This window comes from Haliotis cracherodii, unplaced genomic scaffold, assembly GCF_022045235.1.
Source record: "Haliotis cracherodii isolate W230 unplaced genomic scaffold, xgHalCrac1.p SCAF_17, whole genome shotgun sequence".
Lineage (NCBI taxonomy): Eukaryota > Metazoa > Mollusca > Gastropoda > Lepetellida > Haliotidae > Haliotis > Haliotis cracherodii.
Window position 1 is genome coordinate 24,330,821 of NW_027266272.1, and position 109,204 is coordinate 24,440,024.

At 40.7% G+C, this 109,204-nt stretch overlaps 4 protein-coding genes and 2 long non-coding RNA genes across 10 annotated transcripts; 3 read left to right on the forward strand and 3 right to left on the reverse strand.

The window, feature by feature from the left end:
- Window positions 1-8,451: 8,451 nt before the first annotated feature.
- Window positions 8,452-13,946, reverse strand: LOC139464553 (uncharacterized). The gene is made up of 3 exons (XR_011653114.1): window positions 13,819-13,946; window positions 13,438-13,521; window positions 8,452-8,870 (listed from the first exon to the last, which is right to left on the reverse strand). It is a non-coding gene; the product is annotated as an uncharacterized lncRNA (long non-coding RNA).
- Window positions 13,947-14,138: 192 nt separating this feature from the next.
- On the forward strand, window positions 14,139-16,348 carry LOC139464554 (uncharacterized). Its single transcript, XR_011653115.1, has 3 exons — window positions 14,139-14,325; window positions 14,996-15,086; window positions 15,771-16,348. It is a non-coding gene; the product is annotated as an uncharacterized lncRNA (long non-coding RNA).
- Window positions 16,349-20,896: 4,548 nt separating this feature from the next.
- On the forward strand, window positions 20,897-56,193 carry LOC139464556 (uncharacterized). 3 transcript variants are annotated; one of them, XM_071246075.1, is made up of 10 exons: window positions 20,897-21,024; window positions 34,833-34,918; window positions 35,524-35,767; window positions 37,648-37,713; window positions 39,061-39,114; window positions 41,702-41,761; window positions 50,111-50,179; window positions 51,538-51,833; window positions 52,869-52,973; window positions 53,516-56,193. In XM_071246075.1, the coding sequence occupies exons 3-10, from the start codon at window positions 35,692-35,694 to the stop codon at window positions 54,032-54,034; spliced, it is 1,245 nt and encodes a 414-aa protein (XP_071102176.1). In that variant the 5' UTR covers window positions 20,897-21,024; window positions 34,833-34,918; window positions 35,524-35,691; the 3' UTR covers window positions 54,035-56,193. The 3 variants fall into 3 exon arrangements, with proteins under 3 accessions (XP_071102176.1, XP_071102175.1, XP_071102177.1); XM_071246074.1 differs by lacking the exon at window positions 20,897-21,024 and having other exon boundaries at window positions 34,715-34,918; XM_071246076.1 differs by lacking the exon at window positions 20,897-21,024 and having other exon boundaries at window positions 34,715-34,918; window positions 35,577-35,767.
- Window positions 27,116-29,364, forward strand: LOC139464555 (uncharacterized). Its single transcript, XM_071246073.1, has 3 exons — window positions 27,116-27,608; window positions 28,465-28,613; window positions 28,926-29,364. Exons 2-3 carry the CDS (start codon window positions 28,465-28,467, stop codon window positions 29,362-29,364), a joined length of 588 nt encoding a protein of 195 aa, XP_071102174.1. The 5' UTR covers window positions 27,116-27,608.
- An 11,718-nt stretch (window positions 56,194-67,911) lies between the features above and the next one.
- On the reverse strand, window positions 67,912-69,998 carry LOC139464557 (EGF domain-specific O-linked N-acetylglucosamine transferase-like). The gene has a single exon (XM_071246077.1). It carries the CDS (start codon window positions 69,746-69,748, stop codon window positions 68,459-68,461), a length of 1,290 nt encoding a protein of 429 aa, XP_071102178.1. The 5' UTR covers window positions 69,749-69,998; the 3' UTR covers window positions 67,912-68,458.
- A 20,542-nt stretch (window positions 69,999-90,540) lies between these two features.
- Window positions 90,541-100,582, reverse strand: LOC139464558 (kielin/chordin-like protein). 3 transcript variants are annotated; one of them, XM_071246080.1, is made up of 8 exons: window positions 100,401-100,582; window positions 99,336-99,353; window positions 98,127-98,297; window positions 96,846-96,980; window positions 93,681-93,818; window positions 93,180-93,335; window positions 91,909-92,082; window positions 90,541-90,720 (listed from the first exon to the last, which is right to left on the reverse strand). In XM_071246080.1, exons 1-8 carry the CDS (start codon window positions 100,558-100,560, stop codon window positions 90,581-90,583), a joined length of 1,092 nt encoding a protein of 363 aa, XP_071102181.1. In that variant the 5' UTR covers window positions 100,561-100,582; the 3' UTR covers window positions 90,541-90,580. The 3 variants fall into 3 exon arrangements, with proteins under 3 accessions (XP_071102181.1, XP_071102180.1, XP_071102179.1); XM_071246079.1 differs by having other exon boundaries at window positions 93,681-93,821; XM_071246078.1 differs by having other exon boundaries at window positions 93,681-93,821; window positions 96,840-96,980.
- Window positions 100,583-109,204: the final 8,622 nt, after the last annotated feature.

Consider the following 109,204-nt stretch of genomic DNA (forward strand, 5'->3'; position numbering starts at 1 on the left):
AGATACCGTACCCAAATTTGATACCTCTCTCCATCAACGATGAACGGTATCGAATCGGAGTGAAGTTTGCATGTTACGGACGGATGGACAACGGGTTGACAGATGGTATATCATAAGATCACTTGCACCTTGGCACCTTTGGATTCGGATCCACTCGGCTTATTCCGTTACCTACGTCATACCCTTGACTGCAGTAGAGGGGTGATATTGAATGATTTCATTGTAAATTGCACACCCACTGATGTCTTTAGTGCCGACAAAATAAGGGGTGGTTTTAAATGGTTGAAGAATATCATATGATACGCAAATAATTTGATATCTAGCAACGTTTGTATGATGGTCAGACTGCCACCGAATTGTGTTACATCGAAGTCACGTGAACAGTTGACCTTGTGAAATATGGATTCCCACCAATGCTGACCAAGATGTCTTATGGTGTCGAGGTGGGTCAAGTGACCTTTTGTCTTGATTAGATGACAATAAAACTTTCTATGCATGATCGAAATACCGGTGTTATTGTGTACAGTCCTGTATGAAATGAAAGTGGAAGTGACTATTTGTTAACACACTACACAAGACCAAAGATCAACACTGGTATATATCTAGAATGATAACACATGTTTTAATTAATTAATTAATTTAATTCTTGACAGGCAAATGGTTTTCTTCAAACACCAAGACATACCACCAATACAAAATCACAATTCTGCAGTGGACTGTTCCTTGTGCTAAGGGATTGTTGTTTACGTTAAGTGCTGAAAACGAATAATCCTATCTTCCTTACGTTATTCACTTCAGGGCTTTATCTAGCAAACTAATATGGGAAAATTAGTTCATAATATTAAATTAGCAGCAACTCCCGATGTCACTAGTTGACTGCTTTTTCTTATGATTTTACCTCGTTTGGTAAAGTAAATACTGGTCTGCATCCGCAGTATCCGGGTACTCTGGGTCATGTGTTCTGAGTGATGACCAGCGTACTAGGATGCATCCACGGGAATTCCAGTAGAAATTTAATCGACAGATTTGAGGAAGCAGTATGATGATTCAAGCACATACAAAAGACAAAATTTATAACATTTCACACAACAAGAAAGGTATCTGCACGACATAAACCGAGAAGCAGACACGCCTGCACCGTTTCCCGAATGCCCCAAAATTATGCTACAGAAATGTTCCATGCAATAAGGTACTTCATTAAAAAGTTATATGGAAGTATCCGGTTTAATGACATCATTTCTGGTTTGAGAAAACATGTCTAATGCACGACCATTTTAAAGCAGAAACTACTATGCCTTTCAAAACATTAATGAAACAATTAAATGCACTTTTTAGTGATATTACTTCCGGTTTGGAAAAACACATATCTAAGGCATTTGAACTTAAATAAGAAAGTTATATGCACTTCCAGTTTGAGGACATACATAACATAAGCAGCGTTACTTTGAAACCGAACGTCTCATGCCTCAATAGCTACACTAACAATACAACCCTTCCATTATCATAAGAAATCTCTACCCAAAAACGTGTCGATTTCGTTTGATTATGGAGTTCTTATGATTATGGAAATGATTTTGTCGGTTTCATTTACATGCACTTCCGGTTTCACGACTTTGCTCCCGGGTTCAGAAAAACGCATATGCCAAACAAACAAAAATTATAACAGAGAGTACCAACCTGTAGATAACTTAATAATAAAGATTTATGCACTTCTGGTTGCACTGATCTTGATCCTCAAATTTAGCCAATCGCGAATCCTTCATTGAGTTGAAAACATGGGTTCTTGTTCTTACAAACATCTCGGACAAACACAGAGGGTTTGTTCAGTACACAAAGAAGCATCTCAGTACCTTAGGAATGACAATTCCAGTGACTTTGAACTTTAATTACGGTCGCTCAAAACCTGGCCACTTCAATGCCCTCCCAAAGGATGACATGTGCCAATCACAGTGAACACTTGAGTTGTCACGAACATTAAACATTTTTTGAGAGCATAACCTAGAAAGTAAATCTAAACGTCAGCATCAGTTACATATTTTTCAAGAACATTTCAATTGGCAATCCAGCATATAAATCAAATAGATGTCCTTAAGTGGAATTCAACGTAACAACGAAACATGTAGCACGTGTTTCCATTAAACATAGGTCACAGTGACTTACCACTGATATTACAAGATTGTTATCACTTGCCATACATAGGTAGTCAAACAAAAAAATCACTATATGCATACAACTTAAAACAAATTGGGAGAAAAGGACATTTTACGGAAATGTGACATTGAATTTCATCAGACTATAATCCTTAGGATGACCTTGATCACTGACTTGACTTGACAATGTGCCAAAACGTAGATATACATGATAGGATTTCCATGAAACGTCCAAACTCCGCGTGGTTTCAAAAAGGAAAGTGGAGCGACGGCGACGGCGGCAAAATTCGAAATTAAAACACCAAAACATTCACATTCACAAACGGCTGAATACCAGTTCAAACAAACGACATTTTTCTTGATACTTAACAACAAACCACGCGTTAATCATGAAGGGGATGACACTAAATACACTCAAAGGCGTGGCTTGTCTTTGCCACAAGGGGTATCACAGCCAGTGAAATATAAGATGTTTTTGAACAAATACTAATATAAGCAAGACAGACTTTGATAAATGTAAACTGAAATTGTGGAGTCTTGAGCTTCAGGTGTACATGTTATGAGGGTTGAGGCTTGAGGCTTGAGCTTCGGGTGTGCATGTTATGAGGGTTGAGGCTTGAGCTTCGGGTGTACTTGTAGTGTGGAGGTGTGAAGTCCAGGCGTGTGGGAGGATGGACGCTGCAGTTTCAAGAGTGTCAGGTTGAAGCTTGAGTTTCAGGTGTTGTGTGGGAGAGTTAAAGATGGTATTTCAGGTGATGATGATGTGTGGCAGGGTGGAGGGTGGCGTTTAATGTGTTGTGTGGGAGGCTGGACGCTTGAGTTTCAGGTGCTGTGTGGGAGGGAGGAGGGTGGAGTTTCAGGTTTGGAGGCTGCAGTGTCAGGTGGTGTGTGAGAGGCTGGAGACTGGAGTACCATGTGTTGTGTGTCAGGCTGGCGGTTGGAGTACCCGGTGCTGTGTGTGAGGCTGGAGGCTGGAGTACCCAGTGTTGTGTGAGGTTGGAGACTGAAGCACCAGGTGTTGTGTGAGAGGCTAGAGGCTGGAGTACCAGGTGTTGTGTGAGAGGCTGGCGGTTGAAGTGTCTGGTGTTGTGTGAGAGGCTGGACTACCCGGTGTTGTATGTGAGGCTGTAGCACCCGATGTTGTGTGTGAGACTGGAGGCTGGAGTACCAGGTGTTGTGTGTGAGGCTGGAGGCTGGACTACGAGGTGTTGTGTGAGATGCTGGCGGTTAAAGTACCCGGTGTTGTGTGTGAGGCTTGCGGTTGAAGTACCCGGTGTTGTGTGTGAGGCTGGAGGCTGGAGTACCCGGTGTTGTGTGTGAGGCTGGAGAACCCGGTGTTGTGTGAGAGGCTGGCGGCTGGAGTACGCGGTGTTGTGTGTGAGGCTGGCGGCTGGAGTTCTCGGTATTGTGTGGGAGGCTGGGTGTTGGAGCACCCGGTGTTGTGTGAGAGGCTGGAGCCAGGTGTTGCAAGGGGTGTGCGGGAGGGAGGATGGAGGCAGGAGTTTAAAGGGTTGTGTGGGAGGGTGGAGGATTGTGTCATCTAAGCCTGATCTATTCACATATACATTCAGTTCAAATGCCGTTCAAAGATCACAGAAACCCGAAGAACAAACCATAAACATGAGATATATCCATATCACATTTACCCATAAGAAGCCAGCCAAGCCACATACGAGTATTTGGACCCATGACTCTGGTTGTTGAAGAACATGCATCAGCCTTTCACAAGGGCTTAGAATTGATATAACCGTTGCAGACACTTTCAAGGAGGATTACACTCATGGGTCTGTTGGCCATTTGTCTAGCACCAGGCGTTTTAATTATTGCCTGCAAGATTAATATACATGATAAAGTAAGAGGAAGCAGACTTGTGTTTGAACGAAGTGGGCCACACTTGCTGGGACTGCCAATTTGCTCGAGTCAAGCTCCCCATTGAATGTGATTAAACGGAATGTGTGTACAAACAGGTGTGAAAGCTTTATTTACTTCCCCGTCAGCATCAGCAGAAAGAGTCTGTCCAGAATGCAGTCCCCATGCAGTTGGAGACAGCATGTTGGAGTGTAGCGCTGTTCATAGCCATTTAGGTGGCGACCTGTAAGAGAACAACAGATACAGGAAAATGTTCAGATGCAGCATACACATATGAAACGATGAGGTCATTGAAAGGATGCTGTCGAGAGTCCGGTAATAAAAGAAGGAATGAACGTGTCAGTTTTGTATCGAAATGGAATATGATTGTACAAATCACAACATGTTTTGATACTCTATTATTCTTTTACATGAAGAGTGAGTGAGTGTGTTTTACGTCGTTTTTAGCAATGATACAATGATACGTAGGACGTTCCCTGTATCATTAGATAGTGGTGTCCCTATGTGTGAGTGCTTAATATGTAAACAACCATTGATGCAAATCAGTTGGCACTATATAAAATGGGGCGGTTCACTCGGGCTTTTATTCCTTAGGAATAAAACAGATGCATAAAGGCTCGCATAATACAATTCTTATTCCTGATATAGGACATTTACGATACAAAAACACACTCGGCTAATAATCTCTACTTAAAAAACAATATGACTGAGAAGATAACAATAGGCCGTGGCCTAGGTATGACCCACGAGCATAAACATACTAAACATGATTTTGAATGTTAACAAGAAAAAAGTTGGGACGAACTTGTTGTTACAGCCTTTCAAAGTATGGTACCCTATATCGCGTTTTCGCCCGGTTTTACCGTATATCACTTGGGGGTATGATTACATTTTGGGTTGTCATCTCACTAGTGATCCACTGATCTTCAAGTGTGATATATCACTGGAATCCATATATAAATACCTCTCTAATGAGGTATCAATAATTGGTATTGAGTGAATATGGACCAACCCATGGTAAATCGAACGTCATATATCCCGACAAAACTATTTTTTTCTCGTAGAAACCTTTAATCCGGTATATGTTCTAGGTACGTGTGCCTGATTCCACTATAATCTTCTAACACATGTTCCAGTACATTTCTTAAAGTACTTACTTAACATGTGATGTTACCAGGTGAAAATCTTTTGCACAATTTGGAACAAATTTACTCTTATAATGTCAGAGTAGGATACCTAATATTGCATTTCGGCTTAGCTACATCGGAACAACACTTGGATGTATGCTCAGGATTTGGCTTGTCATCTTGTGTGTTATTCACCGACCTTGATGTGTTATATGCCATAGGAAACCATATATAAACACCATAATTTGATGTAGGCTGATTATTGATCTACTTTTGGACAATCATATAGAATACCTTTTGACAACTCTGATATCACTCACTTTGTATGCATATAAGAGGTTCACAGTATAATGCTCGAGTCGATTTCAGAACTTTGAATGAAATGGACCTATGTGTAACATATTCAAGATGGCAACCATAAAGCTGTGCAAAAAAAAACTGATCATAATGTAAATGTTATTTATTTCAGCAAATATACAAATCAATTTCTTGGACGCAGGCTTGATATTTTGACAAATTTTGCCATTTCAAGTTGAGTTTCAGATGTTTTAGTACAGCTAGTAGTTAAGGTGAATTTGCAGGGGGCACCACCGAAGGTAAAAGATGAATTCACTTACTAACATTTAATTCATACATCACTTAGCTACCTAAGTTTCCAATTTACAGAAAATGTCTAAATGCGAATCGTCCAAATCGTATATGAATGGCTTGAAATGAACAGGGACCATGCATTCACAGAAATAAATTATATTCCAATTACTTACTTAAGATTCTCTTACAGAATACCCAAGTTAATATATATGGAAATGTCCCACCTTGTAACAACGTCCCTGAGAGGATATCATAAGTCCATGTCATTCAAAGAATATTTTTGCCTACTACTATTTTAAACGTAGAATATTTGTATTTTTTACTTGTGGCTAACTTTGCATACAATCGCCAGTTGATGAAGGGATGATGTAAATCCTGCTGGGGTCAATGCAGGTAGCAAAGGTACTGTAAGTCCCCATGGTCCCCAGTATGGTAGTCTACCTTCAGTTGCTGACGATCTATAGCTCGTTTTTATCTTGTATCGATATGTATAGTGGTATTCTCTTTTATGAATCCGTTCTAGTTTTACATCTTTTTCTTTGACAAATCTAGTTACTTTACTGTCCTTCGTTGAGGTTTTTATGCAAGTGTCAATATATGTATTATGATTAACTATTGATAGTCACGATATGGCTGAAATATTGCCGATTTGACTTAATATTTTAACTCACTCACTCACTCACTCATTGTAACAATGTCATCACCGTGATTATGTGTCTTTTGAGGTTGAACTGTTGTGACTGAGACCAACAACGTATACAACCGGGAACAACTCGAAGACAGCTTTGACATCTCAACCTGAACGGAAACGTATCCCCAGTGATCCAGAGCCAGTGTGCATCATACATGTACCTGGCTTGAAGTATGGCCCACTTCAACGTCTGAGCAAAGCCAAAAATCCTGATGAGAAGATCGTAAAGCTGAAGGGGTGATCAAGCGTAGAAGGATGGCAGAACCTCCAGAAACGCCAAATCAAATGGAAGTGTCATGTACAAGCCTGCCGGCAGTCCTGGAAGAAACCCATGGCTATCACAGAGAATATTATCAGCATTTTACAATGAACCTTGACCGTTTGAAACAACCTGAAATTGAATCTTTGGAACTAGCTGGCCGCCCAATTCGGCGTCCATCCTATGAGCCCATCATCTTCCAACCGGACTGCATCTTTTGTACTTCGTATTCATGAAAGAAATTCAAGTCAAAAGGAAGCTGGACAACAGAAGGGCTCACAAACTTCAGTCTGGATGGATGGCAGCATGTCACCGAAGTAGCTCAACGTCAAAACGATGAGCCTCTCCTGCTGCGGATCAGAGGGAAGGAACTATTTGCCGGTGAAGCAAATTATCACAAGTCGTGCCGAACTGGTTACTTACAGATACCTGAGAAATTTCGGAGCTCTCAACCGTAGGAACACCTTAGACAGCATCAAATAGAAGAGGCACACAAGAAAGCAATGGTATCAGTGTCGGAAGTTATCAACAGCAAGAAACTGAAAGAGAAGACTACTGGAGTACCAAGTTAAAGAAGAAAAGTGCAAGCGTGTCAGTCGAACCTAATTGGTAGGCGTTTCGTACACACAGCAAAAAAAATGCAGTTTCCGGTATCCGGATACCTGCCGGATACCACCGGACACTTACCCAAAACGCGTCCGGGTATCCGGTGGCAGAAACCTTGCCGGATACCAGATCCGTGGTATCCGGCATGGACACCTCACCTGAAAGTATGTCACCTGGAATCCGGGTATCCGGCACTGGATACCTCACCGGATACCTCAATCTGGGTGTCCAGGGATCCAGCACCGGATACCTCATTCTGAGTTTCACAAAACATGTCACAATTTGGGGGGTGCATTTTGTTCAATTAAGTGTGAAACACCTAAAAATATATTGGAAACTAACCATGAAAATTGAACATTGCTGAAGGTATCCGGCAGGTATCCGGCAGGTATCCGGATGCAATTTTTCGAGATGTCTTTCTCCTAGTAAATAATGTTAGCCTGGGCATAGCAGATAGCTGTAGTAATATTCTGTGTTATTTTGGTTGTAAATATCCCCTTAAAGTTGAGATCTATGGGCAGGTACTTTTGGTGAAAACATTTTTCAAATTCATATATATTTCATTTTAGATGTTCAGCGTTTTAAATGAAAAGCATTCAGTCCTGGTATGATTGTATCCTTACATTTCATCATCATATTCCCAGTTTGTTCTAGCTTCTCGTGGTTGAAGCGCTCGATTCACCACATCGGTACATTGCTTGGTGTCACCCATCATTATATTGTTGGAATTTTGCTCATAAAGTGACATAACACCATATTCACTCTGACAAAACAAATGAAAGTCATTGGCTATGTGCTCACTTGGGCCTTTGCTCCTGGTGAGATTAAAAGATTATTTTGGAACTGTATCAGTACTTGTTACATCTTGACAGACGAGTTTCATTGAAGTTTGAAACAGAATATCATTAACCCAAATGGGTGCATCCACAGAAAACACCTAATAAAGTACCGGTCCATAAAAATATCAATGTAATTTTTCTACTGACATGGAACTAAAAACTTCATTCAGTGAGCTGTATTAATTGTAGGAAAACATTCAGGGCATTAGTATATTTGATATATGTTAGCACCTATGTTATGAATGATCAATATCATATTTCTTTAAAGAAGCAAAACAAAAAAAGTTGTTAAGATAACAAATCATATTTATTGATTTTATGACATTTCATTGGTTCAGTAACCAAAGGTGTTTGCAAGAACATTCAAAAACAGAAACAGATGCTTCAATGCCATTTTCTAAATAAACAAATCGGTCAAATCTCAGAAGAATTTCAAGGGAGAAGAATATCTAAAGTCAATTATGTTTGTGCAGTAAACCACAAAAGTCATTCAGATTTGTATAGTCAGCGTCAGTGTACACCACATAAACAAAGTCTAACTGCTGTGGTATTAATTCCTTTAGACTTGATTAATGTCGTAATAAAACAACCTACAGAATCACACTGATGTGGCATTATTCATTCAGAATCATCACTTTCTGAGGTGAACCTGCTAGTTGTTCTGGGGAGGATTATTCATCACCCTGAGAGTCCTTTGTATGACTTGTCTGATCTGGTGTCATTGTGAAATCCAGGTGCCTGAAACAATTTATAACATCTTTAAAATCTTGTTATTAAAAATATAAGAAACACACATATATTGACAAAGGGTAAAAAGTTGGTTTCTCAATGAGTAAGGTAATGACAGTTTATCAAGCAACTGTTAACCAAACCATGTTAACCAATGTAAAAAAGCCATAGCAAACAGTAAATTTTACAGAAAATACAAAATTGTAATTGATCTTCTGAAAACAATTCCTGTAGTGCCATAAGGCAGGCTCACCTGAATTTTTCTCAAATGTTTGCATTACATCAAAACATAAGGAAGGGTAAACAAGGCAATGCAAATTGCATAAAATAGGTTCTTATACATAAAAACAGAACTACCGTATTTAATGTAATAAGTGCCTCGCTCTAATAAGCGCCCACGGGAATATTTGCTAATATATTGGCTAGTTAACAATCCCAATTAGCACCCTTTCCAATTGATCAATGTATACAACGCTTATTTATTTGCATATAATACACATTCGTGTGTGATATGCACCCTTAATTATGGGGAATTTCATTCTGGAAAAATATATTTGTCGTACATTAACATTTCAGGCTGCCAGCATAAAGCACAAAATTTTGAGAGCGCCCTGGGCGCTTATTCTGTCGAATACGGTATTCATAATTATCAAAACTTTCAATCACACAAGTCATGTAAGTGATCTCAAAATATTATATAATGAGTGTGCAAGTTAGTATAGTTCCACACAGCTTTTAGCAATATTCCAGCAATATATCTGCAGGGACACCAGAAATGGGCTTTTCACACAGTACCCATGTGGGGAACAGAACCCAGTGCTTCGGAGAACGCATTACCCACTAGGCTACCAAATACAAATATCATCTCAAATACAAAAGTAAGTAACATTAGGATTTCATACAACATATATTTTCACCAAATATCAAGTCACTATACAACTGATTGAATTACTTATTAGAGAAGCAAGAACATATAAATGTAGCAGCTGAATCAGGCTTAATTTGAATCGTTCCTTGCTTCAGTTGCAATGGGAACCACATAGAAAATAATTATCTCTCTTATTATTGATAATTAATATTTACCATTAATTGGTAGGCCAAAATAGACACTGATACAAAAAAATCAACTGAAAAGAACCACCTGAACAATCGACTAAAAACTATGTATATTACATTTTGGGGACCTTGCTGGCAATAGCATGGGCGGATACAGAGGGGGGGTGCTGTGGTGCGCACCCCCCCCTTTTTATTTCGAAAATAAATCTTTATTTCTGTATAAATTACCACCAAAGACAATAAATACTGTAGCTGTAAAAAAAGCTGTATCCGCCCATGATTAGTCATGAGTAAAATCATTATCATATTTTTATCATTTATCCTATCTTTAATTAAGATTAACAATAACGGGAAAAACTCCCAAATATATTGGTCAAGTGTAATCATTATTTAAGTAGTTCTATTTGGTTTGGGAACTTTTCAAGGGTCATTGTAAAAATATGTGTATTCCTATTTGAATACTCGTTTGATTGTTATAAAGTTACACAGTATTGCATCTATCGTCTGTTTCTAAATACAGTGGAACCCATCTTTGACTTGTGTGACATAATTGAATCATACCCCAATTGAATCATACCCCAAGTGCAATGTTATGCATCTGCACAGAGTGGTCAAAGTCCTTGTCACACACATAGTTTGCTACAAGGCAGAATCCAATAAGTACAGTTGAGACATCAGGTTGTATCCAGACAAACTGTCTGATAATCTCAAGTATGGTCTTGGTAGGATCAAGGGTTAGGTTAGGTGCCTAGGAGATTTAACGTGCGCTTTCCGACTCAAAGCGTATTTCGCACACGGGGAAGCACTTTATACTATTGGGTGAAAAAAAGTGTAATAAATAAATAAAGAAGTGCGACCCAAAAAAATGTAACTTTTACGGACCTAATCTAATAAAGCTGCGGGGGGAGGGGGTTTGGCTGGGGGGGTGTGGGAGGTAATAAAATATTGAATAATATGGAAAAAGTTGGGCGTGGGTTGGAGGGGAGGGGGTCAAGCGTGGGAAGGCACGGCGTTGGCGGGCGAGCTTGTGTGGCGACAAGAGGCGTTTACTGGAGAACGCCGGTGAGGAGGGTCGTAGCGAGCTTGCATTCCTCCCGGGGTAGACCTGGGAACATTCCGTCGACCAGGCGGGCGGCCATGGCGGCGACGAAGTTGTTGGAGTAGACAACATCGCTGTTTTCGAGGAAGTCCTTGAGGTCCTGGAAACTGTGGATCTCGTGTTCAAAGCGTTCGCCCTCTATGGTCTGGACCATAACCATGGCTGGTTGGGGGCGGCTGCTTGGGTGGATCCTGTTAGTAGGCTTCCCACTGGCGGGTGGGGGAAGGTGTTTGTGGGAGTCCTTGACTTTGGCCGCAGTCCTAGTGAGTAAGATCCGCGCGTCCTCTGGCTTCTCCTTTGGCACCCGGACCGGGATGGTCTGGGTGTAGCTGTCGCGGAGAGGCGGGACTGGTGGTGAGGCGGTCTGGGTGTGGCTGTCATTGAGTGCCGGGCCTGGGGGGTCCGTGGTCTGGCACTCGATGGACTGGGTGGTAGGAGTGGCTGGGATGGGTGTAGTGTCCGGGGAGAATATGCTTCTCCTCTTCCTCTTTTTCCTCCCATGTCCTGTCCCCTCGGGCGAGCGGAAGGGCTCCTCCCCCCTGGAGTCGAGGGGAGCGAGTTCCATTGCTGCTGTTGGGGGTGGAGGGGTAGTGGGAAGACTTTCCTCGATCTCCATGATGGATGATGGAGGGGTCTTCTTTACCTTGGGCGGCCTTTTCCTCTTCACCGGGGGTGGTGCAGTGGGTTTGGGGGCCGGGGCGGGTTTCTCCTTAGGCTTGGTCTTAGCCTAGGGATCAAGGGATGTAGCTAATCCTAAATAAACATTAAACAAATGACATAATCTCTTCTACAGAACACTTGATCAAAGCCTGCCCCACCTTTGATGTTTATCATCTTGTTACGCTCACAACAGCTCATTAGCAAGATGAACTCAATGTCAACTCATGGTGGATTAGGGATTAACAGGGCAATTAGTGTCAGGTGGGTATTATCACTTGCAATTATCTGTTAATTACTTAATTGAGGAGTGACAGCTTAGTTAGTTTCCAACCACACTGACAAGTCAGTTTACAGTTTACTAGTAACATGTTTCTGTGGACCAAGGAAATGTATCTTGCCAGATACTTAAAAAGTTCTACTCATAAGTAATAAAATAATGTCAGTTTTGATATGCAATTCTCCCTACAAAGACATTTAACATTTGATATACATAAACTGTCTGTTGAAACTATGATGATGCTAATATACAAGTCGCACAAAACAACTAATTCATATACTGGTACCTAGCCAAACATACATATTTTTTATACGCGTATGCACATGCTTGTACATATATACCTCTACTGGCACATCACACATACAAACAATCATTAGATGGATGTAATGGTTCAAAAATATTTTACATACACAAACAAGTGAACAGATTCTGTAATAGCATGGTTAATATTGGGAGATGTTTAAGCATTTCCATTTTCACAGAATCGAAGGCATATCCTTTCAGGACTCAGATCAGCTTGTAGTGATTTAAATTCACATAAAAATGATTCATGTGAAATGACCTATCCCGCATGTGTGGCACCTGTTATAAAAATACCATTCATTACTTATTTGTGTGTCCAAATTATGCTATTATTAGAAATAATAGGTATTATTATTATACAGCATGGATATAAGAAAGCTTTATATGGAATTGTTGAAAATTATGTACAGGAAAACATTGAAATAAATCAATCAATACGTGCATTTATCTCAGAATCTGGTAGATTTAATCAATATGGACTTCTCCTTCATTATCTAATTATAATCAGATGATTACATTATTGCTCAACTGATAGTTTGCAATAGTATAGAATTAGTATTATATTATTAATTATTTTGTATTTGAGCATCATTCAGATAAGCCAATGAAAAAAATATATGTTTAAAACACATGTAGTAGAACATATTGCAATAGTTAAGACCCGAAAAGAAGTTATGTGTAGGATCCTCAAAATGGTATCCACAAGAGCAGGTTGTAGAATCATGTTGGTGTCTGTTGTTTAACTCTGCACTCAGCCATATTCCAGCTAAATGACGGCGGTCTGTAAATAATCAAGTCTGGACCAGACTATCCAGTGATTGACATCATGAGCATCCATCCACACAATTGGGATACAATGACATGGATCAACCAAGTCAGCGAGCCTGATCAGCCGATCCATTAAGTTATCTCTTACAACTAGCATAGGTTGATCATGTTGATGGGGACTAACTTCAACCTGGAATCCCCATGTGAGTATGTATGCGGCTGTTAGCTTTGTTTGATGTTTAACGCCACACTCAGCAATATCACAGCTATGTGTCAGGAATCAAACCTGCATGGGTCTTCAGCACGAAGAGTGAACGCTTCAACCACTAGGCTACCCCACCACCCAAAATTCCCCCATGATAAAGTTGTCATCATGGTTATTGTTCAGCTAGTTCAAGTGAAAATGTTCATACCCTTAAAATGTCTTAACTTCCACTTCACGATGATCTCTGATGCAAAACTTCCCTGTCATTAAAGCTGTTCTTGATTCTTCACATCTGGAAAAATATGTTGAGGCTATTAATCATCTCACAGAGTAAAGGGAGTATATGAAATAAGACAGTGAGTCACATTAGCATACAAATTATCCAGTTAAAGTAAACATATTTCTTCATTATATACATAAGCAAATACTAACATATGATAGACAGGCTACTTGTTAAATAAAAATATAATTATATCCTGATACATTTACTTACATGTTGGCTATGAAAGTTAATGTGTCACATGTGACAGGCTTACATGTGGTAAATTACTTTAATACGTGATCATTGTAATATTCACATATTCCTTACCTTAATGTGTCACTTCAGCTGCCAGCATTACCTCAGCTGCAATCTCAATATTTGGCCAATTTTGACGAAATGACCGATCGTGTTCAGTGTATAAGCTGGGCCTCGTCTCTAATATAACTTGGCGCAAGTTGACGACGCGCATAGAGAGCCGGGAACCAGCTTATGTCGTGTTAAACTGGTTCCGGGCTCCCTATGCGCATCGCCAACTTGCGCCAAACAATATTGTGATATTAGAGACGGGGGCCCAGCTTTGTGTTAACCCGGAATAAGCCAATTTACCCATATTCCCCTGCGGTCCAGGGCGCCATTTTAGAACATGGACGTAAACAAAGCTCGTGTATCGATAAACACTGTCATGCTTGATTACGATAAGCTTACCTCGTGTATCGATACATTGTTCTCATTCACCTCCACCACGGAAATGCCGGCCGAAGTTCCTCTGAGCCATCCACAACGCGGAAGTCAACAGTATTTGGAAAGGCGATTGGCAGCAAATGCGGATGCCAGGTACGTAGCAGGGCTTCGTGACCTTATGATTTCCGTGCAGAAATGTTATGGAACGGATTGATTTTGATATTTTCCTGCTCTACATACTTTACCGTAAACGCCAAGGGTCCTTTTTTTAGTATTATGGTCAACTGTTTGTTATGACGACAAGGATTTGCATAAGGGGCGTAATGGATTTGTGGTCAAAACAAGATGATCCAAATTAGATCCGCTTTTTATAGATAATGAAGAAATGTACAAAGATCTAGGAACGATTATTAACTCTAAACTTTTGTGGGATGCTAATACAGACTATAATTTACAATAATGGCCACCAAAGACTTTACTTTTTTTACGCTTAACATATTTTTATAATTACACTGTTATGTCCTTGTTTTGTATAAGCTTCATAACTAAATAATTCAATATTTCATGGAATGACTCTGACCTTGGCGAGGATCTTTTTTTGCAACAAGTGATTCCCTATGTAAAGTGTATGTTGAATGACCCAATAATTGTTTGACAGTTGTTAAATATGGGATTATGTTTTATCTCTGAATGTTTGGGATGAAATATTTTAATAAGGACAGTTCTAAGTTGGAAACCCAACTGGGGCCTTTTCAATTGAATTCAATGTACAGCATGTACAGTTTGGATATTTCTGTAATGTGAATGCTACTTATTTTTGCAGAATGTCTGGATGAATGAATGAGTCAGTTTTCTGCACAGCATCAATGGAAAAAGGGAAGCAATGAGGAAAAAGAGAAGAGTAGCAGTGAGTGGTAAATATTTGAAATTATTCTGTTTGGTTCATCATGTTCATGTAGCTATTCTGCAAATATTTTTTCAGTTTGCTTGTTCTTTATCACCTGTTGGTATGGATGGCCTAATTATCAAAGGCACCACAACTTGCTGTGCATAGTTGCATCTCTTGGGCTTGACAGAAACCAATGGTCGTGGGTTTGAATCGAGGGTAGCATCATACACTTGCTTGTGGGTTTCATCAAAGTGGTAAACATGTAAGACCTGCATCACTTCGGGCTTTCTTCCCATTTCACTCATTTAACACCACATCCAACAATAGTTCAGCTAAATGACAAGGATTATATATAATCAAATCTCAAATCTCAACTAGGCAAACCAGTGATTAATGTTATGAGCTCGATCCAGATGCACCGATGATGACTGTTATGGACAACATCCCACGTTATTGGGTACGATTACGAGCGATCAATGAGCCCACTTGCTACCTCATCGATTACTTTGGCTTGTATGGGAAGCATTTTTAAGAGATGTCAGTTAATGATTGTTTCAACTCATCAGCATGGAACAATATATATCTCAAATGTTTGGTATATAACAAAACTCTAAGATGATAAATTAAGTGAATTTGCTGCCTTTTATCTGTAAGTACATGTTGCAACAATTCTTTTCTATTGCTACAATCTTTATACATAATTTTGCAGAAACTGAAGTCCAGCTTGAGATACCCGGATGACTGGTTGACAGTCTCGAAGGACCCTTCCAGATATCAGAAGTGATAGGCAGACAGTGATGAGGAGAATCCTGTTATTTCAATGGGGGCCTACCAAGAAGTTATATCCCAATTGACACTGGGACACACTCACAAAGGCTGGTCTGGCTAATGTGAGAAGACCAACCAATGCCAAGTCGGAGTGGGACCCTTCAAGGACGTTGAAGAAATTATTGTCTTTGGCCATGTGGTAATCACTTGAAAGGAATGATGTTTGCGACTACTTGTCTATAAATGTGGACCCAAACACCAAATAGAATGTTCACAATTCTACTAACACAATGCAACAGGGATAGAGCCGATCTGGCCTCCCCTCATCCTGGTTCCTGTTTTTCCATGGCAATATGGAAGGGAAAGGATATTTGAGGGCAAGTAACTCTGAACTGGTGAGCATGGTCTGCTTATGCTTTCAAGCGAACAGTTATCCCACTCTGTTATGAGTATTGAAGAATAGGAGGAAATTGCATACTGCATCAGGAACCATCATGTGAACAATGTTCAGTGTGTGATATAGGCATATAAATAAAAGAAATTGATAATTTGTTTGTTGTTTATGTTTCTTTAGCCAGGTGTGTAAATGGGGATTTTCCAATATTTTGCCTCAGTTTGATAGCCACAGTTATCGGATGAAACCATGCATTGCTTGTACATCTTTGGAATAACACATTGATCTGCTATGTCAAAGGTCAATGTCATAGCCAGACAAAAAAATTGTTAATGGCCAAACTCTTCCTTAGGGCAGGGATAGAAGTTGGCAACAGGTCATGCACTTACTTTTTACACCCCCCCACCACCATTCAATGTATTTGATCAAAACTTGGCATTCATATGGATGCGACCATGGTGGATCTTTTGTGGATAAACAATGTATGCTTCTTAAAGAACTTTAAACTGTTGACTCATTACATACAGAAATGCACATTTACTAGTGGTTACTTTACAGACATCTGCCGGGGGGTTATGTCATCTTTCTGATGACTCTTGTTCTCTAATGTGCCTTTTCCTGCAGAAGTCTAAATAACTCTTACTCATATAGTTGTATATCATTGTCATATGTTTGTCAATGTTATACTGAATGAAGCAATTTACAATTGTTTTTGAAATAGTCGCAACTGATATTGAAGGTCAAATTAGCTTTCAATGTCTTTCAGTAAAAATGTTCACAGTAACTGAGGAACAGCTCTCTGTAGTGTGATGAAATCTGGTACATGTCACCCTCAGAGTGAGGCATATTGTGTTTCAAACTTAAATGAAGCTGGTATGCTCGTAACAAGTACTTGTACCTTTACAAATAATCATATTATCATCTCACTAGGACCAAAGGCCCATGTGAGCACACAGTCGATGGGTTTATACTTTCACTCAGAACAATCTGGAAGTCTGAACATGAAATTTAAGGATATCATCATACATGTATTAGAACTGATGTTTGTTCATTAAACAGCTTAACATCTAAAAAGATTGAAAAAATTGTCTTCTCCAAAAGTACCTGCCCATAGATCTCAACTTTAAGGGGATATTTACAACTAAAATGACACAGAATGTTACTACAGCTATCTGATATGCCCAGGCTAACATCATTTACCAGGATTAAGACATCTCGAAAAATTGCATCCGGATACCTGCCGGATACCTGCCGGATTCCTTCAGCAATGTTCAATTTTCATGGCTAGTTTCCAATATATATTTAGGTGTTTCACACTTAATTGAACAAAATGCACCCCCAAATTGTGACATGTTTTTGGAAACTCAGAATGAGGTATCCGGTGCCGGATCCTTGGTATCCGGTGCCGGATCCTTGGACACCCAGATTGAGGTATCCGGTGAGGTATCCGGTGCCGGATACCCGGATTCCAGGTGGCATACTTTCAGGTGAGGTGTCCATGCCGGATACCACGGATCTGGTATCCGGCTTGGTATCTGCCACCGGATACCCGGACGCGTTTTGGGTAAGTGTCCGGTGGTATCCGGCAGGTATCCGGATACCGGAAACAGCTGAGTCAACATTAATCTGTTGTACACGATGAATGATTGGAAATGTCCCATGTGACAATTTTCTTCTTGAACTTGGTACTCCTGTAGTCTGGGTTTGGGTGTGCAGTGTCCTGAAGACGATCTGTATACACCTTTAGTAGAACTTCTTCTCTTTCAGTATCTTGCTGTTGATAACATCCGACGATTGAGAGCTCCGCCATATCTCAGGAATCTGTATGTAACCAGTTCGGCACGACTTGTGATATTTTGCTTCACAGGTAAATAGATCCTTCCCTCTGATCCGCAGCTGGAGAGGCTCATCATTTTGACGTTGAGCTACTTCAATGACATGCTGCCATCCATCCAGACTGAAGTTTGTGAGCCCTTCTGTTGTCCAGCTTCCTTTTGACTTGAATTTCTTTCATGAATACGAAGTACAAAAGATGCAGTCAGGTTGGAAGATGATGGGCTCATAGGATGGACGCCGAATTGGGCGGCAAGCTAGTTCCTAAGATTCAATTTCAGGTTGTTACAAACTGTCATGGTTCATTGTAAAACGCTGATAATATTCTCTGTGATAGCCATGGGTTTCTTCCAGAACTGCCGGCAGGCTTGTACATGACACTTCCATTTGATTTGGCGTTTCTGGAGGTTCTGCCATCCTTCTACGCTTGATCACCCCTTCAGCTTTTCCATCTTCTCATCAGGATCTTTGGCTTTGCTCAGACGTTGAAGTGGGCCATACTTCAAGCCAGGTACATGTATGATGCACACTGGCTCTGGATCACTGGGGATACGTTTCCGTTCAGGTTGAGATGTCAAAGCTGTCTTCGAGTTGTTCCCGGTTGTATACGTTGTTGGTCTCAGTCACAACAGTTCAACCTCAAAAGACACATACTCATGGTGATGACATTGTTACAAGGTGGGACATTTCCATATATATTAACTTGGGTATTCTATAAGAGAATCTTAAGTATGTAATTGGAATATAATTTATTTCTGTGAATGCATGGTCCCTGTTCATTTCAAGCCATTCATATACGATTTGGACGATTCGCATTTAGACATTTTCTGTAAATTGGAAACTTAGGTAGCTAAGTGATGTATGAATTAAATGTTAGTAAGTGAATTCGTCTTTTACCTTCGGTGGTGCCCCCTGCAAATTCACCTTAACTACTAGCTGTACTAAAACATCTGAAACTCAACTTGAAATGGCAAAATTTGTCAAAATATCAAGCCTGCGTCCAAGAAATTGATTTGTATATTTGCTCTAATAAATAACATTTACATTATGATCAGTTTTTTTGCACAGCTTTATGGTTGCCATCTTGAATATGTTACACATAGGTCCATTTCATTCAAAGTTCTGAAATCGACTCGAGCATTATACTGTGAACCTCTTATATGCATACAAAGTGAGTGATATCAGAGTTGTCAAAAGGTATTCTATATGATTGTCCAAAAGTAGATCAATAATCAGCCTACATCAAATTATGGTGTTTATATATGGTTTCCTATGGCATATAACACATCAAGGTCGGTGAATAACACACAAGATGACAAGCCAAATCCTGAGCATACATCCAAGTGTTGTTCCGATGTAGCTAAGCCGAAATGCAATATTAGGTATCCTACTCTGACATTATAAGAGTAAATTTGTTCCAAATTGTGCAAAAGATTTTCACCTGGTAACATCACATGTTAAGTAAATACTTTAAGAAATGTACTGGAACATGTGTTAGAAGATTATAGTGGAATCAGGCACACGTACCTAGAACATATACCGGATTAAAGGTTTGTGCGAGAAAAAAATAGTTTTGTCGGGATATATGACGTTCGATTTACCATGGGTTGGTCCATATTCACTCAATACCATTTATTGATACCTCATTAGAGAGGTATTTATATATGGATTCCAGTGATATATCACACTTGAAGATCAGTGGATCACTAGTGAGATGACAACCCAAAACGTAATCATACCCCCAAGTGATATACGGTAAAACCGGGCGAAAACGCGATATAGGGTACCATACTTTGAAAGGCTGTAACAACAAGTTCGTCCCAACTTTTTTCTTGTTAACATTCAAAATCATGTTTAGTATGTTTATGGGCTTTAAAAAAATTAAGTGGGGTTTGGATGGGGGGGGGGGGGGGGGTAGTGCTCGTGGGTCATACCTAGCCCACGGCCTAAAAAGGACATTCTAAAAACCAGTGAGGCTTATCAGTAACTCTGTAGCCTCTTGGTACACTCACTGGGCTACAGATATGAAGGTTGCGAGTTCGTTCCTCGGGAATATAAAGAAAACATTTGTTATTTGATTTTACATTTCATTACATGTTACAATCTGAACGGAAGTTATATCAATAAAATACCCAGGACATTATATAATATCCCTGGGATATTATATAAAATCCCAGGGACATTACAACGTCACTGTTTATGAGATCTAACCCGACTGGAAAGTAAAACCTCACAACAGATTTTAATGCCTATAGAAAGAAGTCTCTTACTTAATAGCGATCCCAGTGAATAGCTTTATAAGTCAGTGTCTCGGAGTAAACAGCAGAACAAAAGATAAACCTGCAGGTCTTTAAAGGGCAATGCAATGACTCTCTGTTCATAGCATAATAGTATAAAACTCACATTTCAAGGTCGCAATCCTTGCAATGCATTCTGTCAGACATGAAAAACTTAATTTCCTGTGCATGTCAACAGAAAACATAGATCCAAACAGACATGGCTCTGCTTGTTTAAGACCCTGTCTGTGTATGTCATTAATAGGCACATGTATCAGATTAAGAACAAATGCATCCCTGTATACGTAGCTGCTCGTTTAAAGCCACATTACCTCTCAAAAAAGAGACCATGGTTACCGGGAAATAAATGTTTTCTCCGACATGCAAACAAAAGTGAATCGTTAAAAGCGTTGATCATGCATTTGAATTTCCCGATCTTGAATTCCCGATTTTGAATTCCCGATCTTGAATTTCCGATCTTGAATTTCCCTCTCATCCGCGCACTTGCTCGTGTTGTTGACCATGTCAGCCAATCCGCGAGCAGAAGGGAATTGCGATCAGTCCGCATCCGATCGCTTTGAGATGTCTGATGACGTATATAGAAGACAGGAATAACGCAGATCAATATCGGAGGCTTCTGCGAGTGGTTCAGAGCCGAATGATAGCTTGGTGTTTCAAGAATTCTTAAAATGGTAAGAACACGATTTTGACGAACAAATTAAGATGGCGGCTGCCTTTCACTGTTCTATTCCTGCAGCTCGGGGCTTGGATCAGCACAGCAAGTATTATATACCGATGTTGTTGGTTTGCATCAGCAGTATATGATTGAAATGAGCGCTCTATTTATTATGTGTATTTAAAGCGTTTGTAAAATCTCTCCATCTTTAAAGCCGCGCGCAGACTGCATGACTCGGCTGTGTTTTCATTACGTGTTTTCGATTGTTAAAATATGAGTGACCTGCCCCAACCGCGGTTACCACATTTCAAGCAACGAGTGTAGACTTAATTCAACCGGAGTTAGCTATTGATATGTAAGTATTACTGAAGGAAATATCCGAAATACAACTCATAAAATGAAACCTCAGATGGAACATAAAATGGCGACCAGAAGGACAAACAGCACACATGTTGCTTCACAACTGTGAGAGGTTAACAAGTGTTTCATTGCTCAGCAAACTCGTCATTGTACCCTTCGTATGTAATGCGTGAAAAATGAGTTAATAACGCGTAGAACACAAAACAGTGATTGAAAATCATAATTTTTGTATTATTGATTCTGAAGTGTTTATATCAAGCGAAAGTTAAATATCCCTAACGTATATCACAATACACGCACACGCGCACGCATGCACGCACGCACGCACGCACACACACCATACACACACGCACACCATAAACACATATACGCGCACACATAGGTACTCACACGCACACCATACACATGCTGAACCACCCCTTTACAGCTGATACCCAGGGCTTATTTATTTGTTTGTCTTCAATCACACGAGTCCACTGACTGTCTGTCTGTCTCCCCCCCCCCCCCCACACACACACACACAAATTGTTTGCTCAGTAAACCCTAGTTGGCAGTAAGGCCACGTACACTATGTTTTTCTCCAATGCATACTTCTCAAGTCCCGTCCACAACGTGACGTTTATCGAGGCAGTGGAATGTGGATGCGTTGCCGCATTCCACGCCACTCGCACCATCATTCAGGGGGGAACTGCAATACCTCTCGTCAGCCTAGCAATCGATCGATGTTGTGTGCGGGATTACGGCAAACCAGCTTTTCATATGTTGAAAACACTCAACACCCTATAATCAGAAATACGTTTTTTTTAACAGGATTGACCCAGCCAAGCAAAACACACTAAAACACCACATGTGTATCAGGGAATGAGTTTAGATTGATAGAATATATGTACCATCATCATAGTGTCACATTACTTTGCACGTTACAGTAGAGCTATTTTCTCTCTATCAGAAGCGTTTGGCTGGCCTTGGTCAAAACCAACTAAAACATCACATCCGTATCATTGAAAGTATAAAATATTTAGAAAAACATTCATCTACCTGAATACCACTTTATAGTGTCATAGATCGTGGTATTTAAATCAAACATGCTGCTTAAAGTGAAGCAATGGCAAAAATGAGTGACAAGCGCCGTTTCCTCTCACTTTAAGAGAAAATATAGCTACAAAAGAACAAAAACAACCCAAAATGAATTTTTTACCATAAGTTTGTTTTGTCTTCCCTAATTGTCCTAAGAAAAAATAGCTTCGTGAATGTTCAAATATTTGAAATACTGTTCCTGTAAACCTCTAAATCTTTTAAATTATATGTTAAAAGTAATTCTCTATTTTGAGCAAATGTTATGATACAACATTTCAATACTGAGTAATATTTCCTCTTGTCTAATTAAGACGGTCTAATTTATACCATCTTTTTTAGGAACAATATGTTTGTGTACAGGAAAAAATGAATACACTTCAACATATTTGACAAATGAGATCAATGATCACGAATTCACCAGTGTAAATTGGTCAAAATAATATGTAATAATATGTAAGACCTGTGAAATCACCACGGTAACGTAACAATTAACGCGAACTACTCCCGTCAAAGATGACACAACACAAAATACAGTAATGATACTGTATTGAAGTATAAAGTTACAGGGCGCAGGTCCTGGCTGCCCAGTGTGTGAGTGAGTTGTGTTTAACGCCGCTTTTAACACTATTCAAGTTATCTCACGGCGTGTCAGCTTAATGTGGGAGGAAAAGCCCGAAGTGATGCAGGTCTCAGACGTTTACCACTTCGGTGAAATCCACGAGCACGGGTATCCTGGCTGCACAGTCTGGGAGACACCTAAAACAAAATCAACAGGTATGGCTGGCGATGCTGGTGCCCAGGCAGTGCAGACAGTAATAATAATAATAATAATAATAACTACAGATTTATATAGCGCTGGTATCCAGTTCGAAAAACTGCTCAAAAGCGCTTCATTTGAGTCTACACAAAGAAGAGACATTATACAGCTTGGAAAACACAAAGCCTCAATACTCCAAGAAAGATTTGGTGAAAAGATAGGTTTTGAGTCTTGATCGGAACAAAGTAGGACTGTCAATGTTCCTGATATCCAATGGCAGCCTATTCCTATAAGAGCGTATTCGGGATGTGATGATAATAGGTATAGGATAAAAACGGTATTGTTAAAGAGTATGCAAACGCATTGTTGATACCAAAAAGCACATGTGCATAAATAAACACACAACCCCAATGATTATTTACAGAAATGATATTAACTATTAATGATCACCAAATAGAATCAACACATCCTTTCTACCACAGAATACATATAAGATCCCATCTGACGTGAGGTGAAAGTTACTTTAACAGAGACCAATGGGGATTATGGAAACATACATTTAACCCCCAAATGAGGGAATATTTATCCCCAGCATATTTAGAGTATATATTTCTAAAACCGGTTTTTATACGCAATACATATAATCACGACAGGATACCGGGCCTGTACCAGAAAGGTGACTAAGAGGAGTGGGGTAGGACTGCCCGTTGGGTGATCGTTCCAGTCAAAATGGGGCTAGCTCCAACAGTATGTCAATACATCGAGTAGGTAAACCACTTGGTACCCATAACGAATGCCCAATTTTAACAAATATCTTGAAAAGGTATGTTATACATGGATATTACATAATTTATATTACTAAGATTGCAGGCAAATTATTGGCCATACCATATAATACATATCACTGTCACATCAAGTAGGAAAACACAATAAACTTCATATCACCAATCCGACAATGTAGAAATACTACATTTTTAAAGAGACTGGATAGATATCTTATAAAATGGTTTATATTCATATTTAGATTATGGTCAATGCTAAGCCTGTTGTCATCATTTGAGATTACGTAACACCAGACGCCAAGAGAACGAGAAAGTTACCATTTGCAGTAAATGGCCAAAGTTTAGAATTTACACTAATATCGAATTGCCTGCTTAATTATATACATATAGGATAGGATGATATTAATGTATAGTCGGCCAAACTGTGTTAAGGTAAACATGAAGCAGACGACGGAGCCATGCCTTGTTTACATCTGGTGCGGCCATTTTGTAAAGCAATCGGAAAAGAGCCGGAGAGTGCCGAGGATAGCCGAAGATTTTGTGTGCTGCCCAGCGCACAGGTCAAGAGATGTCAGTGAGGGGTCGCTCCCAAATTACTTCCAGATGGCACCGGGGTGTTTGAACTGAGCGCATGGCTTCCAATGACCAGTGATGGTGATAGCCACTTGTCAATTTAAACTAAACTTGCAACAGAGTTCTGTTGTGTCAGTACCAAGTGCATTTATTTATCAAAAGAAAGAATTTGGAATAATGGTTACCAGTGTGAGGAACTTGGACAAAATATCCAGCCTTTAACAGACATATAGAGAATCTCACCCGAGTGTCTTTTGATATCAAATATATCAACACAAGTTCATAAAAGTGGGAAAATTCCGAGGCTTGCCGAGGATTTTTGCCACTTTTATCAACGAGTGTTGATATATTTGATATCAAAAGACACGAGGGTGAGATTTTATTTATCATCCAACATCATTCTTCCAACTTTTTCAGTTTGTAAACAGTAATAAGCAGTGTAAGTGTAAAAAGTACTGCTAACAGCTTCAGTAGCAGAACCATTAGTGATGTCATTTGATTGTGACGTCATGGTAGCCAGTGACGTCACAATGGTCTGCAAAGCATTGTGATGCAATTTCATTTCAGCGATATCTACAGTGTAGATATCGCTTGATCTCACCCAAGCGATATCTCCTGTGGGAGCCAGTTTTGGATGATAAATAGAGAATCTCACCCTCGTGTCTTTTGATATCAAATATATCAACACGAGTTGATAAAAGTGGAACAATTCCGAGGCTTGCCGAGGATTTTTGCCACTTTTATCATCGAGTGTTGATATATTTGATATCAAAAGACACGAGGGTGATATTTTACTTATCATCCAACATCATTCTTCCAACTTTTTCAGTTTGTAAACAGTAATAAGCAGTGTAAGTGTAAAAAGTACTGCTAACAGCTTTAGTAGCAGAGCCATTAGTGATGTCATTTGATTGTGACGTCATGGTAACAAGTGACCTCACAATGTTCTGCAAAGCATTGTGGTGAATTTCATTGAAGCAATATCTACAGTGTAGATATCGCTTGATCTCATCCAAGCGATATCTCCTGTGGGAGCCAGTTTTGGATGATAAATAAACAAAACACCCCGCTCTTCACTCTAATAACAAAAAACATACATGATAACAATTGTTTCAGTCAGCTCAATGAACAGATAAATGTTTTGGACGTATTTTGCTACTTTACAAACATCATTCATGCATATTTCGACCTTTTTGTTCTTTTCTGATACATTAAGCGAATGCATGAAGACTTACGAGCCTTAGAGTAGTTCCTGTATCACATCGTCGTAAGTAAACTTTGATTACCCATTATACATATTGGGTGATCAAAGTTTACTTGCTATGGTCATAGAATGATTACAAAAGTTAGACCTGAGCGAAACCATTTCAGGGTTAACTACTACGTTTCAATTCGGAAATAACCTTTTAACAGTAGGCCTTAACCGTTTGGATAAAGTTATCTCTGAAATAGTAACTGTATCATTTTATACAAACTTGATTCATGTATATCATATCACCAAATATACTCATTTCTATTGAGTGAGTGAGTGAGTGGGTTTGGCTTTACGCCGCTTTTAGCAATATTCCAGCAATATCACGGCGGGGGACACCAGAAATGGGCTTCACACATTGTACCCATGTCGGGATTCGAACCCGGGTCTTCGGCGTGACGAGCGAACGCTTTAACCACTAGGCTACCCGACCGCCCCTCATTTCTATTGCCTTTCTGTTATAAATAAATATATATATATAAATGTCATTTGCTTAATAGCATTGGTGTGTGCCGTATACACAAACTGTTTACCGATAACACTAATATTTCTTGATCTGCTTGACCCAAGATCCCCATTACTACATAGAACTGTATATAACTTGTTTTTTGCGAACACCTGGTATGAACACTGCTTATCAGTAGGGCTGCAACGATACAGGAAGGTCACGATACGATACGCATCTCGATATTCTGGTCACGATACGATACGTATCTCGATACGCAATGATAAAAAAACAAGACTTAAAGTCATGTCAAGTTTGAACCTTTCATGATTTTGGAACAGTCAAAATTATTTTATAATAACAAGACTACTGAAGTTGTTCAGCTTCAAAGTGGAACTTTCGCTAACTTTATTAAAAACAATTCAAAGTTCAAACACCAGAAAATAATTAATGTGCTCCACCAGTGATACAACGTCAAAGAATTTTGATGCAATGGTCGAAGAAATTGTATCTGAATTTTTTGTTTTATCAGGAATAATATATTCAATATCGTGTTACCTTAGTTGCAGCTTTTACTATATATATATTTAAAATTATAAGAACCACAAGTGTAGCATTTTGGTACTGGTGATTGCTGTTGCAGGATATTTTTACGTATGGAACAATTTGACCAGTCATCCTAGGGACTTCCCGTGCTACATGTATTTCGATTGCGAAAACGTTATGTTGACATATATTAGCCAAATTGCCACAAATATGACGATTGACGAGTCAAAGTAGGGCATTTTTTCATATATGTATCCATTCTCTAGCAAATAAATTTCGTTTCAATGCGTCAAAAGCGGTAATCTGGCCGTGGTTGCTGTATCTCTTCACACACGATTTCACCTAACTTAATGAAAACAATATTAAATGAAATTTTGAGTAAAATTAATAAAATATACTACAAACACAAGTCCAGATATATAATGAACACGTTTTAATAACAAGATAGTATAATAATGGTATTGAATTGCGTACTTCAGTTCGGACTTGCTGACTTGTATTTCCATTGTTATGTGCTTGCGGGGATCAGCTGATAATGTTTAATGAGATGGGGAAAAACATCTGTCGGTGTAAAACCTGAGCTTATTAAAAATGTAAGTACGTTTTTGGGAGCCATGCGTTACCGCGCGCTATAACCAAGTTTGCCGTTTATTGAAAGGCACAATAGCGAGATGTTTTTCCACCTCTGCGGGGGGTCATCGCCAAGGCTCATGGGTAGATTCACTGACCAGCTCTTCAATTTTTGTCCGCTTATCGCTTCAAAAAATCCGAATTTCCCGTGTATTTCGCTTATATACAGACTTGAAAGGTAAGTGGATTTTTTGTTTATATATTGTGTAATGGTATTCTGGTATTATTGTGAAATAAGACTTCTGAAAGTAATTATTTTTGTTTCAACTGTCTTTAGATATGTGCACACTGGTCCATTGTTTTCGTCTTGCATCCAAGATGGCAGACAAGTGAAATCGTGATATTTGGCTGTTTTATTTCGCTATCTCCTTCGTTATCATCCAATGAAGTCCTTAGTTACAAGGGTGTGCTGAACATATGCTATCTGTACAGCAGTTATGTGTAAGAACATCTTTGATAATGTTATTTCACAACGAATTACGAGTCCATGAAAATCGATGTTTATGCAAGAAAACTCGGAAATTTTTACACACACGCACAATTTGGGCGTGCTAATACTTTTATTCTGATAGATATTTTTTTCCCAAAAAAAACCCAAATAATACCTTATATACCAATAAGCAACTATGCGGTTTTGTAATTACGAAACATTTGTTAAATACTCTGTAATTAATGTTACAAAAATAGCTATAATTTAGCTTAAAATATAAGGAAATCTACTATAAATTCCCACTTGAAACATACATTTCATGTCAAATAATGTTTCACATGGGTAGGTGTTGGAGAAAAATAATGATTCATAGCATATTCTATTTTCAGCCCATATTTCATGTTCCTAATTTCTGAAGTGTAATTCACTAACTGGTAAAATAATTATATCCAAGACTTTTTCTGCAATAATATGATCTGTATGTTTTTATATTATAATTATAGGTTTCAACTGTCAATAAATAATGCTACATGTCCACATGAGTACATTCTTGTTGATTTAACATGAAGAATGATAAAACAGGTGCATTATATTCCATTTACAGATGCCACGCCGAAAGAAAATGCCAGGTATTGGCCAGAAAAAGAAGCACTATAAAAGAAAATCTTCAAAGGTGACAACTTCATTGGACAGAGACCACAGCCATGCTCAAGTGAACCATCATAGAACAGATGATCAAGTAATTGTGGAAAGGTTTGTTATTTTCTAGGTATATTACATGCCTTTTGCAAAGTATAGAAAATATATCAAGTTGATTTAAGGACATTTTATTGATTGTTGTTAAATTTAATCATTTACATTAGTTGTAAAGTATGTGAGGTGAAATGGAGTTACATGCCACATTCCAGGGTATTGCACTTGTATGGCAATGTTTTTATGTGGCTGCTTGTAATAGCCTAGAGTAAAGCCAATTGATATAATTTTTTGTCACATTTAAATAATTTTTATTAATTTTATGTGCCAATCCAATTGAGATGATATATTATTCTAAATATCTTGTTCCAGTTCACAAGATGAGTTTGGTGCTAAATGGAGTGAAGCCTGGGATGCCTTCTACCTTGGACATGGATCAGGCACTCGCAACAACACTTCCACTGAAGAACCAGAAGAAGTTGATTCAGACTGCAGTTCTGCTAATAGGTTCTATGTCATTTTACATAAAGTTTTCTGCTATAAATCACATGTGGACTTAGACAAGTTTGTCGAGAAACTATGGAGGGATAGAAGGTTTGAGTTATTTCAATTTTTGAAGAATGACATCAAGAGCCATACTGATGCATTGTCCGACTTCACAATTTCAAGGATAACTGATGATAACATCCAGCTTGTCCAACATTATCATGGAGAGTCTCCAACAGTCAAATTGTGTATGAACATAAGATCATCATTAGTTCCCTCTCTGCTTGTACACAAGATTGTGATTGACAGAGAACATGATATATAAACTAGCAATGTCACACATTTTCCCCTCACATGCCAGATCCGACTTGTGAATTTCATTATGAGCTATTGCGTTTAAAAAATTGCGGACAGACTCCAGCATACATCCTTGCAATTGCTCAGTGCTGAAGAAAACTTGATTTGAGGAACTTGTCAGCGTAGGAGGTGTGGTCGGTATGGTCTGCTGTGTCTCACTGGTAAGCTTGTAGTCAGGAGCTGGAATTAGTAATAATATCCCTTATGATATGCAATCAAAAGAACCTTTCACCAAGTATATTAGTTTAAAGGGGCACTGATCTAACGCCATTTCCTGGACTGGTTGTTGCCTTTGTTATTGTTTTTTTCCCCGTGAGTACCCGGATGATACGCAACGCAACTGAGCGTGACCAGAGACTGGGCTACCGTCTGCAAGGACAGCTAAATAAACTTGGAGGCTGGAGGCAATATTTGTTTTACGCATTTTTGAATAAACACTGATTGGTTAAATGTGATCTATAAAGATTCGACAAAGGGCGCATGTTAATTAATTTCTTCAGCCTAAACAAACAGACAAAAAGAACGGCGGAGCTCATCGGAAGTCGTCATTTGGAAATACCCCAGATGGTTATAGTGTAATACTAAAAAAATGTATCCATGCAGTGAAAGCATTTTCGGATTTCGGATTGCGTCGATAATACGATTACTACTCCCTTGTTGTCATCCACGTTTTCTGGTATAAACCTACACTTGTGTATTTGTCGTCATTCACTTGATGCTCAGTTAATGAATTTATTACAGGTACAATTAGTGGTAGCACCACTTAGATTACCTGACAAAGGTTCCCATTTGGCATTTATTGTGTCTGGGGTAATTATTCAATCTAAATCCAGGTTTGAAGTGAGGTGAAATGTGCGTTATGTAATATTCACGTGGCAGCCCAGCAAGAGATGAATGATCAGTTGATTTACTTTTTTTTTTGTAAATCAACGGATCGTTCCTAGTCATCAAAGGATTAACAGAAAATACGTTGATTGATTAATCACTGTTATCTTGCACCAGTGGATATGTCAAAAGTGAGTGTTTACATGTCTAGGTTTACTAAAACAAAGGGAATACACTCATATCATGGCGTGAAGTGCCGATGTAAAAACAACATACTTTGTTCAAAGGGTTAACTGATAATACGTTGATTGGTTGCTCATTGTTATCAAACTCAGTGGATTTTTTAGGAACCGTGGACGTTATGAAAATAGTTGTCACGTGGCCTTTCTCAGCCAACCCTTGAGACTTGACACCTATGTGAAACACCTGAAACAATCCAAGTGATCAGTTGAGAAACGAACACTGGTGATAATATCCCGAAACAATATATATCTTTTAGAATATTTGATAGTTACAGAGACACGTGACATCGAATAAGTTATTTTGTATAGCTGCAGATGAGTAGGACATTATTCCTTTGTGTGGATATTCACGGATACATTCCTCGAACAAGGAAGCTGCTTATTTATACACATAAATTTGGTAAGTTGTAATTAGGGTATTTGCATTTTGTTTTCCTTCATTTGAACCGATTCGTTCTTGTTTCTCTACGTCTTGGTTGGGAAATTCTTCAATGCGCGATAGACGTTGTTTTCACAGGTCATTTCCTTTGTAAGCGTGTATAGATTACCGTCAATTTGTAAACAGTGATTCTCTCAGACAATTTATAAAATGTGTAAATATTTCAGTCACTTTGACTAAAAAATCTGTCCAGATTGATTAAGACGATCAAAAGGGCCTACAAACATCACAACAGATTATTATGTAGGATTAGAAGCCAAACAACATAGATATGTACTTTTCAACGTAACATTTTCAGTCTCTTGGTGATGACATTAAACATCAAAATGTTTGGAATTCGTTATCATAATAATACAGATGGAAATGTTTTTCAGTCACTTTGTAAAATAACTGAATATTTAGACGTTTAATAAATATGTTACACATTTTGACAGTAAAAAAATATACACACTATAAAAAAAGCAATGCTCAGATGAAATATTTACTTTGTGTTGCAAGTCAAAATAGTGTAAACGAAAATCTCAAAATTACCAAGCAAGTGACTTATCAAAACTTCGTCACCATTACCGATGCTACCCACAAAAATACCTACATTTCCTTATTATCTCGAAAACTGTATTTCATTTTGTTGATCAATGTGACCATACGCTCTTATTACTACCGGTATCCATAAAAGTGACTAATGCGCTTACGAATGGCGCAACAGTGGTCGCGAGCTAGTCTAGATTTCTGCTCTACATCCGGGTACTCACTGGGAAAAAACAATAACAAAGGCAACAACCAGTCCCGGGGAATTGCGTTAGATCAGTGCCCCTTTAATACTAAAAAAGTATCCATGCAGTGAAAGCATTTTCGGATTGCGTCGATAATACGATTACTACTCCCTTGTTGTCATTCACGTTTTCTGGTATAACCCTACACTTGTGTATTTGTCGTCATTCACTTGATGCTCAGTTAATGAATTTATTACAGGTACAATTAGTGGTAGCACCACTTAGATTACCTGACAAAGGTTCCCATTTGGCATTTATTGTGTCTGGGATAATTATTCAATCTAAATCCAGGTTTGAAGTGAGGTGAAATGTGTGTTATGTAAGATGCACGTGGCAGCCCAGCAAGAGATGAATGATCAGTTGATTTACTTTTTTTTTTGTAAATCAACGGATCGTTCATAGTCATCAAAGGATTAACCGAAAATACGTTGATTGATTAATCACTGTTATCTTGCACAGTGGATATGTCAAAAGTGAGTGTTTACATGTCTAGGTTTACTAAAACAAAGGGAATACACTCATATCATGGCGTGAAGTGCCGATGTAAAAGCAACATACTTTGTATGATAATACTTCGATTGGTTGATCGTTGCTATCAATCACTCAATGGGTTTTTTTAGGAACCGTGGACGTTATGAAAATAGTTGTCACGTGGGCTTTCTCAGCCGACCCTTGTGACTTGACACCTATGTGAAACACCTAAAACAATCCAAGTGATCAGTTGAGAAACGAACACGGGTTATAATATCCCGAAACGATATATATCTTTTAAAATATTCTATTGTTACAGAGACACGTGACATCGAATATGTGTCTTTATACAGCTGCAGACGAGTGGGATATTGTTGCTTTGTGTGGATATTCACGGATACATTCCTCGAACAAGGAAGCTGCCTAAAATTTATACACATAAATTTGGTAGGTTGTGATTATGGTATTTGCATTTTGTTTTCCTTCATTTGAACCGATTCGTTCTTGTTTCTCTACGCCTTGGTTGGGAAATTCTTCAATGCGCGATAGACGTTGTTTTCACAGGTCATTTCCTTTGTAAGCGTGTATATATCACCTTCAATTTGTAAAATGTGATTCTCTCAGGCAATTTATAAAATGTGTAAATATTTCAGTCATTTTAACTAAATAATCTGTCCAGATTGATTAAGACGATCAAAAGGGCCTAAAACATCACAAAAGATTATTATGTAGGATTAGAAGCCAAACAACATAGAAATGTACTTTTCAACGTAACATTTTCAGTCTCTTGGTGATGACATTAAACATCAAAATGTTTGGAATTCGTTATCATAATAATACAGATGGACATGTTTTTCAGTCCCTTTGTAAAATAACTGAATATTTAGACGTTTAATGAATTTGTTACACATTTTGACATTAAAAAAAATATACACACTATATAAAGAGCAATGCTCAGGTGAAATATTTACTTTGTGTTGCAAGTCAAAATAGTGTAAACGAATATCGCAAAATTACCAAGCAAGTGACTTATCAAAACTTCGTCACCATTATCGATGCTACCCACAAATATACGTACATTTCCTTATTATCTCGAAAATTGTATTTCATTTTGTTGATCAATGTGACCATACGCCCTTATTACTACCCATAAAAGTGACTAATGCGCTTATGAATGGCGCAGCAGAGGTCGCGAACTAGTCTAGATTTCTGCTATACATCCGGGTACTCACTGGGCAAAAACAATAACAAAGGCAACAACCAGTCCCGGGGAATTGCGTTAGATCAGTGCCCCTTTAAGGTTGAATGTATGGTGTTAACATGTAAATGTAAACATGTATCAAGGCATTTATCCAGTATGTTTACGAAGTGCCTGTGGCAGTCAAATTGTGGAAGATAACCGTTATTCTGTTCAAAATAAGGATTTCCATATTTTTTTAATTCATAGTTATTTTACAATTGTATTTTGAGATTGAATTGAATCCAATGATATAAAACTAAGCATTAACACATCACGATGAATAAATAAAAAGTAATTGAAAAAGCATACTAACTCAGGCTTCTTAAATGATTAGATTTTTATCTGATACAAGTATTCTGTTCATATGTAATGATTGCAACATTGAAAGTGTATACACATGATACAAGAGTCCCAAAATGTTAGTTCAATTATTATTCTACGGCAGTCAAATTAATGTATCCATGGTCAATGTGTTAAGATTAGATTAAATGTATACAAATTAAGATAGATACACACATGATAAAATACAAATAGGGTTACTTATTTCTGAAATTATATTAGTCTGGAGGACAAAATTGCAATATGTAAATTGAAGAATCTATTTATTCCACACATTATAACATCTTGGAGTATCTGCTTTCCTCTTATAATTATATGCCTATATTTTACCATTATTCATATATATACCCATGGTGGTAATTAGCCAAATTGTGCCCTGGGGCTTTTATGTAAGAATATATATGTAAATAAAATATGAATATATGTTTGAACAGAAAACTTTACTGTTTTGTGATTTTCTTTACCTCGTAAATCGGATCTTCCGTGTGCTTTGATCACATGGCCACGGAATCCAGAAATTGAACCGTAGTCTTTGCTGCACAAAGGACATCTGTACAAAGCTGCAAAAGTCTTGCCAGGTCTCTGGTTTTCGCCAGTCTTTTGCACCTTTGAATGGCAGTCATTGGACGTTGAATCCGAGTTTCTATCCACTTCATACTCTGTGTACTCGCCTAGAAGTACGGACAAATCCATATCGGAGTCATCCCAGTTGACGAAATCGGACATGTTGTAGTTGTTACGAGAGAATCTGAACGCTTGAATATGTATCCGTATTAGGTTAGGAATGACGATAATGTTGCAAGGCATTGTATATATATGGTCTGATATCTCGATCATCTTAATTACCGTTTCCGTGTTTAATTGATAAAAATCTGATGCACATGGGACATATGTGTTTTGACAGCTATCGATCGCCACACATGCTTGTAAGCCGGATGTTTTGGTAACCAGGGGAAGTCAAGTTAAGCCCTACTACGCATGCGCCATAAGCTGTCCACATGTGGTTGGCATCGCGTCTGCGGGATACCGATAACATGGGGCTCGGATTTCAATTCGCGGATGCGCGGCAGAGATAGTTTCAGGAATTCTGTATCGTTTCCTATCCAGGTTATACAAGTCCGTGGTCCCACCAACCTCAGAGAACCAAATGGATGCTCCCTAATCCGGTGGCGTATTCACAACCACGCGATAAGGTAATACTCTTACGTGCTCAGCTTAAATTAAGTGTGAAGTGCTCCTAAAAAGAACCTGCTAATTTCGCAAATCATCCCAATTTTAATAATTCGTTAAATGTAGTTGGTATTATAACATGGATGCAGCAGGTCAACACAGATAAGTTACCTCACCTACAGAAGCCGAGTTATCCTATTTTCCTTATTGAAATGTGTTGCTTCTGTAATCCAGGTCATGTTCATACCACTTGCTATGCTTTCTTCCCACATTAAGCTGACACGCCGTGATATAACTGGAATAATGTTAAAAGCGGCGTTAAACCCAATTCACTCACTCACTCACCACTTGCTATGCACATGCAGTTCATGTACGTCATCACATATCTAAAATGTTATAAAGCTTTAATAACTCCTATTTTTTAGACAATATTGTGGTATGGTGGTAGACTTACATCTAGTCTCTGAAATGAACATATTGTACAGAAAAAAAAATTGTTTGTTGAATTATCTTAAAATATAATAAAAAAGGAGTCCAGAGATTTTTCATTTCTTCAGAAAATGCTGTAGGCTTGACAATTATTTTATTTTTTGACCGGCATGGGATATATTGGAAATATTTATTTCAGGGTCTGTGTGACAGTCTAGTATCTTATATCAAATTGATTTTTAATCATGTGAGATGCGACGTGGTTGCAATCGATAGAGGAAGAGTCGCCCGACGTGTTTCCCGGCATGCATCTGTTGGCTAGGGAGTAATCATTGGGTGATGTGTGTCACTTTGGACAAGGGAAGTCATGGCATGCCACATATTGTCAACAGTGCCTCGCAGGGCTGGCGACGTTGTGATCTCGCTGGGCAGAAAGATGAGAGGTAGGCTGCATATTGGACGTTCACTTCCGTTTTATTGTTTGTCTGTTGTTGACACCGCGCTCAGCAATATTCCAGCTATATGGCAGAGAGAGAGAGAGAGAGAGAGAGAAAGAGAGAGAGAGAGAGAGAGAGAGAGAGAGAGAGAGAGAGAGAGAGACCCCGGCCAAGATGTAACTGTAATACTGAATAACTCGCCTCGAAACACAATTAGTTCTCTCGCATCAATGAGCAAAGTAAAATCTGCTTCAAACGGGTAACATCTGGCGTGGACAGTGAGTTATAGCCTTATAGTTAAACCTCCTTCGCACTAAATTAATACATGTAGTCTGATATGTCACATTGATCTCAACCTCCGAGTCTGTAATCTCTCAAACAATTTGGGTCGTGTCACCACATTGACCAGATTATAAACTGCAATTTCACTGAGATCAGGAGGCGACTTACGGGATCGGGTGGCCCGGCTCGCTTACCTCGTTGATGCATGTCACCGTATCCCAATTGCGTAGACCGATGCTCATGTCAATCACTGGATTGTCTGGTCAAGACTCGGTTATTTACAGACCGTCGTCATATAGCTGGAATATTAGTGAGTGCTTTGACCATCCAATCAAATTGAAGCTTTTAGCCCACGACACTAAAGCGATTTACGTGTGGCGGCATCGGTGAGGGGATACCATAAGTCCTTCTGACAGACCCGTCACAAAGAATTCGTCACCACTCGCTCCTTTCCGTAACCTGCAAGAAGACACGTCCCCCTATCGATGATTGTTATGTGCGAAAATACGACAAACCAATCAGAATGCGCGTATGATTTCAAGTTCTTAGTCAAAGAATCCCTCAGAAATAATTTTTTGATTTTACATACGTTTTGCATCTAAAAATATACCCAAGACAGTTAAATGTGTTCAATCATACTGTATAATTCCCGATGTGCTGTAACTTGCATCTGAAATATATATAATATATGTGGAAATATATGTGAACCATTACGCAAAGAGTTGACAATTGTTTTAGGTATGCCCGTTTGCGCTAAGACGGAACCCGCTCACAAAAATGGCCACGAGAGGGGCACGAGTCGCTATTCGGCTTGTCCCGGAATAACACGAGTTGGTCACAAATGACGCAAAGATATACATGTAAATCTTCAAACTTTCCCGGGATGTGGGTTGTTGCCAAGGAAACGCCATTAACATCACCTTTCCAAATGAATGAACATGTGGAGAGGATGACACGCCCTTAACATCAATGATGAATCATTAACTATAACCGCAAAACCTGCAGCATTCGTAACCAACTCGTGTCATTCCCCCCCCCCCCCCCCCCCCCTTTTCAAAAAAGCTGTATCCGCCTCTGGCTGTGTTTTGAACACATTTAACTGTGTCTTGGGTATATTTTTAGATGCAAGACGTATGTAAAATCAAAAAAGTATTTCCGAGGGATTCTTTGACGAAGAACGTGAAATCATACGCGCATTCTGATTGGTTTGACGGAAAGGAGCGAGTGGTGACGAATGAGCCTGCAGCTCGCATTTCATGGTGACGATACTTGAGGAATAAGACTTCTCGAGTTACCTCCCTTCTACTGATGGCAACTTAACATTTTTAGGGTTTTCGACTAGGTTTTGCATTCCATCTGATATATTATGATAATGGATGTGGTTGAGTAAGATATGTAATCAATTTCATCAATTTATTCTATTTATTTATAGACACATTTGTGAAAATAACGTCATTTTGATTTCAGTTTCAAACCACATTGAACGTTAAAATCTAAATAGGATAATGAGGCCTCGGTAGAATTTCGAATAGGATAGAGCCGATATACCATTCGCATAACCGCGAATAAAATAGAATAAAATATTTTGTTTTTGTTAATTTCAGCAAAATTTAAGGCATGCCTTGTTGTCCTCTGTTTGAGCTGCATCTTGACCATAGTCATCTATTCATGTGAGTGTTTTATATTGTGCGTGTGGTGGTGTGGTGAAATGGGGTTTAACGTCGCGTCCAAGATTATTGCACGTATGTAGTGACGTGCATGTACGTGTGTGTGTTTGGCTGCTCGTACTAGTCCAGACTGATGCCGATTTATAGTGCTAGCTCACTGAGATACCATGCCGCAGTTTGACATGAATACCACACTCATACACAGTATACTGACTCCGAGCCGACCAGTCCTTGTTTTAGCCCCTTAATGCCGAGCGCCAGACAGGGTAACAACAAGTACCATCTTTTAACGTCTTTTGGTATGACGCGGTCGGGGATCGAAACCCGGATCTTCCGCTCTCCAGGCGGACGCTCTATCCCTAGACCACGGAGGCGGTCATATTGTGCGTGTGCGTGTGTGTATAGTGTTAAGAAATCTTATTATCGGCATAGATGTTTTTTAACATTAAAACAATTACATGAGACCAGGTAAGCCTGCAGCTAACATACGTTGAACAGGATAGCCGACCCGTGAAAAACCGGGATTGATTAGGTATACAGCAACCCATGTTTGTTGTAAGAGTCAACTATGAGGTAACTAACGGAATAAGGTGGTTGACCTCGTTGCCTGGTTGATCCCAATTGCAACCGCCTCCGTGGTCTAGAGGTAGAGCGTCCGCCCGGAGAGCGGAAGGTCCGGGGTTCGATCCCCGACCGCGTCATACCAAAAGACGTTAAAAGATGGTACTTGTTGTTACCCTGTCTGGCGCTCGGCATTAAGGGGCTAAAGCAAGGTTGGTCGGCTCGGAATCAGTATACTGTGTCGGAGTGGGATATTCATGTTAAACTGGCATGGTATGTCAGTGTGCTAACACTATAAATTGGCATCAGTCCGGACTAGTACAAGCAGACAAACACACACCCGTGCATGCACGTCGCTATGTAAGTGTAATAATCTTCGACGCGACGTTAAACAATATTTCACCTCACCTCACCTCATATCCCAAATGCAATTATATTACATTTTGTAATTGCGTCTTTTCACTGGTTGGTCGTATCCATAAACGGGAGCATAAACTGTTGCGTCGTCATACGTTATTAGTAAGCCTGGGAGATTTGTGGACAATCACAAAACAAACGACATTTTTAGCATATTTGTTTCTACTTTTATTTTAATTATGTATCAGCGGATTATCTTGAAAGCCTCCACAAGTGGGCTATCTCGAAATAACGAAGAATTGTTAAATCCTATTGTAAAGATTCTGTGCCGTGTTTTTAATCCATTTTCATTACGATTAGCCCTGTCATCGGATTAGGCAATGTGTTCATCAATTATTTACTGATTGGTTTTTACATGTTTACACTTTTCAGACGCATCGGCTCCACTGGATTTCACACACCTTCGTCAACTCAGTACCAAAACAGGTAATTTACGTATACCAATGAGTATTTATGTATGCGTTGATTAACGACCCAGTAAAATCAGATCCTAGCTATATCTGAGGCAGGGGAAGCCCAGTCGTCTAAGACGACTTTATTCGCTATGCAGAGTTGCGTCCCTTATGCATGCCAGGATCCTATGATTGTGGGTTCGAAGTACGGTTCACTCTGATCCCACATTAAACTGGAATACTGAAATGGAATACTGTTCAAAGCTGCGTTAAAACTCAATTCACTCTCTCGCTGCTAGCTATATCACGGCCTGCCAATCGTTCAGCTAAATCAGAGTATTGAAGCTACCTTTATATCTGGTTTAGATTAGATTGAATATTGCTGATGGCGGCATAAAAAAACCTCCTTTACAATCTCATTAAAATCAGATCTTAGTTCTCGCTATCGCTAAACCAAGATCTGTGGACACCCCATTACGGGTCACGTCAGAACGACCTTCCATCCGACCAATCAAAGTGTCGCTTACCAAATCATAATTGTGACAGTCGCAATGTGTTTTCTAATCATGCAACCTCGAAAACGTTAATACAGGGTATTCCGTACGTCGGCCCGTACGACTGATTCCGTCAAAATATCGTCTATCTCTCGCTTCCGTGGGATAAACATTTGAACGGAGCTGGGGTTGCACAGTATGTGGGAAGCACTGCTATACAATCTCAGCCATATATTAGACTTTCCCGAATGTTCGTTGGTTCAGTTTTCAAAATTTTAATCGAGAACTGTTTCAACATATTTTTCAAGCGTAGTTTGAAATGGAAGTTACCAGGTTGAAACGAGTGCCGTGAAGCTGAAGAAAGCTGCTTTCTAATTGGCTGATGTTGACTTCTTGGTAGTCGTTTCAGTGGTGGTCAAAATTCGCGAAAGGTCGTTCTGACGTGACCCGTATTGGGGTGTCCTCAGATCTTTGTTTTGCGGTATCGGTCATCATTCGTTTGTTTATTATTTTGTGTTCGCCTTTTATACACCACCTTCTTCTACACTGGCTCCTTTATCTTTCTTTTTTATTCTTTCTTATCGTTGATTGCTTTATCCTTTTCTATAACATATTGTTTTGGCTGTGCTACTTCTATTTCGATATGGTGGCGTTATTTATCATCCCAAACTGGCTCCCACAGGAGATCGGGTGGTCAGGCTCGCTCACTTGGTTGATGCATGTCATCTAGTGCGGCGTTAAACAACAAACAGTCAATCCCACAGGGGATTGTGGGGAACCTGTTCTTCGCGTACTTGGCGTCCCCTATCACAGTGAAATTGTTTAATGCAACAACAAAGATACTAACTCCCCCGCCGTGATATTGCTGGAATATTGACAAATACAGTGTTAATCGACACTCTCTCATTCACTCATCCACCGTGATATTGCTGGAATATACAAATACAGTGTTAATCCACACTCACTCATTCACTCACCCACCGTGATATTGCTGGAATATTGACAAATACAGAGTTAATCCACACTCACTCATTCACTCATCCGCCGTGATATTGCTGGGGTATTTACAAATACAGCGTTAATCCACATTCACTCATTTACCGTGATATTGCTTGAATATACAAATACAGTGTTAATCCACACTCACTCATTCACACATCCCCCGTGATATTGCTGGAATATTGACAAATACAGCGTTAATCCACACTCACTCACTCACCCATCCGCCGTGATATTCCTGGAATATTGACAAATACAGTGTTAATCTACACTCACTCATTCACTCATCCGCCGTGATATTTCTGGAATATACAAATACAGCGTTAATCCACACTCACTCACTCACCCATCCGCCGTGATATTCCTGGAATATTGACAAATACAGCGTTACTCCACATTCACTCATCTACCGTGAAATTGCTGGAATATACAAATACAGAGTTAATCCACACTCACTCCTTCACTCATCCACCGTAATATTGCTGGAATATTGACAAATACAGCGTTAATCCACACTCACTCATTCACCCATCCGCCGTGATATTGCTGGAATATTGACAAATACAGTGTTAATCTACACTCACTCATTCACTCACCCACCGTGATATTGTTCGAATTTTGACAAATACAGCGTTAATCCACACTCACTCATTCACCCATCCGCCGTGATATTGCTGGCATATTGACAAATACAGAATTAATTCACACTCAGTCATTCACTCATCCATCATGATATTGCTGGAATATTGACGAATACAGCGTTAATCCACACTCATTCACTCATCCACCGTGATATTGCTGGCATATTGACAAATACAGCTTTAATCCACACTCATTCACTCACTAGCCGTGATATTGCTGGCATATTGACAAATACAGCATTAATCCACACTCACTCATTCACTCACCCGCCGTGATATTGCTGGCATATTGACAAATACAGCTTTAATCCACACTCATTCACTCACCAGCCGTGATATTGCTGGCATATTGACAAATACAGCATTAATCCACACTCTTTCACTCACCCGCCGTGATATTGCTGGGGTATTGACAAGTGCAACTTGAAAGAATACCAATTTAATCACTGACCCAGACACACATTATTTACATTATCCTTTGTTTCAGTTCATCTCGAAAAGGTTCCTTTTCACGATCTCTTGGAGGAATATAAGAGAAAAATAGCAGGTAAATATGGAATACTGAAAGGGACATTCTCGCGATCTCGCATTCTCGCGATCTCGACCTTTGGAAAAGAGCTAAATATGCCCCAAACACGGGAATGCGAGATCGCGAGAACGCGAGATTTGGACAAAATATCGCGTTCTCGTGATCTCGCATTCTCGTGTTTTTGGTACTTGGCACTTTTGAACAAAAGTCGACAACGCGAGAATGCGACATTTGGACATGATGCAAAATCTCGCCATCTCGCAATCTCGACTTGTCAAATTAGGCCACAAATCACGAAATCGCGAGAACGCGAGAATGCGACATTTCATTTTCTCGCTATCTCACGTTTTCGTGTTCTCGTTTTTAAGACGCTGTCCGTGCGCATGCGGAATATCATAAGGTAAAGGCGCATGCGCACGTTAGCAGTCCGGTGGTCATGCTTCTTTCATGCTCTTCATTCTCCAAGTAGCATTTAGCAAACTTATCACTTGAGCCTGCTATCATGTATACACTAAAACGCCTGTCGACCAGAGAATATGTAAATTATGTAACCTAAATAAGATAGAAGATGAGAAACACTTCCTTTTGTACTGTCCAAATTATCAGAACGAAAGGCAGATACTCCTTCGAACACTAGACCTCCAAATCTGCCAAAATGATAATAAAATCCTAGCAAATATCCTGAACCCCTGTCCTGAAAGAGCAAAATATGTTTCACAAACTATCTCAGACATGTTTATTAAAAGAACCTCTCTTATAGACAACATCTAGATATGACCTTATGATTATTATGTCTTATCTATACAGTATCAGCATCATTATAGTACAAGCTGCCAGCCACCTCATGATATATATATATATATATATAAATGTTTATACACTATGAATGAAATAATAATGTAATATTTATATATATAATGTACATTATGTATATATACCTCTCATGTTGATAGTTATATTTATTCCATATGTAGTTAGTTTGTACCCTGCCCTACGAGGGTGTTCCGTACAATAAGACTTCTTGATTCTTGATTCTTGATTCTTGATTCTTGTAATTTACAAACACAAAGTCCCATATAGCCTAGAGTCCTTTCCCTTTGGTACAGTTTCCTCTGTACTTTAAATTAAAACCATCAACATACTCATAATAATTTAGCAAAAGAAATTGTGTACATGAATGTCCAGTGATAGTGAAAACATTAAAGTGTGAAACAAAATATCACTGTCAGTGAGGGAGAGTAAATATTGCTTAAAGCCACATCAGTAGTATTGCACCTATTCGCGGCGACACCATCAGTCAAAGAAATAATCACAGGCCAGTGGTTTTCTCCACGAGGCAATATTATACACGGCTAGCATATTCATCAAAACAAAATTCTCAAAGGCCAATTTGTAGCATTCGGCTAAAATGAGATTGTCCGATGTTTTTACACGACACCATAGTCGCTACTTTAGGCCATACAAAATTAATTAATAAATTATCATCGTCTCCCACCTTACTACAAAACATCCCGCCTTACAATATTCTATTGCCTCAAAGTTCCTAGAAATAGAAATATCGCTAATATGTGTGTTCCTACTCCGTACACGTAGCCCTACTGAACACGCATGATGCATATGAATCGCACCCTTCGACAGCAATTGTACAAAGATGCCCTATATAGTTCGATAAGAAAACAATAAAATTTTAAAAATATGATGCGTTCCGTCTCCCATGTATTTTAATATTCAAACAAACTCTAACTAATAATTCACTGTGGCCTTGACATCCACATGATAGGCATGCTTATACTGGAAAAGTACCCCCAATATCCAGCCAGAGGGACCGGCATGGCTCTGAATAGGTGAGTGAGTTTGGCTTAACACCGCTTTGAACAGTTTTTATATTTCAGTTATACCCTGGCTTGTCAGCTTGAAATGGGACGAAACCTACCATCATAGGTTTCTGGCACGCCCAAGGAACGCAACTCTACGCAGCAAATTGCGACGCCTCAGACGACTGAGCCACTAGATGACTGTATAGGTAATTGGCCGAAAAACGCGAGATCGCGACATTGGTCAAGAAAATAGTTGCATAAGTCTGTATAGGCAATTGACACAAAAGCACAAGAACGCGAGATCGCGAGATCGCGACATTGGTCAAGTGTCGCAATCTCGCTATCTAGCGTTTTTGAAAGTAGTTGCACATAACTGTATTAGGCAATTGACACAAAAGCGCGAGAATGCGAGATCGTGATATCGCGACATTGGTCAAGTGTCGCGATCTCGCGTTTTCAAACATAGTTATATATAACTGTGTAGGCAATTGACACGAAAGCACGAGAACGCGAGATCGCGACATTGCTTAAGTATCGCAATCTCGCGTTCTTGAAAATAGTTGCATATGACTGTATAGGCAGTTGACTCAAAAGCACGAGAACGTCAAGTACGCAATAACAACTTTATCGTCAGTTAATTCAGTCAAAGAGATTATCTGTAGTTGCTAGAATAGGTACGACAGACAGTCGCATATCATTCTGTGGCTGTCTAATAAACTGACTGTTTATTCATTTAAGTCTTGTGTTGTTGTGTGGGTTGGTCGTGTATAGTGGTACATCAGCTAAGCGATCTGATTCCCCGACTCTCTCGTGTTAACAGTACCATCATGTTTCCGTGGATTGTCTTTGCATGTGTTTGTGACTTGTGCCATCGGTTACAATCCTGTGACTTGATAAAGTCGACATATTTAAAGACGTTGGATACCATTGTTCATGCGTTTTCGTGTTTGCAGTGACTAGTACCGGTCTTTACAAGCGTTTGGAACAGGCTAATGCTCTCATTTACTGTGGAAAGACATTGTTTATCAAATTCAGTATGTAAGGTAATCCCATAGTAGTCAAACACTTGGTGTAATATTGGCGTAGGGTTTCTTTTTTTCACATACACGTACTATACGTGTATGGGGTCTGGTTGTTTTGTCTTCCGCGGTCATAGTGCAGATTCGCTCGTCACGCCGAAGTCCCGGGTTCGATTCCCCCATATGGGTACAAGGTGTGAAGCCCATTTCTGGTGTCCCCCGCCGTAATATTGCTGAAATATTGCTAAAAACGGCGTGAAACTATACTCACGCCCATTGCAGAAGTATTGCTATAAGCGGCGTAATACCATACACATGCACTCACTGAGTGAACCTCTGGTTTACCATTGATGTGTAACTTCAACACACATAAATGGCATGAAATCACGTGGTTATTTTCACATATTATTGGTATTTGATGTTCTGGTATTATAGTGTAAGCAGCATACTGGGTTCATCCACACAGTTTTCATTTATAACCCGTCCATCATTTAATATCACGTTATTGGGGGTCTCGGGATATTAGTGATGCTCAATTAAAGGGTAACGACCGTACAGTAATGACATATTCGATAAGTGTGCAACTTGCATCGACACTACATCTAAACTTCTTCCCGTATATTTCAACGAGACGTCGAAATAGAGACGGAGTCAAGCTGAACTCAGCCGGATGTGACGTCACATAAAAGAGATGAGCTTTGAAAATGGAGGCCTGTACGTACCGACACCAAGCTTGGCACAAGTTCACGACGCGCATAGAGAGTCGGGAATCAGCTTACAGAATGAAACAAATCTCTAAACTGGTTCCAGTCTCTGTATGCGCGTTGTCAACTTGCGATATTGTGATATGAAGAGACGGGGCTCTTAAGACTTATTAAGATCTCAAGCTCTCTCTTGTCCCAAAAGAACACTCTTCAACTTGTTTTCTGTTATGCAACGCACACTTTGACTATTGTAGTAACAGCATCTCTGGATTTTGTGACCTGTAATAGTTCATATATATATTTATAAAGTCCTACTGAAAATGTCTGCGAAAAAAGTACTTTCCTATGGACATTAGCTTCCACGTTGATACGGCTGTCAAGTAGTTTGTTTCAGTCACATGTGGTTATTGTGATTTGACCAATCCGAATCGATTAATTTCGACAATTATGATAGAATGAACAGGTCATGGTTTATTCGTACATGTGGTATCTTATATTGCAGAAATATTATTATTTTGTTTTATACCGAGAGAGTTACATACATGTATGTATTGTTTTGACTGGTAATTCATTCAATTACTTTATTACCTATATAAACTATATTATCCAGATGGATCCAGGTAGAGTTACTACTCGACTGAAATCATGTCGCAGTGCAGTGAACAATTCCCTCAATGTGGACAAACGTTTTCTGCATTTAAAACTACCATCTTACATTGTCCTAAAAATAACAAGTTCAAATATTATTACTGTTGTTGTTATTGTTATTTTTATTCCGCCGATTGTTGCGACAAAAACAACTTATTAATGAGTAGACCGATGCTGTTCAAATTGTTGATATGTATGTAGACAGTTGAGCAACCCAAGGTCATAAGCCCAATGACAAAGGGCAGTTCATTCAGTAACCATTCACTTTTAAAGACATGTTTTGCCCTGTCGTTCCGCAACTTCTTGTCACGTCTGTTGTTTCCGGTGCTGGACATTTCATGTTATTTGATTCAAGATTTTACTTTGATTGGGGGACATGTCTTCCAAATCTTACCCCCCTGAACCTGTAAAATCAAAAGTTTCCAAACTTTCTGAGAGTTGTCTCCATACATAACATATGACTCAAAAGAAGTTAAAGAACACCCGCTTTTTTCATGTGAGTATACGTATTGGAGAAAACACGCTTTCGAGGTTTTGGTAGACAGAGCATGCCCTAGGGAGAGGGAAAGAGCCCGGGGGCTTCGCCCAGGGCATGCTCTGTCTACTAAAACCGAGGGAAAGTGTTTTTCCATACTTATAAACCGAAAAAAGAAACTTAAAACAAAAGTTATCAAAGTTTTTATGTTTCGAACATACCTTCCATGAACCTTAGGAAACGCGCGTAAAATATCTGTTGCTGACGTACGGATCTTGAAAAGGACATTCTAAAAACCAGAGTGGCTTATCAACCTCTGTAGCCTTGCGGTACACTCACTGGGCTACAGATGTGAAGGTTGCGAGTTCGATCCTCGGGAATTTAAAGAAAACATTTGTCATTTGATTTTACATTTCATTACATGTTACACTCTGAACGGAAGTTACATTAATAAAATACCCAGGACATTATATAAAATCCCTGTGATATTATAGCAAATATGACTTGAATATCCTATAAAATCCCAGGGGAATTAGAACGTCCCTGTTTATGAGATTTAATCCGACTGGAAAGTGAAACCTCACAATAGCTTTTAATGCCTATAGAAAGAGGTCTCTTACTTAATAGCGATCCCAATGAATAGGTTTATAAATATAGTTAAACTGGCATGTTTGGTTAAGATCGCGAAAACCCCGCGAATGGATCCAGGGATTACTATAGGTTTTACTGGAATGTGAGCCCCGGGGATATAGAGGATGGGCCATGGGGATTAACTATATATTCATATGAACAATTCGGGGGTTTTAAACTTCTTTTGGGTAGTCAGTTATTATTATTATTTTTACTATTCATGTATCATTCATATCCGATGTGCTAGTAACAATACATATATTTGCCCATTTTGTACACGATTCGACATTTTCATAATTAATTGCGGAAAAATGTATATTATAATATCACAATTCCTACGCGAATTCTGATTGGCTAGCGCTGTTCCACTCAAACCGTCATATGTAACCATTGAAAAAAACGCGAGAACGCGAGATTGCAACACTTGACCAAAGTGTTTTCGTGTCAATTGCCTATACAGTTACATGTAAAAATTTTGAAAAACACGACAACGCGAAGTCGCGACACTTGGCCATTGTCGCGACCTCGCGCTCTCGTGTTCTCATGCTTTTGTGTCAATTGTCTATACAGTCATATGTAACTATTTTCAAAAAACGCGAGAACGCGAGATTGCGACACTTGGCCAATTACCTATACAGTCATTTAGTGGCTCAGCCGTCTGAGGCGTCGCAATTCGCTGTGTAGAGTTGCGTTCCTTGAGCGTGCCAGAAACCTATGATGGTAGGTTTCGTCCCATTTCAAGCTGACAAGCCAGGATATAACTGAAATATAAATACTGTTCAAAGCGGTGTTAAACCAAACTCACTCACCTATTCAGAGCCATGCCGGTCCCTGGATATTGGGGGTACTTTTCCAGTATAAGCATGTCTATCATGTGGATGTCAAGGCCGCAGTGAATTATTAGTTAGAGTTTGTTTGAATTTTAAAATACTATGGAGACGGAACGCATTTTATTTTTAAAATTTTATTGTTTTCTTATCGAACTATTTAGGGCATCTGTGTACAATTGTTGTCGAAAGGTGCGATTCACATGCATTATGCGTGTTCAGTAGGGCTACGTGTACGAAGTAGGAACACACATATTAGCGATATTTCTATTTCTAGGAACTTTGAGACAATAGAATAATGTAAGGCGGGATGTTTTGTAGCCACGTGGGAGAGGATGAAAATCTATCAATTAATTTTGTAAGGCCTAAAGTAGCGACTATGCATATGGTGTTGGTGTCGCCGCGAATAGCTGCAATACTGCTGATGTGGTTTTAAGCAATATTTACTCTCACTGACAGTGATTTTTTGTTTCACACTTTAATGTTTTCACTATCACTAGACATTCATGTACACAATTTCTTTTGTTAAATTATATTGAGCATGTTGAGGGTTTTAATTTAAGGTACACAGGAAACTGTACCAAAGGGAGAGGACTCTGGGCTACATGGGACTTTGTGTATGTAAGTTACATGATAGCATTTTCAAGCTGAAGTCATAAGTCTGCTAAATGCTACTTGGAGAATGAAGAGCATGAAAGAAGCATGACCACCGGACTACTAACGTGCGCATGCGCCTTGACCTTATGATATTCCGCATGCGCACGGACAGCGTCTTAAAAAACGAGAACATGAGAACGCGAGATCGCGAGAAAATGAAATGTCGCATTCTCGCGAGATCGCGATATCGTGTTTTTGTGGCCTAATGACAAGTCGAGATTGCGAGATTGCGAGATTTTGCATCATGTCCAAATGTCGCATTCTCGCGTTGTCGACTTTTGACAAAGAGTGCCAAGTACCAAAAATGCGAGATCGCGAGAACGCGATATTTTGTCCAAATATCGCGTTCTCGCGATCTCGCATTCTCGTGTTTTGGGCATATTTAGCTTGTTTCGAAAGGTCGAGATCGTGAGAATGTCCCTTACAGTATTCCATAGGTAAACGCATTCTTAGATTGTTTGTCATCATATCCTTTTGACATTTCACAAACAATTATTTTGCAAAATACGGTTTCAAATTTGTCAATTTGTTAATTATTCACAATGTTCTAAAGATGTCGATTTCAATTTTACACTGCATTAATATGAGTAGGGTGGTTCATGCACCACTCAATGGACTTAGGCAATGCACCAGAATATCTCCTCATTGGATTTTTATCAAAAGACGAAAATATAAAATATATATTCTGATGTGTCTAAAAAAATATTATATATAAAAAATATATAAACGTATGTTGATACTTATAAAGTGAAAACAAGCCATTCCGCCGATAAGAACTATTTCTTACAGTAATGACAAAACCTGCAAAATGCGCTTTCTAAAACATTTTTTGCTTGAGAGAAACAACCTCATTGTGATAGAAAGCGTTTGATTCCCGAGGCAAGAGAGTTAACTGACTTTAAAAGTCCAGTTTCCACCCTTGCCGAACTAGGCTGGAATTCCTGGGCTCGATCGTAGCGCCACCTGTGGCTATTACGAGTTATGTCCTTTCTATGCCTCTCTTATTGACCAATCAGATTCAACCTCTCGTATCACTTGCATTTGCTTCAAACAAAACGGTGGCGCCCAGTCAAGACGATCTGATTGATAATCAAGATCTATATTGTGATAAAACGAGTCTTACATCGCGAAGTGCATCAAATCACGTGAGCACCTTGATTAAAAGCATGAACAGATTTAGAAAATATCTGTTGACAATGAGTTAGCGGTGCACATGTTTTGCAAATCCTGCAGTCGACCGAAATCTGCATGACACTTTACGAACCTGATTTCGATTTCGGTGCGCGATTTTGATTGGACTATGCGTAGACTCGTTAGTCCAGCCAAAATGTAACTCCATAATACCAGCCTAGTTCGGCAAGGGTGGAAACTGGACTTTAATAGTCTGTTAACTCCCTTGCCTCGGGAAGATGGTTTCAAGTACGTTTTGTGCATCACGTCCACTGCAGTCGCTAACGCATAACGCGTTTGGAAAAGCTCTTAGGAATTCGTAGTCACGTATGCTCAGGTATATCGGGTAAGCTATTCATAAATTACTCACCCCATTGATAAATGGACTAAGAAATGATCACACATTGTTGATGTTGTCAGAAGTCCGATCCGCTGGTTACTGGAAAGCGAACAAAAAATTCCAACCCTGCAGCAAGGAGAAAGTTGCAGGTATGTAACAACAACAACAACAACAACAACAACAATAATACATTTTTTTCTGGGAGTGGCTATTTGATCGACCACTGAATCCATATATGTGCAGTGTGTTGAGAAGATCGGCAACCCTGCAGAGTCCTTCGTTTGGATGAAGTCCTGAAAAGTGAAACAGAAGGCCTTCTGTTCGCTTCTCAAGACCAGTCACTTCCCCCTCGAAACCGTCAATGTGTGGTTTTGCATCAAAATGTAAATATGAAATGTCGATTATGCAATGAATTTAATGATACTGTCCAACACATTGTCAGTGGATGCCCAGCTTTGGCACGAAGACAGAGTCTTAAGCGACATGATGGAGTGGCTCGATCCTTTTATTACCCCATGGGGATCATACAACCCAAGCTGCCGAATGAGGCGGTTTAGGTCACATTACCATCTCATTCTACCGGGTACCCATCCACCTACTCGCCTGATTTGTGACATGTGTGCAGTACACAGGACCACGTGTATTTGCAATAAAGACCACCGAGGACCATTGGAACCAAATTCCCTTTCGGTCATGAATGATTTATTGTGAAATGAGTTCAGATCCACAGCACTTTTTATGTCCATAGTTTGCTAACCGTTTACGATAGGATAATTAAAAGTTAGATCAATAGTATATTTCTATCACACTGGAATCTCTTGAGTCCGGACCTTGTTAATCTGGAAACTCCTCCTTTCCGGGCAATACGTGATTGAAGGGACCTAACCCGAGAAGATCTGGGTCAGAATAGGTCCTCAGCAACTCATGCTTGCCGTAAAAGGCGTCTATGGTTGTCGTAAGAGGTGTCTAACGGGATCGGGTGGTCAAGCCTGCTGTCTTGGTTGATTAATGTCATCGTATCTCAATTGTGTGCATCGATGATCATGATGTAAATCACCGGATTGTCTTGTCTGGTCCTGTTTACAGACTGGCGTCATACAGCTGGAATATTGCTGAGTGCGGCGTTAAACAACAAACAACGATAATTGCAGGGACCTTTACTGAACCAGGATTTGATAATACAGAAATCTGATTAACCGGATTTCTCTAGAAATAATACAGGCGGAATTAATGAGGTTTCACAGTAATTTATTTAAACCACCGTTATTATATAGCCCTATCACTTCGAAACGAGTCTCAAGCGTACAAAATCACGTCTTTCTTCACACAGGGGCGGTCGGGTAGCCTAGTGGTTAAAGCGTTCGCTCGTCACGCCGAAGACCCGGGTTCGATTCCCGACATGGGTACAAGGTGTGAAGCCCATTTCTGGTGTCCCCCGCCGTGATATTGCTGGAATATTGCTAAAGCGGCGTAAAACCAAACTGACTCACTCACTTTCTTCACACAGACAGAGAATGCGTGGATCGGAAGTGTTCTTCTCCAGTTGCAACTCCGGAACAGAACCTTCATGGCCTTCTGTTCTCCATGAGGAACACCGACCCTGAGGCGTTCGCCCTGCTTTTTGATCTGTTCGGTGCCCGGAAGACTGGTAAACGAGTAATGTTCCTCTCCGCTGCTTCGTCCAATCACTTCAGTGAGAACCAAGGTCTGGTGGAGAACTTGCACAACCATGTGTTTCCTTATGTCAACAACTACACATTCGTCTTCTATGACCTTGGTCTGAGTGACAATGAGAGAAGCGAGGTTTGTTATTCTTGAGTACTCCATTACAGTAACTCCCTGTGGGAATTCCACTGAATCCATATATGTGCAGTGTGTTGAGAAGATCGGCAACCCTGCAGAGTCCTTCGTTTGGATGAAGTCGGCTGTCCTGAAAAGTGAAACAGAAGGCCTTCTGTTCGCTTCTCAAGACCAGGTCACTTCCCACTCGAAACCGTCAATGTTCTCAGTCCTCAATTCTCACATTGCCAGAAAATGAGTGGTTGTGCGTCGCGTTTGGCAATATTCCAGCAATATCACGGCGGGGAACACCAGAAATAGGCTACACACATTGTACTCATGTAGGCAATCGAACCCGTGTTTTCGGTGTGACGAGCAAACGCTTTAACCACTAGGCTACCCCACCCCACTATATAACAACTACAACTACTACTACTAGTTAAAATTTAGTTTACGTGTGTCATCGTATTCCAATTATTTAGATCGATGCCCTTGATGTCAGTCACTGAATTGTCTGGTCCACACTCAATTATTTACAGACCGTCATATAGCTGGAATATTGCTGTGTGCGTTGTCAACAAATAAACAAATACAGAACACAAACTTATACTACTATATTCTTGCATTACTTACTGAAGATCCGGGATAGAATAGTTGTCGTAAGAGCTGACTAACGGGATGGGGTGGTCAGGCTCGCGACTTGTTTGATGCATGTCATCGTATCCCAATTGCATGGATCGATGCTCATTTTGTCAATCACTGGCTTGGCTGGTCCAGACTCGATTATTTATCGATCGCCGTCATTTAGCTGGAACATTGATGAGTGCGGCGTTAAACAAAAAAACAAACAAAACAAAGCATTACTCGCTTCGTTTACTATGGACACCAGAGGCTGTGGCTTTGCCTTATGCTTAAAGCGTCAGCTTAAACGCTTGTCACGCTGAACACCGAGTTTCGACCCTTCAATTGGAAACGCTGTGGGAAGCCCACACTTCTGTGATAAATGTCTTTTCTTAAAAAATATTGACATGCGTTTTTGTATTTTTTTGTATATTGCAGTTTCTGGCCCATTGTAAGTGCGAGGTTCGGACCTTTCCCTTCCATCTATTGCCATGGCGACTGCAGAATCTTCTCTGTTATACGTGGAAGGCGTTTTTGGTGCAGGTGACTATGACACTCTGTCCTTGAGATTTGTCAGTTAACGACCCAATATTGGAGACTGTTGGCCAACCTGGTTATGTCCCTGGAACTCGGAGGTTGGTCGTTAGAGGCGACTAGACCGCCTCTTTGGTCTAATGGATATAGCGTCTGCCCGGAGAGCGTAAGGTCGGTGGTTCGAGCCCCGGTTGCGTCATTCCAATGCCGTTCGGTATCAAGAGTGAGAGAGTATGGTTTTACGCCGCTTATAGCAATATTCCAGCAATATCACGGCGGCGGACACCAGAAATGGGCTTCAAACCTTGTACCCATGTAGGGAATCGAACCCGGGTCTTCGGCATGACGAGCGAACGCTTTAACCACAAGGCTACCGGTCGGTTCAGAGTCAGTATACTGTTTTTGAAATTATCTCTTTTTTTCTAAACATTCCAGGCCCATCCGAGAATATCAAATAGTCAGCCCTTTACAGGCCGTCGTGATTGGTTAAAATATTGCTGACAAAGGCGTTATTCAACATTAACTCACGTGTTGCTTCAATTATATTTCAGGCTAACCTCCCAACAAGTGATATACTGATTTGGGTCGATTCGTCAATCCGATTCCAAAAGTCTGTGATACAGGAAATGCTCCAAGAGTTAGAGACAAAAGGAGTGATGACTCTGTATGGAGCCCATTCCGTCGCACAACATACCTATCAGACAATGTTTGATTACTTCGACGAGGATGCATGCAACTTTGCCCATGTGACAGAAAAACAAACGGGTTTACTTCTCTTCAAAAATGAGATGTTTGTACGCGAGGCTATTGTGAAACCATGGGCGGCCTGTGCGATGGATGGAAGCTGTATGTGTCCAACCAATTTCCCATTATGGATTTTTGGATGTGACGCCAAGGTTCGTCACTACGGCAAATGTCACAGATTTGAGCAATCGGCTATCAACATTATTCTCGCCAAGTTGTTTAGGGGTTATGAAGACACATTTGTTTCCTCCAGGAAACATACGGACATTAGAAAAAACGATATTAGTAATTATTTTGAAGTCTTGGACCAAGCCGGATATTCTTGACAAAACTAAGGCACGGGTGGCCCAGTCGTCTAGGGCGCGATTCGCTGTGCAGAGTTGCGTCCCTTGGGCACGCCAGGAACCTAGGATTATGGGTTTAAATCCCGGTTCGCCCCGGTTATGTTTCTAGGTTTGTCAGCACCATACCCGTGCTCGTGGGTTTCACCGAAGTGGTAAACGTCTGAGACCTGCATCACTTCGGGCTTTCCTCCCACATTAAGCTGACACGCCGTGATATAACTGAAGTAATGTTACTCACTCTTGACAAAAGAACTAGTGGTTATGAGATAACTGAATTAACCCCTTAAAGTATGTTATTGCTCAAAACCTTCAAAGCATGTGTGCTGTCAAAATGGCAGTGTTTGGGGGACACGTGGCAGCCATGAGAGTATGAGAGAGTTTGGTAGCATGTGTGTTGTCAAAATGGCAGTGTTTGGGGGACACGTGGCAGGCATGTCAGTATAAGAGAGCTTGGAAGCACGTGTGTTGTCAAAGTGGCAGTGTTTGGGAGACACGTGGCAGACATGTCGGTATGAGAGAGTTTGGACAGTTCTTTGGGGAACAGATGGTTTAAATCATAATGCCTGGATGATATAATAATAAAAACACATGTCCCCATAAAAGACTTAAATTGCTATACATCCATGGGTTACATCCCATTAGTAAGACATCCCGTTAGTGAGACACCCATTGTAAGACAGTGGAGTAGGTGGGATTAATTAATGAAACACAGCCAGTCTACCCACTTAACAATGGTCACAGCCCATGATTAGCAGATTGATTAATATGAGTAGGCCAGTAATTCTGTTTGAATATTCTCAGGAAATAAATGAGTTTATCATGGCAGGTCTGCAGCAGGTTGAGTTCATTACCAGTCAAAGAGGTACTCTCCAGGTCCCCTTTCAGGGATATCTCATCTACAAGAACAAAGTAAGACAAACTGGTACTCACTGGCGATGTACCGTTAAAACCTGCATTGGCAAATGTACAACGGTTGGAAATGTTGTCAGAAATTTCACTGTACACAACCACCCACCAGAAGACACCAGCAGAATCCAGTTGCTTGGCAGCTTAAGGAAGAGAGCAAGAGAAGAACCATTAGAGCCCTCCGGACAGAGTTTCAAGGTTCAGACATCAAGGGGTGTTTCTTCCACTTTACCCAGGCGATTTGGCGGAAAACACAGGAGTTTGGTCTTGCTGTTGGATACAGAGATAACCCCCTTGTGGAACAGTGGATCCGACGAGCTGCTGCCTTGCCTCTGCTGCCTCTTCAACAGGTTCAGGATGCATGGAATGACTCCATGAACCAGTCTCCCGATGTACCGAATGCTGACGAATTCAACGACTACATAGTCACAAACGGGGTGGATTATTAAGCCAGATTCCCTCTTTCACTGTGGAACCATCACCAGACATTCGGCCCAAGTACCAACAACAACCCGGAGGGTTTCCACAGTCGCCTCAATGCATCACTGAATCATCGTCATCCTAATCTCTACAGGTTCATCGAGATCATCAAGAAGATTGAGAAATCTGAGAAGACCAAGCTATCTCAGTTAGACCTAGGTGCAGCTCCACCAGCAAGAAAGTGTGTGTACAAGGAGATTGACAATCGACTTTCCAGACTGAAGGATCAGCAATCCCAGGGTGTCAAGACACCACTCCAGTTCTTGGGTGCTGTTGGCAAACTTCTGAAGATGGATTAAGGTTGTGTCAGTGTGACAACCTCGATGTGAACTGTGAAATTAACTTTAACTGAACTCTAAGTGGCGAATATTTTAAAACAATGGATTTAAGGGATGGATGAATTAAAATGTTGAATGAAATAAAGTAAAAGAGGGTATCAAGCATCTTGAGTCATTTCTTTTGTCTATAATAAGACAAGTCCATTTTCATGATAGGGGTTAATTACCTGATTAACATGTGCAACCAGGTATGACATTGTTGTTTTAAGGTGTCTCACAACTGGGCTGTCTTACTAATGGGAGGAGACCCAGCCATGGACACGTCAGTCAGTTCAGCCTTGAAACAGAGGCTATGACATTATTTAAAGCAATTAAATCGCGAATGCTAATTGTGATTATATGCTTTTAATTGATACAGTTGTTTTATTACATTAAGTTCTTATTTGATCATCTTAGCTGTTCAGAATGTTAAAATGATAAAGAAATCTGATGCTGAGAGCTATAGTTTTATCCAAACAGACAGTTTGATTGTTCAAATAGTTCCTGTTTAGAAAATAGTACATTAATTTATGTTGCTTCTACAAATATGTGCTTAGTTACGTTTTGATGATGTGAGTGAGTGTATATGCTATTTGATACCAAAGACATCAATAACTGAATATACCAAATAAATATCACGAATTATCGAATATACCCGCTCTAAAGAAATATTTAATGTCCTAATCTGAATTATCTGAAAAAAACAACTGTCAGTTTGCTTTACAATTATTGAACCAAACTAAACATAAGATAATTAGTAACATTGTAAGTGTCACCTCGACTGTGTACGTATATATTTTAACATTTCACATACTTGCCTATGTACCACTGTTGGTGGGTTTTTTTATGATAAAAATATGCATCTGTAAACTTGCAACTTATTCTCCTTACGAGGAGCTGAGGACCCTTTGTGATCCAGTATAATGATTAATGGTCAAAGTAGACCTTTATATGTACCGGGCGGCCTCCGCGGTCTAGTGGTGGATCATCCGCCCGGAGAGCGAAAGGTCCGGGATTCGATTCCCTGCCGCCTCATACCAAAAGATAGTACTTGTTCTTACCCTGTGTGGCGCTTGGCATTAAGGGGCTAAAACAAGGACTGGTCGGCTCGGAGTCTGTGTACTGTGTCTGAGTAGGGTATTAATGTTAAACTGCGGCAAGGTATGTCAGTGGGCTAGCATTATTAACTCGGCATTAGTCTGGACTAAGCACAAGCAGACTCACACACACGTGCATGCACATTGCTATATAAGTGCAATAATCTTGGACGCGATCCAAGATGGCGAAAGTGTAAAAAAGGTCAAAAGGGAATTCAAATCCTAGGTACGTTTACGAAACGCACATATCTTCAGCTTCTAGGTATCAGAGGGGATGCTGAGAAAAATGTAAATGTTTACCACGGATAGATACTTTGCCCTTTTACCATTGTCATTGCATATATAACTTATTCACACAAATAAATCATCATTGAAAAATGGAGGGAAATAACATTAATATTACATGCGCGGTTTTACTACATTTGTAATAGAAAAGTAACTGTTGATGAAGTAAATGAAATTAACCCATCATTCCATAGAGACGCAACATATAGCATACATGTACACGTTTATCATAATAAAATGTGTTCGTTCGTTAGTTTGTTCGTTGGTTCGTTTAAGGCCGCACTCAGCAATATTCCAGCTATATGACGGCGATCTGTAAATAATCGAGCCTGGACCAGACAATCCAGTGATTGACATCATGAGCATCAATCCACGCAATTGGGATCAATGACATGCATCAACCAAGTCAGCGAGCCTGACCACCCGATCCTGTTAGTCGCCTCTTACGACAAGCATAGTCGCCTTTTGAGGCATGCATGGGTTGCTGAAGACCTCATAATAAAACTAACTGTAAACGTCGTCCATTTTGTCAGCTGACATTGGTCATCGAGTGGCTCAACCATTCCATTCGGAAATAATCCACTGATGAACAATGACGAGGGGAAGCTAACGTGCTAGTGTTGCCTTGCCACGACTGGAGTCATGATCATCACCGTTATTGAGAGTGTCTGACACCAAACTATCAGTCTTAGCTTCATGGTCCTATATGTACATGTATATGGCGTTGCGCATGCTGACGTGAAGACGTTAGGTGAGGTAAAATGGGGTTTAACGTCGCGTCAAAGATTATTGCGCGTATGTAGTGACGTGCATGTACGTGTGTGTGTTTGGCTGCTTGTACTAGTCCGGACTGATGCCGATTTATAGTGCTAGCACACTGAGATACCATACCGCAGTTTAACATGAATATCCCACTCAGAGACAGTATACTGACTCCGAGCCGACCAGTTCTTGTTTTAGCCCCTTAATGCCGATCGCCAGACAGGATAACAAGTACCATCTTTTAACATCTTTTGGTATGACGCGGCCGGGCATCGAACCCCGGATCTCCGCTCTCCGGGCGGAAGCTCCACCACTAGACCACCGTGGCGGTCCTGACGTGAAGAGAATGAGACTGTGACGAGAGCCTGACGTGATTTTACTTATTCATCATCAGTTTGAAACATGAAAACGCATCAGCTTGTAAAACTGACACCGTCGCAAATAGTAACTTGACACCAAAATGAAACAATGGCGCGATCGTGCATAACTTCCATTTTGATTTCATGGAAGGAAGATCAACAGTTGAAATCAAGTTTGTAAAAACAAGCAAATGATATCAGGCACGATGCTAAACAATGCATATGGAATCCCGTTAACGCACATGTTTTCATACCTATTCTGGGGTAGTGAAATGCATGGGGCTTCCATAAAGACAACTTTTGCTTGGAATGCATGCTTTTCTGTAGCAGTTGCGTTTTTGTGACTTGACTACAATATTGAAAACCAAACTTTACTTGTTTGAACAAAAAACTAAAATATTGGTGTCACAGGAACTTTTGTTGTTGAGTATATATGAAATGTATTAAGAATATTATAATTTATTCTATATCAGAATTGATCAGGCACTCTGGATAATGCCTGGTCAAGGAGTGACAAAGAGATTCTGCCTTTGTATTTACAAATTCTTTGTATCTTGAAATAAGTATCCTGCATTATGATACAGGTAATCACTTCCAACACTATCTTTATTTTAAAATATGTTATTTAAAAAGATGTTTTTATTAATGATATCATGTCCAATAGAAAGAGCCAACAAACTAAGTTTTATACTAGGTGGATGTTCTACCATCAAACATTTAGTGTTTGTTAGTGCAATTAAATCATATTAATCTTACTTTTATACGGCATCAATTAAATAAATGTTTGGAATAATTATTAATAACTTGATTAGATTATAATTTATTTCATTACTTGACGATGATATGCTGAGTTCATAAAGAAACTTGCTATTATTTCCAGTAAATTAATTAAAATGACTCGACACTTATAATCGCTTTAAATAGTTATATTGCTTCACAAACATGTATACCAGTAAGCTTCCACTACCAGTGAATAACTTATGTTGCAAACAATTCTAAACCAATAATTTTCTTATATCAACTAAGAATTATTATATTTCAATCTGTCAAAATATTTCAGTAATTCACTTCCTTCTTTCTAACATTTCACAAGAATAGGATCAGGTATTTCATTACTGCATAGGCCCTGTCTCTTCATAGAAATACTGAAATAGTCAAAGCATGATTAAATGAGGACCCTTATGAATTAAATTGAAAGATTTTGTGGAACGAAATCCATTTACAATGATTATATTTCTATGTCTAAAGATTTATTACTGCTCGAGTAATTTGCAAGATTATGCTCGAGTAATTTGCAATATTATGCTCGAGTAATTTGCAATATTATGCTCGAGTAATTTGCAATATTATGCTCGAGTAATTTGCAATATTAATAGATGGGCTTATTGTGATTTTGAAACTAAATCATATCTAAAAATCTGTAACAAAATATATCGTATCTAAGAGAGAGGAATACAATTTCCACTAGATTGTACTTCAATGAATATAATAGTAGATTTCGGTCTGCACTAACCGAAATCAGATCACTGTCATATTTGTTTACACTGTGTCACCTGCTAAGTCAATGCCCGATGTTGCCAAAATACATAATTCAAAAACGATTTTGTAGATACAAGCATTATTCTTATTTATAACATGCGTAAAATTATAACTTGCTACGTGTTTTCATTTACACGTATCGAGTATGCATATGTGCAAAAATGCGAAAAATCGTGCAAATTCTCACCTTCGAGCAGACGTGGGTCCCGTAGAAGATGGTGGCGACATTTAACTGATGGTGAGGCCTACCGCACATCTTGATCAGCCACAAACACTTTTCTCCCGACCCTGTGGGTTTGGGTAAAGGTATACATCTAACCCCAGTGATACCTAATGAATATCGCAAGTGAAAATAACACAAACCGTAGCCACGTCGCTTCTCAGGTATGGTTTGACCCCGGAAGTAAATCTGACAAATCCGCAAAGCGCGGCCGGCCTTCTGATTGGCTCAAACTGACACATGCGCCAATTTTGATTGACAGACTGGATCGGTCTAGTTAAATGGAGTTACTTGTTTCTTTCAAAACTGTATAGTTTTAGAGACTAAGCTTTAGTGTGAATAGACATCAACAGTTTGGAATTTGAAACTAATCTGTTTACAGTAACAGGACACTGCTTAAGTGGCATGTACAAATGAGAAAGTGGAATCCCATCAATTAGGCGAACGAACCTTAAAACTATTAATAAACATTAAAATAAGCAATATCGGAAAAATGTATATGCATATACTATCTGGCAATATACACCAAGATCACCTTCTACAAAATTTAGTTTTAACATTTAACCGGTTGACATTCGTTTGCGTACTTGACGATTATATAACATGCGAAAGTATAAATCCTTTTCCTATACTCCTGAGCCTTACGCTTTTCTAATTATTTGGACTAAAATTATTACCGTTATCACTGTATGAGTTAATGGGAAATGCGTGCCGATGAAGTACGTGCCATAAATTTAAGCGACATTGTACCATTCCGAACTTATCACGAGACTGTGTTTATGAATAATTGTCAAATAGTGGTGACATCAAACCTAGGAAACAATACGCGAAATCGCCCATGCACAGAACGGAAAATTTGGGCAAGGCATTTAGAAATCCGCATGCGCAGAACGATTGATTTCAGTACTTCCGCTAAGCGCTTCGAGTACAACGTCAAACTCGACCCTGTCATCTAACACGCGAGAACTGACCAATGAATCTGAGAAGTAGAAAGACCGGTAGACGCTGTTGCTTGATTGACAATGTCAATCAAGACAGGGAGGAGCTTTGGTGATATCGTCCTCTCCCAGTAAATTCCGATGTCAAATAATGACGTTATTTGGACGGAAAAACGATGGTTTGAAAACGTCCAAATAAGGTCGTTTTTCCGTCCAATGACCATATACGGAAGAAAAGACTTTCGTGTTTGCAGTGTGTTTCGATCACGAAAAGAATACTAACATTTACCGACTTCATTTCTCGTCAATTTTCCACCGGTTCTTAAACAATCCCTTGCTTGTGCAGTTTTCCAGATAGCAGCTGTTCCGATATAACATGATATCATAATATTGATTCATGTCGTTTAGGACACACGTGGATTGTCGGTTTCCTCGTACACAAGATAAAACAAGAACTGCAATGACGGGTACATCTAAACGTAAGTAAAGGGTTTATTTCAAAATATATTTAGTGAAGGTTTAAGAACATTTTAGTGCCTTTATAGCAACATATCATATTATTTACTCTACTCAACATTTCATAGGGATAACCTGAGCGTCCAGATGGGGGATAAATCTGACTGCTTGTTTGGAGATGTTGTCGTACGAAAAGGATCTTACACTACAATGAAAACGTTTGTGAATAATCAGCGGATAAGTGGCGACTAATTCGAGAACAAATCGCGAAAAAATTGCGAATAATTCGTGAATAATTAACGGATATCCGCGGATTTCTTCGAAAACTACTTTGTTGTTTTATGACGATAGACTATATCGCCGTCAAATACCAGCGGGCCATGGCAATGTTAATATTAATGTATACTACGATTCTACACTGTGAATGAACTGCAGGTAAATGTAATATATGATCAACACATGTAAACACCAGTTTGTAAAGCTATAATAATGTTGTCATTAAAAATAAATACTCTTTTTGACACGAATATCTAATTTAATATATCTAACTTACATTGTGTCTCTAGTCTTGTACATATCTAAATGTACATGTATTTACATAAATACCACTTTGACGCTGGTTACATCACAGTTGTTGTAGGTACATGTTCATGTAATGGGGTAAAGTCATGTATGGAGAAACGTCCCGACTGGTGTGGCCACATAACGTTGATAACAATCTGAAGTGCATTACACCTGCAAAGCTGATTATTATATACGCATTTGGACGGTCGGGTAGCCTAGTGGTTAAAGCGTTCGCTTATCACGCCGAAGACCCGGGTTCGAATCCCGACATGGGTACAATGTGTGAAGCCCATTTCTGGTGTCCCCCGCCGTGATATTGCTGGAATATTGCTAAAAGCGGCGTAAAACCATACTCAGTCAGTATATACACATTTGCATTAGACACATATATTTCAATTCCCATGTTATTTTAATGAAAACCAACTCTTAAATATTGGCCTTTGTGTGTTAAATATCATGGTGATATTACAGTAGAATTAATACAGTCGAGCCTCGTTATCTCGAACACCTTTATCTCGAATCAATATGTATTCTCCGGTCCCGACCTCCTCATTATATAAATACATATAAATTTGCCCACTTATCTCGAATTCGAGATAAAAATACACAGTGCTATCTCAAACTTTTGACTGGCTCCTAACTTTGACTTAACCATAGAATTGTGTATCTTTTTCTCGAAGTTGGCATTGCCACATTAATAGTTTTGAGAAACGTAAGTATATCTTTCACCACACATCTTACATCGCTGTAAACAGCAACTTACACCAATTGTGCAACCAATTGTAATGGTAATCTTTAAAGAGAACTAATATATCGCGAGTAGACGTGCGTACAAATATGTGTTGCACGTAGTGTACAAGTTAAACTAAGCGGTAAACACAGGTCCAAATTGCCAGAAGGTTTGGTTGTACACCATTGACAGTAGCCAGGCTGTTTCAACGGTACAACCAGACAGGGATGGCACAGGACAGGCCTAAAAACCGGACGACCCCGAGTGACAACACCACTGGAAAACGGTCAGATACGGCTCATTCACCTGCGAAACAGATTCGTAACGGCGACGGCGACGGCAGTAACAGCGTTGGGACATCCCATTAGCCAACGTACAGTACTACGACGACTTCGTCCTGCTGGAATCCGAGCGTATCGTCCTTTCCGAGGAATGGTACTGACTGCTCAACATCGACGCCTGAGACTGCGAAGGACGAGGCGGGTTCGACGCTGGCAAGTAAGAACTTGGCGTCGAGTGCTGTTTACTGATGAAAGTCGGTTTAACTTGTTTCGAAATGACGGCAGAGAACGAGTTTATCGACGCAGAGGGGAACGTTTGGCTCCGGCGTGTATTCGAGAGGTCCATCCATTCGGCGGGGGAGGTGTCATGGTGTGGGGCGGTATTTGTGGAGATCAGAAGACTGATTTGGTGATTATACAGGGAAACCTGAACGCTGTGCGGTACTTGGACCAAGTGTTGCAGCCAGTTGTGCTTCCGTTTTTACAAAACCAACAACAGGGGACATTGTTTCAACACGAAAATGCCAGGCCCCATACTGCAAGACTGACTCGGAACTTTCTAAACCAGCAGAACGTTGACGTTTTGCCCTGGCCTGCCAACTCACCCGATACGAGTCCTATTGAACATCCGTGGGACCATCTTGACAAACAGATTAGAGCACGCCATCAGTCTCCCGTCAACAGACAAGAATTGCAGCAGGCCCTTCTATTTGGCATGCGGGGGGTCCTCCTCACATGAACAAGTAGCGACACACATGTATAATCATGCTGTATTTAATATTCATGATTGTACAATTTTGAATGCTTTAAACATGTTGCATTAAAAACATATAGGATTTGATGTTGTCATAATGTGAATGAATTTATTTAACATTCATTTAATGAAATATGCAAGTATCATCATCAATAAACTAATCTGAGCTCACTTCTGAAGACATATCGCTATAAGGCATCCTGCACGGCTTCGTTCACGTTCACCCTCAAATGTACGACTGAAAAATCTGCGAATCTGTGTGTTCAATGTTTGACTGCATATTTGTGACGGGCGTTCGTTTATTTATTCAAATTCCACAAGTTCATACAGTCACACTGGGTTGTTCGCCTCATCTTTAGTTGCTCAAACTCTTCACTGATGTTAGCTGTCTTCGTTAACTTGAGTCCGGATATATCTAATTACAAACTCTGTTCTAATTATGCAAATCGAAGAAGTGCTTTATTTTAGATGACAAGCTTACTAATCCTGTCACACTAATCCTTGTTTACAATTAACACATGCCAATGAACAAAACGAACATCCCTTTTTATATACTTAGGTACCGGTATCACAATTCTATAGTGTATACAGCTGTTTGTCGAAGTATTAAACAACTTTCCCATATATGTTTCCGTGTATAATTATGAATTAATGGATTTTTCATTTTATTTTTGCAATCATCGTGACATAACTCTGAAAAGGCTTTTATTCTTCCTCTTTTTTTCCGTACTGATGAAGATGTTTGGGAGGTAAGCGTCTGCCAACGAGGCCCAGGGTTACTTACGATACAAGTTGATAGTGAAAAGGTATATAAAATAAAGAATAATTTTGAAGTAACATTAAACAACACATAAAGAATAATTCACATGGGTTCTTAAAACAGTCAAGTTTTATTCAAAATGTTGATATCATTTTGCATTTGTAATATTGGGAGTTAGATAAATTGAAAATGATACATTAGGTAACAGAAAAGACAATAAAAAATATACAAAAAGGTAGAAAATAAGAAAGGGTTTTTTATTGTTTCTTTCTTCGTAGTCGCGCATTGTTGTTGTGGATGGGGTCATTTGCTATCAATTGAAGTACCACTAAAAACTGGAAAAGCAGTTAAGCCTGGCATCCGACAATGTATAGTGACTGGTCCCGTATCATTGATGCCATCAACGTATTAAGTGTAAATTTATAAAGATTCTCGGAAAATGTGAATAGAAAGATGTAATGTTTGCCAAGGGACAGATATGTGATGGTTCAAATGAAAGTGCCTCAGTTTGATTGTACGTTATATAATGCGTAATTAAATAAAAAAAAAAATTCATAGATTGTTTATATTCATATACAAAAGTCGGTATTCATGTTATTATATTTATTTTATCATCATTGTACAAAACTACTCTGAACAAATTGTATGTATAGGTCTTCGTATTTGTAAAAACTGATGTACACATTATATATATGTTATAATTGATCGTTCTGTTACAAAAGTCTGTTCAAATGTTCTATTTCTTCATCATGTAAAATGCTATCAACATAAATTAAAACAAATTATTTAATAACCCTCCAAACATAGTTGGTATAATGAAAATAGTACAAAATATTATTGTCACAAGAATACTGTCCGGTACATAATCATAAGTGATTTTTTCAGTATCAACCACATTCTGTATGAAACAAAAGTATTCCTTACTAAAGTAAAAAGAAACTGAATGCAGCAGTGGTAAAATATATCTCTATACACAAATCTTGGATATCGTTCGGATATACCAAATATACAAAATTGTATATTTTTGGAAATACCAAATATACAAAATTGAATATTTTTGGATATGTAAAATATACAAAATTGTATATTTTCGATTATGTCAAATATACAAAATTGTATATTTGGGAAATATTGTAATTCTCCATTGTGGTAAAGTCCACTTCACTCACTCACCAAAAAGATAAACGTCTGAGAACTATATAAGTTCCTCCCACGGCTTCATATAACTGGAGGGGACACGGATGGCCCAGCCGTCGAAAGCGCCGCCATTCGCTGTGCAGAGTTGCGTCCCTTGGGCACGCCAGAAACCTATGATTGTGGGTTCGAATCCAGGTTCGCCCCGATTATGTTTCTAGGTTTGTCAGCACCATACCCGTGCTCGTGGGTTTCACCGAACTGGTAAACGTCTAAGACCTGCACCACTTTGGGCTTTCCTCCCACATTAAGCTGACACGCAGCGATATAACTCATACTGTTAAAAGCGGCGTTAAACCCATCTCACTCACTCACTCACTCTTATAACTGGATAACGATTTTCAAAGTGGCTTTTACACCCAATTCACTCACTCTTCTCATGTCGGATTTCAGGCTAACCTGCCGTCAACGGACATATTAATCTGGGTGGACAGCTCCATACGCTTCACTAACCAATCAGCAATCAAGCCCATGTTGATGGACTTAAAACAGAAAGGGATACTGACCTATCGAAACACTTGGAGCACGGCTCAACTAACGTCTAAAAAAACGTTCAAGCATTTTAAAGCAGAAACATGTGAATATGCCGACGTCCCAGAAACTACTGGTGTTTTTTTGTGTTTTCACAACGAGAAATTCATTCAAGAAATAATAGTAAAATCCTGGGCGATGTGTGCAATGCACCCCAACTGCATGTGCTCGGTTCCAGGTCGAGACGGTCTACACGGCAACCTTCAAGTCCGAAGGTCCAACCAATGTCACCCTTACGACCAGTCAGCAATGACGTTAATCCTGGCAAAATTGTTTCGTCATCACCAGGACACATTTCTTTCAAAATTCAACGCTTCGCCTAACGTTCTCGTGAACAGGAAGTAGTATGCACTGTGGGAATATGAAGCCACCCCGTCCTGGAGCATTTTCGGGGCTTGGACCTTGCTCAGGGATCATGATACCAAATTTAAATTAAGACCATATTTTGTCTTAAATCGTGGAACATGAAGCTTAATCTATAAGAATATCTTAAGTCTACGATAAAATTTGATCGTAAGTCATAAGACAGCCCCTGAGTAGACCTAAGAGAAGATGTGTAGCAAGGAAGACGACATACCACACGCGACACGCGACAACTGTGTTTACAAACAACCCGAATTTCGCACCTCCCTTCACTAAAGAGTTCCAGCCATTACCGTAGTGCGGTATAACATGTCTTGACGACGGCCTTAGACTTAGAATCCAAGCTGAGCAAAATCTTCAAAACTTAAGACAAAATTCGTGCTTAGCAAAATTTGAGCTAGGACCACATTCATGATCCTTGTCCTGGGCGGGGTGGCGTCCTATCTCCGGTGTTTATACTTCAGAAGATAAAGAAAGAAGTGAAGAGCAGCCGTGCAGAGTTACGTCCCTTAGGTGTGCCAGAAACCTGTGCTCGTGGCATCGAATCCCAGATTCACCCTAATTAGGTTCCTCGATTTGTGTGCATCACATCGGGCCGGGTTCGATTCCCGACATGGTGTACCTTGATGTCCGAATATGAAACGATATAAATATTGCTAAAATAGGTGTAAAACTACACAAAATAACATTTTGATTACATCTGTATTTTATTGCATTTTTAGAGGAAGCGAAAACGTGGCTTTCGGGGTAAGGGACAGAATTCACGACAGCTTGTTTTTCTAACGCCAGTTCATACTGAAACGTTGAACTCAAACACAACTGTAAAACAATTTTTATCAAGTATTTATGGCTCGTTACTAAGTGTTGAGGTGTAATGAGGTTTAACGTCGCGTCCAAGAGTAATGCACCTGCACGTGTTTGTGTGGCTGCTTGTACTTGTCCGGACTAATGCCGATTTTATAGAGCTAGCCCACTGAGATACCATGCAGTAGTTTAACATGAATACCCTACTCAGATACAGTATTCTGACTCCGAGCCGACCATTCCTTGTTTTAGCCCCTTAATGCCGAGCGCCAGACAGGGTAATAACAAGTACCATGTTTTAAGGTCTTTTGGTATGACGCGGCCGGGGGTCGAACCCCTAGACCACTAGACCACGGAGGTGGTCAACAAATGAATGTGTTTAATCACATGACGATGTGAAGTCATTGCACAAACCCATGAGTACTAGTAGCTGCAATATGGTAATTATGTTCATTACAAATACAAGTGCGCAAAAAGAAGAAATCTAAAATACGTTTCTTTTTACAATTTTTATTCAGACTTATTTATTTTTTGTACAAACATGAAATAATAATGGTCACCGAAAACATCACGTTAATCATTGTAGTTGGCCGAGTTGCATGTCATCGTTTACCAATTGCGTCGACCGATTGTCTGGTGCAGACTCGATTATTCACAGACCGCCGTCATAAAGCTGGAACATTTGCAGAGTGCGGCATAAAACAAGAAGCAAATAGATAAGCAATGTTTGAAAGATACACCAAGAAAAATTCGTTAACGGTCCAAGCTCCATCTCGTCGCTTGTCACGATCGTTACCCTCGCGATTTTAGAGATATTTAATTTTTTTTAAATTTTTTTTATTCATCTCAGCAAGTACAGCATTTATATATACATGTCATGTCAATACAATTGTGGTACATGGTTTTCAAAAAATGTACATCTTTCCATACAATAAATTCTTGCCTGTAAAGTCCACGTACTTTATCAGTGTATCACTATTCAGTTTTTAACAAAGTGTGGAATTTAGATATATTAAATGCCTCATAAAAAGTAGGCAACTTTCACAAAAAACTTCACTCAAATATTTCACTTGGAACAAAGAATTCTCCTCATCCCCTTCACTATATCAATCACGACACTCGGGTCCACTGTCATTACCTCGGAGTCTCGGAACATCATTTCCAGATTAAACCAACTGGAATAATACACTTTACTCCATGCTGCAAGTTGTCGAAATCGTGTGTCTGAAATAAACTTATACCTAGTAGGGAACAGTTCGATCAAACCAGCACCCTGGTGTAAAAACACCGTGTTGGCGAGATCGTGACCATGTGGACCAATCAGAATGTCCGTCTTAGCAAACGCTTGGATCTGTTGGCGCATGCTCATTGACTCTGTGTTGATGATCATGAGATCGCAATCCGAAAACTCCCTGTGCAACTGTTCGGTTATATCATCACTGTTGGATATAGAATGTTGGAGGACCTTACCCGTTTGGCTGTCAGTCTTTAAACCTGCTGCTAAAATGGATATTCTCAAGCCCGGGCAAACAATGTCATCGCTTGTAACAGCCCCTCCGCTCGTGACCACGTGATGCCGAAAATCGTCCAAAAACGGAAGGGGGAGGTCATATGTCGCAATCGGCCCAAGTCCATCTGGAATGCCCCATACAACGTTTTCATATTTCAGCTTCTTCGGAATGTCTTTGATTTGAGTTGCTTCCCCGAAGACCACATTCCATTCATTAACGCTTGATTCATCCGAATGAGCATCAATCAAAAGAATGTAAACATCTTTCGGTTTTTGTCTCATCATTCTCACTGTGACGTATGTATTATACATATCCAATATTTTAAGATATACATTATTTGTATGCTTTCGTTTTATGACAATAGTAGATCCCTCAACGGCATCGATTTCGTCGAATTTGTTTCTGGCATATGACGTAATATCTATGGCAGTGACCCATGAGGCAAAGGGAGACAACCCGCCATAGAACGTTGACCGCACCAACGGCGAATCGCCGACACACGGCACCGTAAAGAAACCCTTCTCCAGTTTAAGCTGATTAGGCCTCCATCGCATTTTAATAGATTTTTTCGGATCTATTATGACATCATGAAATATTACGACGTAGGAGTTAATGTTTTGTATATGTTTCGAGCATTCTGCATTGTCATCAGCGTCCTCCTTTATGACGTAATTCTCTTTCATCGTTGCCATGGCAACCTTGTAGAGGTGCGGAGGGGAGGTCAGCAACACGAACATTTTGTACAGAACTATGACACATAACCCGAAAAGGGATACGAAACATAAATGTTTTGGTCGACATTTGAAACGAAACATTCTGTTCACTCTTATAAAGATGCTGGCCATTGAGGTATTTACAATCACTGAAGTTATATACACATGGTCATAAAAGCAGTCCGAATGTGATCAATGCTGGCAACACAGTCAACACAGTCAACACAGTCAACGCGGAAGCCACAATTTCATCTCAAAGGAAGAATTTCTTTCACTGATTCGTTGACGTTACTTGAACCCAATGTGTTTCTCTTGCGATGGTCCAGTGTGCTGAAACAAGAATTACGTGTAAGTACAGATTAAGCCCATACAGGTCACAGATTAAGCCATCTTACCAATGTAGGTAACTGAAGATTCAATCCATATGGGTAAGTACAGATCAATCCAAAATATGTAAGTACAGATTAAGCCCATATAGGTCACAGATTAAGCCATCTTACCAATGTAGGTAACTGAAGATTCAATCCATATGGGTAAGAACTGATTAATCCAGTATACGTAAATACAGATTAAGCCCATAAATGTAAGTAGATATTAAGTCCATATGGGACATAAGTACATACGGTACATATAAGATCCATATGGGTGAGTACAGATAAATACCATATGGGTAAGCACATATTAGACCCATATGGGTAAGTACAGATTAAGCCCATATTGGTAAGCACACATTAGACCCATATTTGTAAATACAGATTAGACCCATATTTGTAAGTACAGATTAAGTGAGTGAGTGAGTGAGTTGGGTTTAACGCCGCTTTTACCAGTATTCCAGTTATATCACGGCGTGTCAGCTTAATGTGGGAGGAAAGCCCGAAGTGATGCAGGTCTCAGACGTTTATCACTAACGGTGAAACCCACGAGCACGGGTATGGTGCTGACAAACCTAGAAACATAATCGGGGCGAACCGAAAAATCATAGGTTTCTGGCGTGCCCAAGGGACGCAACTCTGCAAAGCGAATCGCGGCGCCTTAGACGACTGGGCCACCCGTGCCCCTTAGTACAGATTAAGCCCATATGGGTTAGTGCATATTAGACCCATATGAGTAAGTTTAGATTAGACCGCAAATGGGTAAGTACAGATTAAGCCCATATTGGTAAGTACATATCAGACCCATATTGGTAAGTACAGATTAGACCCATATTGGTAAGTACAGATTAGACCCATATGAGTAAGCACACATTAGACCCATATCGGTAAGTACAGATTAGACCCATATTTGTAAGTACAGAGTAAGCCCATAGGGGTAAGTACAGATTAAGACCATATGTGTAAGTACATATTAGACCTATATGTGTAAGTAAGGATTATACCCCAAATGGGTAAGTTCATATTAGACCCATATGGGTAAGTACAAATTCAACCCGTTTGGTTCACAGATGAAGCCAACTTAATACTGGAGGTGAGGTGAGGTGAGGTGAAATGGGGTTTAATGTCGCGTCCAATATTACTGGAGGTACATGTAACTGTAGATTAAGCCCGTATATGTAAGAACAGACTAAGCCCATATGGGTAAGTACAGAATAAGCTTAGGTTGGTTAGTACATATAAAGCCCATATGGGTAAGTACATATTAGACCCATTTGGGTAAGTACGGATTAAGCCCATATGGGTAAGTACATATTAGACCCATATGGTCAGTACATTTTAGAGTCATATGGGTCAGAACAGATTAAGCCCATATGGGTAAGTACATATTAGACCTTTATGGTAAGTACATATTAGACCCATATGGTAAGCACATTTTAGAGCCATATGGGTCAGAACAGATTAAGCCAAAAGGGGTAAGAACATATTAGACCCATATGGTAAGTACATATTAGACCCATATGGTAAGCACATTTTAGAGCCATATGGGTCAGAACAGGTTAAGCCCATATGGGTAAGTACATATTAGACCCATTTGGGTAAGCACAGATTAAGCCCATATGGGTAAGAACATATTCAGCTTAGGTTGATTTGTACAGATTAAGCCCATGTGGGTAAGTACATATAACGCCCAGATGGGTAAGTACAGATTAAGTCCATATGCAGCTGGATAAGTACATATTAGACCCATATGGTAAGTAAATATTAGACCCATATGGTAAGTACATATTAAGCAAGATGGTTAAGTACATATTGGACCCATTTGGGAAAAAGTACAGATTAAGCCCATTGGATACGTACAGATTACGCCCAGATTGGTAAGTACAAATTAAGAAAAGACCATTTGGGTAAGTACAGACAAAGCCCATATGGGTAAGAAGAGATTAAGCCCACATGGTAAGTACATATTAGACCCATATGGGTCAGAAAAGACGAAGCCCATATGATAAGTACATATTAGACCTATATGGGTAAGTACGTGTCAAGCCTAGATGGGTAAGTGCAGATTAAGCCAATATGGGTAAGTACATATCAGACCTACTTGGGTAAGTACATGTTAAGCCCACATGGGTCAGTCAATGTTAGACCCATATGGATAGGAACAGATTAAGCTCATATGGGTAAGTACATATTAGACCCATATGGGTAAGTACAAATTCAACCCGTTTGGATAAGTACAGATTAAGCCCACATGGGTAAGTACAGACTAAGCCCATATGGTAAGTACCTTTTAGACCTATATGGGTAAGTACGTGTCAAGGCTAGATGGGTAAGTGGAGATTAAGCCCTTATGGGTAAGTACATATCAGACCCACTTGGGTAAGTACATGTTAAGCCCACATGGGTCAGTGAATGTTAGACCCATATGGATAGGAACAGATTAAGCTCATATGGGTAAGTAAATATTAGACCCATATGGGTAAGTACAAATTCAACCCGTTTGGATAAGTACAGATTAAGCCAATACGGGTAAGTACATATTAGACCCATATTGGTAAATACAAATTCAACCCGTTTGGGTAAGTACAGTTTCAGCCCATATGGGTAAGTACATATAAGACCCATATGGGTAAGTACAGATTAAGCCAATATGGGTATGTACATATTAGACCTATTTGGCTAAGTACAGATTAAGTCCATATGGGTAAGTTCATATTAGACCTATTTGGCTAAGTACAGATTAAGCCCATATGGGTAAGTACATATTAGACCTATTTGGGTAAGTACATATTAGACCCATTTGGGTGAGTACAGATTCAGCCCATATGGGTAAGGACATGTTAGACCTATTTGGCTAAGTACAGATTAAGTCCATATGGGTAAGTTCATATTAGACCCATATGGGTAAGTACAAATTCAACCCGTTTGAGTAAGTACAGATTAAGCCCATATGGGTAAGTACATATTAGACCCTTATGGGTAAGTACATATTAGACCCATATGAGTAAGTGCAGGTTAAACCAACTGGGTAGGTACAGATTAAGCCCGGATTGTTCAGTACAAATTAAGCCCAGATTGGTTAGTACAAGTTAATCCCAGATGGATATTAGACCCATATGGGTAAGTACAGATTCAGCCCATATGGGTAAGTACATGTTAATCCCATTAAGGTAAGTACAGATTAAGCCCACATGGTAAGTACAGATTAAGCCCATATGAGTAAGTACATGTTAAACCCATTCAGGTAAGAACAGATTAAGCCCATTATTTTTGTAAGTACCGACCAAACCCAAAGTGGTGAGTGCGGATTAAGCCCACATGGTTTAGATATTAAATTCATAATGTTTCGTAAATTGTTTATCGAAAGAAAAGAGACTGACAACATTTTATTTCTTCTTTTTTTTTTGGGGGGGGGGGGGGGGAGGGGGGGTTGGTGTTCTCAACGTGTTATTGTATACGAAGTTTTTCAAATGAAATAGAAGACTATAAGGCCTATAGCCACTCCTGGAGCAATCCAGCCTCACTCACTCACTCACTCACTCACTCACACGCTCGCTTGCTCATCCGCTCACCCGTTCACTCACTCAGGCACTCACTCAGATACTCGCTCAGTCACTCACTCACCCGCTCGCTCACTCACTCACGCACTAATTTGACATCACCAGTTTGCCTTTTACGCCCAGCGGAGTATGCTTCGACAGATAATCGAGACTGATTATTCTCTAGCGTTGACGTCTTATATTTCATAATTATGCCAAGAGTTCACGTTAAATATAAAACACCAACAGCACCAGGGAATAAGCAAAGCCCTTTCGGACGGCAATATCACCGAGGGGGGGCACCGAAAATAGGCTTAACACATAGCACCCCGGGTCTTCGGCGTGACGAGCAAAGGCTTTAACCACTAGGCTACCCCACCGCTCAGATGTAGACGGTAAAATACGTGCACTGTGTGGACCTTAGATATATCGTCCTGTGTCATTATCGTCATCACAAACTGTCGAATTGATATAAATCAAATATGGCATTTATCATAAAAATATCAAGAAAGCAGACAGGGTTTGAATGATTATAATCAAACGTGCTTGGACTGCCAAATGTTTGTTTGTTGTTTAACGCCGCACTCAGCAATATTTCACCTATATGTCGGCGGTCTGTAAATAATCGAGTCTGAACCAGACAATCCAATGATTGACATCATGAGCATCGATCCACGCAATTCTGAGACGATGGCATGCATCAACCAAGTCACCGAGCCTGACCACCCGTTAGTCGCCTCTTACGACAAGCATAGTTTCCTTTTGTCGCAAGCATGGGTTGCTGAATATCTATTCTACCCCTGATATTCACGGGTCAGACTTCCCCAAATCCACCATTACGGAGACCATGTTGCAAATGCTATTTGTCATTAAATCCTAAGTTCAATGTATCATAGGACATCACGATAGCATAGAATATAGCCGTAAAATTCAACATGGTAACAAAAAATAGCACTGACTTACTGTACCCAGAGAAGGTTGTATCTGTGCCGGTGGTCTCGTGCAACATATCAGGGTACCCTCGTGTGCTTCAGTACAGTACTACCTAATTAGGATGGATCAGACTGGCGCTGATCACGTGTTACACAAAAACAAAAAAATTTCCATAGAATTCTACAGTAACATTATTGTTTTTGCAAATAACTAGGCACTCATCAGCCATTACATTTCATGTATGCACATTCTGGCCTTAAGCATGCAATAAAAACACTCATGTTGGCTTTCTTAGCCTGTCCGAGTAAACACACCAGCCTCAGTCCCGTTCAAGATTATTTAACTTATATAGAGACGTGCATGCACGTGTGTGTGGGTTTGGACGCCTGCACTAGTCAAAAGAAATGCCGAGTTTATAGTGCTACCCAATTGAGATACCATGCCAAACTTTAACATGACTACCCAATTTAGACACAGTTCACTGACTCGAAGGCGACCAGTCCTTGTTTTAGCCCCTTAGTGCCGAGCGCCAGACAGGGTAGCAACAAGTACCATATTTTGACGTCTTTTAGTATGACGCGGCCGGGGATCGAACCCCCGACCTTCCGCTCTCCGAGCGGACGCTCTTCTACTAGACCAAGGAGGCTGTCCTCTTGAAAATAGCAGCAGTGTAACAATGGGCATTTTATTTTCAAATTAAAATACAGTGTCACAATATAAGTAACTGTTTAAATGAAAATTACCGCTAAGAACTGAGTTCACTTGCCCTGTCCTCGCTCCCAATGTGTCTGTCGTCTCGTCGTGGTTGAGCTGTAGGAGTCATCCGATGACTGCTGTTTGATAACAGGGTTCAAAGTAGAGACTCATCTCTGAACCAGGTATCAGCTGTCACGAGGTATACACAACATACCACATTATGTTACCACATTACCGACATTATCGTTATTGGACATCTCTAGGATTAGTCTGGTCTTACGTAACCCGAGCTTTGCTCTCTGAACCCATGTCGAGAATATTATGTAGTTAAATTTACAAGGTACATGTTGCAAATATGGTATTTCAAATTATCGATGTTTGTGAGGTCAGTGATGTTTGTGATATTTGTGATGTTTGTGATGTTAGTTATGTTTGTGATGTTGGTGATGTTAGTGATGTTTGTGATGCTTGTGATGTTAGTGATGTTTATGATTGAAGCGATGTTTGTGATGTCAGTGATGTTTCTGATGTTTGTGAGGTTAGTGATGTTTGTGAGGTGAGTGATGTCAGGAATGTTAGTGATGCTTATGAGGTTAGTAATGGGTGTGAAGCTTGTGATGTATGTGAGGTTAGTGATGTTTGTGAAGTGTGTGATGTCAGGAATGTTAGTGATGCTTATGAGGTTAGTAATGGGTGTGAAGCTTGTGATGTATGTGAGGTTAGTGATGTTTGTGAAGTGTGTGATGTCAGGAATGTTAGTGATGCTTATGAGGTTAGTAATGGGTGTGAAGCTTGTGATGTATGTGAGGTTAGTGATGTTTGTGAAGTGTGTGATGTCAGGAATGTTAGTGATGCTTATGAGGTTAGTAATGGGTGTGAAGCTTGTGATGTATGTGAGGTTAGTGATGTTTGTGAAGTGTGTGATGTCAGGAATGTTAGTGATGCTTATGAGGTTAGTAATGGGTGTGAAGCTTGTGATGTATGTGAGGTTAGTGATGTTTGTGAAGTGTGTGATGTCAGGAATGTTAGTGATGCTTATGAGGTTAGTAATGGGTGTGAAGCTTGTGATGTATGTGAGGTTAGTGATGTTTGTGAAGTGTGTGATGTCAGGAATGTTAGTGATGCTTATGAGGTTAGTAATGGGTGTGAAGCTTGTGATGTATGTGAGGTTAGTGATGTTTGTGAAGTGTGTGATGTTAGGAATGTTAGTGATGTTAGTGCTGTTTGTGATGTTTGTGATGTTTCTGATGTTTGAGATGTTTATGGTGTAGGTGATGTTTGTGATGCTTGTGAGGTTAAGGATGTTTGTGAGGTGACAGAGGTTAGTGCTGTTTGTGATGTTAGTGATTTTTGTGATGTTGTGAGTTTTGTGATGTGTATGATGTTTGTGATGTTTATGATGTTAGTGGTGTTTGTGATGTTAGTGATGTTTATGATGTTAGTGGTGTTTGTGATGTTAGTGATTTTTGTGATGTGAGTTTTGTGATGTGTATGATGTTTGTGATGTTTATGATGTTAGTGGTGTTTGTGATGTTAGTGATGTTTATGATGTTAGTGATGTTTGTGATGTGTAGGATGTTTGTGATGTGAGTTTTGTGATGTGTATGATGTTAGTGGTGTTTGTGATGTTTGTGATGCTTGTGAGGTTAGTGCTGTTTATGATGTAAGCGATGTTTGTGAGGTAAGTGATGTTTATGATGTTTATGAGGATAGTAATGTTAGTGATGTTTGTGATGTTTGTGAGGTATGTGATGTTAGGAATGTTGGTGATGTTTATGATGTAAGTGATGCTTGTGATGCTTGTGAGGTTAAGGATGTTTGTGAGGTGAGTGAGGTTAGTGCTGTTAGTGCTGTTTGTGATGTTTGTGAGGGTAGTGCTGTTTGTGGTGTCTGTGATGTTTATAATGTTTGTGGTGTGTATGATGTTTGTGATGTCTGTGATGTTGTGAGGTTAGTGATGTATATGACGTTTGCCATGTTGGGGATGTTAAAAAAATTTCAGTCCTTTTGGTAACTAATCTGTATGTCCCAATAGCTTTGAACATTATCAATAAACCGTCAACGAGAAATAAACAACAATGACACGGACATTCGAGTTGAAGCTAATTGTAATAATACCAGTTGTAACTTGACGTTTTCATTCGATGTCATTTAATAAAACAAAAGACGGTACGCTTTTTCAGAAATTCTACAGCCCCTTAACTGTTTTTACATACGTATTGAAATTGTATCGTCAGTCACCTGCCATTTCCCAACGACAGAAAAGTAAGTTATCTTGGGATCAGTGCGAATCTACTGTTCCATCTACGAGGCATGACTCCAGAACACCCACAAACACACAAACAATGTCTGGTTTGTTCTCAGTCGTTAGATCTAGTCCTAATCCATTGTTTAGGGGGAGTTCATCCTTTATCAGGTAGGTGATAACGGTATCTTGAATTTGACACCAATATCCAACTAATCCTGCCGGGACACGATTTTGCGATAGATCGATAGATTTACCGTTCATTTAAGTAACAAAATAAATGTTTAAAATTTAAAAAGTTTTATTCATGTTGTACCTGTGTGAAAGATGTCACTCTCTCAAGATGAAGCCTTGTTCACCCGGACGGTACCGGTAAAATATCGACTGGAAAGTAAAGTTGACTAAATAACGCTTGTTTTAATTGGAACACACACACACACACACACACACACACACACACACACACACACACACACACACACACATATATATATATATATATATATATATATATATATATATATATATATATAGTACGTGCCCCAAATCGTATGGTATCAGGGGTTTCCAGAATAACGAGGCTTATCTGTACTGCATGTTTATATTGTGTTTCATTGTATGACTGGCTGGCTGTTATCTCCAAGGTCATGGCCGTCTGACTCGTTGCTCGTGGTGGTCAAGGCGGCAACCTGTGTCCTTTCTTGTCCGTAATATTAACATATGACCTTAACGTCTGTATGAGTGAGTGGGTGAGTTTTGTTTTACGCCGCTTTTAGCAATATTCCAGCAATATCACGGCGGGGGACACAACTAACGGGCTTCTCACATTGTACCCATGTGGGGAATCAAACCCAGGTCTTCGGCGTGACGAGCGAACGATTTAACTACTAGGCTACCCCAACGTCCCTTAACGTCTCTATGCTGTGCACATGCGTTACAATGGCCCCGCTAACTTTGTCCATGGCAGAATAGGTCCCCCATAACCCATGCTTGCCTCCCATGGGGATTCCAGGACAGAAAATGTCCGAATATTCCATGTTTGTCGCTTCATGTAAAGTCCGTGGCTGAATAGGTCTCCAGTGACAGGTGATTGTCTCTTCGTGGGGATTCCAGAGCAGAATAGGTCCCCACTGCCCTATGCTTGTTTGTCTCCCCATGATAATTCAAAAGCAGAATAGGTCTCTCCCTGCCCCATGCTTGTCTCCCCATGGTAATTCCAAAGCAGAATAGGTCTTGACTAAACTATGTTTGTCTCCCCATGGTAATTCCAAAGCAGAATAGGTCTTGACTAAACTATGTTTGTCTCCCCATGGTAATTCCAAAGCAGAAAAGGTCCCCACTGCCCCATGCTTGTCACCCCATGGTAATTCCAAAGCAGAATAGGTCTCTCCCTGCCCCATGCTTGTCTCCCCATGGTAATTCCAAAGCAGAATAGGTCTTGACTAAACTATGTTTGTCTCCCCATGGTAATTCAAAAGCGGAACAGGTCCCTACTGCCCAATGCTTGTCTCTCTGTTGGAATTAAGTCCCTAGTACACATGATTGTTTTCCGTTGGGGATTCGAGGGCAGAACAAGTCCCCATTACCCAATGCTTGTCTCCCCAGTGTTATTCAAAAGCAGAATAGGTCCCCGCTGCCCCATGCTTGTCTCCCCATGGGAATCCAAAGCAGAATAGGTCCCCACTGCCCCATGCTTGTCTCCCCATGGGAATCCAAAGCAGAATAGGTCCCCACTGCCGCATGCTTGTCTCCTCGCGGTAGTTCAAAAGCAGAATAGGTTCCAACGCCCCATGCTTGTCTCCCCATGGGATTTCTTTGCAGAATCCCCAGTAACCTTTACGTGTCTGCTTGTTGGAAATCAGTGGCAGAACAGTTCACAGTACCAAATTCTTGCCTCACCCGTGGTGATTCCTGTACAGAGGAGATCCCCAGTTCCCCCATGCTTGTCTCCCCATGGGTATTCCTGGACAGAATAGTTTCCCATTGTCCCATGACTGTCGTGTAAAGACCTACAAGAATTTGGATCACGTGGTTTCACTGACTGGTGGGATCATTGGCTCGCCGATGATGTCACTAACCCCTGGGTTGTCTGCTCCAGACTCGATTATTTTGTGTGTTGACGTGACATAAAAATAATGCTGCTGAACATTAATGGCTCACGAGTAAGTGAGTATGGTTTTATGCCGCTTTTGATACTATTCCAGCCATATCATGATGGGAGACATATGTTAGTTTGAATAAGGAAAAGGAATAAGTAACAAACAAAGAAAACAATCGCTAACTTTAAGTTTGAATATGGAATATGGGAAACTGACGTCTTGTTTTAATAAGAGTGAGTATGATTTTACGCCGCTGTTTGAATATTCCAGCAATATCAGGGTTTAGGGACACCAGAAATGAGCTTCACACGAACTCGAGTGAATGCTTTAACTACTTGGCTACCCAGCCACCCCAGCTTTGATAAGAAATATTACGTTACTATTTGAAAATGAAATATCTAACTAATTTTACAGAATTTTCATAATCTGTTTTTCAGACTACGAATACCAGGGAGAAGACTTCATGGTTGTATTTTTCGCCGAATTCAATCAACGCTCAAACCGAGACAAATTCATCTTTCTGTACATTAACTCGGAAAAAGAAGGAACATGTGTTATCGATACAAGGTCAGTCCAAGTGCGAGTGCGCACATAAAACAACACGAGATTCTACATCCGGGTCGGACTATCAAGGCGGCTGTACCGGAAGTAATTCAAGAGTCTCTGCGCAGTCAGATAATCCCTAAAGGCGTACACGTACAATGTACAGTTCCGGTCATACTGTACACCTTATATTAAGCAGAAAGCAGGGGACGTCTAATGTGTACCATGGTACTCCGTACAAATCTTTGAGTACAGACTATTTTGTCCCCGGTGCTTTAAACAACGCTCTGTTGTCTGTGGCGGGCGTAGATGCGAACACCGTCATCAATGTCCGCGTGAAGACAAAATGTTCTTATACGTTCAGCAACACGAAGGTGAAGGACGGAAGCAACTTCACAGTCACTCTTGGCAAAGGGGATGTGTTTCAACTCAGTAGAGAATACGTAGATTACTTTGGTGATCAGCAGTGCGACTTAGCCGGATCGCATCTAACAGGAAACAAACCTTTCGCTATGTTTGCCGGAGCGTCGTGTTTGTTTCTGGCTAACGCGACAACCGCAAATGGGTGCGACCAGGGGATCATCCAAGTTCCGCCTCCTACTCTGTGGGGCAAGGATTTCCTCGTGTCGGACATGGCGGGACAGACAAATGGGTACAGACTGCGAATCGTGGCCAGTGAGGATAATACCAAGAAACGTATCCATGAATATGACTACGGATCTTTTGCGACATTCCGCGATATCAATTTCTGGTTGAACAGCTGCCAGGTCCACACGGCGTCTAACAAGAGGGACACCTACCTCGTGATCGAAAACACCGAACCGGCGTTCATTATGCAGTACGTGACTGACGATCCCATGACGGTGATCGTAACGCCTATCGATCGATTCCCAACAATTGACCTAAACACTTCTACACTTCAATTACATCTTTGACACCATGGAGGCTAAGGGTAATGGCTCCGAAGAAATGTACGTCAGCCTCATCGTCAGCACCAACAGCACCGACAGCGTGAGGCTTGACGGAAAGCCTGTCGAGGTGTCCTGGGCCCACTTGCATAAAGCGAACTTAGCGCTAAGATGATCTTAACTCCGATACTTTAACATAGGCTTACAATAGTTGTAGCGCTAAGATCGATTTGTGCAAGTGGGCTCTGGTCTCACGTGCCGCTGGTGGGGTTCCCTGTGGGTCATCTGAACATATCCTGTGGGTCCCACCTACTCAACAGCCTGACCCCCAACACCCCAGGGGCAGTGCAGGTGTACGGTATGCCCAGACGTCTGGGCGAAGCCTGGGGTATTCGGCCATCTCTTCTTGTTCCGACCATTGCGACAATCTGTCTACAGATGAGGTGCTGGTATATATACTTCACGGCTATTGTTTCCGATAATGTGAGGTAAGGTGAAATGGGGTTTAACGTCGCGTCCAAGATTATTGCACTTATATAGCGACGTGTATGTACGTGTGTTGTGGCTGCTTATACTAGTCCGGGCGTCGACTGATGCCGATTTATAGTGCTAGCTCACTGAGATACCATGCCGCAGTTTAACATGAATACCCCACTCAGACACAGTATACTGACTCCGAGCCGACCAGTCCTTGTTTGAGCCCCTTAATGCCGAGCGTCAGACAGGGTAACAACAAGTACCATGTTTTAACGTCTTTTGGTATGACGCGGCCGGGGATCGAACCCCGGGCCTTCCGCTCTCCGGGCGGACGCTCGACCACTAGACCAAGGAGGCGGTCTCCGATAATGTTAGTCAGTAAGTTGGGTTAAACGCCGCTTTGAAAAGGTTTTCAGTCATATCTAGGTGTGACACCTTGAAGTGGAAGGAAGGCTGCAAAGGATGAAGGTCTCATACGTTTAACACTTTGGTGAAACCCTGGAGCATGGGTATGGTGCTGACAAACCTAGAAATATATTCAGGAGTTTATGGGAATCGAACCCACGTTCACTGGTTCACTGAACGCCTATAGGACGCACAGTGAACTGCAGCGCCTCCCACGTGCCCATGGTAAGGTGTTCGTTACTCCCATACTTTAACACAGACAGTCGTAGCACCATGGTCGCTTTGTTGAGCGGAGACCAGGCGTCAGTTTAACCGCTTTTAACAGTATTCCAGTTATGTCACGGCGTGTCAGCCCGAGGTGATGCAGGTCTCAGACGTTTACCAGTTCGGTGAAACCAACGAGCACGGGTATGGTGCTGACAAACCTAGAAACATAATCGGGGCAATCCGGGATTCGACCTCACAGTCATAGGTTTCTGGCGTGTCCAAGGGACGCAACTCTGCACAGCGAATCGCGGCGCCTTAGACGACTGGGCCACCCGTGCCCCCGGGCTTCTATGATCCGAGGTACTTCGGGCTTCTCTCTCTTATTAAGCTGACATTCTATGATACATTCTGAAACAGTTCAAAGCGTTGTAACAAACAAGAAAAAAAACATTTCAAGAATCATAAGACATCTCTGCTAAAAGCAGAGTCCATTGTAGGATTCCGAGTATTTCATAAGCATAATGATGTTTATGAATCACTATCAGATAGTGACTATACCGGGTGTTCAGGAAAAGGAGGGGGTGGTCGGGTAGCCTAGTTGTTAAAGCGTTCGCTCGTCGTGCCTAAGTTCGAATCCCGACATGGGTATTTTTTAAATACTGGAAAAGAAGAATACACAAATTTCAAACTCTGGTCTCAACTTCAAATTATTATTTTAATTGTTTGTTTGTTTTTTAACGGCCAACTCAGCAATATTCCAGCTATATGACGGCGGTCTGTAAATAATCGAGTCTCAAGTGTTTACTTGACTTGCCTTTACTTGTGTTTGTGACGGTTGCCACCGGTAAGACAGGATACGCTCTCTTTTTCCTGTGTGAGTGAGTGAGTTTGATTTTACACCGTTTTTAGCAATATTCCAGCAATATCACGGTGGGGAACACTAAAAATGGGCTTCACACATTGTACCCATGTCGGGAATCGAACCCGGGTCTTTGGCGTGACGAGCGAACGCTTTAACACTTAGGATATCCGACCGCCCCACAAGATCAATAGATACTCGATAAATAATATTGAAACACACGGTTTCAGGTTTACAATCACACAAAGGCAATACAATGGGTCATATGAATGGCAGCGGCAATTGGTAACAAGCCCTATCTATTTGTGCACTCACGAATGTCCAGAACATGTTACTGTCGAAAATCTTGAGAGGCGCTGTTCTCCGTTCTTGACTACAGAATAATGTATGAAGCTAGCAGAATCCGGTGTTTTCAGATATGTATTCCGTCCGGACAGGGAAAGTAGATCAAAGGCAAGTCAGTTGTAAAAGGCCTCGACTCGTGTCGGTTCCATGTGACTACAGCCAGCCATCTGCAAACTGCCATCACGAAACTTCTGGAAAGATCACGCCTGTCATGTGTTTGACAACAACCAGAGGCAGATAACTCTGAAGGACACTTCTGGTGCAGTTTTGTCACCACAACTCTCGATATTTTACGAGCTCTTCAGTCATTTTCTGCCAATACCATCACTACCAATAGCTCTACAAAAAATGAGTACTGTCACATTACAATACAGATGATCACATTTCACTCATGGTTTGTTAGATTGGGCAGGTTCACAACTAACCCTGCCGATCCGATTAACGAGTTTTTTTCTGCATATCAACGCTCATTAAGAAAGTGTAATCAGAGGTGGTTTTATCAGTTGAATTCATGAAGCCAGTATTCTACAATCTCTGGTAGATTGAAACGATTGATGTCACTTTGTTGTCACTTAATGGGTATGTCCGTTACTTCCAGTGCTTGCAAGGAGAATTTTGTACTTGCCATGTGTGAAGGAGTAGTAGGAGAAGGAGAAGTAGTAGTAGTAGTAGTAGTAGTTGGTTGGCTGGTTTATTGTTTAACGCCGCACTCAGCAATATTCCATCTATATGACGGCGGTCTGTAAATAATCGAGTCTTGACCAGACAATCCAGTGATTGATATCATGAGCATCGATCCACGCATCAAGCAAGTCAGTGAGCCTGATCAACCGATCCCGTTAGTCGTAGTAACGATGATGATGATGATGATGATAATGATGATGTACTAAATTCTATATACTAGTGCATGCTCAAAGCGATATACGCTTCTATTACCCTGGTCATTGGATCGGTGTGCTCTCGAAAGTTATTCTCAGCTTCCTGGGGAGTACACAACCCAAGGTGCCTTGTACTTCATGTTTACCATACGAGCCAATTGGAATTGGGGTCGGGTCAGCAGACTGTGTCAACAGCTGCGTCATGAAAACCGGACGGCGATGCGTTACTCATGTTAACGGTCATTATCTGGTCTAGAATCGGGGACTGCGGCGTTAAACTATAGTCACTCACTTCATTATCGGAATGTTCAGCGTTTCCTGATCGAGATATATGAATGCGCGTTGTAAGGAAACGCTTGGAGTGAGGGAGTTGGGTTTAACGCCGCTTTTAACAGTATATCAGTTTTATTAAGGCGTGTCAGCTTAATGTGGGCATCTTCCCGAGGCAAGAGAGTTAAATAACTATACACCCTTGCCGAATTAGGCTGGAATTATGGAATTATATTTTGGCTGGACTAACGAGTCTGCAAATTCAATGATCCAAATCGCGAAATCGACACCCGGTTCGTACACTGCCATGCAGATTTCGGTCGATTTCAGGATTTGTAAAGTATGTGTACCGCCAACTCGGCGGTGTTCAAGGTGTTCACGTGATTTTCCCTGTCACAAATTTGATTTTGAGATACCAATAAATACAATTATTCCGGATACCAGATATCCAGATTAACATTATATGTAACAAACGCAATAGAAAACACCCTCAAACCCGCTTAAGCAACCTATAAATTTGATGGTTATTGTCAGATATATTTCATGTTTTTCACACTTAATTTAACAAAATATAGTACACATGCTTTAAAATACATTTTGGAAGTCATACGGATTCAAAATGGCAAGGGATGGTGGGGTAGCCTAGTGGTTAAAGTGTTTGCTCGTCACGCCGAAGACGCAGGTTCGACGACCCAGATGGGTACACTGTTTAAATCCCATTTCTGGTGTCCCCCGCCGTGATATTGCTGGAATATTGCTAAGAGCGGCATAAAACCATACTAACTCACTAACTCCAAAATTGTAAGGTAACCGGAATGTTTCCTGAAAATGGAAGCATCACTTTTCGTCTAGTGTATTGACATGAACCAGTTGATTACAAATCAGGGTCCCGTTTACCAAAGCGATTGTTGCGCTACGACAATCGTACCTGCCTTATTTTTACAGGGGGCACGGTTGGCCCAGTCGTCTAAGGCGCCGCGATTCGCTGTGCAGAGTTGCGTCCCATGGACACGCCAGAAATCTATGATTGTGGGTTCGAATCCCGGTTCGCCCCGATTATGTTTCTAGGTTTGTCATCAACATACCCGTGCTCGTGGGTTTCACCGAAGTGATAAACGTCTGAGACCTGAATCATTTCGGGCTTTCCTCCCACATTAAGCTGACACGCCGCGATATAACTGGAATACTGTTGTTACAGTGCATATATTTCAATACACTTTTTATATTTTTAACAAAATAAACTTAAACTAGGAAATTCTAAAATTCGAAAGTCGCTAGACCAGTATTTCTTGTTTTTATCGCCACTGGTCGACCATGACGGCTGCTCCTCGGCAAGCTCATTCACGCGAACAGTAAATTACGTAATCATAGATAAAGTCGGCGCGTTCGTCCGCCCCGGCCCTTGTTCTGTGGATAATGTTTTGTTACCAGCTGGCGCAGGTTTTGACCATCACCCTAAACTGTAATTAAAATAAACTCTTCTTAGGCAATACTGATACCATTCTATTACCACCTGCTTTTGTGTAGTAAACTTTGACAGCCCAGGGCAGATAACAGAGACCGAAATTACAACTTCAAAGTAATTGTTAATGTGATAAGAGTAGAGCTGTGGGGGTATATAACTCCTTGGGTGTTGGTCCTCAGCACACTTGCTTGAATAAACCCTAAGGACCTCACAGCTCTCTTCTCTCTTGTTTCAAGGTAAGAAACATTTAAATATTTCTATTTTATGACTAAACTTCTTATTTCGTTGTTATTATTGTCTAGAAAATGTTATAGTTAAGTTGAATCAGTACTGCCATATTATAACGCTCAATCTACTGTGTACAAGTTCTAAATGACTGTTCATTATATATTATTTACCGTTTAATACTCAGGCACTTTCCAGTGTTGTTTGAAGTGTAATGCGTCGTGGGCTCCTCCAGTTTATGTCATTAATATATGACATCAATAGTTCTCTCCTATATTTCGACATCCATGATTATTATCCCCTTCTATGTCTAACATCATCTGTTCAAAATGCCAGTGCATGTACAGTTTATATTTACCTGCAGTAGCGTAGCATACATGTAGCTTAGTCACAAAACGGTACCTAGAGTTAACACAACTGTTTCAAGCAAGATTTATTCTATACGTAGGTCGGTTATTCCATATTTTCCGACAGTCCACCGATCAAAGGTTATATGTGCAGCTTTACCTTCCGTGTGCGCTTACAGAATAGGCCATAACAACGCATTCCATATTTCTTAGGTTTTATCCTCCTTAAGTAAGTATTTGAATATATTGTAAAGAGTCCCGTCCCTCATATAGTTGCATACGTTACAACACAGCCAATACCACAATTTCATTCCCGTAGTCATTTAAATACTGTAAAAGTCATCTTTTATACTTCGTGATAACGTACATTCAAACGCGCACCGTTTAAGTAAACAATTACCGTATTCACTCCAGTAGCTGTTATCGTCTAGCTCCGTATATATGTAGGAAATGCGCGTAGTCAATAGCAACGTAGCCGCCGTGATTCATTACCGTAGTCACCAAAGTAATCACTACTAAAACTAATAATTACTCAAACTATAACCGAGCTATATCTTCTTCCGCGTACATTCGTATCTTTATTTGGATCAAGTATTTACTTTCTGTATTTGCCGAAATTATTATGTTGTGATAATTATTACTGAAACTACAAATATGTCATGTTCCTCATCTAAGCAGTTTGTGCAGTCTACCGTACATGCTCTATTAAAACCTTACGACTACACAATTTATCTGTCAAGAAATGTTATTTAGCATTACCGTTATTATTCTAGTAAATACTGCATCTGTTGTATAATGTTACCGTACATACTCCAATATTAAATACATTGCCTTTATTATTATGCCTTTATTAGATAGACAATGTGTTAGCATATTATTATCATTGCACTTCACTATTATATATTAATTGATGTAACTTGAATGATAGACACTTGCTTGAATAAACCCTAAGGACCTCACAGCTCTCTTCTCTCTTGTTTCAAGGCTCGCTCCCAATAGCTAATTCCCCAAACCGAGGCCTGACAGTTATTGGGATCACCCAACAAGGCTGTCTTACTGTTAAAAACGGCGTTAAACACAACTCACTCACTCACTCACTAATTTTTACATAGACTTTCCATAGACGTACCGCTAACATCGTTATGTGGGTCGGGGAGCATGTCATTAAATAACGGCTGTCGCATTCTGTTTTCCGCTTCAGACCCGTGAAAAGCCGGACTCAAGCAACGCATGCTTGTCGTAAGAGGCTATTTATTGCCTTTGCCATAAGAGGCGACTAACAGCGACACACGTAAGTGAGTGAGTGAGTGAGTGAGTATGGTTTTGCGCCGCTTTTAGCAATATTCCAACAATATCACGGCGGAGGACACAAGAAATGGGCTTCACACATTGTACCCATGTCGGGAATCGAACCCGGGTCTTCGGCGTGACGAGCGAACGCTTTAACCACTAGGCTACCCGACCGTCCCTCACGTAAGTGAATTTGCACATGTGTAACTATATATACGTGTGTATATGTAAATTTACCATGCGTTCACCTGACAATTAACTAATATGGGTAATCAAGGTATGGTGTTTTGTTTGTTTGTTGTTTAACGCCGCACTCAGCAATATTCCAGCAATATGACGGAGGTCTGTAAATAATCGAGTCTGGACTAGACAATCCAATGATTGACATCATGAGCATCGATCCAGGTAATTAGGAAACGAGGACATGCCTCAACCAAGTCAACGAGCCTGACCACCCGATCCCGTTAGTCGCCTCTTACGACAAGCATAGTTGCCTTTAACAGCAAGAATTGGTGGCTGAAGACCTATTCTACCCCGGATCTTCACGGGTCTAAGGTATGTAAATAGAGTAAGGCACACATATTCATCAGTCTGTTCACGACTTTCAACATTGAAAGGATCTTTTCCAATCAAAGTCGAATGAGAACGAGTGTTACTTTAACAGAATTCTTCGCATGAAGCAACATGTCTTTGATTTAATCTTTACACAGATTTTTGACTCCTTGAAGCCCAAAGAGTGAGTAAGTATGGCTAAACGCCGCTTTTAGCAATATTCCAGCAATATCACAGCGGGGGACACCAGAAATGGGCATACTTTGTACCCACGTGGGGAATCGAAACTGGGTCTTCGGCGTCACGAGCAAACGCTTTAACCACTAGACTACACCACCACCACCACGCCCGTGACACGAGCTGTGTGCGGTGGAGCGTTGTCCTGTTGAAACAGCTCCCTCTGGCGGTCAATGATTCGAAGAGTGAGTGAGTGAGTGAGTGAGTGAGTGAGTATGGCTTTACGCCGCTTTTAGAAATATTCCAGCACTATCACGACGGGGGACACCAGAAATGGACTTTAAACATTGTACCCAAGTCGGGAATCGAACCCGGGTCTTCGCCGTGACGAGCAAACGCTTTCAGCGCTGGGCTACCCGACCGCCCCTGATTGGAAGAAGGTGAGGTTGAAGAATTTGATTCATGTAGCGATTTGCTGTCAAATTTCTCTGAACCATAACCAAGTCAGATCTGTTGGTGTAGGATAAAGGCCCCCACACCATGACACTACCTCCACCGAAATTGTCGAATTCACGTCCACATTGTGGGGCCAAACGCTCAGTTCGACGACGATAAACATTTTGTCTTACATCTCGCCGGTGAAGAAGAAATCGTGATTCATGGCGAAATCACACTCGTCTCCTGTTTCTCAAATTCCAAGGCTGCAAGATATGGCACCAACGTAAGCGTCGCTGTCGATGGATCTGTTGCAAAACAGGGACGATAACTTGTCTTCTGGGTCGGATTCCAACCTCGCGAAGATGGTTCCTGACTGACAGCCTGGTCCAGTATCCTCCTCAAACAAGGGATGCGTCCTACAGTCTCCGTAGCTGTGGCATTGCGATGACGTAGGTTGAACAGTCGAATGTAGCGATCCGGTGCAGGGGTGGTAATTCTTGGTCGGCCGGTTCTCGGACAGCCTGCAGCGGAATTGAACTGTGTGTATCGATCACAAAGGCGGCAAACGGTGCAACAGAAGACTGGGATTCACCTCTATTGATACGTCCTATGGCGATATTCCGATCGGCATTGCTGAGTCTCGGCATTTTCGAACTTGAAAGATGTTGACAATTGAATGACAAATTATTGGCTTATGCTTGCCTTTTTATAGCCACTACCACGAGTTACGAATGCCATAACTTGCAGGGTGCTGCGTTAAAGAACAAATAAACTGATCAGAGAATGAGTGTATGCATATGTATTTCAGTGATCCATTCATATAATTTTCGACCCCTCAAGATCCGGGGTAGAATAGGTCTTCAGCAACCCATGCCTGACATAAAAGGGGACTATGCTTGTCGTAAGAGGCGACTAACAAGTTCAGGTGATCAGGCTCGCTGACTTGGTCGATGCATGTCATCGTATCTCATTGCGTCGATCGATGCTCATGTTGTCAATCAATTGATTGTCTGGTCCAGACTGGGTTATTTACAGACCTCCGTCATATTGCTGGAATATTGCTGAGTGCGGCGTTAAACAACAAACAAACTTATGTAATTTTCACGCTAGTTTACCGTTTACACCCAACGAGATCTGTTTCGTTGGATAACTGAGATTGATAGCCCCCTAGCGTTGATGTTTTATATCTACACTGTTAAAGACATTCTATGAGACCCGTGAAGATTCCGGGGTAGAATAGGTCTTCAGCAACCCATGCTTGCCGTAAAAGGCGACTATGCTTGTCGTAAAAGGCGACTAACGGGATCGGGTGGTCAGGCTCGCTGACTTGGTTGAGGCATGTCATCGATCCCAATTGCGTGGATCGATGCTCATGATATTAATCACTGGGTTGTCTGGTCCAGACTCCATTATTTTACAGACCGCCGTTATATAGCTGAAATATTGCTGTGTGCGGCGTTAAACAACAAACAAACAACATTCTATGCTGTGGTGCCTATCTGTGCAAAAGGCAGAGTCCATTGTACGATTGCGAGGATATCATGAACATGTGTTTATGGATCACTATTATCCCCAGCCTTGACAGAGACGGGGCAGTGCATCTACAAGTCGGTTTAAGCCCCGTAATCATAAAATGAATAAAACAATAACACATATTGACAGATATATTTCGACTTTATCGAGTGAGGATAACATTCAACCAATAGCCGTGCACACTAAACGTGTGCACGTGAATCTATTGCTACTGCATGTGCACGTGTTGCAGCCATCAGATGCCCTGACGATCTGCCCGTTACTGTAATACTTGTTGGTGCCGATGTCATAACAAGCACCGACTGAAAATACGACAATGATAATAATTAGTAGTGAGTGAGTGAGTGAGTTGGGTTTAACGCCGGTTTTAACAGTATTCCAGTTATATCGCGGCGTGTCAGCTTAATGTGGGAGGAAAGCCCGAAGTGATGCAGGTCTCAGACGTTTACCACTTCGCTGACAAACCTAGAAACATAATCGGGGCGAACCGGGATTCGAACCCACAATCATAGGTTTCTGGCGTGCCTAAGGGACGCAACTCTGCACAGCGAATCGCGGCGCCTTAGACGACTGGGCCACCCGTGCCCCCCTAATAATTAGTAGTAGTAGTAGAGTAGTTTGTTTGTTTATTGTCTATCGCCGCACTCAGCAATATTCCAGCTATATAACGGTGGTCTTTTAATAATCGAGTCTTGACCAGACAATCCAGTGATTGACATCATGAACATCGATCCAAACAATTGGGATACGATGACTTGCATCAACCAAGTCAGCGATCCTGACCATCCGATCCCGTTAGTCGCCTCTTACGACAAGCATAGTCGCCCTTTTTGGCAAGCATGGGTTGCTTAAGACGTATTCTACCCTGGATCTTCACGGGTAAGTAGTAGTAGTAGTAGTAGTAGTAGTAGTAGTAGTAGTAGTAGTAGTAGTAGTTTATTCTGAGTGAGTGAGTTGGTATGGCCACATTCAGCTATATTCCATCACAGCGGTGGACACCATAAATTGGTTTCATACCCTGTACCACCAACATTTGCAATCGGACTCGAACCTTTAGCGTGGCGAGAGAACGGTTTAGCCACACGGCTAGAAAACCGTCTGTGTGAATTGGCACCGTTTGGCTTTTTTTTAATGAGATCCTGCCAAATAATGAGGATTATTTTTGTCAGACGAACATGGAATAATTACATTTTGTGAAACCCCTTAATTCTGATCAATAATTTGATATTCATTCATTCGCTCCTCTACTTGTAGTAAAAGGCGACTATGCTTGTCGAAAGAGGCGACTAACGGGATCGGGTGGCCAGGCTCGCTCACATGGTAGATGCATCTCATCGTATCCCAGATTGATGCACTTGCTCAATTACTGGATTGTCTGGTCCAGACTATGTTATATACAGACCGCCGTCATCTAGCCAGAATATCGCTGAGTGCGGCGTTAAACAATAAACAATTTTTGAAACAAACAAAATGCTTCTCGCAATACGCACCAACGCCCGTGTTGCACAAATTGTTCGTGCACGACAGAATACCCGTGCTGCACGTGCAAGTGTTGCAGCCATCCAGTGACGTGTATGAATCGCCGTCGTTGTGAAACAGGTGTTGGGAGTTGTCATAGCAAGTACTTCCGGTGTGCGAGTTTCCGCCGGGGTGAAGATTGACTCCTGGAAATCGATCAAGGTGAGTGAGTGAGTGACTCGGATTTAACACCGCTTTGAACAGTATTCCAGTTACGTTACATCACAACGTGTCAGCTTAATGTGGGAGGAAAGCCTGAAGTGATGCAGGTCTTACACGTTTACCAGTCTGGTGCTGACAAACCTAGAAACATAATCAGAGCGATTCGGGATTCGAACCCACAATCATAGGTTTCTGGTATAGATAACATCTAGTCTCTGAAATGAAAATATTTTATATACAAACTTGTTGTTAAATTATCTTAATATAAAAGAACACAGAATTTCCTTTCATTTTCAGAGACCCTGAAACCGCTGTGGTCTGGACTTGCCAACTATTATATAATTGCATTGGCTCTATTGGATATGTTTGTTTCAGGGGCTGTGTGACCAACTCGTTTCTGATACATGTAAGTTTCGAAGCTGTGCACATTGAATTGAGACCGCCTCCATACGCTAGTGATAGAGAGCGGAAGGTCCGGGGCTCGATCCTTGCCCGCGTCATACAAGAGACCAAAAGATGGTACTTGTTGTTACCCTGCGTGAAGAGGCTAAAACAAGGACTGGTCGACTCGGAGTCAGTATACTGACTGACTGTATTCTGAGTGGTGCATTCATGTTAAACTGCGGCATGGTATCTCAGTGAGCTAGCACTATAAAATAAGCATTAGTCCAGATTAGTACAAGCAGTCACACACATACACACACGCGCACACACACACACACACACACACACATGCATGCACGTCGCTATATAAGTGCAATAATCTTGAGCGCGACGTTAAACGCCATTTCACCTATCACCACCTTGAATTGAGGCACCTTCGACGACTGAGCCAAGCTGACGCCGTGAAATTTCTAGAATAATTTTCAAAGTGGCGTTGACCCAACTTACTCACACACCATATTTAATCGTTCCAGAGACCAAAAAAAAATAAAAAAATAATGCAAGTGTAGGAATGAAAGAAAGGGTAGTTTTTCATAATTTTCATGTCAACAAGTTTTTCATAACTTTTGAAATTTCCAAGCAGACAAAATGGACACTTTTCAGACGTCATTCATTCGGATTGACGATTCTTCATTACCTATGTTCACCCCGGACGTGCCCTGTCCTGTGCACGTGTTGTGCGTGCACACGATGTTCCCGTTGGTGCACGTGCAGGTGTTACAAGCATCAGATGCCGGGTATGTTTGACCATTCTGGTACAGCTGAGATGTCGCTGGGTTCACGCACGTACCTGCTGTGGAAGTCATGCAAGACAGAAAAATACGTACAATTTGTACAAAACATGACATTCAATCATTGATGATACAGCACAAAGATGCATAAGAACTAATATTATTTCTTTAATGTAACGAGTTAAATTAAATGGACTTTTACCCCTAGGAAAACCTCATGATTATAGCGACTGGTGTGTGTGTGTGTCTGTGTCTGTGTGTGTCTGTGTGTGTCTGTGTGTGTCTGTGTCTGTGTCTGTCTGTCTGTCTGTGCCAGACTCGATTATTTGCAGTCCGCCGTCATATAGCTGGAATATTTCTGAGTGCGGCGTAAAACGAAAACCAGACGAAACGTCAACCCTAATTACCAATGCCTTGTCCTGTGCACGTGTTGTGCGTGCACACGATGTTCCCGTTGGTGCACGTGCAGGTGTTACAAGCATCAGATGCCGGGTATGTTTGACCATTCTGGTACAGCTGAGATGTCGCTGGGTTCACGCACGTGCCTGCTGGGGAAGTCATGCAGGACAGAAAAATACGTACAATTTGTACAAAACATGTCATTCAAGCATTGGTCATATAGCACAAAGATGCATGTGTTCATTGTTATTCCTGCATTATGATTAGCCGAATCGGTCACGTGTTATTGCATTCATTTCCCAAAGAAGGTAAAAAAATTAAGCCACGCCCACCGAAGCGGACTACTTTTATGTCTAAGGAATGTCAGGGAATCCCAATATTACAGTCGAGAGAATTCCCTTTCTGCTTAAGCGTATCGTCATGCACAGGACATTCACCGAAATTCATGCATATTCATCGTCCAAGTGTCTGTCTGTGTGTCTGTGCCTGTGTGGAGGGGGATGGGGATGGAGGAGGGACTACTGGTCAACCATAACTAATGCTCTTCATCTGTTTCTCGTAACATTAAAATTTAACATTTCAAGGCTGCCAAAAAGGATATACTTCATACCGCCTCCTACGAAATTAAGGTAAGTTTGGTATAAAGTGATGTCACTTTAATGAGATATTGACATTCCAAACAAACAAAAAGTAATTTCGATGCGGGGAATATCTATTAATTTAGTGAATGAATAACAGATATCTAACTGTACCTGTTGCAGAAAATAGATACAAGTATGTCTTTTTTAATCAATAGTCAATGCTTTAATCAAGTGATCTGTTAATACGATACGATACGTGGAGTTAGATTCGGCTTGTCCCGGAATAACACGAATGAGAAAGTTCGTTGACAGACCTAACTGAAACTGGTTGCAAAATCTGGTTGCGCATGAATATTGATACATGCCCAAATATGGGCATTGTTGACATTTCTGTGCATACGCATTAACAACATGCGCCTGCAGTTGTGTTTGCAAACATAACAGCACCGAGGCTCAAGATCCTTTTGGAAGAATTTCCTTAGTTTATGGAAATTCAAGCGTCATGTTGTTAGTACGCAGGACACCTTTAAGAAAATTTGGTAAGTCACATTAGCACCGCGCTTTGAATATAGGACCAACAGTCGGTAACTCGCACTCCCGTCTGTGTATTTAAAATGTCTCGGTTTCCTTGATCTATCAGCTGAATTAATATCACGTCCGTACCATTTTGGAAGAGGGAAATTAGAGTCTTCGCCATAGACATTCATGTTAACTGTACTACTCTATACTGAAGACGTGAAAATCAACAAACTCAAGGCGGCTTGCTTGTAAGTGACAGCGTCGAACGAAGGGCAAGGTCACCACCGGAATAAGAAAAGACAACCGTGATCTACTCACGGCGTTTTACGCTAGAGATAGGGAATGTTATTGTTCACATTTGTGCCACTTTGGGCCATATAATCAGAAATCAGTCACACTTCTGCGGAGTTTTCGAATGATTTGTATCGGAAATGTTCAATTTGAGTGATCTGGTCGTGCAGTCGTGAACAAACAACTCCCGAAACAGTGCCACAAAATACGCTTCGATGGGGACACTGATGGCACAACCGGATCATCCCAAGTAAGTCTAGATATCTGTCCAGATAGCTTAAACTGACTTCATTTCACCACGCTTATCCTTTTACGTTCAATCAAATAGAAAGTTGCTAAAGTGGTCGGGTGCGCCACGCTGATGGGGACCCCCCGATCTATTGATCAGTAGGCGTACTTTGTAAATGGATATAGCTCGATTGTATAATGTCTATGGAAGCTCAATGCAGAACTTATATATAGAATGCAAACCGAATTTGATGCGTGTGACTATGTTGTTTGGTTTAATAAAGTGTTAGTAAATATCTCTCGCGCTCATGAGATTGCTTCAGTTCTGCCTGCATTGTTGTTGCAAAATGAATGATGTCTCGCGATTTTTTTTATGAATGAAAAAAGTAGTCCCGGTGTGACGGAGGTCACGGTTATCCAATCAAATGAATAAAACAAGGTCAACCTTATACGACACACGTGTGACGTACGAATTTAGTATCTTACCACCTGTATCTTCACCACGTGGGTAATAATGCTGCATATATGCGTACAAACTGTGAAGGGTGTAAATAAATCACTTCATCATACCTCCATGTCAGAATGATGAGATCTGATTGGTCCACGTGATATTGATAATATATTGTGTTACCCCCTTGCATTTCTCAGCGGGGGAATAAATCTTTTATACCCCGCCACGAGCAAATCAGGTTTCACGTGGATATCTGAGAGACAGAATAAATCCCTTACACCCCGCTTCAAAGCAAAAAGCCGTATGCTTTCTCCGAGTCAATGAAAGTCACGTGGCATAGCGCAAGGTGTTTTCTATTAATTTTGAGTTTGTTTTAATTCTTTTACAATGTCATATTAAAACATGTCGGTAAGATAAGTTCGTTTACAAATCATTTTGCGCGTCCGGAAGGAAGCAAAAATGTATGACCATATAAGTTATAATCCAAATTGTAGATTCCATGTTATATACAACCAAGTGTCAGTGATTGATTTTCTGCATTATAACATTGAAACCTCCATCTGTAGTAGTGAGTGTGTATCATTTTACGACGTTTTTGTCAATATTCCGGCGAGGGACACCAAAAGTGGACTTCACACATTGTACCAATATGGGGAATCGAACCCGGGCCTCCGGCGTGACGAGCGAACGCTTTAACCACAAGGCTACCCCACTGACCCATCTTTTAAAGTCAGTGAGTGAGTCAGTGAGTGAGTATAGTTTAACGCCGCTTTTGGCAATATTCCAGCAATATCACGGCGAGGGACACCAGAAATGGGCTTCACACATTGTACCCATGTCGGGAATCGAACCCGGGTCTTCGGCGTGACGAGCGAAAGCTTTAACCACAAGGCTACGCCAACGACACATCTATAATATGCTTATGGACATTGCCATAACATCAGTATTTGGACTTGCAGCGTGCATTATGTAGCAAACATTATTACAGAGCGCCCCCTATCCTCAAGATTATTGACACAAGTAGATCCAGGAAATAGCCACATGTTTTAAACGGAAACCAGACCAAACGTCAAGATTTTCAAAGAAACCCTCATTACCCATACCGTGTCCTGTGCACGTGTTGTGCGTGCACACGATGTTCCCGTTGGTGCACGTGCAGGTGTTACAAGCATCAGATGACGGGTATGTTTGACCATTCTGGTACAGCTGAGATGTCACTGGGTGTAAGCACGCTCCTGATATCCGAAAAATCCGACTTTTTGTTCAGTTTGTGCAAAACATGTAATTTCAATCAATACTGATGCACCACGAGGATGCGTGACAACATATGATATTCCTTTTTAATGAGATGGAGACTCCATTTTATTTCTATGGGAGTTTGGGGATTTTTAACGAATAGTTTGTACAGAAGTACATGTATGTACAAAATGAATAGTTTGTTGGCAGTGATGAAAAAAATGAATAGTTTGTTTTGCTGGAAATACCCACATGGCAAATTTTAGGAGTGAAAATGAAGTGGTGCCGAGGAAATAAATGGTCTGTAGGAGTGAGTGAGTATGGTTTTACGCCGCTTTTAGCAATATCCAAGCAATATAAGGGCGGGGGACACCAGAAAACGTCTTCACACTTTGTACCCGTGTCGGGAATTGAACCCGGGTCTTCGGCGTGACGAGCGAGCGATTTAACCAATAGACCGCCCTAGTCTGTTGGGTACGATTGGGGAAAATATTGTTTTCAAACCCCACCACCACTACAAATCCAATGGATTCTCCCTTACGAGTTAACAAATTGAATGAAATGTAATCGATTTTGTGCTTGAATAGCTTTTTGCGAACGAAAAAATTAATCAATCGATCTCGGAAACCTACAAGTGTTAATTTTCATTTTCACACCTTAACGGTTAAGCTCGAAGATGCTTGTGGTTACAGCACTTGAGAGTGAGTGAGTGAGTGAGTCAGTGAGTGAGTATGGCTTAACGCCGCTTTAATCAATATTCCAGCAATATCACGGCGGGGGACACCAGAAATGGGCTTCACACATTGTACCCATGTCTTGAATAGAACCCGGGTCTTCGGCGTGACAACAAACGCTTTAACCACTTGGCTACCCGACCGCCACTACAGCGCTTGTTCGTCAAGGTATAGCAAAATGTTGATGAAGTGTTTTACTTCGATATCCTTGTCACTTCAACCTCATTGCCCAATCGCCCAAAATGAAAACACAAAGAAGAGAGTAATACTTATGTATGCATCCTCGATAATCGAGAGTATACGGCGATGGCTTTTAAGCCGTCAGAACGGCATCAAAAAGCGCAATTTTGGAAGGAGAAAATAACGAAACAGGAATTGTTTTTAGCATTATCGCTTTTTCAATGTATTTACCCCTGCCTGGTACAGACACGGGTCCTGTGACTGGTCTGGCTGTCACGGCTCCCGAACACGCTGTGGCGGTACACTGAATTCCTGTCACGGTGCACACACAGGTGTTACAGCCGTCAAGACTGCCGAACTTGCTTCCCAGGAACTCGAAGACCCCATTGTACAAGCAGCCGACGTCTTCATTGAGAAACGAGAATAGTTTGTTTAACGTATGTCACAGGAGAGGAAGGGATGATGATGATGATGATGATGAGTGCGTGAGTGAGTTGGGTTTTACGCCGTTTTTAATAGTATTCCAGTTATATCACGGCGTGTCAGCTTAATGTCGGAGGAAAGCCCGAAGTGATGCACGTTAACCATTTCGGTGAAACCCACGAGCACGGGTATGGTGCTGACAAACCTAGAAACATAATGGGGTCGAATCGGGATTCGAACCCACAATCATAGATTTCTGGCGTGTCCAAGGGACTCAACTCTGCACAGCGAATCGCGCCGCCTTAGAGGACTGGGCCACCCGTGCCCCCTGATGATGATGATGATGATGATGATGATGATGATGATGATGATGATGATGATGATGATCCAGGGCTGGTATCCTAGTATCAACCACCCGCTTGCTTGGTCTAGAATTTAATATATACAGTTTCATACACTCAAAAAATACTTTTCACATACCCAGCAAACCGGTGAAATTGGTCTTCAGCAACCCATGCTTCTCGTGAGTGACGACTAATCTTATCGGATGGTCAGGCTTGCTGACATGGTTTAAGCATGCCATCGTATCCCAATTGCGAAGATCGATGCTCATGGTAGCAATCACTGGATTGACTCGGTATGTACCAGATGTACCCCGAATATGACCCTTGGTTCGCCAGCACCATATCCGTGCTCTTGAGTTACACAAAAGTGGTAAACGTCCCAACCCTTGGTTCCTACAACCTTTACCATGAAGGTAAGTTTTGGAGAACTTCTGTTTAAAGTTTCATTTCCTAGGTGTTAAAGATGCGCAGGGTGAAATATGAACAGCATGTGCCCTATGTGATTTGGACGATCCCACTATTTCTGACAGGTAGTGTGCCTTTGCTTGGAATTCACGTGCACGATACCGTTACAAGTAACAGCGCCACGCCCTCCATGGAAAACATATTGACCGTGTCACTTATTTCTTTCAAATGATATGATATGATATGATATGATATAATATTTTTTGCCTACCTCCATTTGCTCTTTTATCTGAAATGAATAGAAAATTTAATTTAATTTGGACCAGAAAACAGGACTGATTAACTCACGACCCCGACACTGGAACAAGCATGCATTTATTTGATGGGCTTGCATCCAAAACATGGTAGTGAAGTACTTCAATCTGCCCAGGAAGTTGTAAGTGAAACAGTGTCTTGAACAGTCACGTTCAAAATTTGGGAGAAATGATACTCAGTTATAACTAGACACAGAATAATCCACTCAGAAAGTTTTTCAAAATTCTCCAGATGTTGGACACCAGCGAGAGTCCCGGGGATCTTATCTTACACTGATAAAACGCCTCGCCTTTATAAACCAAACGAGGACAATTCACTTAAACACACTAACAAACACGCATGTTTGATTAAAATACAAAGCCAAAAATCAAGGTAATATATAAATATATAAAATATATAATTTCGATAGAAAAAAATATCTCCATTTAAATTGAACAGGAACCCCAGTGAGATGGAACATTCTGAAGCTATTCTAGACTTGCTTTATTGGGATTTTCCATTACAGAAAAGGCTGGGCGGAAGTGGAAATAATATGGTCCAGAGATTGTAAGACAGAAAACAGTCAAGGCTATGACTTGAAAATGTAATTCATCTTTATCTGTTTCATGAGGGGCGGTCGGGTAGCCTAGTGGTTAAAGCGTTAGCTCGTCACGCCGAAGACCCGGGTTCGATTCCCGACATGGGTACATTGTGTGAAGCCCATTTCTGGTGTCCCCCGCCGTGATATTGCTGGAATATTGCTAAAAGCGGCGTAAAACCTCACTCACACACTCTGTTTCATGAGGGGCGGTGGGGAAGCCTCGACTCCCGACATGGGTACAATGTGGGAAGCCCATTTCTGGTGTCCCCCGCCGTGATATTGCTGGAATATTGTTAAAAAGCGGCGTAAGTACCATACTCACTCACTATATGTTTCATGAAAAAACATTTAAAGAAAAAAAGACCAAACTATATTGTTTGCATGTCAGCCTAAATCCAGAGAGTCATTTTTGAAATAATGGACATTATAAAAGGTACCAACCTGCATTTAGCGAAGCGGCCTCACCCCAAGCAAACAATAAACTACAAATGACAAGAATATTCATTTTGAGTCGAGACCAGCGAGTCCTGCGGGCCGAGCTCGTGTGTCGAGTTGTGTTCCTAGTCCTGGGTTGATAAGGATCTGTCTTGGGGTCGCACATGTGCAACTGTTTCCTATGATATACAGAGAACGTGCTGGGTCAAAAGTTCGGGTAATGTGTGAACTGTGAACTGTGACCAGTGGCTCCTCGGTTGAAAGTTTGAATCGTATTCTGGAAGCGTTATGTAACATGACGTATTTGTGTCCATATTTTGATAACGGTGGCTCGGTTTTTGAATAGACCAGTGGCTCCTCGGTTGAAAGTTTGATTCGTATTCTGGAAGTGTTATGTAACATGACGTATTTGTGTCCATATTTTGAGAACGGTGGCTCGGGTTTTGAATAGACCAGTGGCTCCTCGGTTGAAAGTTTGAATCGTACTCTGGAAGTGTTATGTAACATGACGTATTTGTGACCATATTTTGATAACGGTGGCTCGGGTTTTGAATAGACCAGTGGCTCCTCGGTTGAAAGTTTGAATCGTATTCTGGAAGTGTTATGTAACATGACGTATTGTGTCCTTCATATTTTGAGAACGGTGGCTCGGTTTTTTAATAGACTAGTGGCTCCTCGGTTGAAAGTTTGAATCGTATTCTGGAAGTGTTACGTAACATGACGTTTTTGTGTCCTTGATAATTGTGAACGGTGCCTGGTTTTATTAAGATCAGAAGCTTTGAATGTATTCTTTCAGTGTTATGTAAGATGACGTTTTTGTTTTTTACCTTGTGAAAGGCTACCGGTTTTAGAATAGACCTTTGACTCCAAGGGATCAACGTTTAGTTCGTATTCTGTCACTGTTGTATGGTATGACGTTTTTGTATCCGTTTTCACTTGTGAACGGTGCCCAAAATCATTCAGTAACTTTGCAAGATAAATAAGAGCCACTGCGAGATCATTCACTGCAATTGCCGTTTGACAAATAAATCTTTCAAAATATTTCTGCTGCTGTTCTTGTTATGATATTCCTGTTGTGTTCTTGTTCCTGTTGTGTTCCTGTTTCTATTTGTACCCCTACTATTCCTAAGTATGAAACCTGCAGAAAATACTGAATGGAGGAATAGTTTTATCTGATGTGAGTGACAAGCATGGGGTATCAGTTCTACCCAGAATCTAAACAGGGAGACAAGCATGGTGTATCAGTTCTACCCAGAATCTACACAGGGAGACAAGCATGGGGTATCAGTTCTACCCAGAATCCCCACAGGGAGACAAGCATGGGGTATCAGTTCTACCCAGAATCTACACAGGGAGACAAGCATGGGGTATCAGTTCTACCAAGAATCTATACAGGGAGACAAACATGGGTTATCAGTTCTACCCAAAAATCTCCAACAGTTCTACCCAGAATCTACACAGGGTGACAAGTATGGGGAAACAGTTCTGCCCAGTATCTACACAGGGTGACAAGCATGGGGAAACAGTATTACCCAGAATCTACACAGGGTAATAACCATTGGGAAACAGTTCTACCCAGAATCTACACAGGGTGACAAGCATGGGGAAACAGTATTACCCAGAATCTACACAGGGTGATAAGCATTCGGAAACAGTTCTACCCAGAATCTACACAGGGAGACAAGCATGGGGAAATTGTATTACCCAGAATCTACACAGGGTGACAAGTATGGGGTATCAGTTCTACCCCGAATCTACACAGGGTGACAAGCATGGGGTATCAGTTCTACCCAGAATCTACACAGGGTGACAAGCATGGGGTATCAGTTCTACCCAGAATCTACACAGGGTGACAAGCATGGGTTATCAGTTCTACCCAGAATCTACACAGGGTGAAAAGCATGCGGTATCAGTTCTACCAAAAATCTACACAGAGTGAAAATCATGGGGTATCAGTTCTACCAAGAATCTACACAGGGTGACAAGCATGGGGTATCAGTTCTACCAAGAATTTGCACAGGGTTACAACCATGGGGTATCAGTTCTACCCAGAATCTACACAGTGTGAAAAACATGGGGTATCAGTTCTACCAAGAATCTACACAGGGTTACAAGCATGGGGTATCAGTTCTACCAAGAATCTACACACAGAGACAAGCACGGGGTATCAGTTCTACCAAGAATCTACACAGGGAGACAAGCATGGGGTATCAGTTCTACCAAGAATCTACACACAGAGACAAGCACGGGGTATCGGTTCTACCCAGAATCTCAACAGGGTGACAAGCATGGGATAACAGTTCTACCCAGAATCTACACAGGGAAACAAGCATGAGGAAACAGTTCTACCCAGAATCTACACAGGGTGACGTGCATGGGGAAACAATTCTATCAAAGAATCTATACAGGGAGACAAACATGGGGTATCAGTTCTACCCAAAAATCTCCACAAGGTGATAAGCATGGGGAAACAGTTCTACCCAGAATCGACACAGGGTGATAAGCATGGGGTATCAGTTCTACCCAGAATCTACACAGGGAGACAAGCATGGGGTATCAGTTCTACCCAGAATCTACAAAGGGTGACAAGCATGGGGTAACAGTTCTACACAGAATTTCTACAGGGAAACAAGCGTTGGGTAACAATTCTACCATGAATCTCCATAGCGTGATAAGAATGGGGTATCAGTTTTCCCAGAATCTCAACAGGGTGACAAGCATGGGGTAACAGTTCTACCAAGAATCTACACAGGGAGACAAGCATGGGGAAACAGTTCTACCCAGAATCCACACAGGGTGAAAAGCATGGGGTAACAGTTCTACCAAGAATCTACACAGAGTGAAAAGCATGGGGAAACAGTTCTACCAAGAATCTACACAGGGAGATAAGCATGGGGTAACAGTTCTACCCAGAATCTTCACAGGGAGATAAGCATGGGGTAACAGTTCTACCCAGAATCCACACAGGGTGAAAAGCATGGGGTAACAGTTCTACCAAGAATCTACACAGAGTGAAAAGCATGGGGTAACAGTTCTACCCAGAATCTTCACAGGGAGATAAGCATGGGGTAACAGTTCTACCCAGAATCTACACAGGGAGATAAGCATGGGGAAACAGTTCTACCCAGAATCTACACAGGGAGAAAAGCATGGGGTAACAGTTCTACCCAGATTCTACACAGCGTGACAAGCATGGGGAAACAGTTCTACCAAGAATCTACACAGGGAGACAAGCATGGGGAAACAGTTCTACCAAGAATCTACACAGGGTGACAAGCATGGGGAAACAGTTCTACCCAGAATCTACACTGGGTGACAAGTATGGGGAAACAGTTCTACCAAGAATCTAAACAGGGTGACAAGTATTGCGAAGCAGTTCTACCCAGACTCTCCACAGGGAGACAAGCATGGGGTAACAGTTCTACCCAGAATCTACACAGGGTGACAAGTATGGGGAAACAGTTCTACCCAGAATCTACACAGGGAGACAAGCATGGGGTAACAGTTCTACCAAGAATCTACACAGGGAGATAAGCATGGAGTAACAGTTCTACCCAGAATCTACACAGGGTGAAAAGCATGGGGTAACAGTTCTACCCAGAATCTACACAGGGAGACAAGCATGGGGTAACAGTTCTACCCAGAATCTACACAGGGAGATAAGCATGGGGTAACAGTTCTACCCAGAATCTACACAGGGAGATAAGCATGGGGAAACAGTTCTACCAAGAATCTACACACGGTGACAAGCATGGGGTAACAGTTCTACCCAGAATCTACACAGGGTGACAAGCATGGTTTATTAGTTCTACCCAGAATCTACACAGGGAGACAAGCATTCGGTAACAGTTCTACCAAGAATCTACACAGGGAGACAAGCATGGGGTATCAGTTCTACCAAGAATCTACACAGGGAGACAAGCATGGGGTATCAGTTCTACCCAGAATCTACACAGAGAGACAAGCATGGGGTATCAGTTCTACCCAGATTCTACACAGGGTGACAAGCATGGGGAAACAGTTCTACCCAGAATCTACACAGGGAGACAAGCATGGGGAAACAGTTCTACCAAGAATCTACACAGGGAGACAAGCATGGGGAAACAGTTCTACCAAGAATCTACACAGGGTGACAAGCATGGGGAAAGAGTTCTACCAAGAATCTACACAGGGAGACAAGCATGGGGAAAGAGTTCTACCAAGAATCTACACAGAGTGACAAGCATGGGGTAACAGTTCTACCAAGAATCTACACAGGGAGACAAGCATGGGGAAACAATTCTACCAAGAATCTCTACGGGTAAGTTTCCTTAATACGAAACATTTGATCTGATTTATGTACTAGTCGTAAGTACCGCTGGTTTCAAGATTTAGTTGTTATTTACATAAACCAGGTCGATGTTTCAGCTAGTTGACTGAAGGCCTTGAGTCTCAGTTGCATTTGCCAATTATGCTGAGTCATCAACAAAAATGTTTAGGCTGAGACACACACCCTCTCCCCGACACACACACACACACACACACTCACTCACTCACTCACTCACAGTCACACACACACACTCACTCACTCACACTCACACTCACACACTCATTCACTAACTCACTCACTCACACACACGCATTACACACTTTGTATGCCCTTTACGCCGAATGGAAACTGTTTCGTTGGAGAATCGAAGATGGCTATTCTCTACATTCACTGACTTCTTATATAACGCCACACTCAGCAACATTCCAGTTATTTGACGGCTACCTGTAAATAACCACATCTGAACCAGACAATCCGGTGATTGACATCATGAACAATGATCTGCGTCATCAGGGTACAGTGACACGCGATCAAAAGTCACCGAGCCTGACCACCCGATCCATTAAGTTGCCTCTCACACTGTGCATGTACTAGCAGTACAGGTCGTTAAGAACCTCTTCTAACTCGGATCTCCAACATGCAAAACAGAAAACTTCAAAACAGGCTATGTCTCACTGGCACATCCTCTTTGGGTTCATGCGTACCGATATTAAAATCAATTATTACATCATGAATAGTACCGTAATCAGTTGGTGGCACTGGCGCCGCAATTTAATGTGCAGAGTTACGCACCTTTGGTACACCAGACACTTATGACTGAGGGTTCGAATCCCGGTTCGCCGCGATTTTTTTGTAAGTTTGTCAGCACCATACCCGTGCTCGTGGGTTTTTACCATAGCGGTAAACGTGTAAAACCTGCTTCGGGATTTTCTCCCACATTAAGCTGACACGCCTCGAATAACTGGAATATTGTTCAAAGCTGCGTTAAACCCAACTCACTTTGATAATTATTATACAATTGTTGTTATTTCATCATGTATAGCTGTCATAATCCGTACATAGCTCTTTATCAAGCTCGCTACACTCATAGGAGTGCTGTAGAGATAACGTATATTACAGATAGCTAAATATTCTCAGTGTTTTTTTGACCTTGTCTACAATATCGCTCGCAGCCTTTGTTTTTCTACCTAACCATTCCTTCGTACCCTTAGGGTTAGCACTGGGCCCCTTCATGCACGATTGGTCGTAAGAGGGGACTAAAATAGATCGGTTGGCCAGGCTCGGTGCTTGGTTGATTGAGTGTCATCATGCCCAAACGGCCTTGATGTTGTTCTTATATCAATCACAGGATTGTCTGGTCGAGATTGGATTATTTACAGGCCGTCGTGGTATAGCTCGAATATTGGTGAGTACGGCGTAAAACAACAAACAGACAAACACTTCCTTCTTAATGTCGTAACTGCGTTCGGGGGTCAAGTGCTTCCCTAGTACAGTTACTAAATGTTACTAATGCCGTTCCTGGTCATCATGGTCAGTTACGCCATGATTTTGCCACTCGCCTTGTCCGCAGCGGCTCGGCTCCGTCAAGGAGTGAGTGAGTGAGTGAGTATGGTTTTACGCCGTTTTTAGCAATATTCCAGCAATATCACGGCGGGGGTCACCAGAAATGGGCTTCACACATTGTACCCATGTCGGGAATCGAACCCGGGTCTTTGGCGTGACGAGCGAACGCTTTAACCACTAGGCTACCCGACCGCCCCCCGTCAAGGAGTGATTAGTCTAACGAGTGAGTGAGTGAGTGAGTATGGTTTTACGCCGCTTTTAGCAATATTCCAGCAATATCACGGCGGGATTAGTCTAACGACGCTTACTCAAAGTTGTCTCTGTCAGCATTCACACTCGCATAATAAAGAAACGCAACACCAACTTTATACTCACATAGTTTTACTTACTCTCAGTCCATCTATCAATACAGGACACGATCAGACTGGCCAGACTCGTCACTAAATGGGGAAAACTTAGAACGATCGGGATTCGACTCGATCAATTGCAAACCGCGCTCTCCTCTCCTAATGTTAAGGTAACATTTTATAGAGTTCGGGCCTTGCCTGTCTTTGTCACATGTTACAATACCTCATTTTGATTCGTTAAAAGTTAGATCTGACCATGAACTCATGTGTGTCGTAATCGGAAAAATACAGAAGCCTACGTGCCAGATTGCTCATCTCTTTTTTTATTTGTGACTTGCTCCGGAGTCACAGCGTGTATGCGGGGGTCGTGAGCACCTGTAGATATAGACGTCGGGGGTGCTGACAGATATGGATAACCCTCTGTGGCTTGCGGTCTGTGTTCAGCGGCAGAGGTGATAGGACAGCGTACACCCTCGACAGCAAGCGTGTAGCGTGAAGCCGGATTAATGATTTGGCGTGGACCAGACGCAACGGGGGAAGTGCTTGACCCTACGCCCTATAGAATGGGGTACGGCCATCATCTACAACACTTAAAAATACTGGTAATTCACGATCAACAAGTGAATAGTACCATACCAACGATAGAAATATTAATATACTACTCAAAAGAAGTTAAGGATCACCTGATTCTTTCATATTACTATAGTTAATCTCTCATGTCATGACAGATTAACTTTACCGTTATGAAAGAATCGGGTGATCCTTAACTTCTTTTGAGAAGTATACATATAAAAATGTGACATCTGCATCTAAGACTTCTGCCTGTAAAAAACCTAAGACTATATAGACAATAATAGTCTTCTGGCATATGCATATCTGCATATAAGGATCATAACGGCAGGAATTGAATTTCTGGACTATTCATTACAGGTTCACTTGCTTAGGCCAATATAAACATAAAAAGACATTAATAAGCACGAACATATAGCAAAAACTCATGGACTGCTTCAACAGTACAGTTTGATAAACTATTATAAAATTCTAACAAACAACATTCAGCAAATGCTTTGTAGTTAATAACACCAGAACGGACAACGTATATAATTATTATGGGATGGACTGAGAGCACACATTGAAACACCGATACTAATTGAACGTAGCAAGTAATATAGAAGATACACAATAGTAGAATAATGTAACGCAAAGTCACCAAGTGACCTTCAGATGACCATCATATGAGAGAACCCAATTCCAAATACAGGTCTTGTCTCTACAGAAAAGTAATTAATTCAATATTGTCACAATAATGCGATGTAATAAGTAGGAATAAACTTTCTCCTTGTAATTCGGAATCTGTAAAGGGGGATAACTAATATGATAAAATATTTCAAATTCGTAACCATTTTATAGTCTGATCTTCTCACTGTAAGCGTTAATAACACTGACAAGCGTTAATAACACTCACAAATAACTAGTCGGTAGAATGATTGAAACAAAGCCATTACAATATGAGATATTACGGCAAGAATAACCTATCTAGATAAGGGAGTCATCATCATTATCGTCTCATGGCAGATGGCAATTTGTATATGAAGTATGTCGGTAATGTCGAAATAGCGACTCCACAATGTTGAAGTACCATAAAAACACCGGTCGTTGAAGGAAGGAATCGTTTTAAACAAAACGCCCTTAGCCAACTTACATTTATTCATGTTAAACTGCCATGGTATCTCAGTGGGCTAGCACTATAAATCAACATCAGTCTGGACCAGTACACGCACGCACGCAGGCATGCGCGCGCGTGCGTACACGTCACTTTATAAGTGCAGTAATCTTGGACGCGACGTTAAATCTCATTTCATCTCTTCTTCACCGCCTTCCTTCAACAGGACATAATTTATAAAAATGTAAATCAGGAACTGGTATTTACAATGTAACCCGGATGGCATGAATCGGTGTTCCTGCTATCAAACACTGGTTTTGTGAATCTTGTTCACAGGTCCCGAGCCAATGTCAAAGGAATGCAAAACTCACTTTTACCAAAAAAATATTCATGACAATTAAGAAAAGTCACTGAAGCGGCCGGCAAATGTTCGTTAAGTTACGTGTCTTCATCAACTGATACATTTGACACTATTAGTTGTAGCAGGATGACGAGGGGTACAGGGGGTTTAATGCGTTCCTCATCAGGCTTCACGCCACGAGCCGGAGGCTAGTGGTACCGGTATAAAACCTAACGCGGGACGTATAGCCGAGTGATCCAGCTACGAATTGATGTTAACGACATGTTTTAATATGACATGGTAAAATATTTCAAACGAATTCAAAGTTGATGGAAAAATGCTGTTCGGCTGAGTTGTGGTTAGCTTGCGCTTTGTCACGTGACTTCCATTGACTCGGAGAAAACGTGCGGCTATTCTGCCTCTCAGAAATGCATATGCAGCCTGCCTTGCTCGTGGCAGGGTATAAGGGATTTATTCGCCCTCTGAAAAATGTATTCCTCTCCAAGGCGGGTTACACAGCATAGTATCAAGATCACGTGGACCAATCAGATCTCATCATTCCTTTCTTATGCTTCTCTTCGTATTACC

Coding starts and splice junctions, on each gene's coding strand:
- LOC139464555 (XM_071246073.1), top strand. CDS start 28,465: ATGCCACGCCGAAAGAAAATGCCAGGTATTGGCCAGAAAAAGAAGCAC. Junction 28,614..28,925: donor GATCAAGTAATTGTGGAAAG/GTTTGTTATTTT, acceptor ATCTTGTTCCAG/TTCACAAGATGAGTTTGGTG.
- LOC139464558 (XM_071246078.1), bottom strand. CDS start 100,560: ATGTGCGACCCCAAGACAGATCCTTATCAACCCAGGACTAGGAACACA. Junction 93,336..93,680: donor GTGCACAGGACAAGGCATTG/GTAATTAGGGTT, acceptor TGACTTCCACAG/CAGGTACGTGCGTGAACCCA. Junction 90,721..91,908: donor TTTGTGCAACACGGGCGTTG/GTGCGTATTGCG, acceptor TCGTATTTTCAG/TCGGTGCTTGTTATGACATC.
- LOC139464556 (XM_071246075.1), top strand. CDS start 35,692: ATGGCATGCCACATATTGTCAACAGTGCCTCGCAGGGCTGGCGACGTT. Junction 37,714..39,060: donor GACCATAGTCATCTATTCAT/GTGAGTGTTTTA, acceptor TACACTTTTCAG/ACGCATCGGCTCCACTGGAT. Junction 51,834..52,868: donor GTGACAATGAGAGAAGCGAG/GTTTGTTATTCT, acceptor TGTATATTGCAG/TTTCTGGCCCATTGTAAGTG.
- LOC139464557 (XM_071246077.1), bottom strand. CDS start 69,748: ATGGCCAGCATCTTTATAAGAGTGAACAGAATGTTTCGTTTCAAATGT.